This window comes from Oreochromis aureus, linkage group 22 (genome assembly GCF_013358895.1).
Source record: "Oreochromis aureus strain Israel breed Guangdong linkage group 22, ZZ_aureus, whole genome shotgun sequence".
Lineage (NCBI taxonomy): Eukaryota > Metazoa > Chordata > Actinopteri > Cichliformes > Cichlidae > Oreochromis > Oreochromis aureus.
In genome coordinates, this window is record NC_052962.1 from 29,569,129 (window position 1) to 29,713,307 (window position 144,179).

Consider the following 144,179-nt stretch of genomic DNA (forward strand, 5'->3'; position numbering starts at 1 on the left):
TCCTGATTCTTGAGGTGCTTCTGCTGGTCCTTGATATGAACCTGAAGAAGCTTGGTAGTTCTTACTGGGGTCCCAGAAGTTCTTGGTAGGTAGTGGTCCTTGACCACGCAGAAGACATCTGTGGCAGCTTCAGTGGGTCATTGCTAATGTTCCAGTGATTCAAGCTGCTCTTGTATGTTGAGGGCATAATAAATGTCCAGCACCTAGACACCTCATTGGGTGTCAAGTGCATTGGCACTGTTCGACCAAATCGCACAGGTGGAGCCACTTTGATGACAGACAAAGAGCTGATGAAGAGAGAGCATGGAGCTTTTGACTACAGGTCTGCTGAAGGTGTGATTGCAGTTAAATGGTTTGACAACAAATGTGTGAACCTGCTAAGTAATGCTTCTGGGATCATGCCACTTTCAACTGTCAAACGCTGGAGCAAAGAGTCCAAGGCGAAAGTTATGATCCCATGCCCATCACTCATCCCTGCATACAATGAGCATATGGGAGGGATAGATCTCTCTGACATGCTGGTACACCTGTACAAGACCCCAGTCAAGTCTACAAGATGGTACCTGTCACTCTTTGGTTACATGCTTGATCTGTCCATTGCAAATTCCTGGCTGGTCTACAAGAGGGAATGTGGACAACTAAACCAGAAACCAATCACACTCAAAAGATTCCGCCTGGCAGTTGCGCATAGCTTGAAACAAGTCAACAAGCCAGCATCCAAAGTTGCCCGACCATCATCCAGCTCTCCACCACCACCAAAGAAACGATACACCCCAAGACCCTCACAACCACAGCCAGATGTGCGATATGACTGCTTTGGGCATTGGCCACTTCACTGTGACAAGCGAGGCCGATGCAATTACTGTCCAAAGGGCGTCTCAAGATGGAAATGCCAAAAATGCAATGTTTTCTTGTGCTTGAATGCCAGTCAGGAATGCTTTGCAGTGTACCACCAGAAGATCTAATCATCAAGGGTATTGGTGAAGTTGCATGAACGGCAAAAGAAAAGAGCCAGAACTGTTTCAGTGTGTTCTCAGATTTTTCCAGTGCAAAATGGTAATGGTATATAATATACCACCAGAATTTTCTGGAAAATAAAATAAAAATGTTAGTGCTGTTCCAACACTACAGTGAAAAGTTTATGTTAACAACAGGTCAAAGTGAATATGTATGTTTATGAATTTTCGGTAACTGCAGATCAGGTTTTTGATCAAATTTACAATATTTTGGTGTTTTATACATTTTGTGGTTTGTTATTATAACGGCCACTGTTGAAATGGAATCCAACAATGTTTGATGTTTTACTACCACAATAAAGTGGGTCAAATACAAAATTGGGTAGTTATTGTTTTGCAAAATGAGTATAACCTTTACTTTTTTCTACTAGTTATGTCTGTATAACTTTATGTAGTTGTACCATAGAGAGACATCTCAACCGTTTGGTAGAGGGTAATATTTAAAAAACTATAAGGTGTGTATGAATTTTTTTTTTTGATTGTGATCATTATTGACCTAAAGGAATAGAAAATATGGACAAATAATTTTTTCATTGTATTTTTCTTGGTGAGGCAGTCAAAGGGTTATTTCATTTGTAAAACATGTATATACACACTCACACACACACACACACACACACACACACACACACGTAGAAAAACATATTTAGTACACACATTCAGTAATGTATATACCTTTATATATGGTACATATATTTATTACTTTTTAGATTAACCATTTTTATATTTTGCTTGTTGCACGTTATTGTATTTTGCACAACTCTGTTGCTTGTGAAGCTTGCACACAAGAATTTCACTCGCATGTACTGTACCAGTGTACCTGCACATGTGATGTGACAATAAAGGTGATTTGATTTGATTTGATTTGATTTGAAACATATTTAACATATTTAAATGATGCCTTCTCTGTGCGGTTAATGAATTATGAAATAAAATATGTCATATAGGCTTTTACAGGTCAACAAGTGCAAAAAGAAATAACTTAAAAACCTCTGGAATTAAATAATGGTACAGAAATAATGCCTCATCTGCATAAGAAAAATTACCAGTACTGGGTCGGTATGAGGGCTGGACTGGGACAAAAAAATCGGCCTTTGAATGAAAACAAACGCTGTTGTGACAGTGATGTACACTGTCTTGTTGGTATATGTATGATTTCTATACATTTTACATCAGATGAAAACTTTGGTTGTAAGATTCTGGAAATTATTCATTAAAAACGAGACATTTTAAATGAGAATAAGAAAGAAAAGTATTTCTTTGAGCCCCCCTTTCCCTGTTAATGCCCTACCTGCCCCCCTGGCAAAGCTTTCCTAGACCTGCCCCTGCACAGTTACCAGCTGTCAGCTACTTAGAAAAGGATCCTGGTGTTATTTGTCTCTCAGAAACAGTTCATAACTTCCCTTCAACTCATTCACCTAAAAGGTAAACCTGTTTCTCCATCACCTGTTCATCTGTATCTGAATGAGATTTTCCAGAGTCTAAAGCCAATGAGAAGATTTTTGTTACCAGAACCTCTTGTTTCAGTACACCTGTAGTCTTGATTTTTTTTTCACATATGAGCAGGCTTTGGTAGCATGCAGGTAAAGAATATGTGCATATAACCAGAGAACAAAGTAACTTTTTTAATCCTAAAATCATTGGCTATTGCCCTGAATGCGTATTGCAACCACTTCTAAAGTTTTTATAATAAAACTGTATTTGATTTTTTAATTGAATGTAATTTGTATATATGCTAATATTAAAATTTAATAAAGTTAATGTTAAAAATAAGACGCTAGCCAGACATTCTTCTTCCACTGACGGCTGCGGGTGTGTTGCGTGAGATTCATGAATAAGAATGTTTGAGTCACTGTTTAATTATGATTTTTAACTTAGCTTACAAATAAAATAACATAATAAATAACAAATTTTTGTTCACAATTTTATAATAAACATTTTGATTGTCAATAATTTATGGTAGATCAGACACTTATTTAATTAAAGCTACATGAATAAAACTACAAACTCACAGAGATAAGTTACCACGAGAGCCGATACCAGGAGAACACAGACAACCAGCACGGCCACTCTGAGCTTTAACGCATTGTTTGATTTTGCATGTTGAGAGTGAAGAGCTTCACCTGAATTAGAGGAGACAGAAAGTGAACACACAAGTACATAAACATTTAATAAATAGTTCTAACTCGAGTGCATCTGAGGACACATGTAAAGATATGTGTTTGTCTTGTTTAAAATGAAAGAAAAAATTAAAACAGGTAAGAATCACAGCTGGATTAGACCAACGAGAAACATGACAAAGTGTATATTACATAACAATAAGGCTAAATCTTCAAATGACCTTTTTAATATATTTATATTTTAAAATTCGAAGTAAAAGGTTAAGATATTTCAATTAAAAGAGAACCGTTTAATTTCAGTACACGTTACGTTCTATGACAGCGTTGTTCACAAAAATGTATAAAAAGTTTTTCTCCTCCCTGTTGATTTACCACCACATTACTGTTCTTACCTTCTATGTATTTCTGTGGACGGCTCATCATACTGAGGCTTCAGCTGACTTCAAATTTAGTCCAACTGTGTCTTATTATTTTAATCAATTCCTTCAATATTTACTCAAAATTCTGCATCAAGATTCACCTCTGCGACCCTCACCTCAGGCTTTTCAAAGAAAAATGAAGCACAACACCTTTCACAGCTCTGTTAAAAAACAAACTTCCTGATGACTTTAAAGGATGGGGAGGAGGGTCTATCTACAGCGCAGCTCATCTATTTCAAGACAAAATCAAAGAGATACTAGAGCAGAAAAAATATTACCACCAGAGAAGCTTCTCAAACAGCAGTTAAAAAAAACCAAACCTGTTCAACACATATGTTTGAAAACTCATTTCAAACATTTGCTTAGCTACATGCATGACAAATTCTATTATTAACACATCAATAATTTCCATCTTTTATGGAAAATGTGAAATGTTTCTATAAAACAGAAAAAAGACAAAACAAAGCTGTTGGTCAGTCCTAACTAACTCTCTACAATCACTGTTTGTTCTCATCATTTTTGTTACCTGTGATCTCATCATTAATCATCATGCTAATTAATTTTATTTCAGCTGAAAATATATAAAGTGGAACAGGAGAGTAGTTACTGTATGTTTAACAATAAGAGTACATTTTATGGCTGTTTTTGAAAACATGTTTCTGTCTTGCTTAGCATTTGCTAAATATCTAATATATTCCTAACACAGTGTATCTTTGTGCAGCTACAAGAATGTCAAATGTTTTTGTCAATTACAGTTTCTCTCACTGTTTTCTCACAGCAGTGTCTCACAACGCCGAATGCGAGAAGCACAGCCACAGGAAACAAGACATTTTGTAGTGACTACACATTAAAATATCACCTATAATTGATAACAGTTGGTTCCTTCTTTTCTTCTAACTTTTTTCTTTCGTGGTTTAAGTGTTAGCATATACACTGATATGTGTCTCAACTTTTATGCACAGATATTGTTTTATTCCTGCTTTGATTTAGCACCACACTGATATATCATACCTTATATTTAGCTCTGTGGATGGTTCATCATCTTTTTGTGGTATTTACAGCTATTTCATAAAACTTCATGAAAGACAGATGAGCATTAAGACTCACTTTAAATGTTTCCCAGCTCGTCTCTTTAGGATTTTCAGAAAAACATTTGTAAATTATTTTGTTCACTGTTTTCTAGTGAAAGAATTTCCCGTTAGACTTTATAAAGTGGGGATTAGACATTATCTGCACCCTGTGCTTTAAACTTTAAAACTATGAAACTTTTTACACTAGCAGTCAAACGTTTGAACACATTTTCTCATTTAATAGTGTTTCTTTATTTTTATCATTATTTACATTGTAGATTCTCACTGAAAGCATCAAACTATGAATGAACACATGGAATTATGTAGTAAACAAAGCGCGAAGTAACTCAAAATGTTTTATATTTTAGATTCTTCAAAATAGCCACCCTTTGATTACTGCTTTGCACACTCTTGGCGGAGTCACTGGAAAACAGTCTTGAAGGAGTTCCCAGAGATGCTGAGCACCTGTTGGCCCTTTTGCCTTCACTCTGCGGTCCATCTCATCCCAAATCATCTCAATTGGGTTTAGGTCAGGTGACTGTGGAGGCCAGGCCATCTGGTCCAGTACTCCATCACCCTCCTTTTTGGTCAAATAGCCCTTACACAGCCTGGACATGTGTTTGGGGTCATTGTCCTTTTGAAAAACTAAATGATGGTCCAACTAAACGCAAACCAGGTGGGATTGCATGTTGCTGCAGGATGGTGTGGTACCCAGCGTACCCAGTGTCACCAGCAATGTACCCCCACACCATCATACCATGCATGTAAAGACCATCCGTTCATCTTTTCTGCACTGCACAAAGACTTGGCGGTGGAACCAAAGACCTCAAATTCTTACTCAGACCAAAGGACAGATTCCACTAGTCTAATGTCCATTCCTTGTGTTTCCTGACCCACACAAATCTCTTCTACTTGTTGCTTTTTCTTAGTCGTAGTTTCTTAGCAGCTGTTTGACCATAAAGGCCTGATTCACACAGTCTGCTCTAAACAGTTGATGTGGAGATGTGTCTGCTACTGGAACTCTGTGTGGCATTTATCAGGGCTCTAATCTGAGGTGCTGCTAACTTGGGATTGGTGACTCAGATGAATTTGTCCTCAGCAGCAGAGATGACTCTTGGTCTTCCTTTCCTGGGCCGGCCCTCATGTGAGATGGTTTCATTGTAGCGCTTGATGGTTTTTGTGACTGCACTTGGGGACACATTCAAAGTTTTAGAAATTTTCCGGACTAACTGACCTTCAGTTCATAAAGTAATGATGGACTGTTGTTTCTCTTTACATAGCTGATTGATTCTTGCCATAATTTAAATTCTAACAGTTGTCAAATAGGGCTGTCAGCTGTGTACCAGCCTGACTTCTGCACAACACAACTGATTGTCCCAACTCCATTAAGAAGACAAGAAATTGCACAAATGAACCCTGACAAGGCACACCTGTGAAGTGAAAACCATTTCAAGTGACTACATCATGAAGCTCACTGAGAGAAGGCCAAGGGTTTGCAGTGCTGTCAACAAAGCAAAGGGTGTCTACATTCAGGATTCTGAAATATGAACCATATTTAGAGTTCTGTAGCAAAGAGAAAAGTTGATAATTCTGTATATCTTGCTTCATATATTTGATGTCTTTAGTATGTATCTACAATATAGAAAGTAGTAAAAATAAAGGAAAAAACATTAAATGAGAAGGCGTGTCCAAACTTTTGACTGCTGGTGTAGTTTCAGTATCATCAAGGTCACTTAAGTTCTGCTGGTCCAGCAGTAGTTGGTCTGATTTAATGCAGGAATCATTTCAGATCTTGATTTGCTTAAATAACTTGCTCATCTGTGCGGTTTATCTATTTATAGGGTTTTTATTATTGTGCATTTGTGTCTTAAAAACATTTTATAGATTTATATTTTTTATCATTTTCAACATACTACAGAATTAATTTCAAGAGACTCAAAGCAGGTAAAAAAGTACCACGTTGTTTATTACAATTTCTCAAACTGCACATCTACAGCTCAGAGGAATATCCATTCATTTTCTGCAGTTGTTTTTTTCTTGTTATTTTATTACACTTTTTTAATTAAACAGTTTTTGGATCTAAGCTTGATAGTTTGAGGTGTTAGCTGTCAGGGTGAGCTGTGTGGTAAGACCCAAAACACAGGACTCAGAGACGGAATAATTAGGGCAGCTTCATTGGCTGTGGAAAAAAAAACCCAAACAAAAAAAAAAACCAACAAAAAATCAAAAAAACAAAAACCAATTTTTATTTATTTATCTTATTTATTTATTTTTAAGTGGCAGGTAATTTCAAATGGAATATTTCTATCAGCCCAACACACAAAATGTTTGTCACGCAGTGTGTTGCTAGCTAAAGGTTGAGTTGCTGTATTTCATAATGAGAAAATAAAGAGCCAACTTCACTCAGATATCAAGAAAGATAAGAAAGACAGGACAGGAGAGGAAGAAGAGAGGTCGGCTTTAAAGGTAAGGATTGCTCAGTGGGGTTTGATAAAGTCCAGATTTAAAGCTTGTGTTGAAATTAGATATTGGGTCTCTACATGTGACATTATGTTTTTTCAGATTATGAAACATGCTGCAAATCAGACTGAGGTAGACTAACTGTTATTTAAAGGTCTCATGAAAATCCTCTGCAGGTTAGTGCAGGATACACAGGTTAGTTTGCTGTACTGTGACAGATTTAAAGTAACGAACAGTGTGTTTGCTGCTTTATAAGAAAGCCCTCCGCAAAGCCAGAACATCTTACTATTCGTCACTGATTGAAGAAAATAAGAACAACCCCAGGTTTCTCTTCAGCACTGTAGCCAGGCTGACAAAAAGTCAGAGCTCTACTGAGCCAACAATCCCTTTAACGTTAACTAGTAATGACTTCATGAACTTCTTCACAAATAAAATTTTTATCATTAGAGAAAAAATTACCAATAATCATCCCACAGATGTAATATTATCTACAGCTACTTTTAGTACCATCAATGTTAAGTTAGACTCTTTTTCTCCAATTGATCTTTCTGAGTTAACTTCAATAATTAATTCCTCCAAACCATCAACGTGTCTTTTAGACCCCATTCCTACAAAACTGCTCAAAGAAGTCCTGCCATTAATTAATGCTTCAATCTTAAATATGATCAACCTATCTCTAATAATCGGCTATGTACCACAGGCCTTCAAGGTGGCTGTAGTTAAACCTTTACTTAAAAAGCCATCTCTAGACCCAGCTGTCTTAGCTAATTATAGGCCAATTTCCAACCTTCCTTTCATATCAAAAATCCTTGAAAGAGTAGTTGTCAAACAGCTAACAGACCATCTGCAGAGGAATGGCTTATTTGAAGCGTTTCAGTCAGGTTTCAGAGCTCAGCACAGCACAGAAACAGCTTTAGTGAAGGTTACAAATGATCTTCTTATGGCCTCTGACAGTGGACTCATCTCTGTGCTTGTCCTGCTAGACCTCAGTGCTGCATTCGATACTGTTGACCATAATATCCTATTAGAGCGATTAGAACATGCTGTAGGTATTAAAGGTACTGCACTGCAGTGGTTTGTATCATATCTATCTAATAGACTCCAATTTGTACATGTAAATGGAGAGTCCTCTTCAGACACTAAGGTCAATTATGGTGTTCCACAGGGTTCAGTGCTAGGACCAATTCTATTTACATTATACATGCTTCCCTTAGGCAGCATCATTAGAAGACATGGCATAAATTTTCACTGCTATGCAGATGACACGCAGCTCTATCTATCCATGAAGCCAGGTAACACACACCAATTAGTTAAACTGCAGGAATGTCTTAAAGACATAAAGACCTGGATGGCCGCTAACTTTCTGCTTCTTAATTCAGATAAAACTGAGGTTATTGTACTCGGCCCTGAAAATCTTAGAAATATGGTATCTAAGCAGATTCTTACTCTGGATGGCATTACCTTGGCCTCCAGTAACACTGTGAGGAACCTTGAGTCATTTTTGACCAGGACATGTCCTTCAACGCACATATTAAACAAATACATGTAAGACTGCTTTCTTCCATTTGCGCAACATCTCTAAAATTAGAAATATCCTGTCTCAGAGTGATGCTGAAAAACTAGTTCATGCATTTATTACTTCCAGGCTGGACTACTGTAATTCATTATTATCAGGATGTCCTAAAACTCGCTGAAAAGCCTTCAGCTAATCCAAAATGCTGCAGCAAGAGTCCTGACAGGGACTAGAAAGAGAGCATATTTCTCCTGTTTTGGCTTCCTTCATTGGCTTCCTGTTAAATCCAGAATTGAATTCAAAATCCTGCTCCTCACATACAAGGTCTTAAATAATCAGGCCCCATCTTATCTTAATGACCTTGTAGTACCATATCACCCTATTAGAGCACTTCGCTCTTGCACTGCAGGCTTACTTGTTGTTCCTAGAGTATTTAAAAATAGAATGGGAGGCAGAGCCTTCAGTTTTCAGGCCCCTCTTCTGTGGAACCAGCTTCCAGTTTGGATTCGGGAGACAGACACTATCTCTACTTTCAAGATTAGGCTTAAAACTTTCCTTTTGCTAAAGCATATAGTTAGGGCTGGACCAGGTGACCCTGAATCCTCCCTTAGTTATGCTGCAATAGACGAGGCTGCCGGGATTCCCATGATGCATTGAGTTTTCCCTTCCAGTCACCTTTCTCACTCACTATGTGCTAACAGACCTCTCTGCATCGAATCATATCTGTTATTAATCTCTGTCTCTCTTCCACAGCATGTCTTTCATCCTGTTTTCCTTCTTTCACCCCAACCAGTCGCAGCAGATGGCGCGCCCTCCCTGAGCCTGGTTCTGCCGGAGGTTTCTTCCTGTTAAAGGAGTTTTCCTTCCCACTGTCGCCAAAGTGCTTGCTCATAGGGGGTCATATGATTGTTGGGTTTTCTCTGTATTTATTATTGTGCTATCTACTGTACAATATAAAAGCGCCTTGAGGCGACTTTTTGTTGTGATTTGGCGCTATATAAATAAAATTGAATTGAATTGAATTGAAAAGTGTGTGAGTTGTACAGTGGCTATGGTTTCATTTTCAGAGTTAATCTCTACTACGATTGATTCAATTCAATTCAATTCAATTTTATTTATATAGCGCCAAATCACAACAAAAGTCGCCTCAAGGCGCTTCATAGGTACAGAGAAAAACCCAACAATCATATGACCCCCTATGAGCAAGCACTTTGGCGACAGTGGGAAGGAAAAACTCCCTTTTAACAGGAAGAAACCTCCGGCAGAGCCAGGCTCAGGGTGGGGCGGCCATCTTCTCTTACCGGTTGGGGCAAGAGAAGGAAAACAGGATAAAGACTAGGGATGGGTACCGGTATCCGGTGCCATTATGGCACCGGTTCTGACATAAACGGTAGTAACCAGACCGAAAAGCAGCGCACATTTCGGTGCTTTATTTCGGTGCTTCTTTTTTTCCTGAGATGTCATACACTTTGGATTCTAGCCAATCATTTTACCTTTGCAAGCGTAGTAGGCGGGCCCAGGTACGTAAGTTCTTTTAGAGCAAACCTACAGATTAAAAATGCCCAAGGCCAAGTGGTCAAAAGTCTGGCTGTACTTCATAGCAAAATATGCAAACTCAGCAGCCTGCAACAAGTGCTTTAAGGTGATACTGTGACACTGTGCAAAGGAGGTAACTCCTCGAATCTGATGAGACATCTAGTGACGTATAGCATTTTGTTAAAAGCCGAGAAATGCACCGTATTTGATAGCTTGCTGCTAGACCTCACACCGTGCACATCTACTGCGGGTGTGGTGCCTGTTATCGGACCCGGAGTTAGCAACATCCCCCAAGAACCCGAAGAGTAGAGTCCTGGCCCCTAGCCCTGCCAGTGTAGCAGAAATGGTGACGGATGATGATGGCAGCAGCAGCCGTTCTTCTCTGCGTGAGTAGCTTCATGTTGTTCGTGTGTAATTTACGTTGAGTAGGCTAACCACGTTATTAAATTAATGCATGTAAGGTGAACTAGCAAACACCGTCGTAGTTACATGCGGCTGTCTTCTGTTTGATGGCAGATACTCCCTTCACCCTGGCCAAAAGGCTAAAATGACCAAAGAAAAGTGGAAAACAGTTAAACATGAGGTTTTTGGACAAAGTTTGTGTTTTTCCATTGTTTAAGCACTGCTTCCAGCCAAGAGTGATACCATATATGCCCTATAGCTGCAGAAAAGGCTAACATTGTTATCTTTTTTCAAAAAAACAGCTAAACATGAGAGGTTTTTGGACAAAGTGTGTGTTCTCCATTCTTTAAGCACCGGTTCGAGCACCGTGTAAGCACCGGCACCGTTTCAAAAGTACCGGTTTGGTACTGGTATCGGATAAAACCTAAACGATACCCATCCCTAATAAAGACATGCTGTGGAAGAAAGACAGAGGTTAATAACAGATATGATTCAATGCAGAGAGGTCTATTAACACATACTGAGTGAGAAAGGTGACTGGAAAGGAAAAACTCAATGCATCATGGGAATCCCGGCAGCTCACGTCTATTGCAGCATAACTAAGGGAGGATTCAGGGTCACCTGGTCCAGCCCTAACTATATGCTTTAGCAAAAAGGAAAGTTTTAAGCCTAATCTTGAAAGTAGAGATAGTGTCTGTCTCCTGAATAAATGGTAAATGGCCTGTATTTGTATAGCGCTTTACTAGTCCCTAAGGACCCCAAAGCGCTTTACACATCCAGTCATCCACCCATTCATGCACACATTCACACACTGGTGATGGCAAGCTACATTGTAGCCACAGCCACCCTGGGGCACACTGACAGAGGCGTGGAACCAGCTTCCAAACTGGAAGCTGGTTCCACAGAAGGGGCCTGAAAACTGAAGGCTCTCCCTCCCATTCTACTTTTAAATACTCTAGGAACAGCAAGTAGGCCTGCAGTGCAAGAGCAACGTGCTCTAATAGGGTGATATGGTACTACAAGGTCATTAAGATAAGATGGGGCCTGATTATTTAAGACCTTGTATGTGAGGAGCAGGATTTTGAATTCAGTTCTGGATTTAAAAGGAAGCCAATGAAGGGAAGCCAAAACAGGAGAAATATGCTCTCTCTTTCTAGTCCCTGTCAGTACTCTTGCTGCAGCATTTTGGATTAGCTGAAGGCTTTTCAGGGAGTTTTTAGGACAGCCTGATAATAATGAATTACAGTAGTCCAGCCTGGAAGTAATAAATGCATGAACTAGTTTTTCAGCATCACTCTGAGACAGGATATTTCTAACTTTAGAGATGTTGCGCAAATGGAAGAAAGCAGTCTTACATATTTGTTTAATATGTGCGTTGAAGGACATGTCCTGGTCAAAAATGACTCCAAGGTTCCTCACAGCGTTACTGGAGGCCAAGGTAATGCCATCCAGAGTAAGAATCTGGTTAGATACCATATTTCTAAGATTTTCAGGGCCGAGTACAATAACCTCAGTTTTATCTGAATTAAGAAGCAGAAAGTTAGCGGCCATCCAGGTCTTTATGTCTTTAAGACATTCCTGCAGTTTAACTAATTGGTCTGTGTTACCTGGCTTCATGGATAGATAGAGCTGCGTGTCATCTGCGTAGCAGTGAAAATTTATGCTATGTCTTCTAATGATGCTGCCTAGGGGAAGCATGTATAAAGTAAACAGAATTGGTCCTAGCACTGAACCCTGTGGAACACCATAATTGACCTTAGTGTGTGAAGAGGACTCTCCATTTACATGTACAAATTGGAGTCTATTAGATAGATATGATACAAACCACTGCAGCGCAGTACCTGTAATACCTACAGCATGTTCTAATCGCTCTAATAGGATATTATGGTCAACAGTATCGAACGCAGCAGTGAGGTCTAGCAGGACAAGCACAGAGATGAGTCCACTGTCAGAGGCCATAAGAAGATCATTTGTAACCTTCACTAAAGCTGTTTCTGTGCTGTGATGAGCTCTGAAACCTGACTGAAACTCTTCAAATAAGCCATTCCTCTGCAGATGATCTGTTAGCTGTTTGACAACTACTCTTTCAAGGATTTTTGATATGAAAGGAAGGTTGGAGATTGGCCTATAATTAGCTAAGACTGCTGGGTCTAGAGATGGCTTTTTGGTTGGCTGAAGAGTTGTGAAGAGGTAAAATTATTAACAAGATAATCGACCTCTGTTGGAGTAGCGTTCAGATAGCTGCTCTGCTCTATGTTGGTACAGGGCACTGAAGATGATAACAGTGGGTGGATTATATTCTTAAACTTAGTTACAGCACTTTCAGAAAGACATCTACTTTGATAAAGTCTACTCCCCACCGCTGTGTAATCAATTATTGTAAATGTAAATGTTATCAGGAAATGATCAGACAGCAGAGGGTTTTCAGGAAACACTGTTAAATGTTCAGTTTCTATGCCATATGTTAAAACAAGATCTAGAGTGTGATTAAAGTGGTGGGTGGGTTCTTTTACATTTTGAGAGAAGCCAATTGAGTCTAATAACAGATTAAATGCGATGTTGAGGCTGTCATTTTTAGCATCTACATGGATGTTAAAATCACCCACAATAAGTATTTTATCTGAGCTGAGCACTAAATCAGATAAAAAGTCTGAGAAATCAGAGAGAAACTCTGTGCAAGGCCCAGGTGGACGATAGATAATAACAAGTAAGACTGGTTTCTGAGTTTTACAGCTGGGGTGGACAAGGTTAAGCATCAGGCTTTCAAATGAATTAAAAGTCTGTTTTGGTCTATCGTTAATTAATAGGCTGGTGTGAAAAATTGCTGCCACACCGCCCCCTCGGCCTGTGCTTCTAGGTTTCTGGTAGTTAGAATGACTCGGGGGTGTTGATTCATTTAAACTAACATACTCATCCTGCTGCAACCAGGTTTCTGTAAGGCAGAGTAAATCGATTTGTTGATCAATTATTAAGTCATGTACTAACAGAGACTTGGAGAGAGAGACCTAATATTTAATAATCCACATTTCACTGTTTTACTCTTTGGTTCAGATGTGGATACTGTATTGTTCTTTCTTTGTGATTTTTATGTTGAAGTTGTTTGTTTGTTGCTGGTTTTAGTTTGTTTTTGTCTGTTTGGGAGCTGACACAGTCTCTATGGAGATGGGGTTTTGGGGGGTAGCAGGAGGAGAGAAGCTGCAGAGAGGCGTGTAAGACTGCAACTTTGCTTCCTGGTCCCAACTCTGGATAGTCATATTTTGGGGGTTTAATAAATTTGTCCATATTTCTAGAAATGAGAGCTGCTCCATCCAAAGTGGGATGGATGCCGTCTCTCCTAACAAGACCAGGTTTCCTCCAGAAGGTTTGCCAATTATCTATGAAGCCCACATCGTTTCTGGGACACCACTCAGACAGCCAGCAATTTAAGGAGAACATGCGGCTAAACATGTCACTCCTGGTCTGATTGGGGAGGGGACCAGAGAAAACTACAAAGATTCAATATTGATTTTAGTGACCTCCGATTGGCGTAACCGTACCGGGTGTCATTACTGCCGACGTGAATTATGATTTTACCGAATTTACGTTTACCCTTAGCCAGCAGTTTTAAATTTCCTTCAATGTCGCCTGCTCTGGCCCCTGGAAGACAATTGACTATGGTTGCCGGTGTCTCTTCACATGTCTGAGAACAGAATCACCAATTACCAGTGTTTGACCCCTGGTGGGTGTGTCGCCGAGTGGGGAAAAACAGTTAGACACATGAACAGGTTGGTGGTGTACCTGGGGCTTCTGTTTAGGACTATGCTTCCTCCTCACCGTCACCCAGCCGCCCTCTTTCCCCAGCTGCTTGGGGTCTGCCGGGGAACAGCTAGCGGGGCCTACGCTATCTTCGGCTGCACCAGCTACAGGGGCCTGGCTAGCTACGGGTGAATGAAGGGTGCGAAGCCAAGTCTCCAATTCAGTAATCCTGGCCTCCAGAGCTGCAAATATGCTACATTTGTTACAGGTATCATTACTGCTAAAGGAGGCCACATTCATGATGTAACCTAACATGAATTTTAGCTGTTGATGCTGAGATTTATTGACTGAATTTCATCTTCCTACCAACTTTATACAGCCTAGAAAATAAGACAGCATAAACAGTGTACTGTCAGTGTAGAGAATGGAAATCAGCCAGGACAACTCATGACACATCTGGTTACAATTTGGCGAATTCTGTTGTGTACATCCACAAAGCAGCAGCTGATCACAGCCTGTACACCAAGGAAACCTACTGGAGCTCTCAATAGAAATTGTTATTTGTGATTCTTTTACCCACACCGAGCCATTACAACTAATTTTAGGGTTCCCCCACTTGCTGAGACTGTACACATTTTCCTGTTTAGAGGCAAAAACACCATCTACAATGTAGGCAATAGAAAATAAATATAGTGTTTATTTTCATTCTTTTTCTTTAGATTCAAGCTGAGTATAATTAGAATAAATGAAGGTTAGACTAAAGTTTGCATTCATATTTACTGATATTATTTTATCATTATGTTAATATAGCACAAGGTTCAGTTAGTTTGGACAAAAATAGAAACGTCCTCCAAAGAGCTAATTTTTACTTTGAGTAGATTTCAGAGCTTGTAAGTTTCCTTGAGTAAAGAAATTGAATCATTACTTCAACTTTTACTGGAGTATTTAACAGCAGTATTTGTACTTTTACTTAAGTACAGAATGTCTATACTTTTGCCAACTTTGCTTTTGTTACACAAAAACAACAGAAACTTTATTTCTGGTTGCTGTATGTAGTCTTGTAGATTGTCTTCACGTTTTGAAAGTTTTTTCATTTGTCACAGTTCAAACAGTCAGCCATAGTTCTTGTGTATAGTATTTTTAGTCTTACTGTAAACATTCCCCTCCTCCTTTAAATTATGGTAAGTCAGATAGCTGTGGAAACCATAGCTGCATTAACCAAACAGGAAACAACAACAAAGTTCACGGAAGAAACCACACGTTGAAGTGTTACACCCCCCCCGTTTGCTTGTTTGTTTCTTCTTTGTTGAACTAAATATCAAATATATCAAATACACTGATATGTTAAAGGACTGAATGTGTACTATAGTTTTGTCTTAATTTATGTGCAGATAGTATTGTTTTATCTTTGCATACCCATTTTAACCTATAAAAATCAGTTTTGTTTTTCTGATTTGTCTCTTTATCAGCACATGAAATGTTTTTACCCTCTGTGTAGCTCTGTGAACAGCTTTTCACGCCTTGGCATCAACATCCTGACCTCAGTTATTCCGGTGAACAGAAATGTGAACAGAAACAAGGGCTTTTCCGGAATGGCTTCACCTATGACACATGAAAAACATTGTGAATCTTCATGTTTTAACCCTTTAAGACCTACCATAGAACCAAATCCACCAGAGCTTACTTTATATTTTTACATGCTGTAGTGCCATTTTTGGGAGCATTTCAAGTTGCTATACATCAATACAACTGTTATAGCCCAGATTTTAATAATATGTATGCATTAAGTCCATAGTAACTACAGAAATTGAAAAAATTGCAATAAAGTACAAAAAAATTGAAAATCGTTTTTGTTTGTTTTTTTTTACATTTATTTCTACTTAGAGAAATTTAAGCGGTTCATCCCTCAAAACTTTAAATACAAAAAAGTTGCAAAAAATAGTTTCCAACCACAGGAAATTTATTTTGAGTGTCTTCATAGTTTTATTTTTCAGATACACCAATTTTTATATACTGCAGAAAAAATGAAAATAAATCATATAATGCAAATTTGCAAAGAAAACAGCATGTGCATCAAAATAAACTATTTCCAGCTGTGCAATTTGAGTTCTAAACATCCTAGAAACTATTCAGAAAAGCATAAAGTCAAACATGACTTTTAAAAACACCAGCATAGGCTTATAAGGCCTATAAGTAAAAAACATTTTCCGCGAAAATGACATCACTTCCAGTTTCGGGCAGGTAATGACGGACATGCGATAGTTCGTGCTGACGTCTATTTCAATGTAGGAAGTGCTATGAACAGCTGATCGGATCGGCAAAGCGTGTTTCTGGAATATTATGTTTTTGTTCCTGCAAGCGCTTTTTATGCAATATTTGCAAAGCAAATTGCAAATATTGCAATTTGCTTTGCAATTGCAATATTTGCAATTAGCATCTTATGCCATCAGCTTGCGACCTAGGACAAGCTGATGGCATAAGATGTAAGTACAACTCCTCCGGTTTCATATGCAAAAAAAACTTATTGCGCTAGCTTATGTGGTTCCAGTTCTATGGGGATTTTACAAAAGTTACGCAAAACGGAGCGTGCCCGCTCCGACCGACTTTAAAGGGTTAATGACAGACCATACCTCAAACGGCCCAATGAACCGAGGGGCTAGTTTCTTTGGTTCAATTCGTAGAGGTACGTACTTGTGTACGTGATTCGCAACCTGGGGCGAATCGCGGAGCTAGCGATGCAGCTCCAGGCTTGGTTGACACCGCTGCTGACAACCACACCGGTGGAACCTGGCGGTGGGGAAGCGGTGTGGAGCACCTCGGCAGCCGGAGGTGGTGGACGAGGCGCACGGGGGTCCGCGTCTGCCGGAGGAGGGGGAACAGCCGGGTGAAAGGCTGCTCCTGCTGGGAGTGGTGGAGGAGCCTCTCCAACCGGAGGAGGCGGACGAGGCGCGCAAGGGTCTACGCCGGCCAGAGGAAGAGGGGCAGCTGTGCGAAGGGCTGCTCCAGTCGGGAGCGGTGGAGGTGCCGCTCCAGCTAGTGGTGGACGAGGTGCGAGAGGGTCCGTGCCCGCTGGAGGTGGAGGAGCCACTCCAGGAGGAAATGGAGGAGTTGCACGAGGATCTGCTCCAGCTGGGAGCTGTGGAGGAGCCGCTCCAGCCGGGAGCAGTGAAGGAACCGTGTGGGAAGATGGAGGTCCCCGTGCCAGGGGAGCCTGCTCAATCTAGGTCCGAGATTGAGGCACGAGAAGCTCTGGAGCGATGGATGCCGGCCCAGCCGCCCGTGAGCAGGGGGTCATGACCGTGCCTGCAGGGTCGTGCTGGCTCACCAGGTGGCCGTGGGCGGCCTCTGGAAGGGACACGGCCCTGTTACCTAGGTTGGAAGCCGGTTGGGGGGAATAGGTTCGGCCAGATGGCTCCCTGGCCTCAATCGGGCGATGGGGGTGTGTGGTGAGGCGTGATCGGCGGTGCCGTGTGGACGTACCTGCACGGTATCCGCAATCACGTCCGCCGTGTTAAAAACACGGGGAAGCAGGGGTTGTTGGGTATTGTGGTGTGTTGCATGTGCAGCTGGCAGCTTGTGAGCTACAGTCGCGGTAAATAAAATGGCTCAAAACAACACTCTCTGGACCCGCCGTGTCTCTATCACACCACATTGGGCTTCTCCTTTTCTGAAGCCTCATGATGTGGTGGGAACTGGTGTGAAAGAGCGTCTGGCTTTGTGTTCCAAGATCGGGGTCTGTAGGTGATAGTTAAGTTGAATTTGGTGAAATAGGGCCCACCTGACTTGATGGGCATTCGGGCGCTTGGCAGCTTGTTCTTATGATCCATCCAGATGAGCATGGGGTGCTAATTTCCCTCCAACCAATGCCTCCACTCTTTTAGAGCCAACTTGACATGATCGCCCATGTCATAGTTTTGCTCTGATGAAGAGAGATGTTGAGAGATAAAAGCACATGGATGCAATTTACCTTTGGTGCATTCTGAGCGGACAGCCTCCACGCCAGAATCAGAGGTGTCCACTTCCACCACAAATGGTTTGCTGAGGTCTTGCTGGACCAGGATGGTGGAGGAGAAAAGCTGCTTGAGTTGATCAAAAGTGTGTTGCGTGGAGGGTGACCACTGCAAAACAACTTTAGGTAAGGTGAGTTGCGTTAGGGGCCCAACGACCTTGCTGAAGTCCCTAATAAACCATTTATAAAAATGGGCAAACCTGAGAAACCTTTGTAAATCTTTCCGAGTCTGGGGCTCAGGCCACTCCACCACGGCCCTAATCTTGGCCGGGTCTGCCCAGAGCTGCCCCTGCTCCACAATGAAGCCCAGGAAAGAAACTGTTTGCATGTGGAAATCACACTTCTCACCTTTGACAAATAGGCAATTTTCCAGAAAGCGCTGTAAGACGAGACGGATGTGGTTCACATGGTCGGAGTGAGTCTTGGAAAAGATGAGAATGTCATCCAGATAGACAAAAACGAAATGGTTAAAGTCCCTCAGAACATCATTCACCAGAGCTTGGAAAACAGCAGGTGCATTGGTCAAACCAAATGGCATGACAAGATACTCGAAGTGACCTAGGTGAGTGTTGAAGGCAGTCTTCCATTCCTCACCTTTTAGGATTCTGACCAAGTGGTGGAGGTCCAGTTTAGTGAAACTGGTGGGTCTAACATCCCGATGTTGTTATTGTTTAAACAGTTGTAGGGCCACGTGAAGTTAACTAAAATACTGTTCTTGTATATTTTTAATGTGTCTTATTTAATATTTATTAGGTAAATTTTCACAGCATTTGAACCTTGTGTTCAGTGGTGAGCCATCAATCTACAACTATCTGCCCTTTTCGGCAGATACTGTCAGTTCTACTCAAAGGAGTCAAAATGTTATATCTCACAGGAACATTATCTGAAGAAGATTTTTCAAATATTCTTGAACATTTGATTAAAATCCCAAAAGGTTGATTCTGTTCATCTCTATGTAGTTTTCATTGCAAGAATTTGATTAAAATGTTTTCTTGGAAAAATAAATGCCAGTGTTATGGGTATGTTTGCTAGGAGAGTGCTAGGTGACATTCAGGAAATGTTCTGTGACTGTTTGCTGAATGTTCAATCTAACCCCTACCTGCAAAAAAAAGTAGTGGCATAGCTTGTTTGTCTATTAATCTCTGTTAGTAGTACATCCATATGTGCTCCAGCCTAACACAACAAAAAGGAGGACAACACCACCTTGTGGCACTATTCTGCAACTGTAATTCACAAGGAGGCACTACGTCTTCTGTGATGTTATGTCAAAAACTGTATGTTCAACTGTTTAATACCACGTTTTAGGGCAAAATGAGATGGTGGGTCACTGTGGTGTTCAGTCTGGCCTCAGTCCAACACGAGAGAGAAGGAGAAAGCACATTTTTTTAATATTAGGGATCTCAAACTCCAGTTCTTGAGGGCTGGTGTCCTGCAACTTTTCTTTGTGTCCCTATTGACACTTCCAGCAGGACACACACCACTGGCAGACATCTGTTCAAATGGCAATAAAATCAAAGCATTATTTGCTCCTGTCACAGTACTAGGTCTGTGACCCAGTATTTGTGTTTCATTCTTTGTGATTATATTATTTGATGATTGTTGATTCATGGTTTAGGTTCTCTTGTTTTCTGTGTGTTATATTCTTGGTACCTTGGATTTAGGTTTCTGTTACTTTGCCTTCCCCGTGTCCCATGTCTGGTTACTCTTGTCTCCATGTTCCTTCTGCCTCCCCAGTCACTCGTGTCTTTTGTCACTCCTGTCACTGTGCCACTGTGTTCTCTTTGTTCAGTGTCAAGTCTGCGTCTCTGTCTTATACTTCCTGTTTTACTTTGATGGTCCCTTGTCTCATGTCAGTGTTGCTAGTTTTGCTTCCCCTTGGTGTTGTCATGTTTGATTACTCCCAGCTGTCCTCTCCTCCTGTGTCTCCCTTGTTATCCCTCAGTGTATTTAAGCCCTGTGTTTTCCTTGCTCTTTGTCGTGTTGTACCCTCATTTTGCTGTGTGTTTTTCCTCCGTGTTTCTTAGTTTCTGGTTCTTGAGTCCAGTTTTGTTCCTAGTTTCATGTTCAGATTTTGGTTTGTTTTTGTGAAGTGTATTTTATAAAAGGTTTGTTCAGCATTAAAGCTGCTGTTTTTAGTTTTCATTCTGTGTCTGTGACTCCTGCAATTGGGTCCTCTCCTGCCTGCCACACAGCACACCATGACAGCTCCAGTCTTTATTTTTGTGAAATATTTGGACTGAACCCTTCAGACCACTCTCTTTTTTTGTCCCTTCAGTCTATTACAGTTTGTAAAGCTTTTTAAAAAACAGACTATTTTTCAGTATTTTTAATCATCTTATTGTAATCAGTAAATCAAAGCCCCTTTTTAAATATTTATTGTTGTAACAGACCTGGAGCTTTGAGCATTTCTCTCAGTGGCCTGTTGTTGACAGCAATGTGCTGTCCAACGTGTACCAAACTATCATAGTTTTGTTTAAATCAGGTGATTGTAGAGACCATGTGATGAGTTTTATGTTTCAGCTCTTCATCACTAGGTTTCTTTTGTTGCTTGTTGATAGCTACCAAAATGATCTGGTTGAGGTGCAACTTGCTAAGGAACATTTTACCGAATATTAGTGGAGGTGTGTGTGTATATTTGAGTCTGAATCCATACTTTGATGTAGATTAGAGAAAATCCAACCAGTTCTTCATTTTAAAGTCATTAAAGATGGATGCTGTACAATCGTTCCATGTTGGAAAAAGAATAGTTTGAAGAAATAATTAAAAGCCCCCAAATTAACACGATATTCATGCCAGTGATGAGTGTATGTAAACTTGACCACAAATTCTAAAAAGAAGTCTTGGCATGGTGAGCTGTTGTCTATCTTCAGTCTTTTCAAAAATAAATAATTGTGAGAACTTCATGTTTCAAAGTTTCGGAAAAATGCTGAAGGACGAATAGGAGATTTTTTTTTTTCTGCTGCATGCTTTAACATTTGTTTTATTGTAACTGGATTCACATAAAAGTACTTATTCTGAGAAACATTGAAGTCTCTTTATGTAGTTTAATTTAACTTTCTTACAGGCAAAATTTTCAGATTTTTCAGATATTGATCTGCCTCATCAGTGTTTGCCTCATCAGTGTTTGTTTTGACTCCAGGCTCATTTGTCTTTAGATGTAGTACTTTTCTTTAATATAGATACACAAAACATATTTGGTTTCAAAAGACTGTGCAGCAGACAGTTCAATAACACATTATCCAGCAAATTATTTCTGTAAAAAACAATTTCCCTGGTCGCATTACACTTTTAGCACATAATACATGAATAAGAAAATAAAGCACAAAATAATCATTCACATTTATTTCTTTATAAACAGTGTCTATAATTTTTTTTCTTTAAACATTTCTGAATGCAAGCTTTAAATGTTTGCAGCATTAGCTTTGGAAAAATTGTCTCAATGTGTCCTTTACTTCCACTGTCCTTTTTTTTTTATGCTGAACTGAATTTTAGACACACACAGCCACAGCTGCTTTCTCACAAATACTTCTAAAAGTTCTTTTGCAGGAATTATCAAACCAAAGCATTATCTCCCAGTGCCCCATCATCGCACAGTCCTCTCCATCAGGATCTTCCACGGGATAACTATTTGGCTCGCCATCGAACCAAAATGTCAAGCTATGGGATGAAGAACAGAAAGGGCATTAACTGTAAAAGTTAAAGTTGAACTTTGATTTTGAAAATGGACAAAGTCAGAATTTGTTCAATTTTTTTTTTGCCACGACTGCATGTCATAAAATCTGTTTCCTTTTTTCCACGGTTTGTGTTTTGTCCTGGTCCTGTTGTTTCTTCTCTCTCGTTGCTTTCTGCTTACGTCCTCACTGTCACTGAGTCCCATTAATAGATGATTGCCTGATTGTTCTTAGTGTGTTTTGATGCATGTCTGCATATATATATATGTGTGTGTGTGTGTGTGTGTGTGTGTACTGAATCAAACCTTTCATTCAGTGGTGATCCGTCCACCCACAGCCATCTGCCCTCTTCTGCTGAGTCTGTCAGTCCGATCCAGAATTTTTCAGTTTTTGTCTGCAAGAATCTCTAAACAGGAACATTTGATCAAATTATTTTGTGAAACTTTCTGTTCTGGGATGATGAAACAAGAGGGTGAGAACATGAACCTGCAGCAGTGTTTTATACCTGCTCCTCACTGCTGTCTATCTTAACCAGGTCTCCTCCTTTAGTCCTACATTCAGTTCTGCTCTCATTCCAGGAGGAGGAATTGGTGGAGAAGTAATAGCACTTTCCTCCATGTTGCTCCCAGCCATCTTCACATTTATAACATGGATCATCTTTGAAGAGATTACATCAAACACTTCATTCAGGTGGAAGAAATCACTGTTCACGACTGACCTGCAGTTACAATCTAACGTACTGTTTGTGTCAGTCCATCAATGTTTCTTTAATCAGAGGACAAAAAATATACCAAAGAAAAAATAGAAAACTTACTCATAGTTATATCAGGAAGTTGTGGGGTTGTAGTCGGTATCGTGCTGTGTGATTGTTTTACTGTTATAGAGAAGAGATGAAGTTTTTAAAAAAATATTTGCAAAATTTTCAGCAGGATCATCTATTTTTGATTTGGCAGCAGCAGGATGCTCCTTTGATCCTGTTTCCTTAATCAGAGGATAAAAAACACGTCAAAGACAAAATATAAAACTTACTCATGTTTATTTCAGGAGGTTGTGGGCTTGTAGTTTGTATTGGGCTGCACGTTTGTGTTACTGTTATGAAAAAAAAGGAATAAAAAATATGATTTTCATAGATTTTTCAGGCAGGAGGATGGTCCTTGTGTCATGCAGCTGTATATTTGTTTATGCAATTGTTTTCTGCAGATACAAATGTGTTTAAATTCATAACGTACTAATTTTTACTTCAGGCTCCGGGCATGAGGGCTGCACTGTACTACATGGTTTGATTTCAGGAGGTCTCTCTAAAAAACAAAAAACAAATTAAAAAACAGGCTTAAAAACAATTGATAGGTTTATAGCTTAACCCTATTTGCTGGAACGTTGAAGGCAATGTAATTACACAGCAAGCAAGACACGAGTAGTCAACATCCTTTATGTTTCTCGTGCACGGGAGAGAACTGGACAGGTGCCTTTCCTTCGCTTGACCCCAGTTGCTCTCGTCCACTCCCCCGTAACACTGCTCTTTTATTGTGGTTACATGAATATGCATAGGTTCATTAACATATGACATCTTATATAGGTATACATGTGAACAAAGAATTGTGTGTGTGTGTGTGTGTGTGTGTGTGTGTGTGTGTGTGTGTGTGTGTGTGTGTGTGTGTGTGTGTGTGTATCTGTGTGTGGGGGTCAAACTGTGACCCCAGGAAGACTCCCCAGAGCCGTCCATCTAAACAAAAGGCACTTAGCCTAAAACAGTTTATCCTACCATAAAACAATAAGACAAGGTACGACCTCTCGAATGCTCCTAAAATGTGGGTGTGAAAGTCAGAGAGCTCTGGAATGCACACAAAGCTTGCAGACTATTAAGGATCAAACCTCTACCAATCTACACCTAATTATAAAACTCTAAGAATATAGAAGTAGATATTTCTAAGCATAAATGGCAATAAACAATACAAATCTAACATTTCCCCCCTTTTGGCAATTATGCTAGAAAAGTCCCCAGTTATGATCACCTCATGCCTGACAGTGTCAATGCAACCATTTTTATACTCAGCATATGTAAACGTATACAGTCTGACAAATGTATTAGCAGTTATCCAATTTCTCATTGATCTCATTCAATGGTAAACTGCATCCTACAAGTGAACAAATGAATTGTTAAAGGTCAAAAGAGAAATTAACATTTTCAAAAACACTCCAGCTTGGTGGTGCTCCTCCACAAGACATGTAAATCACACGTCTCTCTGCAGAGTGGTTTAAGTTCTGCAGGGCGTCATAAATGTGTCTTCCAGTTGTTTCCATCACTGTCCATAGGATCAGAGTCCAAATGTATGTAGAATAGACATTCAAACATACCAGTTGAGTTTGTTGTTTGTCAACATCTTGAAAGCTGCAGACCTCTTCAGCACTCTAGTTTTATGGCCTCTACCAACCCCCATCACCTCACTTCAGGCCTCCGTCCCGTGGGGGATACATATCCTCCATTGTCCATCCTCTGCAGGAAAACCCTCTGTGGAACGGGTGCTGGATCCAGTTATCTTACTGCTGTTATGATCACAGCAGTCTTCAGTGTGCCATCGTATGCACAGTATAGTGACACAGCATTAGGTGACGGTCATAGGAAACTGCTGTCATCACCACCATAGCTTCTGGCTCCTGTGCTTTTCACAGAATCATGATGCCATTCTTGAACTCCCCCCGCTCTGTCGGTGGAGCTTGGCACGCTCCCCTCATCCTTCAGGTGCCCATCTGTCGTCCACAATCTCCTCTGTTGGCCTCTGGAAATCCCCCTTGGCACAGCTTTCATTCCAACGCAGCTTCGTGGTCCTTGCTGTGGCTGTGGAATCTGATCTCCCAATGGGCCCCAAACAGCTCGACCTTTGACCTCAACCACTGCCTGGACTGTCCGCTATGCCTGGAATGGGTTGCTTCTCACTGGGCCTCTGAAGATTTCTCAGGAGATTCCTTTCAGCAATACTCTGACTGCTGCACCTGTATTTCCTTGCTAGGAGGAAAAAACTTCTATCTGGAAAGCATGTAAACCATCATCAAACCACATTCTTTAGTTCAGTGAGCTTCACTTATAGGCCATCAAAGCCTCATCTGAACATGGATGCACCACTTGCATAGGTTTAATACCCGTAAATGAACTGTTAATCACACAAAAATCATAAAAAACATAGTTTAGAAAACATAGAAAACATAGTTTTATGTAATTCATGTAATTCTGGACCCCTCCTCTTGACGCATGGACACTCCCATGAGTCAACTCATCAAACCTAGATTCCTGTCTGAAAGAAAAAGGTTAGCTAGATCATGTCCCAGGCAACATCATGGCATCTCCTCTGGAGCAGCGCCGTAACCCTGCAATAAAAGATGTTAGTGTGTTTTGCATAATAAGTTTGCTTCACATCTGGCTCTGCCTGGAGCCATCATACACACCATCATGGCCTGGAAAACAAGATCTGGAAGTGAAATCAAACTTCACACTTAGAAACAATTGTATCATAAGAGTAATAAAGCATTCAGCATCAGCAGGACAAGTATCATGTGCAGGTTTTCTCAAATCAGTAAACTACAATTATTGGCATAATTTGCCTCAGACATGGATCATCCCATGTACTCAGTTAACATTAATGTAATCGGTGACTTCCCTTAAGCAAAGTCACTCCACTTAACTATCACTAGGAGCTCAGTAGTGGCCAGCTAATGAGCCCCATATTAAACTATTCCACAAACACTACATCTCTTATTTGCTTTCTCATGTTACTTGTCCGTCTCTGCTGAATCCTCTACATGCACTCTTAGGAAAACAAACATTAGCAACACACATGGACAATCCTGAAGGTCAGGCACAAATTGACAGTGAGGGGTCTGACAAATGCTTTTGCCATGATGTAATCTGTAATTTCCACAAAGCATGCTGATCAGTGTGATTTTCAATGATTGAACTGTAGTAGAGACGAGCAAACATATTGGTACATCTGAGAAGAGAGAACTTTTGTTATGAAAATGATTTTAATCTTTTACACATGATTGCATTTGAGCTTATTAAAGAGCTGTGGCTCCTGGTCAAGTGAAGGTCAGAAACTCTTGGCAGGCGTTAAGGATCAGCCAATACACGGTGAGGAGGACAGGAGCTCTGAAAGGAATGGCAACACACCTGCTTACATGACATACGCCTGGATTACTTATATTCTCTAGAGTTAAGATTTAAGTTTTTATCATTTATACCTTATATCTGTTGAGTAAGTTTTAAGTTTCAGTTCAGTTTGAGTAAGTTTCCTTCATGGTTCGAGTGTGACATTTAGCCTAGAAATCACACAGAGTTCAGCTGTGTATGTGCACAGGCCTTATGTCTGGCTAAGACGAGCAGTGTGAGGCAAAGGTGCAAACGGGTCATGACACATACATAGCCTACACAGCAGGCGCCCACACACACACACACACACACACACACACACACACCATAACAGATCTATTTTGGTAGGGCAGAAGTGGAGATGTATTTTTGCTGCAAATGCAGAATTGTGCCAAGTACTTAGAGGAAGTGCAACTGATGTCGAGACAAGAGGCGTAATGTTCTTTAAACCATGTTAAAGTTCACGGAACATTTTGTGGTTTAAGTGACGTAAGCTGTACCTTGTCTATTTTTGCAAAAGAGGGGGGCTTTGTTATTGTACCCATATAAAACCTTTGTTTAATCATCGTGAGTTCAGTTCGAATGCTGACTTTGCCCAGCTTCGGACTCCACGCGTGTAATCAATAAATCTTTGCTTTGACCACATCTTCCGGACCAGAGTTGTTATTTGCTTGTGAGCCCTCCGTACTCCTTTTCTCCAACTTTTGAACCTTAACATTTGGGGGCTCGTTCCGGTGGTTGGACAGAGGAGAAAGCCAGGGAGGCGCTGGACAGGGTCCGAGGTGGTCAGGCGGACAGACGGAAATCAGTGGTGGAAGTGAGGGGACATTCGCCGGCGAATTAAAAAAGGTAAGACACTACCTGTTGAAGTGAATTTCCAAAAAGTGTCAGATTGAACACGACAAAATTAGAAAGTCTACTCACTGAAAGTTACTGATGAATGTCTGTTTTGATTTGATTTTGATTGTAATCTCATGAGCATATCGGTTGAAATAAGGATAATGAAATTAATAAAGTGTAGTACTGAGAGAATTTTAGTGTGGTAGGGAATTTGATTATTGTGTGGGGTGAAGCCCCGTTGGTCATTTGATCTACGTGTGATGGTCAGTTCGTGGGTTCAAGTCCCTTATGTCCACAACGGGAGATCTGCCTCAATCTTAATCCTGCTCTGGATGTAGATTGTTGTTTTAAATTATTATAAATTTTTCTAGAACGACAGCGGCGTCTGTTAAGAAGCGCATTTTCTCCTTGGTAACGCTTGCGCTAAGGCAGGACGCTGACCTTAGACCTACTAGGACAGTAGGGATAGTACCGTCGACAGCGGGGGAGAGGTTGGGAAACTCCGAAATTGCTGGGGGTTCAAGTCCCCTATTCTTGCGCTTATTTGGCTACCTGTAAATTAAGTTAGGACTAGATATTTGGACAGGCCAGTTCGAGTCTGGTCTGCTGGATTGGTCGTAAAAAACCTGAGGTTTACCCGTTCGAGTCGGTTATGGTAAATTTTCGAAATTGGTAGGAGCTAAGAGGCCTAAAAAAAAAAAAAAAAAAAAAAAAAAAAAAAAAAAAAAAAATCTGTGCAGTTGTAAAAATAAAGACGTCTCTGTAAGATAATAATATAATGGTAAGAAATCCTCGGCTGAAGGGAGTCTCTGTATCAGCCTGCTGACTTCTATTTTTAGATGGTGTGTGTTTATGTAAATGAGGAGCAGTGACGCTCATAGTGACTATCGCTTTCGGTTTCGAGTGGAGTGAATGTGTAACTATTGTTTGAAAAATTTCGCTAAGATGTCTGTAACGAAGAGGTTGGTTTTGTATATTACGAGAGGATAAATAGAGTTGAATTAATTGTGGTGAATGTGTGATCAGTGACCGAGCTTAAGGGTCACCGTTTAAGTGTGTGAGTGCGTGATGAGTTTGACTGAGGGAGAGAATGCTCCAGCTCTGTGAGTTATTTTCAGATAACCTGTGTCTATGTAAATGAAACGGCTGCTAACGTGAGTGCACGAAGGAGTTTGAACAGTTGTTTAATAAAGAACGTGGCTGCGAAATCCCTAGAGTTTTGGGAAGTTTATAGAAAGTGTTAGGTATTGCTGAATGCGTGTATTTAAAATGCTGGTTTTGTTTATTACCATTTTGTGAGTAAAGTCTTAATTTTTGACATGAGTGTATGACTGTTTTGCTGAGTTTTGAGATAGAATATGAACTGTGATTTGATTTTTCTTAAGATAAAAAGGATGTTTGTTTCTGGATCTTGTCAGATTGAATATTCACGTACGGGGAGTGTTATTCATATGAGATGCATTTGTTGGGCTGAAACACCGGAGAACCATTATGGTTTTACCGTGTCCGCAGATATAGGGAGGTCAGAATTAGAGTTATTTAGCTTTCTGTTTCGTAGTTTCCTGATATTCCGGTGCTTGGAAAAATACATTGAGACACACGAAAGAGACCCAGGTGAAGCTGCCACTGCGTTTTTATCGTTCTGCCAACATGCCTTTAGTCCCTTTGACATAGAGTACCACTGGACCGGGTAACGGATGGTGAAAGTACGAACATATGCAAATGAGTTGGCCGCTGTGAAACGCACAAGGATCTCTGTTTTGGTTTAAAGTGTTTTTGAGGTCATAAGCATGATTTATACATATTGTTAACTGACTGTAAATATTACGTTGCTTTGTTTGTATGGGGATATACATGGGGCTTTGTTTTATTGCTGCAAGGATGTTATTGATGAGCTGGGTTTGGAATATTGTTCTTGTGATGCAAAGCTGGATGTTTTGAAGTTAAAGCTGTTTTAATTTAGGCAACACATAACGGGTGATATTGACGTTTGAGTTTTTTGTGTTTTTACCTGAGGCTTAAATAAACAAATAAGTACCTTTGAGAAACCCGGTCAAATTTTACTGTGCATAATAACACATGGTACATTTAAGTATAACTCACTGCGGCCTATGCTGTAGAGATGGGACTGATTATAAAAAAAAAAAAAAAAAAAATTGATGACCTTTTGAGATTAAATTGTGAAGATAAGATAAAGTACACAAAGCTTAATCGGATGATTTGAGTTTGTTAAGCACATGGCCATATAATAATGTTGGGCTGTAGCATGCTGACATATCAGTAGAGAATTGTTAAAGACGAATGAGCTGTCTTGACCCAGAGAAAATGGAGTGGTCGTCCTGTTAGGATTGAATGATACTCCGGCTCGGTGGTCAAGTTCAGACATAAGCCTTAAGCAATCATGAGCCACTAATAAGCGTGACAGATTAATAGATATAAAATTACAGGATTGAGGTTAAAAAAAAAAAAAAAAAAAAAAAAAAAAAAAAAAAAATCACAGTGAAATGAGCACGCAATAAAGTGGACTTATTAGCAGTAGAAGAGTTATACAATAGAGGGAGTTGGTGTTAATTTACCAGTAAAAGCAAAACAAAAAAAATAACATAAAATAAAAACGGGTTGGTTGGTTGAAATAATAAGGTTTAAAAGTGAAGAGTGTTAATCTGGATTTGAGGTTTATATAGGGAACAATCAGCTGGAAAATAACCGAAATGCTGTTGAGGCGTTCTGTAAAGTGGATATTTCACTCGTGGAAGGGTGTTTGAAATTAACTGTGTTTGCCATGGAGAAAGCGGAGAATGCCCGTATGAAGTGTCCATATCCGCAACAGTTGAGTTAGATGATTTGGATGAGTATGTAAATAAATGTTTGCTATTGTTTATGGGATTAATGGAATTGGCGGACAATGAAAATAACCGGGGTGGGTGCCATCTAACGCAGGGCGGAGTTTCTTGTCTCGCTGGTGGAAGCGGCAGAGATGGGTGCCGAGTTTGACATGCTTGGATGAGGGCGTGTAAAGGTGGAACCCGGGTCAGAACAGATGAAGTGTGTTGTGATGAACGGGTGGTCAAGTCACGGATGGCTTATGATAAGTTGGGTTAAACTCTGTGTGTCACCAAGCAGGAGAAGACGAGGAAGCGGCTGTCAGAGTGGCGAGACGGGTTGTGGAAACCGAAAGTGAAGTACAACAGAGTAACTGAGGAGGCGGAGCTAGAAAGCGTCATAGGAGGAGGTGAGTGAGTGTGTGGCAGAATGGGTGACAGGGCGACCTCTGGTGAAATAAAAGGGTATAAGCCCTTGAAGGCTCAGCTTGAACAGCTGAAGAAAGCTGTTCGACTGGCTAATGCTGGAACATTAAAAGCGGCTGAAAAAGAATGTCAGGTTATGGAGCTTGAGGTAAGTAAGCTCATCACATCTCAACAAAAGAAATTGAGTGATGAAATAGCTCTGAGCTTGGTGTTTCAAGCTGAAGGAAAAGATGTGAAGAACAACTGAAGCAACTGGAAGAGGAGTCTGTGGGTCACTCAGTGAATAGAAAGACCAAGGCAGAAATGAAGGACCTCAGAGAAGTGCATGACAAGTGCTCTAAGTGGTTGTTTTTGTGGAATGCCATAAAATCTTGGATGAAGGAGGATGACACGGTCAGAGCAGGGGATATGGTGAGTATAATGGCTTCAGTAAAACAACTAAAAGAGGAAAATAAGAAGTTGGAGGAGCAAATGAGGAACTTGACCACAAAAACAGAGGAACCTGATAGACCCTCAACACCCAAAATATACCCATGGGCTAATTTAATGCCAAGTGCCCCACCCCCACCCTATGTCATGCCGGTGATGACTTTGGATGGAGGACAGGTGCGTGGGCCTAAAGGACAAATAGGAACAGTCCTGGGAGGAGTGGTGAATGTTGAATACACTGGTGGACACATAAGGAGACAAGAGGAAGAAGTAAGAGCAGGGGGCGTCAGCCCTTTAGTGAAGGTGGGAGACTGGAGGCCTCAGCTGCAGATGAAGGCCCAACCTCGCCACCAAGGGGAATTAGGAGTGATATGCTGACGCCGTCCGAGGAACACCTGTTGGATCAGCTAAGACAGGACAGACAGGAGGAGGGATGCACACCCGAGAGGAGGCGGCCCACGATGGAGCTGGGAGCCCGGCCCAAGCACAAGGGATCGCCAGGTCCGCAGAGGGAAGGACAGGCCCAGATGAGGAGATCGGGTGGAGCAAAAAATGCCTGACCGGGAACGCTGGGAAGGAGAAGTGCATGGTCCTATGTATGAGGAGCCGGAGGCATTGGTGAAGGTGTTCAAAGCATTGGAACTGGCGAAGAGGAAAATGCTTAAGGACTGGTCAAAGGATAAAATAGAGGATGGGGTCTCCTGGAGTGATGAAGAGGAGGATGGCGATGAAGAGGAAGCAGCTGAAGAGGGAGAAGTTGAGTCAGACCCAGGTCCAAGCATAAGGCTGAGAAACCGCGAAGTAAAAAAGGATGAAGGCGGAAAACAGAAGCAGGTCACTGCAGGTCGGAGAAGATCAATGTTTGGGCCATCAAAGGGAAAGACACAGGTGAAGAAAAATAGAAGAGTAATTTTTGATAGGGGAGTACAGGAGGGACAACTGAATATGCCTCTGATGTCTGGTTCATGTGGTGAACCAGTGTATAGAGCATATAAAATCAGAGATTTGGAAGCATTGGTTAAACAACTTCCGCCCATTACAGAAGGAGGGGCTAGTTGGCTGAGGAAACTGACCACACTGACCGAAGCAGAGGAGCTTGCTCTCGGTGATTTTCGCGGGGTCGCTGGACGCTGCCTCCTGGGGGGAGGATTAGCTGATGTAGAGGGGCTAGCTGGCACCACTACGTATGCTAATGACCTCCCTCTTGCTGAGGTCCAAAGTGCCCTGTTTGATGCTGTTCGTGAAAAGTATCCAACACGCAACACCGGCACGATTCCTAAGATAATTTGGGACCCTAAAGACACACCAGGGGAGTTCTTAGCTAAAGCTAAGGAGCAGTGGTTGATGGAGACAGGCATTCATCCAGGTAAGGAGGGCGAAAGTCGGGCGTGGTTCCGTTCCGCCGTTCTGGCAGGACTGCCAAAACAGGTCACAGCAGACTTAGAGAAGAATCCAGACTTTGCAGTAGCAGACTCTGTGCAGTGGGAGAGGCATGTGGCGCATCGCCTCCAGCAGGAACAGGATTCGGTGAATAAACAAAAGAAAGAGCTCGAGGAAGCACAGGCTCAACTTATCAGGTTACAGTTGGGGGAAGCCCGCGACAAAATTGACAGTAAGAAAAAGGAAATGAAAGAACAAAGCAAAAATCATGGTGGCAAGGCCCAGGGCTGATCCGGTGCCTGACTGGCGGTTGGATCCGAATCTCTATCCTGATGACCGCTGGCCCGCCAATGCACCAGGGCAACGTAGACCCGCTGGGAATTGGGGGACCGGTGGTTCGCAAAGGGGGCGTGGTGGATCCGGCAGGGGCGGACTAAGAGCTCGGCCTCTGGGGTCTCCAGCTGACAATGATGGTTGGAGTGGCTGTTTCTTCTGTGGAGCGGAGGGACACTGGGCTCGAGAATGCCCTGTGAGGCCCCGTAACTGTCCACGGCGGGGCTATCAACCCCAGGCACGCGGAAACATCAGAGGAGGAGCTGCGTACAGGGGGGCGCACCAGGCTCCGAATCCCAGTGCAGCGCCTGTCGCCCAGTATCCAGTCGCTGACTGGGGCTGGGACGGGGAGCAATACTGACGCCGCCCGGAGGGACCGAACAGTGTGGGTGCGGCAGAACCCATGCTGTCGATGACCGTGGAAGGTACAGAACTACCCTTCCTGGTGGACACTGGAGCAACTTATTCCACATTGAGAGACACACCTGACTGTGCAACGCTTTCAAATAGCACAGTCAGTGTTGTGGGTTTCTCCGGGATTCGATGACTCTGCCACTGACTGATCCAGCTTTGACGCAGCTGGGAAAACAGACTTTGAAACACCGATATGTGGTGTCACCACAGGTGCCTGTAAATCTCATGGGCAGGGATCTGCTTGTGAAACTGGGAGCAACTATTATGTGTTCGGCAGACGGCCTGACGGTCTCTCTGCCAGGAGGAAAAGAATTCCCGTGCCTGGGATCGCCTTCAAAGACTCAATATCTGGTCAGAGACCCAGAGCAGGCCACAGCAGAAATATACTGGGGACGACTGGTGGAGGAAGGCATTCTGAGAATATACCAGGAATGGAGACCCTGGATAATGAGCTTGGCCGTCTACTCTGAGCCTAGAGATCCTTACCACGTCACCCTTTTTTATGATAAGGAAGAAGACGACACCTATAGGGAACAATTTGAGAGTGATCTAGAGGGAGAAACTTGGAATGTAAAAACACACAATATTTACATTGGACCAGAAGGTGTCGCCGCGGCTGTCAAATTAACGGATGAACAATTGCCCTGGTACAATGTGGGAGAGGATTCAGCCCCTCACATTACTTTGGCAGTTCATGTTGGTCATGAGGCACGAGAACTAGGGCCAATGGTCAAGCGGGCGCTGGACAACTCTTGGTGGCAAGGTACGCAAATTCCAAATGTTTGGTATGCTCCTGAATGTAAAATCTATCGTATAGTTTGTTGGTCTAACGATGCTGTGATTTTAGAACACAAAGAAATTTCCAGAACACATGGCAGAGAGAAAACAGATCATCCAGACGCGGTGGCTGAACTCCCCAAACTGCCTGACACATTGTGGTCCAGAGGGCCAACTGATGTGGGTTTAGCTTCCTGTTCACCTGTTCTTTTCGAGCTGAAGTCGGATGCACCCATCAATAAACCACAGTACAGGCACAAACCAGAGGCTGACGCAGGTATTGCAGAAACCATTGAAGGGCTGTTGCAGGTAGGGGTGTTAGAACCATCACACTCATACTGGAATACGCCTATTTTACCAGTTGAAAAACAGGGCACGGGGAAATACAGAATGGCACATGATTTGAGAGCTATTAATGCCATACTACGCACTGAAACTGTTCCTGTGCCTAACCCATACACAGCTCTCACTGCAATTACATGGGACCAGAAATGGTTCACTTGTATTGATTTGGCTAATGCCTTCTTTTGTCTTCCACTGCACGAGTCACTCAGAGACATTTTTTCATTTACATACAGAGGCAGACAGTTCAGATATACACTGCAGATTGCACTGTCCCCGGGCATTTTCAATCAGGTGCTGAAAGAAGCCCTGTCACCATGTCAATTGCCTGAGGGCTGCACATTAATCCAGTATGTTGATGACCTCCTAATTGCAGCTCCTTCCGTGGCGGCGTGTACGGCAGCCTCGCTCGCAGTGTTGAATCGACTGGCAGAATGCGGCTTCAAGGTCAGTAAAGAAAAGCTGCAGCTGGTCCGACCGGAGGTAACTTTTCTGGGCCGGGTGATTGCACACAAATCTGTGGGGTTAATGAGCACACACAGAGACCAAATTCTCACACATCCCAAACCACGAACGGTGAAAGAATTGCTTTCTTTTCTAGGGTTGACAGGTTACAGCAGACAGTTCATTCCAAACCACGCAGGTAAAACCGCCTTTAAGGGACCTGATTAAGAAAGTCGGGCTTTCGAAACCTGAGGGCTGAGTTGTCTTGGACACCGCCACAGAGTCCGCGTTCATTTCATTGAAGCAGGATTTGTCGAGGGCCACTGATTTGGCCACGCCAAATTACGATGAACCATTCTATTTGGATGTTTCTGAAACAAATGACATTGTAAATGGTGTATTGTTTCAGAAAAAAGGGGAGTAGAGATGTGCTCATGTATGTTAGCATAAAACTGGGCCCAATAGAAGCAAGACATCCAACATGCACACGACACGCAGCAGGGGTCGTAAAAATCATCCAGAAAACAGCACACATAGTAAGGGAACATCCACTGAAAGTGCTCACCACACACAGTGTAGTGGCTTATGTGAACTCACAGGCGTTCACAATGACCCCACTGAAACAACAGAGGTTGAGCAAAGTTTTAGATGCACCTAACCTGACATTCACACATGAAGGCATTAATATGGCAGATTTAATGGGGTCAGGGGAACCACATGATTGCGTGAAGAAAGCCCAGGTTGAAGAGAAAGTGAGAAAGGATCTAAAAGCGGAACCCATAGCAGGAGCAGAGGAGTGGTTCACAGATGGATGCTGCCACAGAGATGAAGAAGGACTTAAAGCAGGGTATGCTGTAGTTCGCAGAGTAGGACAGGAGTATCAGGTAATAGAGGCAGGAAGGATTGAGGGACAGCAGTCAGCCCAGAGAGCTGAAGTGATAGCCCTGATCCGAGCGCTGCGTGTTGGCCAAGAACCTGAAAGTGAACATTTACACTGACTCAGCATATGCGTTTGGAGCCGCACAGGTGGAGCTGGCTCAGTGGAAGAGAGCTGGATACAGAACTGCAACCAACGCACCGATTTGCCACAAGAAGGAAATGGAGGAACTGGAGAAAGCCCTAGAGGATCCAGATGAGGTGAGTATTGTAAAATGCAAAGGACACTCACAGGGAGACAATCCGGTGGCAAGAGGAAACCGGACAGCGGATGAAGCTGCAAAAAGGCCGCGAGGCTACAAAGGACAGAGACAAATGGTGCAGGTAACGGCAGAAGAAGAGGGGAGCACCAACACCTTGGAGGAGGTCAGACAGGCTCAGAAGGAAGCATCCCCAGAGGAAAGGGGGTGTGGCAGGCTAGAGGAGCCTGGCAGGAGGAAGGCCTGTGGAGGAGCCGGACGGACGTCCAGTTTTGACGACTAAAATGGCAAAGCAGAAGGTAAGTGAAGCTCATGGACTGGGCCACGTGGGTATAAAACAGATGGAGAAAAACTTGTGTCGATGGTGGCACCGGAATTAAGGAACATGGTACAGGAGAAGGCCAGAACATGTCTAATCTGTGGAGCACACAATCCCAAACCAGCAGTGAAACCAGAGCCGGGTAAGTTTTTGATCCCTGAGAGACCAGGAGAGGAGATTGTTATTGATTTCACTGACATGATTGAGACAGGCCCCGGTGGTGTGAGGTATTTGTTGGTGTGTGTTGATGCCTTGACCGGCTGGCCCGAGGCTTGGCCAACCCGGAAGGAAGACGCAAAGAGTGTAATAAAGTGTTTGATTAACCATTACATTCCGCGACACGGGTTTCCCGAAGGATTAGATCAGATAATGGCACACACTTTAAAAACCAGGATCTGCAAGAAGTAGAGAGAATGTTGGGAGTGCAGCATAAATTTGGGACAGTGTATCATCCCCAGTCTCAGGGAAAAGTAGAAAGAATGAATCTGAACTTAAAAAATAAGATGGCTAAAATATGCGCACAAACAGGGTTAAGTTGGGTAGCTGCACTCCCCATTGCTTTGATGACCATACGATGTTCTGTGAATCAGTCAACAGGCTTTACCCCGTACGAGCTGCTGACCGGGAGACAGTTTCCAGCCCCTTGGACAGTGGTCTCGGTGAGCAGCCCCAGAAAAGGAACAGGTCTCATGCTGAATATTTTAACGAGTTGAAAGCCCTTGTGTCCAGTTTCACAAAACAGGTGACGTGTGAGAACCCCAGAGAGAAAGGAGAGGTCCCTGACGCCAAGGCGGTGTGGCTAAAGGTCATCAAATGCAAGTGGAAGGAACCCAGGTGGACAGGTCCATACGAGGTGACAGGGCGGACGGCTACAGCGGTCCAGCTGAAAGGGAAAGGCGACACCTGGTTCCATTGGACGCAGTGTGCGGCAGCAGACGAGAGCCTAGTGGACGAGGACCCGCGCCACCGGACACGGGAGCAACAAATCTAAGAGGCAAAATAAATCCTCTCCCCGTGCAACGGGCCGATCGGTAGTCTACCCGAAAGGTCAAGCAAGAAGAACCGCAGAGGAGGAGGTCGCCGCGCCTGCAGAAAGGAGCAACCACAAACTGAGTGGCCGGAGAAGGGTAGCTGAAAAAGAGAAAAAGCAAGCAGCAAAGAGAGTCAGAAAAATCACGCTTTGTATTCTTTTATTTTTAATCATTAAATATACGCTGAAAAATGCCACGCCGTGAATTAGACCCTCATGAAGAGAGGGCACAAATTAAAATATTACTTGTTATTGTGAGTTTGATGTCTGTGATGATATTAATTATGGCCGTATGTTTGCTCGTTTATACTTTGCAGAAAAACCCAAGCGAACTGTCCGGAGGCCAGCCCACTCCAGCACCACAGGAGGGATCGTTCACCGAAACGGGGCCAAGGGTGAGAACAAAGCGTGAAATCTCGGGTATAAAGGATGGGTGTCTCAGCAGATATAAGGGGCTAGAGTTGGACTACGTTAAAGGGTCCACAAGTGCGTATATGTTTGACTTATGTGAAGTGATAGATTGCGAAGGGGTAAATAGCAGCTGGAGGGGATATGATGTGTGGATTTGTAGTCACCCTGCCATATGCACACGGGGAGGGAGCCCTCACTCCAGTCGGGGAGGTCACGCTGTCCTGGGGTCTTATACTGCAGGGCAGTGGTGTATTCCTGGTTGGGGAAATGTGGTAGGATGGACCGGAGTGGGGTGGCAGCCGCAAGTGCCTGAAGGGTTAAAAGGGATAGCAATACAGAGGGATTTTTCCACTTCTCAGAACCCCATTACTCTTTCCCTGGGTCCTTGGAATGCTCTCCCTAGGTCAGAAAGTCCGGGAGGTGTGTTTTACCTGGTAATCGGGATAGATATGGTGGGAACAGATCCGACAGGGGTAATTAGGATAAATCTTGTCAACCCAAAACCCAAGCCAGTAGGAAACGAGTCGTCCACCGCAGCACCAGAGGAACGGGAACCAAAAGCCAGGCGAGTCCTCACGGTAGATTATACGAGGTTAAAACCAAAGGATTTGATAGAACGCGCCACCGGGTTCAGTGACAGTAACCTGTGGCTGGACTGGATGGCATTAAATGCCGAGGAACAGCAAGTGTTAAATTGTGTGGCTTGTGCATCAGCTAGACCACGTTTGTTCACAGAACCAGCACCACTACATCCAGAGGATCAGTGGGGCTATGACTGTATGCTGCAACTGACCAGAGGGGTGGTGAGCACTGGAAACTGCACGGCGTTGTCCAGTTTATTTCCCCAACCGATAAACATACTGGCGGGACCATTTATGCCGAAAAAGATAATTATACGTGTTTTAAGTTCTCCACAGATCACGTGAAATATGAGGTGGGAGAAATTGACCCAAGTTGGTGTTCGGTTACCAAAACGGGGAGAACCACAAACAATGTAAGTCATGCAAACACTTTGATTGGGACCTGGGCTAGAAGTGGGCTTTATTATTATTGCGGACATAAAACTCTTTTGGCTCGTGTTCCTCTGGGAAGCGTGGGGACGTGCGCAATGGTGAGGCTAGGTGCGCCACTTATGTTAATAGGAAACCGGGTGAAGGCATTCCCAAAGCACGACACACGCACACTGACAGCTAGGCGCAAGAGACACGTTCTGGGAAAAAGAGGGGCTGAGGGAACACATGCTTATGATCCTAGGATGGACTCGCCGACCTGGATAGACTCAATAGGAGTGCCCAGGGGAGTTCCAAATGAGTATAAGCTTGCAGATCAAATAGCTGCCGGGTTTGAAAATATTCCAATAATCGCTGCTCTCTTTCCTGTGACCCCTAACAAGAATGTGGATAGAATTAATTATGTTCACTATAATCTGCTGAGACTCTCTAACCTTACTCGAGATGGGATGGAAGGGCTAGTGGAGCAAGTGGGTCCGACCTCGTTGATGGGGGTGCAGAATAGAATGGCTTTAGACATGCTGTTAGCAGAACGAGGCGGTGTATGTGCGATGTTCGGTGATCAATGCTGTACTTTTATTCCTAATAACACGGCTCCAGACGGGTCAGTCACTCGAGCACTAGAGGGGTTGAAAACGCTCTCTAAGACCATGCACGAATATTCGGGAATTGAGAATCCGCTGGAGGGCTGGATGACCTCGGTCTTCGGACAGTGGAAAGGGTTTGTACTTCCCATTATGCTTTCATTAGCTGTGATGGTGGGTATTTTGGTGACCTGTGGCTGTTGTCTCATTCCTTGTGCCCGAGCTCTGTTAGAAAAGGTGATCACGAAGGCAGTGGATCCAGGAGCAGAAGCCCACATACCCATGATGCCTTTGAGGGACATGGGACGAGCAGTGTGAGGCAAAGGTGCAAACGGGGTCATGACACATACATAGCCTACACAGCAGGCGCCCACACATACACACACTCACACACACACATACACACCATAACAGATCTATTTTGGTAGGGCAGAAGTGGAGATGTATTTTTTGCTGCAAATGCAGAATTGTGCCGAAGTACTTAGAGGAAGTGCAACTGATGTCGAGACAAGAGACGTAATGTTCTTTAAACCATGTTAAAGTTCACGGAACATTTTGTGGTTTAAGTGACGTAAGCTGTACCTTGTCTATTTTTGCAAAAGAGGGGGGCTTTGTTATTGTACCCATATAAAACCTTTGTTTAATCATCGTGAGTTCAGTTCGAATGCTGACTTTGCCCAGCTTCGGACTCCACGCGTGTAATCAATAAATCTTTGCTTTGACCACATCTTCCGGACCAGAGTTGTTATTTGCTTGTGAGCCCTCCGTACTCCTTTTCTCCAACTTTTGAACCTTAACAACAGGTTCCAGAGGTGCTGTAAAAAGACCATAAAGTTAGCCATCCATAGCTGTGGAAAGAAGTGACACTAGTTTCAACACAGGGAATGTTTCACATGTTATTCACATCGTCAAAGTAACCTTTAACATTTTCCCAACAACACAGTGTAACAGCATCACCAACTCATAACCTGTAAACACAGTTTTCTTCATACATAAACCCAGAAATCCTGTAGCAGAAAACATCAACCAGCTATCTTGGTATAAATCACATGATCAAATCACATGAAGAACTGTAATGCTGTAGAAATGTTAGCGCTGCGCAGGTGTATACACACTTTCTCACAGTTACCTCTGTGAGCAACACAAGGTAGTGAATAACACCCCTGGTAGATGCACAGCCACAGAAAGTGGCATTTAAAAGGTTAAATCGGTACAGCCAAAGCTCACGCAACCTAAGATGTTGCTGTCATCTTTCTGCTCCTGTAAAAAAAACCACACATAGATTCATCTGCACCTTTGTCAGGTGGGGGTTAACTTCACACAGTGATGTCAGTCAGTCTGTCAGCTTCTGTCCGCTTTTACCAGTCAGTCAGTGTTTTTTCCTTTTTTTTCTCTTCCACTCATTCATGCATTCATTCATTCTTTCTTTGCTGACAGTGGAACCTATCGTCGCCTCTAGCATCCACTCACAGCAAAATGACGTCATTTCAAAAAGAAAAGAATTTAGACTGGATTTTCTCGTTGAATCCTTTTGGACAGGAACTTATTTTCTAATTGTCCCAGATAAGTGACTTTCTCCTGGGCCCATTTTAATGTGGAGAAACTCACTTGCAACAATTTTCTTGACATGTTGTATAGCGCTTCCGTTCTAATCGTGCAGATCTGCTCAAACAGAGATTATCAAACAAAACTCTCAGTGCACTGTGAAAGTATCAAAATAAAAAGGCCTCGTTCAGTCATGACACACGCTCCTCATCTCAGGAGGGTAAATCATACCATTAGCATGATTTATCATACCATCATACTAATTGTCAGGCTCAACTTCACAACAAAAGAAAAATCATCAGCTAGATTAATTCAAAACCAACCCAACCATTAGCCGCATAACACACAACATAAGCCTCATGTCTCATTAGCTATGAATTTTAATCCCCAGGACTGTACTTTTTACTCATTTAGGCCACAAATTTTATTTAGTTTTCCTTTTTCCCCGTCATCATAAAACATGTGACATGTTGTCATACATTTCACAAAAGACGTTTGTTCTTATATATTCAGAGTTGTGTATCTGGGTGCAGAATTCACTCACACATCACAACAGGAAACTCAGTGTTTTAGAGTCTACTTTCTAACAAACTCCAACACATCCCATTCACTTGTGCTAGAATTCAGTCACCTTTCATTAATCTAAGAACCATCAACTAATTTGCATATCAGCTATTAACCCACTAAGTTGACAGGACATCAGAAATGCGTGTTCAAAATATTATCACAAAAATAGAATTTCCTCATACAGTAAATTACTTGTGCTGCATCAATCAGGCATAAAGCATCTCCCAATTTACTATATTAACAACTAAATTTATTGTCTGATCACTGGTTGTTCAAACCAGAATTTTTTTCCCACAAAAATTAAACTGTTGTCCTGCAACATAGTTAGTTAATTGTCAGCATTGGATAAATTCAGCATTTGATAACAAGCGTCTGTTAAATTTACACTATTTTAACACTGATGAGAGATAACAAGCTGATTTTCATTGCATGTGTGTTTGTGTTATTAGGCAGGTTTAATCGATGTCTGTGGAGCTGCATCTCCAGCAGGGCATGTTCTTAAGGCTGCCTTTCCTACACACTTCTCTGCTATTAATTGATCATCATTTTTTTTCTAACTAATGTGCTATGAGTCCACTGGTCTTTGCATCACTTCTCATCACACTAAGTGACTTGGATAAGATGATAAACAGACTCACATGCTTAAGATGCTGCCTAATCTTCATGAGCTCTCTTTTGTTTGTGTTAGTAGGGTTAATGCATGTTCTGCTTGTGTGTGTGATTTTGTATATGTTTCTTTTTGCAGTGTTTCAGACTCTTTCACAATTTTCCAACTTAAGCAGTCAGTTTTCTTTTCCCCAGGTTTGCTAACCCAAATTTTGATTTCCCACATTAAACAACAGCATTCCTCTGTGTTCTCACCTGCTCTCACTCTGTTGTCCTCTCCCACTTCAACAGTCCAACAGCCGGCAGTTCTTCTTCAGCTTTGTCCTGTGTTCCACTGTCTCTTCTTGCCATTTTACTCCGAAAGTGGCAAATGTCAACCTCCAACAGTCTCCTCAGTTCTCCTCAAAAGTCCTTTTCACAAGCACAGTGACTTTGCAGCTTGTTGGAAACACAGTGTCATTCATCCAATCAGTCAGGATGATGGTTTGCTCTTCTTCTCCACTGCTGTTTGTCCACACTGCTGCTGCTTGCTGGGTTTCTTTGCTCAGGACTTTGCTGTTGTCTCTTTATCTGCCATGTTATTGCTCTTTGGAACTGCATTCCTTGTCTTCAGGGAGGAGTGAGAGCTCGCTTGTGAGGATGGACACATGGTGCTGTAAATAAATTAGCCAGAAATAGGCCTGAATGTTTCCAATAGTGTTAAACTAGAACTTTCTTCCGACTGCTGCATGTGGAAAATCGATCCAGGTCTGCTTTTCATCTGAAAGTGACAAAACCAAGACATTTTCATTATTATTATCACTGCTTAACCAACACACAGAACTCTCTGTTTTTTGAACTCTCCTTTCTTAAAAGCAGAAAATGAGATTGTAGTTGTTCTTGGCTAATAGACACAAAACCTTTTTCCTATTATTTTCCATCTACAATGTAGATTTTGTCTCTGTTTTACTCTTTTTTTCTTTACACTAGCTGGTGACCTGCAGAATCACCGCTCTCACAATTTGTGACAATTACGTTTACACAGCGCGCACACACACACTGCGACGTCAGGCACATTCACACTCACTTTTTTCATCTGCATAAATAAATCATATGGCTGATGATATGTGCCATGGTGATCCATAAGTATGATCACAAGTTTATTTAATTATTTTTCAACCCAACAAAGCAAATAAACAAAAACATGATGCTGATGCTATGAACACTCTACACACATGAGTCAAGATCCAGGAAAACTGCTGCGCATCTGAAAGAAGAAGCTGAACTCACTGATACGCTACATACTCGAGTTATCATAGTTCTGTTTCTCTCTCTTTGATGAGTTCTCAGCCAGCTCCTGATCTGATAATGTGTAGCTTGCTCATCAGCTCAGAAGAGACAGCAACACAACCTCACACAGTGGTTGCGTGCTTTGCCCACAGTGGCAAAGACTTACATTTTCATATTCAATTCAGCTTCTCCATCATGTAGTTTTCAGCTGCTTCATACAGGGTTCAACATATTAGTTGTTTTCACAGGCGTGCTCTATATCTCAACAATGGCTCATAATAAGACGACAGTCTTTCAAACAGGTCAAGTGCCTCTCTGCACGTCATTAGTTTAAATATTTGCCTATTTTACTTCATCTCATATGTCATTGTACAGAATTTGAGCAACCCTAAGCTTAGTGCAGATTACTTTACTCCGCACTCACTCACACAAACACACTCAAACACAACAACAACAAATATCCTCGCTCACAAACAACAAAAATTAGGCCTATTTTCACAACGCAGTCTCACATAGTGGCTGCGCGCTTTGCCGCACTCAGTGGCAAAGACTTACATAACAGTGATCACGCGCTTTAACGCACACAGTGATGAAGACTTTCAACTCAGTCTCACATAGTGAATGCGTGCTTCACCGCACACAGTGGCAAAGACTTTCAACGCAACCTCACATAGTGAATGCGTGCTTTGACGCACACAGTGGCAAAGACTTGAAACTTACTCGGTGTTGCGTAGCGTGTAATATCAGCCTTGGATCCCGCCAATCGTCATTCATCGAAGAGAGAAAACAGACAGCTAATCTACCGGCCTGATGACAAATTCTCACGTTTCGCTGACGTCAGGGTTCTCTCCTCGGTGAATGCCGACTCCAGGGATCCGGCGTCGAAGGACCAATTAATGATAGGTTTATAGCTTAACCCTATTTGCTGGAACGTTGAAGGCAATGTAATTCCACAGCAAGCAAGACACGAGTAGGCAACATTCTTTATGTTTCTCGTGCACGGGAGAGAACTGGACAGGCGCCGTTCCTTCGCTTGACCCCAGTTGCTCTCGTCCACTCCCCCGTAACACTGCTCTTTTATTGTGGTTACATGAATATGCATAGGTTCATTAACATATGACATCTTATATAGGTATACATGTGAACAAAGAATACCTTGTGTGTGTGTGTGTGTGTGTGTGTGTGTGTGTGTGTGTGTGTGTGTGTGTGTATCTGTGTGTGGGGGTCAAACTGTGACCCCAGGAAGACTCCCCAGAGCCGTCCATCTAAACAAAAGGCACTTAGCCTAAAACAGTTTATCCTACCATAAAACAATAAGACAAGTTACGACCTCTCGAATGCTCCTAAAATGTGGGTGTGAAAGTCAGAGAGCTCTGGAATGCACACAAAGCTTGCAGACTATTAAGGATCAAACCTCTACCAATCTACACCTAATTATAAAACTCTAAGAATATAGAAGTAGATATTTCTAAGCATAAATGACAATCACAATACAAATCTAACAACAATAATTATTCATCAGGATCAGTTATGAGAATGAAGATAACTTAAATATTAAAATGTTGGGAAAAAATGCTAAGCAACATTTAATAATATAAAGAATAATGTGTGTTATGTGATTAAATTCCAGAGGTCACAAACAAAAGTTTAGTACAAAATTACAGTGTAGTCTCATGTTCTTACCTGTGACATGAGCTTTTACAGTTTCCTGCTTCATCTCAAGGTTTCTGAGCATGTCCCTGGTTTTCAAAAGCTCCAACACTTATTAAAACAATAAAAATAAGAAAAGACAAAAATCAATCTGTAATATTTTTGGTTTCACTTTATCTCTTTATCTACATTTGATTTTGCAGATTCCATAGCCAATGAGACGGTTGTTGTTACCAGAACCTCTTATTTCAGTTCACCTGTAGTGCTGATTCATTCACATTTGAGCAGGCTTTGGTAGCATGCAGGTAAAGAATATGTGCATATAACCAGAGAGCAAAGAAACTTTTTTAATCTTAAAATCATTGGCTACTTAAATATTTAATTTTTAATTGAATATAATTTTTTATATACATGCTGGCCTTAACATTTAATAAAGTTAATGTGTTAAAAATAAGGAGCTAGCCAGGCATTCTTCTTTCATCGACGGCTACGGGTGTGTTGCCTAAGATTCATGAGGAAGAATGTCTGAGTCACAGTTTAATTATCATTTTTAACTTAGTGTACAAATAAAAATAATAACATATTAATTATGACAAAACTCATGTGCTAAAAAGCAGCATAGTTCCCCCACAGAGTAAAACACATTCATAAGTGGTTGTGTTATCCATCCAATTTATGATTTAGGTCACAACTCAAAAGTTTTTCCTTCACAATTTTATAGTAAACATTCTGATTGTTAATAAATTTATGGTAAATCAGACACTTATTTAATTAAAGCTACATGATTAAAATTACAAACTCACAGAGATAAGTTACCACAAGAGCCGATACCAGGAGAACACAGACAACCAGCACGGCCACTCTGAGCTTTAACGCATTGTTTGATTTTGCGTGTTAAGAGTGAAGAGCTTCACCTGATTCAGAGGAGACAGAAAGTGAACACACAAGTACATAAACACTTAAATAAATAGTTCTAACTCTAGTGCATCTGAGGACAGATGCAAAGATATTACACTGCTTAATGTCATTTCAGTGTTTGTCTAGTACAAAAGTTTAAAATAGGTGAGAACCACAGCTGGATTAGACCAATGGGAAACATGAAACACTGCATATTACAGAACAACATGGTTGCCTTTCTTATTTTTTTCTTCATAAATGAGGTTTTTCATATTTTCGTATGATAAAACCCAGAAAACAGGCTTAAGATATTTTACCCAAAAGAATATTGTTTAATTTCAGAACACGTTACGTCCTATGAAAACAGCATTGTTCACAAAAAGTGTGTATTTTCTCCTGCCTGTTGATTTACCACCACATTAATGTTCTTACCTTCTATATATTTCTGTGGACGGCTCATCATGCTGAGGCTTCAAGCTCCTGACTTCAGAGTTAGTTCAACTGTGTCTGAATTACAATAAAAAAAAACAAAAAACTAATTATTTTAATCAATTCCTTCAATATTTACTGAAAATTTAGCATCAAGATTCACCTCTGCGACCCTCACCTCAGGCTTTTCAAAGAGAAGTGAAGCACAACACCTTTCACAGCTCTTTGTTAAAAAACAAACTTCCTGATGACTTTAAAGGATGGGGAGGAGGGTCTATCTACAGCGCAGCTCATCTATTTCAAGACAAATTCAAATAGATACTAGAGCAGAACAAATTATTTCGGCAATGAAGCTTTTCAAACATCAGTTAAAAAACCTGCTCAATCCTAAGGAGCTGTATGAAAACTCGTTTCAGTTTGTTAAGCTACAAGTATGACAAATATTATTATTAAAACATCAATATTTGTGTTTATTTACCTTAAACACAACAATAAAATATAATAAAGTGGAACAGAAGACCAGTTACTGTGTATTTAACAATAAGAATAAATGTTATGTTAGGAACTTTTATGCCATTATTAAGATTTCTCTCACTGCACTTTATCTACACTCCACATTTCAATAACAATTTCATTTGTCTTTCATTTAAAATTATAAAACTAATTATTTTCAGTATCATCATGGTCAGCTAAGCTCTGGTGGTCCATTTTAGTTAATATGATTTAAAACAACAAAATATGATTTAGTAATAATGGCACTTTCCTCTAAGTTTTCTTCCCAACTTTCTTTAAAAAAGTAATAAATGTTTTGGAGGGAAAAAAACGGAATAAGAAAAGCTGGGTAATAATGGTTGTGTGCCATCATATTAAATTGCACTGATGGTCCAAGTTTAATCCAGTTTTATAGTATAGTATAGGAGTATCCCATTCTTCTGTGATATTGCAGTTTTACACCAAACTTCAAGGTTTGTGACTTTTTCTGTGGTATTTTTGAGCTCAAACAACTGTTTAAGAAATTTAATGCAAATCTATAGCATTTTAGATTCACTAAACTTTATAAAAAAAATACATCAGATTAAAAATTAGCAATTCAACCTAATTCTTTAGTACTTTTCTAGCATCTGTTTTAATTCTGCTTTTACAACTCACTAGCATAGGCACAAAACATTTTGTGAATTAAATTTTTACAAAGCATTTTAGTAACATGTATTCAACAAACAAAAGTGTTGTATTAAGAAAATCCCTTCTTCAACTCTCTGGAGTATCATTTAAATTTACAATAATGGATTACACAGAGGTGGGAAAACATTTAAACATTACAGTAGATGCGTTTCTGAAAGTCCTGCAAATAAGTTTAAGGTTATATATATCCTCCATGGGAGGACTTCTTCAGTGCCATGTTGCTACACAGAACAGAGCAGCTACCTGAAGTCTGCTCCTACAGATTTGATTAGCTTGTTAATAGTGTTACATCCTCACTATGCACATCTTTGGATACTGTGGCTCCTCTGAAAATGAGAGCCTGAAAACCAGAAATACTTGACTTCCTGATATAACTCTCAAACATGCAACTTAAAGCAGATAACTTGTAAACTAGGGAGGAAATGGCATCTCACTAATGTAAAAGATCTTCATTTAGCCTGGAAATTTTGTTTGCTGCCCTATTAAAAACCACAGCACTGTAGTCAGACTGACAAAGAGTCAGAGCTTTGTTTTGCCAAGCATTCTTTTAACCTTCAATAGTAATGACTTCATAAATTTCTTCATAAATAAAAATAAAAATTTCATTACAGCCATCAACAACCATCTCACAGACGTATCATTATATACAACTACTTTAGACTCCTTCTCTCTGATTGATCTTTCTGAGTTAATTTCAGTAATCCCTTTCTCCAAACTATCAATGTGTCTTTTAGATCCCATTCCTACAAGACTGCTCAAAAATGTACTTCCATTAATTAAAGCTTCAAACAGAGATATGATCTATCTATCTCTGTTAATGACCTATGTACCACAGTTGCAGTAATTAAACCTTTCATTTAAAAGCAGTTACTAAACCCAGCTATCTTAGCTAATTATAGACCAAGCCCCACCCTTCCTTTTATTTCAAAAGTTCTTGAAAGTATTTGTAAAAAAAAGCTAACTGATCTTCTACAGAAGAATGCTTTGTTTGAAGAGACCATAGTGCAGTGTTTGAGATGATAATATTTTATTACAGCGATTAGAAAATGCCATAGGTACTAACGTTACTGCGCTGCAGTAGTTTCAGTCAAATCTATCTAATATCCTCTAAGTTAGTCATGTACATGGGAAGTCTTCTTTACACACAAAGGTTAATAATGGAGTTCCACAGGGTTCTGTGCTACGACCAATTCTGTTTACATTATACTTGCTTCCCTCAGGCAGTATCATTCAAATGCATAGCATACATTTTTATTGCTATGCAGATAATTCCCAACTTTATCTCTCCATGAAGTCAGATAACACACACCAATTTTTTAAACTGCAGGAATGTCTTAACAACATAGAGGCCTAGATGATTTCTAATTTCCTGCTTCTAAGTTCATATAAAAATGAGGTTAATTTGGAATGTATTACCTTGGCCTCCAGTAACACTGTGAAGACTCCTTCAATGTGCATGTTAAACAAATATTTAGGATTGCTTTCTGGCACTTGCACAATATTTTATTTTACATTTGTAGCATCCTGTCTCAGAGTGACACTGAAAAACTACTTCATGCATTTATTACTCATAAGATTGGCTATTGTAACTCAGTATTATCAGGCTGTCCTAAAACCTCCCTGAAAAGCCTTCAGTTGATCCAAAATGCTGCAGCAAGAATACAGGCAAGGGCTAGAAATAGAGAGCATATTTCTCCCATACTGGCTTCTCTTCATTGGCTCCCCGTTAAATCCAGAATCAAATTTAAAGATTTTCTCCTAACATACAATGTCTCCAATGGTCAGGCCACTCCTATTTTTTTTTTTTTTAAAAAAAGTACATTGTACCATACCAACCCAATAGAAAACTTCACTCTCAAACTGCCGTCTTACTTGTGGTTCCTAGGGTTTTTAAAAGTAGAATGGAAGGCAGATCCCTCAGCATTCAAGCCTCTTATATGTAGAACCAGCTCCCGGTTTGGGAGACAGACGCCCTCTCAGGGGTTAGGCTTAGACAGGTTAGGCTTAAATCTTTTCTTTTTGATAAAGCTTGCAGATAAGGCTGGATCAGGTGACCTTGAACCCTCCCATAGTTATGCTGCTATAACCCTAGACTGCTGGGGGCTTTCAATGATTCACAGTGTTTCTTTTTCACTCACCTCTTTTCAGTCTTTGTTTATACACCACTCTGCACTAAATTATTAGTTATTATTAATTCATGGCCCTCTTCCACAGTGTGTCGTTGTATTATTGTAGGCTCCTTACCCTATTATATAAAGTTCCTTCAGGTATATAAATAAACAATTAATAAATAAGATTTATAACATATTATAAACATAAAAAAATACAAATGAATTGACTTGAATAGAACAATAGGGCAATATCATAACTACTGATAAACAAAGAACCCTAGAAGCAGGGGCTTGACATTGGTTGCCATGCCGATTCATGTGGCCTGTGTCTTAGATCTTTTTAAAAAACTTTATCTTAATTTAGATTCTGGATGCATTGGTCTTGTAGGTTATCTTCACTTTTGGAGCTGAAGATTTTTTTTTGTCACAGCTGAATTAAAACACATTGAAGTCATTTTTTCTTCTTCAATTGATCATAAATTAGATAGCTGTGAGCTGCATTAACCAAACAGGAAGCATGGCACAATGCGTATCAGACAACATGGTTGATTGTGGTAACCTCACAGTTATCACATCATCTAAGGGTAAGCCCCTCCTTTTCTTGTTTGTTTCTTCTTTATGGGTTTAATGTTACCAAATACACTGTTATAGTAAAACTATAAATGTGGTCTCAAGTTTTGTTTTAATTTATGTGCCGAAAACATTCCTACATACATTTTTAATCTCCAAAAAGCAGTTTTCACCAGACTGGAGGTTGAGGTGACCACTCAGATCTGACTGAAGCAGATATTAAGAATATTGTGTCGGTCCCGCTTTTGCTACCAAAACAACTGTGACACATCAAGGCATGAACTCCACTAATAACCTGAAGGTGTGCTGTGGTATCTGTCACCAAGATGTTAGCAACAGCTTGTAAATTGGGAGGAAGAGCCTCCATGAATTGGAATTAATGGTCCAGCACATTCCACAAATGCTCGATTGGATTGAGATTTGGAGAATTTGGAGGGCAAGTCCACCTCAAACCCATTTTTGTGCTTTTAAAACCATTGCTGAACTATTTTTGCTTTGTATCAGGGAGCATTATCCTGTGGAAAGAAGTCACAGCCATCAGGGAATACAGCTTTCATTAAAGGGTGTACATGATCTGCAGCAGTGCTTTGGTAGGTTGTTTGTGTCACAGTAACATCCACATGGATGGCGGGAGCCACGGTGTCCCAGTAGAACATTGCCCAAAGCATCATGGTGCCTCTGCTGGCTTGCATTCTCCCCATTGTGAATCCTGGTGTCAGGTGTTCCCCTAGGTAAGAGATGCACATGGACCTGGTCATCCACTTGATGTTTCCCAGTGCTCTGTGGTCCAGTTTTGATGCTCACTGTCATGGTCCAGGTGAGTGGCTGTGTTTTTCCACAGAGCATGTTTCAAGCTCTCTTTGTGATTTACCCTGCTAACCTTGTTTTCTTCTGCCACCGTTCCTGGACTCACTTTGACTTAAGCTTGAAGCTTAAGCTTCTCTCTTGGATTCAGGATACCTTACCCCCATCTTGGATATCACTCTGTGCCCTCCTCCCACCTCACACCATCAGGAACCTCCAAATCTCCAGTTAGCCATTCCACACCGTTCAGCTCACTCTGGATTCACGTCAACCATCCCTCATCGCTTACTGCATCCACCTGCAAGTAAGAAAAGTTATACAATATACTCACCATCTACAGAGCTCCTCTCCACTACCTCCCTAACTCAGATGCCCTCTCTCCTCAATGTGACGTCTTAACTGCCACGTTCCAGTCTGCATCTCTGGGCCAATTCCCCCCCTTAATCCACATCCACCAAGCCACGTTAACTAGGCCTCACCAGGTCAAGTTCTGTGTTTTGTTGCCTTTGTCCTTATCACACTTTGAAGTTTTAAGTTTCACAAGTAAAAACTGTAAAATGTTCCACTGTCTCTGCTCTGGGTTCCTGCACTTGAGTCCAGTTTTTGTACCGATCTCTCGGTTCTGTGAAACACAGAAGTTAACAGAACTCACTTATGTGACAAACCACCAACACGTCCCTGACATCTCTCTCCCCCTCTTTTGCAGTGACTTTGAGCACCACCCGAACCACAACCTGCACCCCAGATTCCCCTTTAGCTCCCGGTTCATGTCCACCACTCCTAGAGTCTGATATCTACCATAGCTCACAGCTCATGTTTGGTATTCCAAGCATTAAATCATTGTATGTAAATAAAGCATTGTTGTCATATTTAAATCAGTGCCTCCGACTGTATCTGCATTTGGGTTCACTCTCTCGGCCTGGCCACCCCGCTGTACCATTCACATGCCCATTGGTGGCGCTTTAAGCAGTGGATAGTGATTAACACGGGTACCCTGACTGGTCTGCAGCTATGCAGACCCATATACAAGAAACCTTGTTATCAGAACCAGCATGCACTTTTTGGCAGCTTGTTTATTGGATCATCCACATGGGCCAGCTTTCCCTCCCCATGTACATTGGTGAACCCATTGGTGAACATTGGCTACCCATGACACAGTTCCTGGTTCACCTTGGACCACTTATTATAACTAATAACTACTACAGACTGGGAACACCCCTCAAGAGGTGGAGATGGTCTGACCCAGTTGTCTAGCCAAAACTTAGACCTTGTCAAACTTACTCAAATGCTTATGGTTGCCTATTTGTCTTGCTTCCTGCTTCTGTTGTTCAATTTCTGTCTAATATATCCCACCCTGGGTGCTCCAGGCAGGAGGTGATTTTCCCAATCATGAGGATGATGCTATAGGCCATGGCACTCCTTAGGAATGAGAGAAAGATTAGGTAAGCAACATTCAGCAGATTTAGAGACTGAGTTGGCAGGGAAGATTGTAAACAGTTTGACAGGCAAAACAAACTTGTACTTTTAGTTCTTTCTTCCGACCAGCTTATATGTGGGTTGTCTTTCTAGCCAGGTATATGCTAAGATGAGTGGTTGATGGTTTGGTGGAGAGTCACAGTTGCTGATCCAGCTTTGCACTACACCAGAGTCAACAAGGAGCTCTTTTTGAAGGAGATAGTTTTAGGCAACAATAAGCAGGGCCTGACACTAATTGACATTATTAGTTATATTTGTCTTGTAGGCTGTCTTAACCGTTTGAGTTAAAGTTTTGCATTTGTCACAGTTGTGAGCCATACCTTTGGGTACACAATAATTTTACAGCCTTACTGTAAACATTCTCCTCCTCCTTTAATTTATGGTAAATTAGATAGCTGTGGGAACCGTAGCTACATCAACCAAACAGGAAATGGAACACACTGTGTATCAGACAACAACATGGTTGGTTGAAGAAACCACACGTTAAATGATCGCATAGTCTAAGAGTTAACGCCTCCTTTTCTTGTTTGTTTCTTCTTTGTTGTACTAAATATTACCAAATACACTAAAAGGTTAAAAGATTCAATATGGTCTAAGTTTTGTTTTAACTTGGCTGCAGATAATATTGTTTCTGCAAAAACTTTTGTTATTCAGATTTGACAGCATCTCCCTTTTTTCACCACACAAATGTTTGTAATGTCTGTGTAGCTCTGTGAAACGCTCATCATGCAGAGGCTTCAACATCCTGACCTCAGTTAGTCCCGCTGTTGCTGTATCACAAAAACACTTTCTTCAAAGATTATTTATTATTTATTAACATCTAATGCTTTGACAATCAGCAGAAATATCTATCTATCTATCTATCTATCTATCTATCTATCTATCTATCTATCTATCTATCTATCTATCTATCTATCTATTCACAAAAAAATCATCTGTCAGTCCATATGTTTTTGTAATTATCACAGGATATAAACATTTTAAGTGAAGCTGGAACTAAGAACTAAAGTCTGAAAATACTAAAGAAACACTTGAATATAAATTGAACTAATAGGTTCACTCTCTGTTCAAATAAAGAATAAAGAAAATATATGTATACAGTCTTTCAGTAAGATGAATTCAGAACTTGGAAATGTGATGCACAAAACAGAATAAACAAGTGTGAATAATAATAATTGTTGTGTGTCACCAGGTTCAATTACACCGATGGTCCAAGTTTAATCCAATTGTGCAACATAAGAGTTTCCCAGTCTTACTGGTGAGAATGCTATTTACAATTTTGCACCTCACTTCAATCTTTTTATCTGTTTCTGTGATTTTCATAAGCTCAACCATGTGAAATTGAAATCCAGACAAATTAGTAACTTTTAGTAACTGTTTATAAATTTGGAGTTTACCCAGGGACAATTTTTTGTACTTTTTAGTTTCTATTTTCATTCTGCCTGTAGTGCTAATTTTATTCACCAATAACATTTGCGCAGGTTGTGTTTGCATTCAGGAAAATGTTACAAAGTATAATATTTGAAAAAACGGCATCTTAAAACCAGCCGCTATGCTCTGACATTTTGTGAATTCAGTCAGTTTTGATTGAATTCACTATATCCAACAAACAATTTGCTTTATAAAAAAAAAAGTAAATAATTTTACCTTCAACATTTTCAGACATGTGTACCATCAACTCCAGTAAATTAAAAGTATAAAACTATAATAATAACAACAGGGCAAACCTTTAATTATAAATTAGGTCTTAACTAATGACACTAAGAACACAACAAGGAGGGGCTTGGCAAATATTGCCATGTAAACTCAGATAATAGTAGATATATATTTTTATCTTAATTTAGATGATGGATACATCTGTCTTGTAGCTTGTTTTTTTTTTTTTGTCTCTTTGGAATTAAGGTTGTGCCAACTGAATTAAAACAATGAAGTCATAAGCTGGCCATGATGTTTGTGCACACAGTATTTCACAACTTACCTGTAAACATTCACTTCCTCTTATTTATGGTAAATCAGATAGCTGTGACAAACACAGCTGCATGAGCCAAACAGGAAACAGAGCAGACTGTGTACCAGACAACAACATGGGTGACTGAGGAAACCACAAGTTAAATTATCACATAATCTAAGAATTAGCCCCTCCTTTCCTTGTTTGTTTTTTCTTTGCTGTACTAAATGTTCAGATACACTGAATGCGATCTCAAGTTTTGCTTTAATTTGTGTGCAGATAATATTTTATCGCTGCATACCAGCAAAAAGCAATACCCTGCAGCATTGTCCAGATTAGTGGTTGTTTGATGATCAGTCCATTTTGACTAAAGTGCCGTCTTCTTCAGCTGTCAGTTGATTTTTCACCATATGAATTTTATTACCTCCTGTGTAGCTCATCTTGGATGGCTCATCATGCCAGGCTTTGACATCCTGATATCAGAACTGGACAAAAACCTTTATTCTGTAGAATTCATGTTTTACTCAAGCTTTGACAAACCATAGAAAAAAAATCACTTTGTATTATTGCAGATAATTCTTTTGGTAGACAGATGAGCCTTAAGACTGACTTTAAATATATGTTAGTTTTAATATAAGGTTCTTTATGTAAAATAGCTTCTGTTAAATGTTAAACATGAAGATTTGACTTGAACAACACTTTTAGTTTCCTTTCATTTGAAACTATGAAACTATAACTATAAGATCATCAAGGTCACTGAAGATATGCTGGTCGACTTTTAGTCCAGAGCCAAATTTGGAAAAATCAACTTTGTGCACCTCTCTGTTCCATTTCTGTGTTTTTTGTCATTTTGAAATGTTAAGTGAACACTTGCTCCTTAAAACACATATTTTATAGATGTATTTTCCATGGATTGTGCAGTAGGAAAAAAAGTGTAAGATTCAAGATCCTTTATTTGTCACATGCATAGTTATAAAAGTACAACATGCAGTGAAATGTGTCCAATAATAGGCCGCGGGTCGGACTCGAACCAGCAGCTCTCAGCTATGTGCCATACGATTGCATGCTTCTCCATCTGAGCTAAACTTACACTCAGTTTGAGAAATAAACAGCTTCTCAAACTATATAATGAAATATTTGAACTGCCATCTGTGGTAGAATCAAATATAAATAGTAGACAGCAGAAATAAAGCAATAAGAAGAGACACACACATTAGAGAATGAGTTGCAAAGGGCTCATGAGTAAAGACTTGGTCTGAATATAGTCCGTGTGTGAGTGGTCTGGGTTATGAGGGTCACAGACTTGCTCCTGTAACCCTTATCTCATCCTTTACTCAAACCATGGCTCAGATTAATGAGGGTGGTGGGCAGGGTGGTGTATGGGAAAATAGTGTTTATTGACAGTCTGAACGGCACAGGGAAAGAAGCTGTTTGTGAGTCTGGAGGTGTAGGACCTGATTGAGCTGAGGCACTGACCACAGGGCAGCGGGTCAAACAGGTGGTGGGCAGATTGCAAGGAGTCACCTGTGATGGCTCTGGTTTTCCTGTGACAGAAGGATCTGGTGATGGCGGTGCTAATTACCCTCAGCGCAGCCTTCCTGTTCTCAGTAGTGGCCCCTGAGTACCAAACACCCAGGGAGTAGGAGAGCATGCGCTCCACTGAGGAGCAGTTGAAGGCCAGCACCTTCTGGTCCAGGTTATTCTTCCTCAGGACATGGAGGAATCCAGCCGCTGCTGAGCCTTCTTTAAGCAACTGGCTATATGGCCTATAACAAGAGGTGAAACTGCTGAATTTTGAATGGAAATTTTCAAATAAACCATTGATCTACAGTTGATCAGTTACCTGTTTTTACGTTTTTACAACTTCTCTATCCACCCATCCGCCTGTTCGTCATGTGTGCGTCCGTCTCTGCGTCCATAGGTCCGCCCACCCGCTTGCCTGCTTATTTGAGGCCAGGTCGTGGGGGCAGCAACCAATGCAGAGAAACCCACATCTCCCTCTCCACAGCCACCACTTCCAGGTTATCCAGGGGAACACAGAAGCTTTCTCAGGCTAGCTGACAGATATAATCTCCCCAGTGTGTCCTGGGTCTAACCACTGGCCTCCTCCAGGTAGGACATGCCCAGAATACCTCACCCAAGGGGTGTCCTGATCAGATGCCTGAAACACCTCAATTGTCTCCTTTTAACGAGAAGGAGTAGCGGCTCTACTCTGAGCCCGTCTCAAATGGCTGATCTCCTCACCCTGTCTGTGAGGAAGAGGCCAGCCACCCTTCAGAGAAAGCTGATTTCTGCTGCTTATATCCACAATCTCATTCTTTCAGTCACTATCCAGAACTCGTGACTGTAGGTCAGCAGTGTCAGTGTCAGCATCACAGCAGCTGTGACCACTCCCACTCCAAACTTCCCTCACTTGTGAACAAGATCCCAAGAAACTCCTCCACTTGGGGCAGCAACTTCTTCCTGACCCTGCTCCACCCTTTTTCAGCTGAGGGCCATGCCTTCAGACCTGCATGACCAGACAACCCAGAATCCTGGAGCCCCCTCGACAGGATACCCTGAGGGATGTGGTTCAATGCCTTGTTCAAGTCCACAAACTGTATTTTGTGGACTTGAACAGGGCATTGAACCCTGTTTGGCAAACTCCCACACACTCTCACCCATGCTCGTCCAGAGTTTGCGACCTGGAAGAAAACCCCATTGTTCCTCTTAGATCTGAGGTTCAACTAATGAACAAACTCTTTCCAGTACCTGTGAGTAGACATCCTCGGGAGGCTCAGGAGTGTGATCCCTATAGATGGAGCACACCCCTTTCCTAAAGATGGGAACTAATACCCCAATTTGCCAGTCCAGTGGCACCACCCCAGATCTTTATGCGATATTGCAGAAGCATGTCAACCAAGACTGCTCTACAACATCTAGATCACAGGTGTCAAACTCCAGGCCTCGAGGGCCGGTGTCCTGCAGATTTTAGATGTGTCCTTGATCCAACACAGCTGATTTAAATGGCTAAATTAGCTCCTCAACATCTGTTGAAGTTCTCCAGAGGCCTGGTAATGAACTAATCATTTGATTCAGGTGTGTTCACCGAGATTGAGATCTAAAACCTGCAGGATACCGGCCCTCGAGACCTGGAGTTTGACACCCCTGCTGTAGCTCATCCCCTCCATGGGGCCTGCCACAAAGGAGTTGTTTAACTTCTTCAGTAACCTTGCCCCTAGTGATGGGCGAGTTGTCCCCCTCTTCCCCAGACTCTGCTTCCTCTAGCAAAGGCATGCCATTGGGATTAAGGAAGTCCACAAAGTATTCCTTCCACCTCCAGATTATGTCTTCAATAGAAGTCAAAACTTCCCCACCTGCAGTACACACCGTGTGAGTAGAGCACTACTTTCCCCTCCTGAGTTGATTGAGTAATAATGAAGTCTGTTTATGTAGTTTAAGTTTCTTACAGGCAAAAGTTTCAGATGTCGACATGCAGCACATAATATATTATATTTATTCACATTATTATTATTATTATTTTATTATACACAATACAGAATTTTTTTTTTCATTGAGCATTTCTGAAAGGCAGCTTTAAATGTTTGTGGTATTAGCTTTACATACTCTACTCAAGTTGTTTACAGTTTTTTCTGAATGCTTAAACCCTAACTGTGATTCTTATAGCACAATTTCTAAAACTATTAATACTTATAGCAAAACCACTCACTGAGTTTGCAAAACTAAAAGCACAAACACTGCTTTGCACTCAGTTTGCCATTTTGTAACACACACCTTGCAAAACTGTAGCTACAATCCACTGCACAGCACTCTTTTTGCAGAGCTGTAAACACTTCTCACTGCTTTACACTCAATTTCCAAATGATCAACACACTCCTAGCAAAACTATACACATTTATTGCTATTATTTACAGTATTTTGCCAACTGTCTGGCACACTGTCACAGGTGAAAACTGTGTTAGATAATTAGTTCACTTTGCAATCAGCCTAAGCACTATAAATAACCTACAGGTATGCTGTCCGTGTGGAGTACAATGGAGGGAGCAGGAAGAGTGAGAAGAGTGAGAATTAGAGGAGGCTGAGGAAGAGGACGTGGAGGTGAAGAAGTAGGATGAAGAGGACGACAAGGACAAGGAGGTGAAGTTAGAGGAAGAGGACAAGGAGGAGCAAGAGGAGGATGAGGAGGGAGAAGAGGAAGGGTAAGAAGAGTAAGAAATAGAATTTCTGATGACATCAGAGCTACAATAGTGGACCATGTAATCAACCATGGAATGACCCTGAGGGAAGCTGGCCAACGGGTTCAGCCTAACTCGAGCCGCTACACTGTAGCAAGCATCATAAGGACATTGCTATACGATATAATTGCTAGAAGACCAGATGCTGGGGGCAGAGGAAGAATGTTCACTGCAGACCAAGAAACCCATATAGTCAAAACGGTGATTGCAAATAATTCCTTAAGGCTATGCGAAATTCAGCAGCGCATAATTGAGGATGACACCACCTTCCAAAACATACAAAATGTGAACATTTCTGTATTTGGTCGTGTACTTGCCCGCAACAGAATCCGAATGAAACAAATCTACAGAGTTCCTTTTGAAAGAAACAGTGAACGTGTAAAACAGCTGTGATATGACTATGTGCAGGTAAGCTATAGTATCATTGGTACTGAATCTGGAAGTGCATACTGTAGTGCTGTGCATGTGCCTGCTGTGCTGAATTTGTTTTGCCTTGTCTAGAGAGTGATGGAGCTAGAGGCAGATGGGTCATGAGCAGTTTTTTGTGGATGAGGCTGGTTTTCACCTCACTAAGACAAGGAGACGTGGCAGGAACATTATTGGACACCGTGCCATAATCAATGTCCCAGGACAACGTGGTGGTAACATAACTATGTGTGCAGCTATAAGTCAAAATGGTGTTGTTCACCATCATGCAACCATAGGCCCATACAACACTGCACACATTATTGCATTCCTGGACACCTTGCATGACATGCTCACTGTTCAGAGGCCAGAGCAGACCCGATATGTCATCATATGGGACAATGTTAGTTTCCATAGGGCTGCTTTGGTCCGCAACTGGTTTACAGACCACCCATCCTTCATGGCACTCAACCTCCCTCCATACTCTCCATTCTTAAATCCCATCGAGGAGTTCTTCTCTGCCTGGCGCTGGAAAGTGTACGACCGTCATCCTCATCAACAGGTAGCCCTTTTACAGGCAATGGAGGAGGCATGTGGAGATATTGACCAGGCATCATGTCAGGCCTGGATACGGCATTCAAGGAGATATTTTCCCCGGTGCCTTGGACTGGAGGACATTGCATGTGATGTAGACGAAATTTTGTGGCCGGACCCAGAAAGACGACATGATGTAGGCTGATTGTCTTTTTGTTTTTCCTTTTTTTTGTGAAATTCCTATTTTGTGTTCTGACTTTGTCTTGGTTTTGATGAGTGTGAATAAACACCAATACTTGAAGTTTGGATCCTTGTATGTTTACATGACACTATGACAAAAGTGTGACCTCAAATTGACATCTGTACACAGAGAAAGCAAAAGTCAGATGTGTTTTGTATTCATACCATCAGTGTGCAGTTGGTGCATTGTGTGCTTAGTAGATGATTGCTTGTGTGTACTGTTTGATACGAAAACACCATTTTTACAAAGGTGTGAAGAGTTAATCTAGCTGTGTTCGCTTTTGCAAGAGAACTACAATGTTTTGAGAATTGGGTGACAGGTTTTCTTATTTGTGTGTAGAGTTTTGCAAAAATAGCCAATAGTTACAAAAAATGTGCTTAAGCAATCAGAAAAAACTGTAATACAGTAAGTTTGATAATACAGACCCCCCCCCCCAAACAACCACAAAAACACATTTTCAACACTTGTTTAGGTACAAATATGAAAAAATTTCGTTATCTATGATCCTACTATTATTTTTTTTTTTTTTTGTAGTTATTTTTAGTTTCTATGCCTGATGTTACATTAGTGTATTATGTATGTATGGGGTTCCGGGTTGCTGCTCGTGCAGTCGACCGGCCAGTCAGCTGAGCAGTTTTGCATCCTTTTTCTAACTTTAATGCTCTTTTCATTGTTGTATTTCGCCGTCTAATCGGTATATTTGTATTCTTTTCTTTTTCCTCATTTTTGTGATTTTTGGACTTGTTTTCGACACTCGACATGACCCCAAGGCTCACCTACACCAGGGACTCCCTCATCCACCTGCAGCCGCAGCTGCAGCCCTGCCTCCAGCTTTTCCGCTCCGCTTCCACGGACTACTTTCCCGAGGAAATACTCCGTGGACACGGAAATCGAAAAACTCACAATAACAAGGTAACCAGGAAGGGATTAAAGAAGAGTGGGGTGAGAGCCAGACTAAAGAGGGAAACACACAAACAACGACCGCTCCCATCCATTATCCTTGCTAATGTGCGGTCTCTCTGCTCCAAGCTGGACGAGCTGCAAGCCTGCGTCAACCACCTGCATGAGTACAGAACTGCCTCCGTTCTGGCATTCACGGAATCATGGTTAAACAACAGCGACGACAGCACGCTGCACATTGATGGCTTTTCACCACCTCTTCGTCTGGACAGAGACCGCGAACGCACCGGGAAGCAACATGGCGGCGGCGTAAGTCTGTATGTAAACAACAGCTGGTGCACTACAGTCACTGTGAGGGAGAAGCTGTGCACTACAGACATCGAGCTTCTGGCTGTTTCCCTGCGCCCCTACTACCTCCCCAGAGAATTCCCACAGCTTTCATCATCTTGGTTTACATCCACCCCAGAGCTGATGCAGCTAAAGCCACAGAGTACATCACCAACACTCTGTACAAACTGGAACAATTATCACCGGACTCTCCCAAGTTCATCCTGGGTGATTTCAACCACTGTTCCCCTGACAAGTCGCTTAAAGGATACCAACAGTATGTTTCATGCAGCACACGTCAGGGGATGGCTCTGTACCAGATGCATTTAAAGCCCTCCCCCTCCCCCCTCTCGGCTCAGCAGACCACCACACCATCCTGCTGGCCCCTGCTTACACCCCAGTCAAGAGGATTAGAAAGGTCTCCAAAAACATCAAGCAGTGGACAGAGGAAAGTATCCTCACCCTACAAGGATGTTTCGAAGCCACTGACTGGGACAGCCTTCTTTCTCCCTCTGATGACATTGACAAACAAGTCAACACGGTGACATCATACATCTCCTTCTGTGTTGACAAGATTATCCCCTCAAAAACAGTCTAACAGTCTCCATCTACCTCAACAACAAACCTTGGATCACCAAGGAACTCAAGGAAATCCTTAATAAAAAAAAGAGGATTTTCTTCACCGGCTCTGCACTGGACAAAAAGGAGGTCAACAGGGAGGTGAAGAGGGCCATAAAAACTGCTAAACTGGAGTATAAAAACACAGCTGAAAAAAATTCACCAAAGGAGACCTCCACTCAGCCTGGCAGGGCCTCAAAACCATGGCCTCTGTGAATACTGCAGTCACCACCCCCAGAACCATCCAGGTGGAGGGCAGCAACCCCTCCTTCCTCCCTGACGACCTCAACGCTTTCTACACCAGGTTTAGGACGGACAACATGGCCCAGCTTGAGGAGTCCAGATCCTCACTCAAACCTGGCAGCTCTGCACTCACCTTCAGGTCTGAGGATGTGGTGAGAGCCCTCAGGAGGACCAGGGAGAGGAGCTCACCCGGCCCTGACAACATCAGCAGTCGAGTTCTGAGGCACAGTGCAGGGCAACTAGGAAGTGTGTTCCGGACCCTGTTTCAACACTCAATTGACAGTCACACCGTCGCCCAGCTGTGGAAGCACTCCACAGTCATCCCCATCCCCAAAAGAAACAACCCAAAGTCTCTGAATGATCTCCGTCCTGTTGCCCTCACCTCCCTGGTGATGAAGGCCATAGAGAAGATCATAAAACAGCACCTTGTAAGAGCAACTGACCCCCTGATGGACCCACTCCAGTTTGCTTACCATGCACGCAGAGGTGTTGATGATGCCAAAATCTTCATCTTGGACTCCATCCACAAACATCTGGAGCTCCCTGACTCCTCCGCCAGACTTCTGTTTGCTGATTTCTCATCAGCATTCAACACTCTGCAGCCTCATATCCTGGCCACTAAACTTTCCACCCGATTTCACCTGGATGATCAGCTAATCCTGTGGATATTGGACTTTTTGACCAACAGGACTCAGAAAGTTTGGGTCAACAAGTCTCTTTCCGGTCTCCGTTCCACCTCCACTGGCTCCCCCCAGGGCTGTGTGCTCTCCCCCCTGCTCTTCATCCTCTACACCGATGACTGCAGATCCACACAGCCCAACTCTCACCTGGTTAAATATGCTGACGACGCAGTTCTCCTGTCACTGCTGTCAGGCCCCTCACAACACCACGGGCCCACTCTTCAGGAGTTTGTAGAGTGGTGTGACAGCTCCAAACTTGAATTGAATGTGAGCAAAACCAAAGAGATGATGGTGACCTTCAGTCACCACCACCATCCACGGGAAGCCAGTGGAGGTAGTTGAGGAGTACAAATACCTGGCAACCATCTTCGACAACCTCCTGAAATTCTCTGCCAACACAGAGGAGATTCTCAGGAGGTGCCACCAACGGCTATACCTCCTTAGGAAACTCAACTCCTTTGGAGTCAGCACACCCATCATGATGACTTTCTACTCTGCCTTCCTGGAAAACATCATGACCTTCTCCATCACCTGCTGGTTCCACTCCCTCAGCCTTCAGAACAGGAACAGACTGCAGCACACTGCATCAGTGTGCTCTAAAAATCATTGGACTGCCTGTCAGAACTCTGGCACAGGTTTTCAGCCAACAGGCCCTTAGGCAGCCGAAATCATCAGTGACTCCTCTCACATTCTTCACCCCCTCTGGGCGAAGCCTCTGCTGCATTTCCTGCAGGACTGAGAGGAGTAGAGCCACCTTTGTCCCCAAAGCCACTCTGCTTTTTAACTCCAGCCGATAAGAACATTTCCCACACCCATAAACATAAACTACACTCTTCCTACACTACTGACACTTTATTCACTTTTAGTCACTTGCAGTTATTTATTCACCTTCAGTCACTTTAATTTTAAAACTGTGTAATTTTAAAACTATATATACTGTATATTCTGTGTATTTATTATTTCACTCCTATTGCCTGTTCTTATTGTCCTTATCTTCAACGTATGCTGCTCGGTTGTTTGTTAATTGCCCCTTGGGGATAAATAAAGTCTTCTGATTCTGATTCTGATTCTGATTATAACATGCTAAAGATTTTCTCTTGCATGAGTCAAGTTTTATTTTGCTGCACAGATTTGTAATTTTAGTTTTTTAGAATAAACTGCCAAATATTTTTTAAAACATGTTTCACTCTTGCTTGTTTAACACTATACAAACATTTCAGTAAGGAAAGATCATTCAAAAGAATAAACATGATTTATTGATGAACAAAATATAGATAAATGTTTGGCGGTTTGCCCGTCTCAGCAGAACGGAACCCCAGCTGTGAAAGGGATTAGAGCAGGACCCCCCCCCCCGGAGCCTAGACGCTGATGGTGATGATGAAGGTAGCTTGAGAGATGAGAGGTGGAGATGGGAAGGAGGTGGGTCGCACAAAAGCATCTGCAAAGGAGAAAGACAGATGCGCAGTGAGATATAAAGTACGTGGCATGAATGCTGATTGGCCTGGAAAAGGCCGGGAGAAGGTGATTGGACTAGACCAGTGATGACACAAACAGCTTGACAGTGTGGGAAAGTGGAAGTGATAAAGCTTATATTTAGCTGGCATAATCGAACTAAAATTTATTTTATTGCATTTGTGTTGACTTGGTAAAGTAAAACTGTGAATATGTTTGCTTTAAAGGCCAGTTTACAAGCTGCGGAATAAATTTTTGTATCTTTTCACATTGGAGTCACATTGGATTTTGATTTCTTTAACTGATTTGATTTTGATTCAGTTTTGAATCAGACAGTCAGAAATATTATAATTTTGATCATTTATCAGTACATATCCATATTTTTATATAAAAACAAAGCTGACACTTGTGAGACTTCATCAGAGGTGTGAGCATCACAGCAGATGCCTTTGTGTCAAAGTAACTGAGGAGAAAACAGAAAAACATGAAGGAGATTTTCCTGGCCTGGCTTTTTATAGCAGATAAAATATTACTCAAAAATATTCTGCAGTTGTTAAAAAATGGAAGAAAATCATGAAACAACATATGAACATTACCTGATGCTGCTGAGAGCAAATTTACAGAGGTTTTATTGGAGACCCAGCTAAGTGTTTTGCAATTTGGCATAGTTTGTAAAAGTTTTCTTCATACTGAACAGCAGAAATTAGGCTTTCTTGTCAGAGGTCACTTTTGGAAAAAAAAACCCCAAAACAGCAGCCTACAGCGCTGTAAACAAAGACTGGTGTGCAATAAGCAAGCGAATAATTCAGAAAACAGAGATTTGAGATGGGAAACTGTTCTTGAAGTACACTGAGAGAGAGAGAGAGAGAGAGGGCTGTACAGGAAGTGTCATTTTATTGTGGTGAAAACAATAAAATCACAAAACAGCCAAAGTAAGAAGCGTAGTTTTCATCCTCTTTTGCTGCTGGTTCAGTGAATTCTGGTTGGAGAGTGACGAAACCTGCAGCTTCAGAATCTGTGAGATGTCGGTTTCCAACACCCAACAGCATGTATATGTACGCGTCGTCGGGTGAACGGAGGGATGTGTTTGTGTCTGTGTTCACATCTTTGTGGAGAATCTGTTTACTTGCTCTCATTTGCTGTTTTAGCTGTTTGGTGGTTGTTGAAATGGTTTTGTGAACTTTAACCTGAGATTCTAGGGTTTCTGGCAAAATACATTTATATTTAAAAATCAATTTGGGATTTAATGAATCAATATCACGTTATTTAAGCTAAAATTGATTTTAATCAGAAAATTGATTTTTTAAACCCACCCTTAGGCACACCCCCTAGGGTTGATGAGAATGACTTCCAGACAGATGGACAAACCGATGGTGACTAACCAACCGGACAAAGAACACGACCACAGTGATAGATGTAGCTATACCAAGTGATAGCAACATCAGGTAAAAGGAGCACAAGAGATCAAGAAGTACCAAGGGCTGAGAGAAGAGCTTGAACTGTGTTTCTCTGTCCAGAAGAGCACAGTCCTAGGAGTCTCTCCCAGGTCTCTGGTAGAGGACCTGAGCTTGAATGATAAAAGACCGCCTGCAGGGTGAGAGGGGATTTTAAAAAAAGAGTAAAATAAAACAAATTAAAGCTGTAAACAGCGATGAGAGGGCCCCTGCACTACCAGACGCGCTTAGGTCGTTCTGTGCTGTGGTCCACTTGACTTGCAGCTTGGGTGTGCTGTGGGTCAGCAGAGTGAACACCTCTTATGCCCACTAGGTGGTGATGGAGAACACCCACTAACTGTGTACCCTGATGTATATCATGCCTCAAACCACCAACTGAGCCGATTTTACACAGGTATCTGTACTGCTACTTAAGTAAAGAATGCCTGGTCTTTTGCCACCTCTGCATCTGCCAATGTTATGGGAATGTTCCCGACTAGCGGAGAGTGCAAAGGAACATTAGCAACATAGCTTGCTAACCTATTAATCTCTTTTAGTAGTACAACCTTATGCTCCAGCTTAACACAACAAAAAGGAAGGGGGCACCATCTTGTGGCAGTATTATGCAATTGTGCTTTAATTCACAAAGAGGCAGACAATTTCTTCGTCTATGGCATTATGTCAAAAACAGCACGTTAAACAGTTTAATACCACTTCTTAGGGGAGAAAGTAATAGTGGGTCAATGTAGTGTCCAGTCTGGCCTCAGTCTAACATAAAAAGAAGAAGAGAGCAAACTTTTCTTTTCTACAGACTGTGATCATGACCTCTTGTCAATTATATTGAAAGAGTTGAAGCCAGTGAAATAATAAACACAACTATGTTGCTAAACTAATGTATTTTAATAAAGATGTCATTTAATGTCCCCTCTCTGAACAGCAGCGTATACACCCACAGTAAATGAACAATGATGAACCTGATTCCCTGAATGTGTATTTGATTTTGTTAGATGTTATGAGAATGTTTTTCTGACTCATGCAAGTAATTCTGTCATCATCCACTTTATTTATCTTCTGTGGGCTTTCAGGTCCTTTGGCGTTGCTGAACTGCCAAGTTCATTCAACTTATCAGGCATGCTTTAGCTGCTCTTTGTTTACCTTGCTTCCCCGAGTACTAATATCATCTCTCCTTGTTTTCCCAGTGTGGATCCCTCCTTTGGCCACAAGAAGTGGATCCCTGTTCATCATTACCTCACCTGCTGCTGCAAGAGCTAGTTGCTTTTCTTGGGGTGGCTGTGGCTCAGGAGGTAGAGCAGCTCACCTACTATTTGGAAGGCTGGTGAGAACCAGTGGTGATTTTCAGGTCTAGGGGAGGCACAGGGTTTTTTCATACTGTTTCTATGTAAGTGCTTTCTAACACTCACACTCTGATGGATGCACTGGAATTAGTATCTTGCCCAAATATATTTGGCTTGTAGACAGGGATCAGCTCACCAACCTTCCCAGTAGTAGGTGGCTGTGGCTCAGGAGGTAGAGCAGCTCACCTACTAAAACTGTTCACTATCTATGGAGCATGACTTAGCTTTTTCTTAACTTTTCAAACTGTATCAGTGTTTTTGAACAATGACCTGTATCTACCTTTCAGCATTGTTGGTGGCTTTCCAGATGTACACACGCAGTCAAGACAAGCTGGATGGTCGCTGTAGGAGCCGTATGAGTTGTTACTTTTTTGTCTAAGTGGGTTGGTTTAACCCTCTACTGCATGACTTTTTAATTTTGGGGGAAAAAAATATTTCTCCCTATTTTGGGGGAGCTTTAGGGTCACTAATAATATATCAATCATAAAATTTGACACCCTGCCCCCCCCAGAAAAGATATTGGTTTGTTGCCTCAAGGCAACACTGTGCAACAAGGGTAGTAAAATGCCAAGTTATTCTATAATAAGTTGTATTAGTACAACAAGGATGAACAAATACCGTATTTTCACGACCATAAGACGCACTGTACTAAAAGGCGCAGTCTCAGTTATGTGTGTCATTACTGTATTTATCACACACATAAGGCGCACTGGATTATAGGGCGCATACAAGTACCGTATGCGTATTTAAAAATAAAGCGGGAGCAAAACTGAGTTTGGTACTCACATTTTTATTACCAGTAATCGTCATCATCAACAACACACAAGCATACAAGTGTGCGTATTTAAAAATAAAGCAGGAGCAAAACAAAGTTTGGTACTCACATTTTTATCATCAAACAAACCCATCGAAGTCCTCATCCTCTGTGTCTGAATTGAACAGCTGCGCTAAATCTCCATCAAACATGCCAGGTTCACTTTCTTCACTGTCAGAGTCACTTTCCGTGCCGTGCGGCTCCTCGGAAATGATGCCGGCTTTTGCGAAAGCTCGAACAACAGTCCCAGCAGACATGTTAGCCCAAGCATCTACAATCCATTGGCAAATTGTGGCGTAACTCGCCCAGCGCTGCCTTCCACTCTTGGTGAAACTGTGGTCTCCATCGGTCATCCATCGCTCCCAGGCCGCTCGCAGCCTTACTTTGAACGGGCGGTTCACACCGATGTCCAGCGGTTGGAGTTCCTTTGTCAGGCCTCCCGGAATGACAGCAAGCTCAGAGTTCATTTGCTTCACTTGTTTTTTCACATCGGCTGTGAGATGGGCACGCATAGAGTCACAGATCAAGAGCGATGGTGATGCGTGGAAAAAACCACCTGGTCTCCTTACATACACCTCCCTCAGCCACTCTTTCATCATTTCCTCATCCATCCAGCCCTTTTCATTTGCCTTAATGATGATTCCTGCTGGAAACTTCTCTTTAGGCAAAGTCTTTCGCTTAAAAATCACCATAGGCGGCAGTTTCTGTCCATTAGCATGGCAGCCAAGTACAACAGTAAAGAAGACTTTTCATACCCGTTGTGCGTATCGCTACCGTGCTGGTCCCCTTCTTCTCCACAGTGTGACTCACCGGGATGTCAAAAGTGAGCGGGACCTCGTCCATGTTTGTGATGTGGCTGGGCTGGATGTTTTTGTCGCCGATGTGTTTGCTGCAGTAGGAGCGGAAGATGGCCAGCTTTTCCTTATACCGGTAATCCGCTGGAAGTTGCTGCGCTACCGTAGTCCTGGTCTGGATGGAAAAATGGCACCGTTTCATAAAACGAAAGCACCAAGACGGGCCTCCTTGGAAATGTTCAATGTTCATCTCTTCAGCTAGTGAAACTGCTTTTAGCCGAATGGTGACCGTCGAAACGCTTCTCCCGCTCGTTCTTTGCTCGATGATCCACCGCTCGAGTCTTTCCTCCAACTCGGGCCACCTCGCCTTATGTCCGCAGAAACTCAGCTGCGTTTTCTTGACCTGCCGGAGCTTGTTTTCTAGCTTCCTCCATTTGCGAACCATCGATTCGTTAATCTTAAATTCTCTCGCCGCTGCTCGATTTCCATGTTCCTCCGCGTAGCTGATGGCCTTCAGTTTAAACTGTGCTTCGTAAGCGTGTCTCTTTGCCATTTTCAGGGTTGTTAAAACAACGATGTCCTGTATAACGCACATACCTGTTCTTTTATACAGGTATGTGCGATAAAGTCAACGCCCACACTTCACCCTTTAGCGTTCTCATGGTGTTCTCTACTACGTCCTCATTACAACACACAGGGCGCACTGCACTATAGGGCGCGCCGTACTTTTTGAAGAAAATCTAAGACTTTTAAGTGCGCCTTATGGTCGTGAAAATACGGTAAATAAACAACAAATAAACAATGTAAACATTTCACAGAACAATAAAACACCAAAATACATCAACATTTGACCCTAACCCCATGTACGCGCGCAGACACCCACACACACCCACACTTTTGGGGACATTACATTAACTTACACTAATTTCCTGGAGACTTATCCTGACTCTACCCATCACAAGTCCCTGCCTGAACCTTACCCTAACCCTGACTCAAGCCTTCACCCTAAAATTAATGATTTACCTTGCAATTTGTCCCCATAAAGTAGGCGAGACCTCACAATGTGCGTGTGTAAAGAAATTTGTGTCCCCACAACAATAAGTAATACACGACCACACACACACACACACACACACACACACAGCAAAATTGGTATGGCCCAGATCAGGCCCACACAATGTGCTTACACATGGCCCACATGCCGCAAAGAATGACGGCCCTTTGGTGGCCCAGACCTGGTTTGCCAGAGGTGGCCCACACATGGGCCAGCACAAGGCCAGTTTCAGACACACTGGTGGTCCTGTGCTGGCCCATGTGTGGATTACCTCTGGCAAACCTGATCTGGGCCACCAAAGGGCCGTCATTCATTGCGGTATGTGGGCCATCTGTAGGTGGTGTGCAGCCACGGGCCAGTTGTAGACACACTGCTGGCCCTGTGCTGGCCCAGAACGGTTTCAGCTCTGGCCCCAAATGTCAGCCTAATGTGTACCTTAATCAAGCCATGCAATAACAACATGTGCCAGAACATGCAAAACAGTGCAAAAGTAACATGCCGAAACTCTGTTCAGACAGTGAATGGACTGATAGCGCTTTTCTACTCTCCCAGATTACTCAAAGTGCTCTATACAACATGCTACATTCACCCACTTTTGCTTAACTGAGTGCTTCCTAACTACATTCATACACATTCACACTCTTGACATGCAGACTGGAGGAGCCAGGGATCGAATCACTAACCTTCCGATCAGTTTGTAACCTGCTCTACAACCTGAGATATGGCATGCCATCGCATAAACAGTGGCGTCATTGCCAGACCTGGCACACATCTGGTTGACATACACTCTGCCAAAACACCAGTCAGTCAGAAGTGCCAGCTTGATGCCAGATCTGGGCCAGACCTGTTTTCTGTAGGCCTGGGCCACATAACTCAAGCCACAATCAAGCCAGATATGGCATGCCATCACATAGACAGTGCCATCTATGCCAGGCCTGGCCCACATCTGGATGACATATGTCTTATCATGCCAGAAGTCAGCCAGCAGTGCCGACTTGATACCAGATCCTGGCCAGACCTGCTTGCTATGTGGGCACTAACACACACACAGGCACAGTTACTTTACCAACTGACCCCTGACCCCTGAGCTCCTGAGTGTTCCTCAAACCTCATTTAGGGATCCACTCCTCTACTTCACTGTCACTCCCTGAAAGCTCACTGTCCTCACTTTCTGAGGACAGAAAGTGCACATTCCCTTGGTTTCCTTCCATAAAAGGTATTTACATCCATGTCCTGTAATTATGAGTAGATTGTAAAGGAAAAAACATATACTATGATCATATAAAGGCACACAAACACATCTGTACACACATATGCAAATGCATTATATTACCTGAAAAAAATTGGGCTAACTGCGCAGTGTTGCCTTGAGGCAACGAATGAAAATTAACAGTTTTACTGTATAAATAAATTTTAAAAAGTAGAACAAACAATCAAATATGCTTCTTAACATATTCATGCACATACAAGTATTTTTTATTATACATTTATTTTACTATAAACATGTAAAATAGTGATCTTTTTCTTGCCTCCTAATGGAGATGTCTCTCATGTAGTGCAGCTTGCAGAAAGGGGTCCTCCCCCCCAAATGAAAGTCACATCACCTTCAACTCGTGATATTATTGGAAAGAGATGTGCCTGGTAGCATTATTTGAAAAAAAAAAAGTGTTTTTTTTTTTTTGAAGGGCCAGCGTAAGGCATGAAAATGTGGTTTGTTGCCTCAGGGCAACGCTATGCTGTAGAGGGATATTATTAAATGGACTCACTGTATTGGTGCACGGGTGTGGGACGTGTCTCATGGGTGTGTTAGATGATAAATGTGGTTGCACTCACCTGTTCACCGCATCTGATGTTGATGATCAGAAAGGTAGGGTGAGCATGAGGCAAAACTTTCTGTTGACCGCAGCTTGAGCGCAGCTTGAATGGTTTGGAAGTAGTGATGGGTAGATGAGGCCTCGTGAAGCGTTTCAGCACATTCCCCAAACTGTAGCGATACTGTGTCGACACAGTGTTGCTGTTTTGCTCCATACTGACACCTGCTGGACCTTAAATATCATTGCAGGTAACTTACTTGAGACTCACAACAGACACTGATTCAATGACATAGTCATACGTGTATACACTGTAAGGTATTGTACTTTCCATGGAATCATTTTATATGTTTTACATTGCAAATATTGTAGACATCTTTAAAATGTATTGTGAATGACATAAAGTAAAAATTAAAATGAAAGTATTGTGAATATAATATTACACATTTAAATGTAATTGATTCAGAGTTTTTTATAAATTTCTATTCAGAAAAATAAGTTTATCCAATGTTTTTGCATTCAGTCTATTGCAGGGTTTTTTTCACACCATTTCCCCAGCTTTGGAAAACTCACAGGCACAGATGAAGCTGGGGTACACAAAAACTGTAAAGTCAGGTGGAAAAGATTCTGATAAGATGTCTTCCTCATCCCCCAGTACCTTAAAGGATCCTCTAATCTTGGAATGTTTCTCTCCGACACTCTCCACAATACTAAGGGGTTGGCAGTCCTTTATAATAAACTTCAGGACTGCCTGGTCCAGAACAGTCTTCCTAGATGCTTGATTTCAAAATAATAAAACACATATTAATAAAAAAAAAAGTGTTGATAAAGCTGTTCAGTGTCAATATAGGCCTACCTGTGTTCATTCTCAGTGTGTCTCCTCATTTTCATGTTTGGCTCTGTAATGCCTCTGTAACACTGAGGAGGTGCTTTTGTTTGTAAGAAAGCTCCGCAGAACAGATGCGACATTTATCCTGCATAAAATGAAATAAATAATTTACACTGCAAGTCACATTGCTGTTTTTCCTATTCTGATAGATTACACTGAAACAAAGACAGACAAACTATTTGCAGTTAAAAGATCAAAATGATCCCACACAGCAGAAACATTTCCATTTTGTTATGGAAAGATGTGTATTTTTATTTATCTTTGCGAGAGTCAATTTGTGGGGGGTTTTTGGTGGCGACTCGTTCCGTTGACAGATGAGGATGCGGTACCTTTTAAACACAGCTTGGCGCGTTGGCAATGAGCGATACAGCAGCTGTATCGCTCACGTGACTTTTTCTTAAAGCGACGCACGCACCGATACAGGCATCGCTAGGTGAGCTTGATACATGCGCCGGTGCGTCAGTGTTGCTGGACCCATCACTATTTGGAAGTATTTTGACTGTAACTTGATGGTTTTTGTATATTTATCCACTAATTGACGCCATAGGCCAAGTTGTTATTTGGCATACTAATTGGTGCCAATTGGTAATTGGTGGTGAGTTGCTTTGTTTGTTCAGTCTGTGCATTTGTGTAATTGTTAATCCCGTGTGCTGATTTGTATAGAGGACAGTTGCATGTGGAATAAAAGGAGCAAATGTTACAGAAGTGTATTTTATGCGTTTATTGTTGCGCGTCAATTGCGTCCTCATGTTTAGCCTGCCGCGGCCTTTGGTTGGAGGAGCCGCAACAGTCGCTCTCCTCTTTAGTCCAAAGGATGTGGGGTTCATGTTTTCCAAAAATAACTTTAGATTTCAATTTGTCTGATTATAGAACAGTTTTCCACTTTGCCACTTTTGCACAGAGCTTTGACCTGCATTTGTGGATAGCACAGGTAGCTGTTTTTGCATACAGTGATTTCTGGAAGGGTTCCTGAGTCCATGCATGGATTTTCAGGTTTGCCACTTGTGGACAGAGTTTGCTCAAGATTGTCTGAATCTTTTGATTTATGTACTGTAGATAAGATATTGAAAATCTTCCCAATTTTGCATTGAGGAACTCTGAAATTGTTCAATTTGTAGACGGGTCATTGATGTGACATGGCGATTTCACTGTCCTACCAGATAAAATGAAGCTTATACGTAAGTTCAGTAAGGAAGATCTGTAGTCACATCGATCTGCTTCCTGGATGCTTTGGATGCTTTGCATCACTTTCCCATGCGGTTAAGCTCACATCACAGGTCTAGTCCAATCATCTTTCTGCCTGCCTTCTTCAGGCCAATCAGTCTCCACTTGGCATTCTTTAAATCTCACTGCTCATCTGTCACTCTCCCTTGCAGACGCCTCCCTGCAACCCACCTCCTCCTCTCCCATGTTACTCAGGCTCCATCCAAACCTCCATCTTCATCTCCATCACTAGCGTCTAGACTGTGGGAAGTACTTCCCTAATTCTTATCACCACTGGGATTCGATTTTGCTGTCATGGGCCATCTGAATCTAATCACCAAATAGCTTAATTAATTTCTGTATATCAATAAATCACGCTCAGTTACTTCTAATGATCTCTGCTTATTGAAATGTTAGTTAATATTGTCCTAATTTAAAATGCTGCAAATGGTTCAAAATTTGTTTTACTTGGACATGTTAAAAAAAGACTTTTATTTTTTTAAAACTTTGTGCCAGATACTTGGCCCTGTGTGAAAAATTCGGCCTTTGTCTCGTCAGTTCATTTTGTCCAGTCTTTTATTGTCGACTTGTGAACTCTGACTTTAACTGAGACCAGACAGGCCGCGATTTCTTTAGATCTTGTTCTGGCTTCTTTTGTGAGCTCCTGCATGAGTCGTTGATGTCTTCTTGGAGTAATTTTGGTAAGTTGGCCCCTAATTGAAAGATTCCCCACTGTTTTCTTCATTTGTGTATAATGACTCTCACTGTGGTCACTGGAGTCCCAAAGCCTAAGAAATGGCTTTGTAACCCTTTCCAGACTGAGAGATGTCAATGACTTTAAGTGATTTCTTGATTCAACAGGTCAGACAGCAATCAGTAACCACATTATTTTCAAATATTGAAAACACAATGACAAGAAGTCAACAGACTGGAGGTCTTTATTTCCATCAAGCACAATTGTTTTTTTCTGGATCAGTGGCATTCAAACTTTTCCAGGAAATTGTTTTTGCAAAAGCTTAAAAAAATAGAAAAAACCAAAATAAATGGTTGGAAACTGTTTCAGAGAAAGCACGAGAACAGCGGCTCATAATAATAATGTAAATGAAGACAAAAGATATAAGACACAAAATATTATTCAAGTATATATCTGGCATGTAACTGGTGACCTGTTGAGGGCGTACTCCTCCGCTCACCTTCTGACACTTGGGACTACACCCCTCCCCCTCATTCTCCCCCCACCAATATTTAATTGATTAAGCAGGTAAAGCAATTAGAAGGATAGGTTTTTCATGTTTTATTATTCAACTCTTCTCTTTAAGTTTTTCCTTGAAGTTTCTTTTAAGTGTTTGTAACATCAGAGTTGGAAAGTATCATTTCACTATCTCTACCCTGTACTTAGATTGTTTTGTACGCTGAACTTGATGTAAACCAAATACAAACTGTCCAGTTAAGTTATTTCTTTGAGGTATAGTGCACCATTTATCAAACCAACACTTCAGGCCAGGAGCGCCACCTTTTACCTCCGTCCTGTCACAGACTTCTCCATCAGGATTTTCCTCATACCAGTTGCTGGTATGAGGAACCAGTTGTCTGGTTCTTTGTTGTTCCAGTAAATCACCCTAAGAGATAAAAACAAACAAACAATAATTGCTTCAGTAAAAACTGGTATTTTTAATTGTGGGAATAAAAAACTATTTTAACAACAGTGAAACTTATTTATCAGTGATGAGCTGTTCACCCACAACCATGCAGCCTCTTTTGTAGTTAAGTGTTCTTTTCTAAACACTAATATAGACTTAAGTGTCACCTCAGCTGGTACAATCCAACTTTTATTATGCACAAGTAATGGTTAGCATTACTGCCTCACAGCAAGAAGGCCCCAAGTTCAATTCCACCATTAGTACTTTACAGTACTAATGTACAGTACTTTACAATTTCACAGATAGTGTCAGAAGTTCATGTTGCAGATAGAGACCATTGTGCATTAATGCATTCATCCGAACAAATGAAAAACCCATAGTGGTAGAATATCACTTTTATCCAGATCAGTAGATGTTTAAAGTGTGGAGACTGATTAATGCTGTTTGTATAATATACTGCAGGGGTGCAGGGAAAGGTAGGACTGACTCCCCAGGAGGGGCAATTGCAAGCCTTGAATGAAAAGGTGTTTTTGTTTTTTAGTTTTTTTGCATTTTTAAAACTTTCTTGTAATACGTGTCATAATTGAGACAAATGATGCAAAATGGTTATATCCACCCTGCACTTGGACTCACAGTCACCTACACAGAAAAACTGCATTAGCAACGTTCTGTCAAAAGAAATGTGCGCAGACACAATGAACAGGTTAAGAATGATTTAGCTATAAGCAGAGTCAGTGTTAGATATAACACAATCAAAATAACTCAGCACAGCTTAACAATTCAATTCAATTCAATTTTATTTATATAGCGCCAAATCACAACAAAAGTCGCCTCAAGGCGCTTTATATTGTACAGTAGATAGCACAATAATAAATACAGAGAAAAACCCAACAATCATATGACCCCTATGAGCAAGCACTTTGGCGACAGTGGGAAGGAAAAACTCCCTTTAACAGGAAGAAACCTCCGGCAGAACCAGGCTCAGGGAGGCGGCCATCTGCTGCGACCGGTTGGGGTGAAAGAAGGAAAACAGGATGAAAGACATGCTGTGGAAGAGAGACAGAGATTAATAACAGATATGATTCGATGCAGAGAGGTCTATTAGCACATAGTGAGTGAGAAAGGTGACTGGAAGGGAAAAACTCAATGCATCATGGGAATCCCCGGCAGCCTACGTCTATTGCAGCATAACTAAGGGAGGATTCAGGGTCACCTGGTCCAGCCCTAACTATATGCTTTAGCAAAAAGGAAAGTTTTAAGCCTAATCTTGAAAGTAGAGATAGTGTCTGTCTCCCGAATCCAAACTGGAAGTTGGTTCCACAGAAGAGGGCCTGAAAACTGAAGGCTCTGCCTCCCATTCTACTTTTAAATACTCTAGGAACAACAAGTAGGCCTGCAGTGCAAGAGCGAAGTGCTCTAATAGGGTGATATGGTACTACAAGGTCATTAAGATAAGATGGGGCCTGATTATTTAAGACCTTGTATGTGAGGAGCAGGATTTTGAATTCAATTCTGGATTTAACAGGAAGCCAATGAAGGAAGCCAAAACAGGAGAAATATGCTCTCTTTCTAGTCCCTGTCAGTACCCTTGCTGCAGCATTTTGGATTAGCTGAAGGCTTTTCAGCGAGTTTTAGGACATCCTGATAATAAAGAATTACAGTAGTCCAGCCTGGAAGTAATAAATGCATGAACTAGTTTTTCAGCATCACTCTGAGACAGGATATTTCTAATTTTAGAGATGTTGCGCAAATGGAAGAAAGCAGTCTTACATATTTGTTTAATATGTGCGTTGAAGGACATGTCCTGGTCAAAAATGACTCCAAGGTTCCTCACAGCATTACTGGAGGCCAAGGTAATGCCATCCAGAGTAAGAATCTGGTTAGATACCATATTTCTAAGATTTTCAGGGCCGAGTACAATAACCTCAGTTTTATCTGAATTAAGAAGCAGAAAGTTAGCGGCCATCCAGGTCTTTATGTCTTTAAGACATTCCTGCAGTTTAACTAATTGGTCTGTGATACCTGGCTTCATGGATAGATAGAGCTGCGTGTCATCTGCATAGCAGTGAAAATTTATGCTATGTCTTCTAATGATGCTGCCTAAGGGAAGCATGTATAATGTAAATAGAATTGGTCCTAGCACTGAACCCTGTGGAACTCCATAATTGACCTTAGTGTGTGAAGAGGACTCTCCATTTACATGTACAAATTGGAGTCTATTAGATAGATATGATACAAACCACTGCAGTGCAGTACCTGTAATACCTACAGCATGTTCTAATCGCTCTAATAGGATATTATGGTCAACAGTATCAAACGCAGCACTGAGGTCTAGCAGGACAAGCACAGAGATGAGTCCACTGTCAGAGGCCATAAGAAGATCATTTGTAACCTTCACTAAAGCTGTTTCTGTGCTGTGCTGAGCTCTGAAACCTGACTGAAACTCTTCAAATAAGCCATTCCTCTGCAGATGATCAGTTAGCTGTTTGACAACTACTCTTTCAAGGATTTTTGATATGAAAGGAAGGTTGGAGATTGGCCTATAATTAGCTAAGACAGCTGGGTCTAGAGATGGCTTTTTAAGTAAAGGTTTAACTACAGCCAGCTTGAAGGCCTGTGGTACATAGCCGATTATTAGAGATAGGTTGATCATATTTAAGATTGAAGCATTAATTAATGGCAGGACTTCTTTGAGCAGTTTTGTAGGAATGGGGTCTAAAAGACACGTTGATGGTTTGGAGGAATTAATTATTGAAGTTAACTCAGAAAGATCAATTGGAGAAAAAGAGTCTAACTTAACATTGATGGTACTAAAAGTAGCTGTAGATAATGTTACATCTGTGGGATGATTATTGGTATTTTTTCTCTAATGATAAAAATTTTATTTGTGAAGAAGTTCATGAAGTCATTACTAGTTAACGTTAAAGGGATTGTTGGCTCAGTAGAGCTCTGACTTTTTGTCAGCCTGGCTACAGTGCTGAAGAGAAACCTGGGGTTGTTCTTATTTTCTTCAATCAGTGACGAATAGTAAGATGTTCTGGCTTTTATGGAGGGCTTTCTTATAAAGCAGCAAACTATTTCTCCAGGCTAAATGATGATCCTCTAAATTTGTGACACGCCATTTCCTCTCCAGCTTACGAGTTATCTGCTTTAGGCTACGTGTTTGAGAATTATACCACGGAGTCAGGGACTTTGGATTTGAGGCCTTAGTTTTCACAGGAGCTACAGTATCCAGAGTCGCACGTAGTGAGGAGGTAAAATTATTAACAAGATAATCGACCTCTGTTGGAGTAGCGTTCAGATAGCTGCTCTGCTCTATGTTGGTACAGGGCATTGAAGATGATAACAGTGGGTGGATTATATTCTTAAACTTAGTTACAGCACTTTCGGAAAGACATCTACTTTGATAAAGTCTACTCTCCACTGCTGTGTAATCAATTATTGTAAATGTAAATGTTATCAGGAAATGATCAGACAGCAGAGGGTTTTCAGGAAACACTGTTACATGTTCAGTTTCTATGCCATATGTTAAAACAAGATCTAGAGTGTGATTAAAGTGGTGGGTGGGTTCTTTTACATTTTGAGAGAAGCCAATTGAGTCTAATAACAGATTAAATGCGATGTTGAGGCTGTCATTTTTAGCATCTACATGGATGTTAAAATCACCCACAATAATTATTTTATCTGAGCTGAGCACTAAATCAGATAAAAAGTCTGAGAAATCAGAGAGAAACTCTGTGTAAGGCCCAGGTGGACGATAGATGATAACAAGTAAGACTGGTTTCTGAGTTTTACAGCCGGGGTGGACGAGGCTAAGCATCAGGCTTTCAAATGAATTAAAAGTCTGTCTTGGTCTTTCGTTCTTTCGTTACACCATCAAATCCTTTAATTTCAAAAAGAGCCAGAGAGAGTGAAGCAGCAGCATCAGCAGGTCTGCCTCCAAATGATGTGACTCAAACTGAGATCATGTAGCAGCAACCAAAAGTTATTCCAAGCGATCACTCATTCACCTGTAAGCTTATCAACACTAACACCAAATGACATTAAGCTTTATTGTATGTTGGCCCAGTGGTTCTTAACGGGTGTGCCATGAGACGAGACGTGCAAGACGTTTTGAGGAAGTAGGTGTTCTTCAGGGAGATGAAACAGCATTTTAAAATACCACAATGACAGTGGGAGTTAAATAAAAAAAGAAAAATGTAGGGAGTCACATATATTGTGAATAACAATTTTTGTTGCTAGTTTTAATTAAACATGAGCTGCAAACCAACACTCTTGCCAATGTTTTCATGTCTTATGTGTGTGTGAATTGTCTTGACTTTCATGTATCTTTCATGTCAGATGTGATTTTGTATTTTATGAGTGTGAAATCGTCTCTTCACAGACTTCCTGTGGATGCAATAAAGTGCTGAAGTCAGAAGATGGCCAGTGCATTTGTGAGCTAACAGCACATATAAATTCTGTTTCTTTGGTAATTTAAAGCAGATCAGAAATTTTATTGCTTTTAAATAAAGTTTATGAATAAAAGTGTTTAAACTCACAGAAGTAGAACGTCAAAAAGACAGCAGTTGCCAGGAGAACACAGACAACCACCACTGCCCCTATTTTTGTGGTGACCATTGACCCTCTGTTTACTTGTTCATGTTGAGGTTCAAAAACTTCATCTGTTGAATATTTAGAGGAGACAGAGGGTGGATTAATTAAATAACACAAAATGTGTAGCTGTGTACAGGTAAAAGGACACTGAAATATTCATTAGTAATGATCCAGTATTTATGAGTTATAGCAGTTACAGGTTGGAGGACCACAGCTGCAAAGAAACACTGACATGCTAAATAAGGGATAACCACATGTCGAATACATCACAAGCCCCAATCGTTGCTCTTTTTATCATTTTCTAAGTCACTTTAAACTTACAATTAAATGTCTGTCTTGGCATTTTCTCCTATCAATAAAACTTAACAAAGTCTGAATGCTTATATTTTGCAAATGTGCAGAGTAAATATCATCATCTATAGACTTGCAGCATGATGATAGATTTTAAGATATGCGCAGATGATCCTGTATTTATTCCAGAATAAACATATTATGTTCAAATAGCTTTTATACAGAACAAAAGAAAAGTCGTCTTTACCTTCCCCCACATTGCCACTGTCTGAATGGCTCATCGTTTCAGACTTAAAGATCCTGAGTTCAGAGTTAGTCCAGCTGTCTCTGAATAATAGAAGTATTTTAATAAAGATTTATGTTTTACTGAAGCTTTTGACAATAGAAGAAAAACACAAGTATTTGGCGATATTTCTCCTGAAGCTATGTTTGCTCTTCTCTTTAGGCTGTTCAAAAGAAACACTGTACCTCATTTTCATGTTTCACAACTTTCTCACGAATCATGATAACGGGGAGGAGACTTCATCCACAGTCTACTTCCTCATATTTGAATAACACTTTTTCACAAAATCCATTTTTATACATTTCATGGAAACTACTGTTCTTTTGTAAATGAATAAAAATACCACAAGGACCACAGCCCTGCAGGCGCTGCAATCTTCTCCAGAGTTTGATTGCAGGACTCACAACCTTCATCTCTCTTCCCCTTCCTAACACAAAAAACTGACATCATCAGGAATTAGGCATCGAGAGCCGCTAAATTCAAAATATGACCTCACAGTGGATAAGGAACAAAAAGGAAAAGAAGAAAGACGAAAACCATGTAATCATTTTCCAGAGAGGATTCTCTTTTAACTTGTGGATTTTACATTTTAATCAACTATACATGCATGCATGGTTGATAACCCACTATCTTCTTCAGGTCATCTTCTTCCTTTACTGGTCTTGTGGTCTCAGCGAAAGCTCAAGAGAGACAGAGTATTCTGAAGTCTTGTCTCTCCTCTTTCACTACCAGCTGTCAATCTCACTCACACTGCATCCTGTAGTCATGTAGTCACAACTGCTCTCCAAAGTTTTCTTTTTACCATTACATTGTTGTCTGCTGATGACAACAATGAACTTGAGTGACATCCCATTTTCATCCGAAAGGTGTTTTATTGAGTTCAGGTCAAGACTCTGTGCAGACAGTCAAGTTCTTCCACACCAAACTCACTTATAAATGTCTATATGGACCTTGCTTTGTGCACTGGTGCGCAGTCATGTTGGAACAGGAAGGGGCCAGCCACAAACTCTTCCCACAAAGAGCTGAAGCGTTGAGAGTTCCTTTCACTAGAACTAAGGGCCCGGGCCCAGCTCCTGAAAAACAACCCCATTAATGTAGAAACTGTAGCTGCTGCCTCTGTCCTCTAGATGGAGCTTTAATAACTGAATCAAGACCATCTGCTGGATTAAAATAGGAGGCTCGAGGCGGAGATGAGGTGCAGACCAAACAGGCCTTTATTCACCAACATTAACAGAAAGCAAAATACAAGAAAAAATAAAACAATACAGCACAGTGATGTAGCAGGACAGTTATCCAAAGCGTAAGTCAACATCTGAATGTCTCAAAAATAAACATGTAAACATGTAAGTTGCTTTGGCACTTTGCTAATGTGGCTGAATTAAAAGAACTCTGCAGAGAAGAATAGATCAAAGTTCCTCCAGTGATGATAAAATATAATTTGAGAACACCATAAGGGGTAATCTGATTACTTGTGTAATCTGATTTCACCTTTAAAAGTAATCTGATTACTTAAACGTCGAGGAGATTCATGCCAACACACGTTTCCCACATTAACCTGCTCTGCGGTTTATCCTCTGTGCTGGACAGGCTGGTTATTCTACAACAGGTTGTTGCAGATGTGCATTGCTGCCATCTACTCTTCATTTTTACTTAGCTCAGTTTGCATTAGTAATGATGCTTACACATACATTCAGTAAGGAAGCTCTGTATTCACTCATCTGCCTGCCTTCCTGGGTGCTTTTGTGCTGTTGGTCTATTCTTTACATCACTTCCACTTTCCCATGTTGTAACTTAATTCTGTCATCTTCACTCTGATCCACTCATTTTATTACCCACCGTAAGCCCGCCTTCATCTCATCTCCAAGTTATCCTGGCCAAAATGAGTTCCTCATCCAAGTATTAACCTGCTTCATCTCTGCCACCACCAGCATCTAGACTCCAAAGGGTCCTTGCCTACTTCCTGCCACTGTTAGGCTCTACTCTGCTATGCAGCTCCATCTGAATAGTTTATTGCTCAAACTCAGTACTTCAATAAATCATGTTCAATTCCTTAAAATGGTCTTTATTGAAATGTCTGCTGTTCTCATTTTGTCAGTTTTTAGTGTTATTATAAATGTGGATTGGTAACGGTAACTGTGTAGGAAACTGCACTGTTGCATGATGCATGCATCCAAAATAAAGTCGTTTGTAAAGATGAGCCCGGAGTGTGCAATGGCAAGTTTGGTGTGAAATGGTCAGGTCCATCTATAAGGGCAAGGAGTGTTTCATGTATGTAAATAAGCCATCTCCTTTATTTCATTACAGTGTTCAGATTGTTAAAATATTATTTTCTTTAATTGTCACAAAATAATGTGTGCCCCAGTCTCCAGTGAAATGTAGTACTGGAAGAATGGTTATTCCTCCGTTCTACCACAAGAGGGAGTATGCCCTGAAATGAGCAGTCTACAAGGGCTAAACACAGTGGGCCACTCATTGTAATGTAGTGGGCCTAGCAAGAGTTAAGAGACTGGTTACAAAACGTGTAATACAGTATTATGTATGGTAATCCTCATTATGTTTGTAATCATCTTTTAATCTTGATTTCATTTATTCTACTGTAAGATGTATTTGTTGAGTTTGAAATATTTCAGTCCACTGTGACGATGGACTGTGTCTGTATATTTGCAGATTGTACACCAAAGGCTGACACATTAAGCCACAAAGGTTTTATTTAAGTGTGCAACACTTCTCCTCCCCTTGTATGGTTGACAGCTGTGTGGTGCAGCCTTATAAGTGGCTGTCAGTGGTGGAGAACTCATGCATTTCTCTGGATTAGGCAGATATTTGACCATAATACACAGTGCCCAGCTTTGTGAAAAACCAACACAGCATATCAGCACAAAGACCTCATACCAGCTGTCATTCCAGTAGTGGATGGTTAGTGATTTGAAGTTGTTTTCCAGCCATAAGACCTGGGCACCTTAAACCATGAACTTCTCTGTATACTAAAGTATTCAAGAGTCAAATGTAACGCAGAGAGAACAATGATCCCAGGCACAGCAGCAAATCTGCAAAACAAGGAAAAGGAAAATAATCAACATGTTGCAATGGCCCAGTCAAACTCCACACTTCAGCTTGTGGTACTGTGGTGAGAGATTAGTGAGCAGAGTGAGATTGATCGTCATACTGCTGCTTCTACTACTGCTAATATACTAATACGACTAATAATAATGAGAAGTTATTGCTTCTAAAGGTGATAATCTTTGCTGCTAATCTGTTAATCTGGAACAGTATAGTTTGACATATTCAAGTCATCAGCACTTTTTTACTTCCAGATGTTTGTTTTTTTGTTATTTTCTGAATGAGTGTGAATTAGGGTGACCATATTTTGATTTCCAAAAAAGAGGACACTTAGCTCAGTCATGAAGAACTTGCTTAAAGAAACAAATTTAACATATTTAAATGATGCCTTCTCTGTGCGGTTAATGAATTATGAAATAAAATATGTCATATAGGCTTTTACAAGTCAACAAGTGCAAAAAAAAAATAACTTAAAAACCTCTGGAATTAAATAATGGTACAGAAATAATGCCTCATCTGCATAAGAAAAATTACCAGTACTGGGTCGGCATGAGGGCTGGACTGGGACAAAAAATCGGCCTTTGAATGAAAACAAACGCTGTTGTGACAGTGATGTACACTGTCTTGTTGGTATATGTATGATTTCTATACATTTTACATCAGATGAAAACTTTGGTTGTAAGATTCAGGAAATTATTTATTAAAAACGAGACATTTTAAATGAGAATAAGAAAGAAAAGTATTTCTTTGAGCCCCCCTTTCCCTGTTAATGCCCTACCTGCCCCCCTGGCAAAGCTTTCCTAGATCCGCCCCTGCACAGTTACCAGCTGTCAGCCACTTAGAAAAGGATCCTGGTGTTATTTGTCTCTCAGAAACAGTTCATAACTTCCCTTCAACTCATTCACCTAAAAGGTAAACCTGTTTCTCCATCACCTGTTCATCTGTATCTGAATATGATTTTCCAGAGTCTAAAGCCAATGAGAAGATTTTTGTTACCAGAACCTCTTGTTTCAGTACACCTGTAGTCTTGATTTTTTTCACATATGAGCAGGCTTTGGTAGCATGCAGGTAAAGAATATGTGCATATAACCAGAGAACAAAGTAACTTTATTAATCCTAAAATCATTGGCTATTGACCTGAATGCGTAGTGCAACCACTTCTAAAGTTTTTATAATAAGACTGTATAGGTAAATGAAGCTTTTAAATATTTGATTGTTTAATTGAATATAATTTGTATATATGCTAATATTAAAATTTAATAAAGTTAATGTTAAAAATAAGACGCTAGCCAGGCATTCTTCTTCCACTGACGGCATGGTGTGTATGTGAGATTCATGAATAAGAATGTTTGAGTCACTGTTTAATTATGATTTTAACTTAGCTTACAAATAAAATAACATAATAAATGACAATAAAATAATATTAATTACGGCAAAAATCATGTGCTAAAAACACATTCATGAGTGGTTGTGCTATCCATCCAGTTAATGAATTTGGTCACAGCTTTTATTAACCTTAATAAATCAAATTTTGACTTAGAGCAACAGTAGAGTGCTAGAACCAAGGATTTGATGCTGATTGTCATAGCAAAGCAGGTGATAGTGTAGCTCACTGGCCTTTGTTAACAGCTGATATTCTGTTACTAATTATTTCTCTTTTAATTAAAATGCTGGACAAATTTGTCCTGAAGCCTAAATTTTAAAATGAAAGGATTTCATATGATGCAGATGAATTAAAAAGTCATAAGTCAAAAGTTTTTCTTCACAATTTTATAATAAACATTTTGATTGCTAATTAATTTACGGTAGATCAGACACTTATTTAATTAAAGCTACATGAATAAAATTACAAACTCACAGATATATATATGCTAGCCTTAACATTTGATAAAGTTAATGTGTTAAAAAATAAGAAGCTAGCCAGGCATTCTTCTTTCATCGACGGCTACGGGTGTGTTGCCCAAGATTCATGAAGAAGAATGTCTGAGTCACAGTTTGATTATGATTTTTTAATTTGGCGTACAAATAAAAATAATAACATATTAATTATGGCAAAAATCATGAGCTAAAAAGCAGCATAGTTCCCCCACAGAGTAAAACACATTCATAAGTGGTTGTGCTATCCATCCAATTTATGATTTAGGTCACAACTCAAAAGTTTTTCCTTCACAATTTTACAGTAAATATTCTGATATTTAATAAATTTATGGTAAATCAGACACTTATTTAAGTAAAGCTACATGAATAAAATTACAAACTCACAGAGATAAGTTACCACGAGAGCCGATACCAGGAGAACACAGACAACCAGCACGGCCACTCTGAGCTTTAACGCATTGTTTGATTTTGCATGTTGAGCATCAAGAGCTTGACCTGATTTAGAGGAGACAGAAAGTGAACAAACAAGTACATAAACATTTAATAAATAGTTCTAACTCGAGTGCATCTGAGGACAGATGTAAAGATATGTGTTTGTCTTGTTTAAAATGAAAGAAAAAATTAAAACAGGTAAGAATCACAGCTGGATTAGACCAACGAGAAACATGACAAAGTGCATATTACATAACAATAAGGCTGACTTCTTCAAATGACCTTTTTAATATATTTATATTTTAAAATTCTAAGTAAAAGGTTAAGATAATTCAATTAAAAGAGTACTGTTTCATTTCAGTACACGTTACGTTCTATGACAGCGTTGTTCCCAAAAATGTATAAAAAGTTTTTCTCCTCCCTGTTGATTTACCACCACATTACTGTTCTTACCTTCTATGTATTTCTGTGGACGGCTCATCATGCTGAGGCTTCAGCTGACTTCAAATTTAGTCCAACTGTGTCTTTTTATTTTAATCAATTCCTTCAATATTTACTGAAAATTCTGCATCAAGATTCACCTCTGCGACCCTCACCTCAGGCTTTTCAAAGAAAAATGAAGCACAACACCTTTCACAGCTCTGTTAAAAAAAACTTCCTGATGACTTTAAAGGATGGGGAGGAGGGTCTATCTACAGCGCAGCTCATCTATTTCAAGACAAAATCAAAGAGATACTAGAGCAGAAAAAATATTACCGCCAGAGAAGCTTCTCAAACAGCAGTTAAAAAAAACAAACCTGTTCAACACAAATGTTTGAAAACTCATTTCAAACATTTGCTTAGCTACATGCATGACAAATTCTATTATTAACACATCAATAATTTCCATCTTTTATGGAAAATGTGAAATGTTTCTATAAAAACAGAAAAAAAGACAAAACAAAGCTGTTGGTCAGTCCTAACTAACTCTCTACAATCACTGTTTGTTCTCATCATTTTTGTTACCTGTGATCTCATCATTAATCATCATGCTAATTAATTTCATTTCAGCTGAAAATATATAAAGTAGAACAGGAGAGTAGTTACTGTATGTTTAACAATAAGAGTACATTTTATGGCTGTTTTTGAAAACATGTTTCTGTCTTGCTTAGCATTTGCTAAATATCTAATATATTCCTAACACAGTGCAGCTTTGTGCAGCTACAAGCATGTCAAATGTTTTTGTCAATTACAGTTTCTCTCACTGTTTTCTCACAGCAGTGTCTCACAACGCCGAATGCGAGAAGCACAGCCACAGGAAACAAGACATTTTGTAGTGAGTGACCACACATTAAAATATCACCTATAATTGATAACAGTTGGTTCCTTCTTTCCTTCTAACTTTTTTCTTTCTTGGTTTAAGTGTTATCATACATACTGATGTGTCAAGTTTTATGCACAGATGTTGTTTTATTCCTGCTTTGATTTAGCACCACACTGATATATCATACCTTATATGTAGGTCTGTGGATGGTTCATCATCTTTTTGTGGTATTTACAGCTATTTCATAAAACTTCATGAAAGACAGATGAGCATTAAGACTCACTTTAAATGTTTCCCAGCTCGTCTCTTTAGGAGTTTCAGAAAAACATTTGTAAATTATTTTGTTCACTGTTTTCTAGTGAAAGAATTTCCCGTTAGACTTTATAAAGTGGAGATTAGACATTATCTGCACCCTGTGCTTTAAACTTTAAAACTATGAAACTTTTTACACTAGCAGTCAAACGTTTGAACACAGTTTCTCATTTAATGGTGTTTCTTTATTTGTATGATTATTTACATTGTAGATTCTCACTGAAAGCATCAAAACTATGAATGAACACATGGAATTATGTAGTAAACAAAGTGCAAAGTAACTCAAAATGTTTTATATTTAGATTCTTCAATATAGCCACCCTTTGATTACTGCTTTGCACACTCTTGGTGGAGTCACTGGAAAACAGTCTTGAAGGAGTTCCCAGAGATGCTGAGCACCTGTTGGCCCTTTTGCCTTCACTCTGCGGTCCATCTCATCCCAAATCATCTCAATTGGGTTTAGGTCAGGTGACTGTGGAGGCCAGGCCATCGGGTGCAGTACTCCATCACCCTCCTTTTTGGTCAAATAGCCCTTACACAGCCTGGACGTGTGTTTGGGGTCGTTGTCCTGTTGAAAAACTAAATGATGGTCCAACTAAACGCAAACCAGGTAGGATTGCATGTTGCTGCAGGATGGTGTGGTACCCAGCGTACCCAGTGTCACCAGCAATGTACCCCCACACCATCACACCATGCATGTAAAGACCATCCGTTCATCTTTTCTGCGCTGCACAAAGACTCGGCGGGTGGAACCAAAGATCTCAAATTCTTACTCAGACAAAGGACAGATTCCACTGGTCTAATGTCCATTCTTTGTGTTTCTTGACCCACACAAATCTCTTCTATTTGTTGCTTTTTCTTAGTCGTAGTTTCTTAGCAGCTGTTTGACCATAAAGGCCTGATTCACACAGTCTGCTCTAAACAGTTGATGTGGAGATGTGTCTGCTACTGGAACTCTGTGTCGCATTTATCTGGGCTCTAATCTGAGGTGTTGTTAACTTGGGATTGGTGACTCAGATGAATTTGTCCTCAGCAGCAGAGATGACTCTTGGTCTTCCTTTCCTGGGCCGGCCCTCATGTGAGATGGTTTCATTGTAGCTCTTGATGGTTCTTGTGACTGCACTTGGGGACACATTCAAAGTTTTATCAATTTTCCGGACTAACTGACCTTCAGTTCATAAAGTAATGATGGACTGTTGTTTCTCTTTACATAGCTGATTGATTCTTGCCATAATTTAAATTCTAACAGTTGTCAAATAGGGCTGTCAGCTGTGTACCAACCTGACTTCTGCACAACACAACTGATGGTCCCGACTCCATTAAGACATTACACAAATGAACCCTGACAAGGCACACCTGTGAAGTGAAAACCATTTCAAGTGACTACATCATGAGGCTCACTGAGAGAAGGCCAAGGGTTTGCAGCGCTGTCAACAAAGCAAAGGGTGGCTACATTCAGGATTCTGAAATATGAACCATATTTAGAGTTCTGTAGCAAAGAGAAAAGTTGATAATTCTGTATATCTTGCTTCATATATTTGATGTCTTTCTATATTGTAGATACATACTAAAGTAGTAAAAATAAAGGAAAAAATATTAAATGAGAAGGCCTGTCCAAACTTTTGACTGCTGGTGTAGTTTCAGTATCATCAAGGTCACTTAAGTTTTGGTGGTCCAGCAGTAGTTGGTCTGATTTAATGCAGGAATCATTTCAGATCTTGATTTGCTTAAATAACTTGCTCATCTGTGCGGTTTATCTATTTATAGGGTTGTTATTATTGTGCATTTGTGTCTTAAAAACATTTTATAGATTTATATTTTTTATCATTTTCAACATACTACACAATTAATTTCAAGAGACTCAAAGCAGGTAAAAAAGTATCATGTTGTTTATTATAATTTCTCAAACTGCACATCTACAGCTCAAAGCAATATCCATTCATTTTCTGCTGTTGTTTTTTTTCTTGTTATTTTATTACACTTTTTTAATTAAACAGTTTTTGGATGTAAGCTTGATAGTTTGAGGTGTTAGCTGTCAGGGTGAGCTGTGTGGTAAGACCCAAAACACAGGACTCAGAGACAGAATAATTAGGGCAGCTTCATTGGCTGTGAAAAAAAAACCCAAACAAAGAAATAACAACAAAAAAAACAAAAAACAATTTTTATTTATTTATCTTATTTATTTTTTTAAGTGGCAGGTAATTTCAAATGGAATATTTCTATCAGCCCAACACACAAAATGTTTGTCACGCAGTGTGTTGCTAACTAAAGGTCGAGTTGCTGTATTTCACAATGAGAAAAAAAAGAGCCAACTTCACTCAGATATCAAGAAAGATAAGAAAGACAGGACAGGAGAAGAAGAAGAGAGGTTTGATTTAAAGGTAAGGATTGCTCAGCGGGGTTTGATAAAGTCCAGATTTAAAGCTTGTAAGTCCTCATGTGTTGAAATTAGATATTGGGTCTCTACATGTGACATTATGTTTTTTCAGATTATGAAACATGCTGCAAATCAGACTGAGGTAGACTAACTGTTATTTGAAGGTCTCATGAAAATCCTCTGCCGGTTAGTGCAGGATACACAGGTTAGTTTGCTGTACTATGACGGATTTAAAGTAACAAACAGTGTGCGAGTTGTACAGTGGCTATGGTTTCATTTTCAGAGTTAATCTCTACTATGCTTGATGTAACCTAACATGAATTTTAGCTGTCGATGCTGAGATTTATTGACTGAATTTCATCTTCCTACCAACTTTATACAGCCTAGAAAATAAGACAGCATAAACAGTGTAGTGTCAGTATAGAGGATGGAAATCAGCCAGGACAACTCATGACACATCTGCTTACAATTTGGCGAATTCTGTTGTGTACATCCACAAAGCAGCAGCTGATCACAGCCTGTACACCAAGGAAACCTACTGGAGCTCTCAATAGAAATTGTTATTTGTGATTCTTTTACCCACTCCGAGCCATTACAACTAATTTTAGGGTTCCCCCACTTGCTGAGACTGTACACATTTTCCTGTTTAGAGGCAAAAACACCATCTACAATGTAGGCAATAGAAAATAAATATAGTCTTTATTTTTCTTCTTTTTCTTTAGATTCAAGCTGAGTATAATTAGAATAAATGAAGGTTAGACTAAAGTTTGCATTCCTATCTACTGATATTATGTTTTTATTTAGAAACGTCCTCCAAAGAGCTAATTTTTAGTAGTCTTGTAGATTGTCTTCACATTTTGAAAGTTTTTTCATTTGTCACAGTTCATTTTAAATCAGGTTGCTCCTTTCAAAAGCAGTTATTGCTCTCTTAATTCCCGCACACCGTGGTTAAATAATCAGACTCGTGGTCTTCGACGCTCCTATCGAAAAGCAGAGCGTCTGTGGAAGTCCACTGGTCTGACTGTCCATCGTGAGCACTTTAAAGAACTACTTTACCTATATAATGAGTCAGTCAAAGAGGCCAGATCCTCTTATTTCAATAATCTTATAAATCGTCATAAAAATAATTCAAGAATTCTATTTGATACCATCAACAGTATTGTTTCTCCTCTAACCCAGCATGCTCTGCTGCTTTCTGATGAAGATTGTAATACTTTTCTTAATTACTTTGTAAATAAGGTGATGGACTTGAAATCCAAAATTTCCTCAAGTGCCTCCCCTTATGAAGACACCCCTTGCTGTCTTGGATCATTTACCTCCTTTTCTCCAATCACACTAAATGACTTAATTATAGTTTTAGGTAAAATGAAATCCTCTTCATGCTCTGTGGATATATTACCTCACTCTGTCCTGTCTGGGTCTATCACCAGCATTGGTCCCACTTTACTATCCATCATCAACAGTTCACTGAGGCAAGGCTGTGTTCCATCTTATTTTAAAGTTTTAGGTCCATTACTATTTTCTTTTTATATGCTTCCTTTAGCTGGTATCATTCAATCTTTTAGCGACCTGTCTTATCATTTTTATGCTGATGACATTCAGCTCCATATGTCCTTTAAGCCTCATCAGCTGGATAGGCTGTCCACCCTAGTCCAGTGCTTAACCCAGGTTTCTGATTGGCTTTCAAGCAACTACCTTGTTCTAAATACTAACAAAACCGAGACCATGATCATAGCTCCTCCTGAGCTACATTCTAAAATCAGTCAGGTTCTTGCCTCCTTCTGTCCATCTGTCAAGTCAAATATTCGAAATCTTGGAGTAATATTTGACTCTTCTCTGGGCCTCGACTCTCATGTAAAATCTTTGTCTCGTTCCTGTTTCTATCATTTAAGAAACATATCTAAACTGCGACATATGGTTTCCTCAGCTGAACTGCAAAAACTAATTCATGCATTTGTGTCATCACGCCTAGATTATTGTAATTCCCTGTTTACTAGCTTGGATAAATCATCTCTCTCTCGCCTTCAGGCAATACAAAACGCAGCAGCCAGACTATTAACTCGTTCTACCAAACGTGTTCACATCACTCCCATCTTATATTCTTTACATTGGCTCCCAATAGAGTTTAGAATTTGCTTTAAAATTCTTGTTTTAACATATAGAGCACTAAATGGCCAGGCCCCAGACTATTTATCCAAGCTTCTTATAAAATACACTGCTGCTCGTCATCTCCGCTCACAGACTCAAAGTCTCTTAGTTGTTCCCCGTACACGACTGAAGACAAAAGGGGACAGAGCCTTTCAGTCTGTTGCACCAAGGCTGTGGAACAGTCTACCACTACAGTTACGTTTGCTTGACTCTGTGGATTGTTTTAAAAAACAGTTAAAAACTTTTCTGTTTAAACAAGCCTTTTGTTGATCTTTTCATATTTTATATTTTTTACATTATTTACATTTGATCTTTTATATTGTGTACATTGTCTATCGATTTTATTGTTTATTTTAATATTTATGTACAGCGCTTTGTGATTGTCTATCTGCGAAAAGCGCTTAATAAATAAAGTTTACTTACTTACTTACTTCAAACAGTCAGCCATAGTTCTTGTGTATAGTATTTTTAGTCTTACTGTAAACATTCCCCTCCTCCTTTAAATTATGGTAAGTCAGATAGCTGTGGAAACCATAGCTGCATTAACCAAACAGGAAACAACAACAAAGTTCACGGAAGAAACCACACGTTGAAGTGTTACACCCCCGTTTGCTTGTTTGTTTCTTCTTTGTTGAACTAAATATCAAATATATCAAATACACTGATATGTTAAAGGACTGAATGTGTACTATAGTTTTGTGTTAATTTATGTGCAGATAGTATTGTTTTATCTTTGCATACTTCTTTTAACCTATAAAAATCAGTTTTGTTTTTCTGATTTGACTCTTTATCAGCACATGAAATGTTTTTACCCTCTGTGTAGCTCTGTGAACAGCTTTTCACGTCTTGGCATCAACATCCTGACCTCAGTTATTCCGGTGAACAGAAATGTGAACAGAAACAAGGGGCTTGTCCGGAATGGCTTCACCTATGACACATGAAAAACATTGTGAATCTTCATGTTTTAACCCTTTAAGACCTACCATAGAACCAAATCCACCAGAGCTTACTTTATATTTTTACATGCTGTAGTGCCATTTTTGGGAGCATTTCAAGTTGCTATACATCAATACAACTGTTATAGCCCAAATTTTAATAATATGTATGCATTAAGTCCATAGTAACTACATAAATTGAAAAAATTGCAATAAACTACAAAAAAATTGAAAATCGTTTTTGGTTCTTTTACATATATTTCTACTTAGAGAAATTAAGCGGTTTATCCCTCAAAACTTTAAATAGTTTAAAAATTAGTAAAAAAAATAGTTTACAACAACAGGAAATTTATTTTGAGTGTCTTCATAGTTTTATTTTTCAGATACACCAATTTTTATATACTGCAGAAAAAATGAAAAATAAATCCTATAATGCAAATTTGCAAAGAAAACAGCATGTGCATCAAAATAAACTATTTCCAGCTGTGCAATTTGAGTTCTAAACATCCTAGAAACTATTCAGAAAAGCATAAAGTCAAACAAGACTTTTAAAAACACCAGCATAGGCTTATAAGGCCTATACGTAAAAAACTACATTTTCCGCGAAAATTACGTCACTTCCGGTTTCGGACAGGTAATGGCAGACATGCGATAGTTCGTGCTGACGTCTATTTCAATGTAGGAAGTGCTATGAACAGCTGATCGGATTGGCAAAGCGTGTTTCTGGAATATTATGTTTTTGTTCCTGCAAGCGCTTTTTATGCAATATTTGCAAAGCTATATGTGGAAAGAAACCGTGACCTAGGACAAGCTGATGGCATAAGATGTAAGTACAACTCCTCCGGTTTCATATGCAAAAAAAATTATTGCGCTAGCTTATGTGGTTCCGGTTCTATGGGGATTTAAAAATAGTTACGCAAAACGGATGGCTCCCTGGCCTCAGTCGGGGGATGGGGGTGTGTGGTGAGGCATGATCGGCGGTGCCGTGCGGACATACCTGCACGGTATCCGCAATCACGTCCGCCGTGTTAAAAGCACGGGGAAGCAGGGGTTGTTGGGTATTGTGGTGTGTTGCATGTGCGGCTGGCAGCTTGTGAGCTACAGTCACAGTAAATAAGATGGCTTAAAACAACACTCGCTGGACCCGCCGTGTCTCTATCACACCACATTGGGCTTCTCCTTTTCTGAAGCCTCATGATGTGGGTGGAACTGGTGTGAAAGAGCGTCTGGCTTTGTGTTCCAAGATCCGGGTCTGTAGGTGATAGTTAAGTTGAATTTGGTGAAATAGGGCCCACCTCACTTGATGGGCATTTGGGCGCTTGGCAGCTTGTGGGCAAGTCAGGTTCTTATGATCCATCCAGATGAGCATGGGGTGCTAATTTTCCTCCAACCAATGCCTCCACTCTTCTAGAGCCAACTTGACATGATCGCCCACGTCATAGTTTTGCTCTGACCAAGAGAGATGTTGAGAGATAAAAGCACATGGATGCAATTTACCTTTGGTGCATTCTGAGAGGACAGCTTCCACGCCAGAATCAGAGGTGTCCACTTTCACCACAAACGGTTTGCTGAGGTCTTGCTGGACCAGGATGGTGGAGGAGAAAAGCTGCTTGAGTTGATCAAAAGTGTGTTGCGTGAAGGGGTGACCACTGAAAAACAACTTTAGGTAAGGTGAGTTGAGTTAGGGGCCCAACGACCTTGCTGAAGTCCCTAATAAACCCAAGAAACCTTTGTAAATCTTTCTGAGTCTGGGGCTCAGGCTACTCCACCATGGCCCTAATCTTGGCTGGGACTGCCCGGAGCTGCCCCTGCTCCACAATGAAGCCCAGGAAAGAAACTGTTTGCATGTGGAAATCACACTTCTCACCTTTGACAAATAGGCAATTTTCCAGAAGGCGCTGTAAGACGAGACGGATGTGGTTCACATGGTCGGAGTGAGTTTTGGAAAAGATGAGAATGTCATCAGATCGACAAAAACGAAATGGTTAAAGTCCCTCAGAACATCATTCACCAGAGCTTTGAAAACATCAGGTGCATTGGTCAAACCAAATGGCATGACAAGATACTCGAAGTGACCTAGGTGAGTGTTGAAGGCAGTCTTCCATTCCTCACCTTTTAGGATTCTGACCAAGTGGTGGAGGTCCAGTTTAGTGAAACTGGTGGGTCTAACATCCCGATGTTGTTATTGTTTAGACCAGGGGTTGGCAACCCTCGGCACGCGTGCCACAGCTGGCACGCAAAGGGTTAACTGGTGGCACGACCAATGCTGGACTGGCCATCAGGCATTTGCTTGGTGGCCCGGTGACTTTTTTTCCCCTTTGTAACGATATAAACAATGAAAGGTGGTGGTTTGTCCAGATGCTGGTCGGTGTGTAAAAATTACTCAGTTGTGTGGTGGTGGCTATGGCAGCACTTCCTCAGATTCAGTAAAATTAGCAAGTGGTGGAGGCCAGCAGGTGGATGAGAGAAAAGGGAGGCAGGAGGAGGAGAGACCCGAGGCGGCCGAGTGTCAGGTGAACTGAACTTCAGGTAAGAAGTTATGACCTGCAGTCTATCTGGGTCAGATATAAACCAAGTTTAGGTGGAGTTTATTTTCGTTGTGCTGACTTTTTATAGTCAGTTACAATAACTCGTACTGCGTACTAGCTAGCATGACGGAGTTTCTATACAGCTGGGTGGGTGCTGTGATGTTAGTGATACCATAGTGAACTGTATTTTATTCATGAGGTTAGTTAGTAGAGTTGCCTGTAAAAAGACGGAATCGTCCCTCATTCAGAGAAAATGTTACGCGTTTCGTATTAAGCTGAAAAGGAACACAGTTTGTCCCGGACTTTAGCTAAAATGAAAAAAAAGACAGCTGGATTTATTCTGCCCTTACGCTGCACAGCTGCCTCTTCTTCTCTCATTCTCTCCCCCCTCCCTCTCCTGTTGCTACTTCAATCATGAAACGATCAATGATCAGCTGATCGGCTTTTCTCTCGTGTTTGTTTATTTGCGCCAGAAAGAGGAAACCAGCGGATGTCGCGCTAAACAACAGCAGCACGTTTAAGCTTGATCAGCTGTTGTTAGAATTTATTTAATATTACTTTCTAGTATCAGCTGATGTTTGCTGGAGCCACAGCTGTAAAGCTGCTGGTCATGATGGTTTGTATATCTGGTGAGAGGGAAACATGCAGATGAAACCAGGAGATGTCCTTACTGAATCATCAGAGCTGAACAGGTGATGGAGAAACAGGTTTACCTTTTAGGTGACATGGATGAGTTGAAGGGAAGTTATGAACTGTTTCTGAGAGACAAATAACACCAGGATCCTTTTCTAAGTAGCTGACAGCTGGTAACTGTGCAGGGGCGGGTCTAGGAAAGTTTTGCCAGGGGGCCAGGTAGGGCATTAACAGGGAAAGGGGGGCACAAAGAAATACTTTATTATTCTCATTTAAATGTCTGGCTGTTATTAAATAATTATCTGAAGCTTACAACTAAGGTTTTTATCTGACATAAAATGTATAGAAATCATACATATAACATTGAAGTAGCTGGAATCCACAGCTGTGCGTGTTCATGGAGCTTGCATTTTCACCTGCTGGACATCACTACCTGACAAGTTTAACTGTCTTCAGAACATTGCAGAGGCCTTATTGACAGTATTTGGCTCTACATATCTGTGTGAGCAGATTTTCTGTCACATGAGAGTCCTCAGGTAGCCGTCTGAATGCTGGACACTCTGAGACCTGTGTCTCTGAGTGGGAGACCAGAGATCATGTGTATCTCTGTATTAACAAACATGCCATATTGGCCCAGTTTATTTTTCTTATCATTGTTGTGAGGAGACCGTAAATAGCATTTGTGTTTTCTGTATTTGCTGTAATGGAGTTCTTGTTATGGAACTTTTTTTTGTTTTTGTTTCAAAATAGCTGATAACTATTCGCTGATAGCTGCCAACATCTGCGAACAAATATACTTCTATAAAGTTGTTCTATATAATGTGTAACTGTTCATATAGAGCGTTATTAAATTTATTGCTAATGCAATCATATGGCACACTGACTTCTGAGGAAATTTTAAATGGCACTCGCCATCAGAAAGGTTGCCTACCCCTGGTTTAGACAGTTGTAGGGCCATGGGAAGTTAACAAAAATACTGTTCTTGTATATTTTTAATGTGTCTTATTTAATATTTATTAGGTAAATTTTCACAGTATTTGAACCTTGTGTTCAGTGGTGAGCCATCAATCTACAACTATCTGCCCTTTTCGGCAGATACTGTCAGTTCTACTCAAATGTCACAAAGGAGTCAAAATGTTATATCTCACAGGAACATTATCTGAAAAAGATTTTTAAAACATTCTTGAACATTTGATTAAAATCCCAAAAAGGTTGATTCTGTTCATCTCGATGTAGTTTTCATTGCAAGAATTTGATAAAAATGTTTTCTTGGGGAAAAAAAATGCCAGTGTTATGGGTATGTTTGCTAGGAGAGTGCTAGGTGACATTCAGGGAATGTTCTGTGACTGTTTGCTGAATGTTCAATCCAACCCCTACCTGCAAAAAAAGAGTAGTGGCATAGTTTGTTTGTCTATTAATCTCTGTTAGTAGTACACCCATATGTGCTCCAGCCTAACACAACAAAAAGGAGGACAGCACCACCTTGCGGCACTATTCTGCAACTTTAATTCACAAGGAGGCACTACGTCTTCTGTGATGTTATGTCAAAAACTGTATGTTCAACTGTTTAATACCATTTTTTAGGGCAAAATGAGATGGTGGGTCACTGTGGTGTTCAGTCTGGCCTCAGTCCAACACGAGAGAGAGGAGAAAGCACATTTTTTTAATATCACGGATCTCAAACTCCATTTCTTGAGGGCTGGTGTCCTGCAACTTTTCCTTGTGTCCCTGTTGACACTCCCAGCAGGACACGCACCACTGGCAGACATCTGTTCAAATGCCCGGGCAATAAAATCAAAGCATTATTTGCTCCTGTCTCAGTACTAGGTCTGTGACCCAGTATTTGTGTTTCATTCTTTGTGATTATATTATTTTGTTATTGTTGATTCATGGTTTTGGTTCTCTTGTTTTCTGTGTGTGTTATATTCTTGGTTCCTTGGATTTAGGTTTCTGTTACTTTGCCTTCCCCATGTCCCATGTCTAGTCACTCTTGTCTCCATGTTCCTTCTGCCTCCCCAGTCACTCCTGTCTTTTGTCACTCCTGTCACTGTGCCACTGTGTTCTCTTTGTTCGGTGTCAAGTCTGTGTCTCTGTGTTATACTTCCTGTTTTACTTTGATGGTCCCTTGTCTCATGTCAGTGTTGCTAGTTTTGCTTCCCCTTGGTGTTGTCATGTTTGATTACTCCCAGCTGTCCTCTCCTCATGTGTCTCATTCCCTTGTTATCCCTCAGTGTATTTAAGCCCTGTGTTTTCCTTGCTCTTTGTCGTGTTGTACCCTCATTGTGCTGTGTGTTTTTCCTCCGTGTTTCTTAGTTTCTGGTTCTTGAGTCCAGTTTTGTTCCTAGTTTCATTTTCAGATTTGGTTTGTTTTTGTGAAGTGTATTTTGTAAAAGGTTTGTTCAGCATTAAAGCTGCTGTTTTTAGTTTTCATTCTGTGTCTGTGACTCCTGCAATTGGGTCCTATCCTGCCTGCCACACAGCACACCATGACAGCTCCAGTCTTTATTTTTGTGAAATATTTGGACTGAACCCTCCAGACCACTCTCTTTTTTTGTCCCTTCAGTCTATTACAGTTTGTAAAGCCTTTTAAAAAACAGACTATTTTTCAATATTTTTAATCATCTTATTGTAATCAGTAAATCAAAGCCCCTTTTTAAATATTTATTGTTGTAACAGACCTGGAGCTTTGAGCATTTCTCTCAGTGGCCTGTTATTGACAGCAATGTGCTGTCCAACTTGTACCAAACTATCATAGTTTTGTTTAAATCAGGTGATTGTAGAGACCATGTGATGAGTTTTATGTTTCAGCTCTTCATCACTAGGTTTCTTTTGTTGCTTGTTGATGGCTACCAAAATTATCTGGTTGAGGTGCAACTTGCTAAGGAACATTTAACCGAATATTAGTGGAGGCGTGTGTGTATATTTGAGTCTGAATGCATACTTTGATGTAGATTAGAGAAAATCCACCCAGTTCTTTGTTTTAAAGTCATTAAAGATGGATGCTGTACAATCGTTCCATGTTGGGAAAAGAACAGTTTGAAGAAATAATTAAAAGCCCCCAAATCAACATGATATTCATGCCAGTGATGAGTGTATGTAAACTTGACCACAAATTCTAAAAAGAAGTCTTGGCATGGTGAGCTGTTGTCTATCTTCAGTCTTTTCAAAAATAAATAATTGTGAGAACTTCATGTTTCAAAGTTTTGGGAAAATGCTGAAGGACGAATAGGAGATTTTTTTTCTGCTGCATGCTTTAACATTTGTTTTATTGTAACTGGATTCACATAAAACTTATTCTGAGTAACATTAAAGTCTCTTTATGTAGTTTAATTTAATTTTCTTACAGGCAAAATTTTCAGATATCGACCTGCAGCACCCATCTGCCTCATCAGTGTTTGTTTTGACTCCAGGCTCATTTGTCTTTAGATGTAGTACTTTTCTTTAATATAGATAGATACACAAAACATATTTAGCTTTAAAATACTGTGCAGCAGACAGTTCAATAACACATTATCCAGGAAATTATTTCTGTAAAAAACAATTTCACTGGTCGCATTACACTTTTAGCACATAATACATGAATAAGAAAATCAAGCACAAAATAATCATTCACATTTATTTCATTATAAACATTTCTGAATGGAAGCTTTAAATGTTTGCAGCATTAGCTTTAGAAAAATTGTCTCAATGTGTCCTTTACTTCCACTGTTTGTTTGTTTTTTTTTATGCTGAACTGAATTTTAGACACACACAGCCACAGCTGTTTTCTCACAAATACTTCTAAAAGTTCCTTTGCAGGACTGATCAAACCAGAACATTTTCCCCATCGTCACGCAGTCCTCTCCATCAGGATCTTTGTTGGACAAATCATTTGGCTCGGTAAAGGACCAAAATGTCAACCTATGGGATGAAGAACAGAAAGGGCATTAACTGTAAAAGTTAAAGTTGAACTTTGATTTTGAAAATGGACAAAGTCAGAATTTGTTCAATTTTTTTTTTTTGCCACGACTGCATGTCATAAAATCTGTTTCCTTTTTTCCACGGTTTGTGTTTTGTCCTGGTCCTGTTGTTTCTTCTCTCTCTTCGCTTTCTGCTTACGTCCTCACTGTCACTGAGTCCCGTTAATAGATGATTGCCTGATTGTTCTTAGTGTGTTTTGATGCATGTCTGCATATATATATATATATATGTATGTATGTATGTATGTATGTATATATATGTATATATATATATGTATGTATGTATGTATGTATTTATATATATATATGTATATATATGTACTGAATCAAACCTTTCATTCAGTGGTGAGCCGTCCACCCACAGCCATCTGCCCTCTTCTGCTGAGTCTGTCAGTCCGATCCAGAAATAGCTCCCATATTCAATTTTTGTCTGGAAGAATCTCTAAACAGGAACATTTGATCAAATTTTTTTGTGAAACTTTCAGTCCTGGAATGATGAAACATGAGGGTGAGAACATGAACCTCCAGCAGTGTTTCATACCTGCTCGTCACTGCTGTCTATCTTAACCAGGTCTCCTCCTTTAGTCCTACATTCAGTTCTGCTCACATCCCAGGATGATTGGCTGATGGAGAAGTAATAGCACTTTCCTCCATGTTGCTCCCAGCCATCTTCACATTTATAACATGAATCATCTTTGAAGAGATTACATCAAACACTTCAGTCAGGTGGAAGAAATCACTGTTCATAAATGACCTGCAGTTACAATCTAACGTACTGTTTGTGTTAGTCCATCAATGTTTCTTTAATCAGAGGATAAAAAAATATATCAAAGAAAAAATAGTTATATCAGGAAGTTGTGGGGTTGTAGTCGGTATCGTGCTGTGTGATTGTTTTACTGTTATAGAGAAGGGATTAAGTTTTTTTAAATGTTTGCAAAATTTTCAGCAGGATCATCTATTTTTGATTTGACAGCAGCAGGATGCTCCTTTGATCCTGTTTCCTTAATCAGAGGATAAAAAACACGTCAAAGACAAAATATAAAACTTACTCATGTTTATTTCAGGAGGTTGTGGGCTTGTAGTTTGTATTGGGCTGCACGGTTGTGTTACTGTTATAAAAAAGAGATAAAAAATATGATTTTCATAGATTTTTCAGGCAGGAGGATGGTCCTTGTGTCATGCAGCTGTATATTTGTTTATGCAGTTGTTTTCTGCAGATACAAATGTGTTCAAAATTCATAACGTACTAATTTTTACTTCAGGCTCCGGGCATGTGGGCTGCACTGTACTACATGGTTTGATTTCAGGAGGTCTCTCTAAAAAAACAAAAAACAAATTAAAAAACAGGCTTAAAAAGAATAATTATTCATCAGGATCAGTTATGAGAATGAACATAAATTAAATATTAAAATGTTGGAAAAAAAATGCTAAGCAACATTTAATAATATAAAGAATAATGTGTGTTATGTGATTAAATTCCAGAGGTCACAAACAAAAGTTTAGTACAAAATTACAATGTAGTCTCATGTTCTTACCTGTGACATCAGCTTTTACAGTTTCCTGCTTCATCTCAAGGTTTCTGAGCATGTCCCTGGTTTTCAAAAGCTCCAACACTTATTAAAACAATAAAAATAAGAAAAGACAAAAATCAATCAGTAATATTTTCGGTTTCACTTTATCTCTTTATCTACATTTGATTTTGCAGATTCCACAGCCAATGAGACGGTTGTTGTTACCAGAACCTCTTATTTCAGTTCACCTGTAGTGCTGATTTATTCACATTTGAGCAGACTTTGGTAGCATGCAGGTAACGAATATGTGCATATAACCAGAGAGCAAAGTAACTTTTTTAATCTTAAAATCTTAAATATTTAATTTTTAATTGAATATAATTTTTTATATACATGCTGGCCTTAACATTTAATAAAGTTAATGTGTTAAAAATAAGAAGCTAGCCAGACATTCTTCTTTCATCGACGGCTACGGGTGTGTTGCCTAAGATTCATGAAGAAGAATGTCTGAGTCACAGTTTAATTATGATTTTTAACTTAGCGTACGAATAAAAATAATAACATATTAATTATGGCAAAAATCATGAGCTAAAAAGCAGCATAGTTCCCCCACAGAGTAAAACACATTCATAAGTGGTTGTGTTATCCATCCAATTTATGATTTAGGTCACAACTCAAAAGTTTTTCCTTCACAATTTTATAGTAAACATTCTGATTGTTAATAAATTTATGGTAAATCAGACACTTATTTAATTAAAGCTACATGAATAAAATTACAAACTCACAGAGATAAGTTACCACGAGAGCCGATACCAGGAGAACACAGACAACCAGCACGGCCACTCTGAACTTTAACGCATTCTTTGATTTTGCATGTTGAGAGTGAAGAGCTTCACCTGATTTAGAGGAGACAGAAAGTGGACACACAAGTACATAAACATTTAATAAATAGTTCTAACTCTAGTGCATCTGAGGACAGATGCAAAGATATTACACTGCTTAATATAATTTCACTGTTTGTCTAGTATATAAGTTTAAAACAGGTGAGAACCACAGCTGGATTAGACCAATGGGAAACATGACACACTGTATATTAGACAGCAAAACGGTTGACAAATTTGTTTCTTCATAAATTTCTTCATAAGGTTTTTCATATTTTCATGTGACAAAGCCCTGCTTGAGATATTTTAACTATAAAAGTATTGTTTAATTTAAGTAGATGTTACGTCCTTTGAAAACAGCATTGTTCATAAAAAGTGTAGCTTTTTCTCCTCCCTGTTGATTTACCACCACATTAATGTTCTTACCTTCTATGTATTTCTGTGGACGGCTCATCATGCTGAAGCTTCAAGCTCCTGACTTCAGAGTTTGTCCAACTGTGTCTGAATCACAGTAAAAAACAAAAAGAAACTGGTGCTAATTATTTAATCAATTCCTTCAATATTTACTGAAAATTTAGCATCAAGATTCACCTCTGCGACCCTCACCTCAGGCTTTTCAAAAAGAAGTGAAGCACAACACTTTTCACAGCTCTCTGTTAAAGAAACCCCAACTTCCTGATGACTTTAAAGGATGGGGAGGAGGGTCGCAGCTCATCTATTTCAAGACAAATTCAAACAGATAATTGACCAGAAAAAAATATTACCGCCAATGACGCTTCTCAAACAACAGTTAAAAAACCTGCTTAACAGTAATGAGCTGTACGAAAACTGATTTCAAACATTTGTTTAGCTACAAGTATGAGAAATATTATCATTAACACATCAATAGTTGTGTTTATTTACCTTAAATAAAAATTTAAAATAAAAAGAACAAAGTGGAACAGAAGACCAGTTACTGTATATTTAACAATAAGAACAAATGTTATGTTAGGAACTTTTATGCCTTTCATGTAGAATGGCTTAGATTGTTGGATATTAGTGTAATATAAGATGCTAAACATTTTCTTGTGCATTGGATTATTGGCAGAAATTTTGAATTTTAGTTTTTCAAAATAAACTTTCAAATGTTTTGAAAATATATTTTTGTCGTGCTTGTTTACTATTTTTTCCTATTTATCCCTAACACAGTGTAGCTTTGTGCAGCTACAAGGACATTACATATGTTTGTCAATTATAACGATTTCTCTCGCTGCACTTTATCCGCACTCCATGTTTCAAAAACAATTTAATTTGTCTTTCATTTAAAATTACAAAGCTAATTATTTTCAGTATCATCGAGGTCAGCTAAGCTCTGCTGGTCCATTTTTAGTTAATATGATTTAATGAAGGCAAAATCTCAAATGTTAATTTTCTTAATAACTTGCTCATCTGTGCCATCTGTTTAACTATTTTTAGGAGCTTTGAATGTTTTATTAATGTGCATTTGTATCTTAATTTTTCTTCTTTTTTTAATAGATAATAGTTTTAGACACACCACATCTTTAATTTCAATAGACTAGGATCTGAAAGAAATCACAGTGTTCACTGTAACATCTCAATCATCTACGGCTCACAATAATAGCCATGACTTTTCTGGCAGTTGTTTGCATATAAAATTCACAACATATTGTTTCCATTTATTTTAGGATATTTTATTTTTTTTATTAAACATTTTTGGAAGGAAGCTTGACATGTTTTTGGTGTTAGCTTAATAAAAGTAGCCTCACTGCATCCTCTGTTCAACCTATTTTATAGTTTGAACTGACTTTTAGACACATACAGATTTATGTCCAATCACTGCTGGTTTCCCACAAATACTTTTAGGAGGTGTTTTGCAGGATCTATCACCATTATGTCTGGAGCATAAACTGATGTTTGTTTAGACTCCTTCTCTCTGATTGATCTTTCTTAGTTAATTTCAGTAATCCCTTCCTCCAAACCATCAGTCCGTCTTTTAGATCCCATTCCTACAAGACTGCTCAAAAATGCCCTATCATTAATTAAAACTTCAATCTGAAATATGATTTACTTTAAAAGCAATGACTTAAACCAGCTATCTGGTTTAAGTTAATTATAGACCAAGCCCCACCTTTCCTTTTATTTCAAAGAGTATTTGTAAAAAAGCTAACTGATCTTCTACAGAAAAATGCTTTGTTTGAAAAGACCTCTGTGCAGTGTTTGAGACTATATAGACACACACCAATTACTTAAACTGCAGTAAAGTCTTAACAATACACTGTAAAATGTAATATTGTGTTTAATTAAAAATATTAAATAGGCTGAACTCAATTATTATCAATTTGTTATTAGAACTCAATTTAAATAAGTTACCAGTACTTTTTATGCAAAAACGCTGATAAACTCCATTTATTTAAGTTGTCTTAAGTTAGAAAAACTAAGTAAGCTGGAAGTTTTGCTTCTCAGTGCGGAAGGATGAAAGATGTGTTTTGAAAATGCCACGTGACTACCGTCCTCCTCCCTCTCGGATCAGTCCGCATGTTCACGGTGCATTTTTTATGGAATATGTTGAGCAAACCTGGAGAAGCGTCAGCTCAAGATATTATTGTTGTCATTGCTGTGGATCTTTACCTGATACACTGACTTGGTGAGTAAATGTTTACTCTTATTCAAACTGATTTTGTGGCTTCTCTTAGTTTAGCACCAGGTTTAAAATCTTGCTAGCTAGTTAGTGTTAGCCTAGCGTTGCTGCTGCGCTGGGCTCATGTTACTTAAAAATTAACACCACAGCCTTAAAAACCTTACATAAAACTATGTGGTGAAATTTTCTGTTGATTGTTTGAAATAAATAAGTGAGATAAGAGCCCAGACAAAATTCTTCGGGAGGTGCAGCCGTTAGGGGTGGGGTAGGTGTGGGATGTGGGGTGGATAACAGAGCTCTCCGAACGTGGAAGCACTTTTGCAAATATGTGATATTTTGATAAATTAAGTAGATATTTGAGCATTACACAGCTACATTGTCGCCTGAAAATATCTTAAAAGGTTATTTTGTGACCCAGAAAGGGTAATCCGGGGAAAAGGAGGATCGCATTTGTCGGCCACGGTTGTCGGAGCCTGTGCGTACTTGTAAGCGCGGCAATGGCGGAGGAGCGCCGCTGAAAAACTTATTACTTTTTCTGGGTCACAAAATAAACTTTTAAGATATTTTCAGGCGAGAATGTAGCTGTGTAAATTTCAAATATCTGTTCGATTTATCAAGACATCACATATTTGCAAAAATGCTCCGACGTTTTTGGAGATGTCTATTTTTTTTTTTCATGCTTTGTGGCAGCTTTAGAACATCTGTGGCATCTATTAATGTCAAATCTAGCCTTTATTTAACAACATAAGCAAACTCTATGTTACAATGATTGCACAGCCATTAAGGATCAAATCAGTTTCTGAAAAATGTTCTGTTTTTTCTCCCTCTGCTTGCTTCTTACTGTCTTTGAGGCTCGGGACCAGCACTCCTGCTGTTGGACAGAAAGACATCAGTAAGTATTTTGGTTTTCCAATATATTAGCAACTGTCAGTGACATTTATATTAATCAGGCTGAACTATAATCATACTTTAGATCAGCCTGTTTTACTTATTGTTTTGTTTGTGCTTTGGTTTGGGGAAGTTGTTTCTTTACTGATCTTTTCCTGTCTTCTGTTATTAGACTTGAGATATGACTGCACTGTGCTGTTGCTGGTGACCACAGTTAATTCTACAAGACATGCTGTGTAAGTAAACAAACAACAACAGTTTGGTCTGCATTTCTTGAAAGATCACATCCCCCAAACTTAGTTTAGAGGGTCTACACTGTATATAGTGAAGTCTGCAAGTTTTCTAACAGCAAAATCTGTTTTGTGCCCAAAATCATTTTGCACATCATTAGAATGAAAGTTATTGACCATGTTTGCATAGCCTTTTTAAAATGATGCTTTCATGACATTATTGTGTGTTGGGTGGTGGTCAGGGCTATGCAGACTGACAATTTGGGACATTGAATGTCACCTCTCCGGTGGGGAGGGGCCTGAGATCGTCTAAATTGGAGTCTGTTCTATACCGAATGCAGAAAAAATGTTTTAAGAAAGCAATTAAGTTCATGTTCCAAAAATATGATTGTTTGCTTGCAGGACAACAGGAGAGATGAGTCCTCCGTCACAGATGGTGTGGTCAGTGAAGATGGTCGCCTGCAGGTTCAAGCTCATTGCATCTTCAACCCACATCCACTGCCACTGTACTTAAGGGAAGTTAAAGACTTTCTTCTGCACCTACATTTGGATCACCTCGATCCATGACACTCATTCAGGCAGTAATGCCTGGACTGGAAACAAGCCATCCTTAAAATAATACAACATTCCAGCTCATGTGTTGGAATGGAAAACAAATGTGTTGTTTAAATCAGAGACTACACTTGTGACAGAACAATAAATATTTTATTTTGATTATATAAGTAAGTACAAAACAAACTGTGGTAGACCTAAACTTATTTTCAGAATAATTACATCTGAGACTTTGTTTCATTGTAAGATTAAAACAGTGATGGCAATATAATTGTTTGTTGTTCAGCAGAACAGTGTCCAGTATGTTGGCTGTTGTACTTTGTTGTGTTTGAAAATAAAAGTTGGGCTGATTTTTAACATCATTACAAAAGTGTTGTTAATTATTTTAATCACATTCAGGTTACACAAATTGTTTTTTCATTTAGTTAAACTTGAAATGTTTGTCAGTAGGTAAACAAATAGTATTGTACAGTCAGAAATATCAAGTTATTCTTAATACTGCATACTTGCAATGTATAAGTTGTCCTAACAGTAAGCTTTACTTAGTTTTTTTTTGAGGCAACGAGTTTCCATAATTTTTTGAGTTCTGGGAACTAACAAGGCTGTACAGTGTACTCAAAATGAGTAAGTTGCCCTAACTTGGTCATCTTACGTAAACTTGATCCAATTTTTTTGAGTTCTGGGAACAAATGAGCTTGTACAGAGTACTCAAAGTAAATAAGTTGTCCTAACTTAGTCATTTTTAGCTAAGCTTTACTCAATTTTTTTGAGGCAACGAGTTTCCATACACTGTAAAATGTTATATTGTGTTTAATTAAAAATATTAAATAGGCTGAACTTAATTTTTATCAATTTGTTATTAGAACTCAATTTAAATAAGCTACCAGTACTTTTTATGCGAAAACGCTGATAAACTCGATTAATTTGAGTTGTCCTAACTTAGAAAAACTAAGTAAGCTGGAAGTTTTGCTTCTCTGTGCGGAAGGATGAAAGATGTGTTTTGAAAATGCCACGTGACTACCGTCCTCCTCCCTCTCGGATCAGTCCGCATGTTCACGGTGCATTCTTTATGGAATATGTTGAGCAAACCTGGAGAAGCGTCAGCTCAAGATATTATTGTTGTCATTGCTGTGGATCTTTACCTGATACACTGACTTGGTGAGTAAATGTTTACTCTTATTCAGACTGATTTGTGGCTTCTCTTAGTTTAGCACCAGGTTTATAATCTTGCTAGCTAGTTAGTGTTAGCCTAAGCGTTGCTGCTGCCGCTGGGCTCATGTTACTTAAAATTAACACCACAGCCTTAAAAACCTTACATAAAACTATGTCGGTGAAATTTTCTGTTGATCGTTTGAAATAAATAAGTGAGATAAGAGCCCAGACAAAATTCTTCGGGAGGTGCAGCCGTTAGGGGTAGGGTAGGTGTGGGGGTGGATAACAGAGCTCTCCAAAACGTGGAAGCACTTTTGCAAATATGTGATATTTTGATAAATTAAGTAGATATTTGAGCATTACATAGCTACATTCTCGCCTGAAAATATCTTAAAAGGTTATTTTGTGACCCAGAAAGGGTAGTCTGCGGAAAAGGAGGATCGCATTTGTCGGCCGCAGTTGTCGGAGCCTGTGCGTACTTGTAAGCGCGGCAATGGCGGAGGAGCGCGGCTAAAAAACTTATTACTTTTTCTGGGTCACAAAATAAACTTTTAAGATATTTTCAGGCGAGAATGTAGCTGTGTAAAGTTCAAGTATCTGCTCAATTTATCAAGACATCACATATTTGCAAAAATGCTCCGACGTTTTCGGAGACGTCTATTTTTTCATGCTTTGTGGCAGCTTTTGAACATCTGTGGCATCTACTAATGTCAAATCTAGCCTTTATTTAACAACACAAGCAAACTCTGTTACAATGATTGCACAGCCATTAAAGATCAAATCAGTTTCTGAAAAATGTTCTGTTTTTTCTCCCTCTGCTTGCTTCTTACTGTCTTTGAGGCCCATCGGGACCAGCACTCCTGCTGTTGGACAGAAAGACATCAGTAAGTATTTTGGTTTTCCAATATATTAGCAACTGTCAGTGACATTTATATTAATCAGGCTGAACTTTAATCATACTTTAGATCAGCCTGTTTTACTTATTGTTTTGTTTGTGCTTTGGTTTGGGGAAGTTGTTTCTTTACTGATCTTTTCCTGTCTTCTGTTATTAGACTTGAGATATGACTGCACTATGCTGTTGCTGTGACTCCAGTTAATTCTACAAGACATGCTGTGTAAGTAAACAAACAACAACAGTTTGGTCTGCATTTCTTGAAAGATCACATCACTTAGTTTAGACGGTCTACACTGTATATAGTGAAGTCTGCAAGTTTTCTAACAGCAAAATTTGTTTTGTGCCCAAATCATTTTGCACATCATTAGAATGAAAGTTATTGGCCATGTTTGCATAGCCCTTTTAAAATAATGCTTTCATGACATTATTGTGTGTCGGTGGTGGTCACGGCTATCCAGACTGACAATTTGGGACATTGAATGTCACCTCTCCGGTGGGAGGGAGCCTGAGATTGTCTAAATTGGAGTCTGTTCTATACCAAATGCAGAAAAAAATGTTTTAAGAAAGCAATTAAGTTCATGTTCCAAAAATATGATTGTTTGCTTGCAGGACACCAGGAGAGATGAGTCCTCCATCACAGATGGTGTGGTCAGTGAAGATGGTCGCCTGCAGGTTCAAGCTCATTGCATCTCCAACCCACATCCACTGCCACTGTACTGAAGGGAAGTTAAAGACTTTCTTCTGCACCTCACATTTGGATCACCTCGATCCATGACAGTCATTCAGGCAGTAATGCCTGGACTGGAAACAAGCCGTCCTTAAAATATTACAACATTCCAGCTCATGTGTTGGAATGAAAACAAATGTGTTGTTTAAATTAGAGACTGCACTTGTGACAGAACAATAAATATTTTATTTTGATTATATAAGTAATGTAAGTACAAAACAAACTTGTGGTAGGCCTAAACTTATTTTCAGAATAATTACATCTGAGACTTTGTTTCATTGTAAGATTATAACAGTGATGGCAATATAATTGTTTGTTGTTCAGCAGAACAGTGTCCAGTATGTTGGCTGTTATACTTTGTTGTGTTTGAAAATAAAAGTTGGGCTCATTTTAACATCATTACAAAAATTGTTGTTAATTATTTTTAATCATATTCAGGTTACCACAAATTGTTTTTTCATTTAGTTGAACTTGAAATGTTTGTCAGTAGGTAAACAATTAGTATTGTCAGAAAGTCAGAAATATCAAGTTATTCTTAATACTGCAGACTTGCAATGTATAAGTTGTCCTAACAGTCATCCTAAGTAAGCTTTACTTAGTTTTTTTGAGGCAACAAGTTTCCATAATTTTTTTGAGTTCTGGGAACTAACAAGGCTGTACAGTGTACTCAAAATGAGTAAGTTGCCCTAACCTGGTCATCTTACGTAAACTTGATCCAATTTTTTTGAGTTCTGGGAACAAATGAGCTTGTACAGAGTACTCAAAATAAATAAGTTGTCCTAACTTAGTCATTTTTAGCTAAGCTTTACTCAATTTTTTTGAGGCAACGAGTTTCCATAATTTTTTTGAGTTCTGGGAACTAATTAGATTTTACAGTGTAATTTTTTTGAGTTCTGGGAACTAATTAGATTTTACAGTGTATACAGGCCTAGATAATCTCTAATCTCCTGCTTCTAAATTCATGTAAAACTGAGGTTAATCTGGGATGTATTACCTTGGCCTCCAGTAACACTGTGAAGACTCATGCGCATGTTAATCAAATATTTAGGATTGCTTTCTTGCACTTGCACAATATTTTTTAAATTAGTGGCATTATTACGACTGTTGCCGTAATTATAACATGCAAATTTGAGTGTGCAGGTGCTCCTCCATGATTGGTGCATCCAGGGCGGATGGATCACCGATTGGCTCACGACCCGGAGGCAGCGCATAAGAAGCCACTGCCAGGTACTGCCAGGTCATTCATCCTCCGCCCAACCCAGCCGGCAGACCGTTCACTGTGTCACTATGTTTGTGGAATGTAAGAGCATGTAGGGGTGGACCGCCTTTTTGTTTGATTAGTTTTCTCCTGTTTTTGCTAGTCAGGGAGGAAAGTACTTGTCATTTGGTTTGGTTCTTTTGACTAGGTAAGTTGTACTTATTCCTGAGTTAGGCTACCTTTTGTTTGTTGTTTTGGCCTTGGGTTCACCCTGAAGTTATAATTTGCTCCCTTCCTTTGTTTAAATGCACTTATTGTAAATAAATCACTGTCACAAAGTATTAAGTGTGTGACGTGCTGCTTGGGGTTGGACGGGGATGGATCACCCTTTGTGTTGTGGTCTGGCCGCGCCTAGACGGGCCATAACAGGCATCCTATCTCAGAGTGACAGCGAAAAACTAGTTGCATTGCATTTATTACTCATAAGATTGGCTATTGTAATTCAGCATTATCAGTCTGTCCTAAAACCTCCCTGAAAAGCCTTCAGTTGATCCAAAATGCTGCAGCAAGAATAAAGACAAGGGCTAGAAATAGAGAGCATATTTCTCCTTTACTGGATTCTCTTCATTGGCTCCCTGTTAAATCCAAATTTAAAGATTAAAATTAAAATTAAAGGTCTCGGTGGTCAGGTCACGTCTTTTTATTAATTGTTTTTTTACAATACATTGTACCATATCACCCCAATAGAACAGTTCACTCTCAGACTGCTGGTTTACTTGTGGTTCCTAGGGTTCTGAAAAGTAGAATGGAAGGCAGTCTCTTATATGTAGAACCAGCTCCCAGTTTGGGAGGCAGACACCCTCTCAGGGGTTAGGCTTAGACAGATTAGACTAAAATCTTTTCTTTTGATAAAGCTTGCAGATAAGGCTGGATTAGGTGAGCTTGAACCCTCCCACAGTTATGCTGCTATAGCCCTAGGCTGCTGCGGGCTTTCAATGATTCAGTGTTTCTTCTTCACTGTTATGTTTCTTCGCTCAAAAATCTGTCAAAAAATGTTTTAGTATGACTTTGATAAGCTACGAAGCCGCACTGCTTGATGGTTTGTCAGAGCTACCGTTGTCAGGAGCCTCGCAGAGCAATCTGGGTCCAAAACTCCATCTGCTTCAGGTCCCAAAGTCAAACGAACACTGAGAGGTAAAAACTGTCTGAATTCTTTCATCTATGATAAAATGATCAGAATTGCTGCTTTACGAGGTGTAACAATTAAGTTTAACATCCAGGCATCAATGAAAATAGAATTTATTAAATTTAACAGAGTTAGATGTTAGCAGGAAGTTAGCTTGAATTTCGCAATCATAAGGATGATGCTATAGGCCACGGCACTCCTTAGGAATGAGAGAAAGATTAGGTGAGCAACACTCAGCAGATTTAGAGACTGAGTTGGCAGGGAAGATTGTAAACAGTTTGACTTATACTTTTAGTTTTTTCTTCTGACCAGCTTATATGTGGGTTGTCTTTCTAGTAAAGTAAGTGTTTAATGGTTTGGTGGAGAGTCACAGTTGCTGATCCAGCTTTGTACTACACCAGAGTCAACAAGGAGCTCTTTTTAAAGGAGATAGTTTTAGGCAACGATAAGCAGGGCTTGACACTGATTGACATTATTAGTTATATTTGTCTTGTAGGCTGTCTTAAACTTTTGAGTTAAAGTTTTGCATTTGTCACAGTTGTGAGCCATACCGTTGGGTACACAATAATCTTACAGCCTTACTGTAAACATTCTCCTCCTCCTTTAATTTATGGTAAATTAGATAGCTGTGGGAACTGTAGCTACATCAACCAAACAGGAAATGCAGCACGCTGTGTATCAGACAACAACATGGTTGGGTAAAGAAACCACACGTTAAATTATCACATAGTCTAAGAGTTAACGCCTCCTTTTTCTTGTTTGTTTCTTCTTTGTTGTACTAAATATTACCAAATACACTAAGAGGTTAAAAGATTCAATGTGGTCTAAGTTTTGTTTTAACTTGGCTGCAGATAATATTGTTTCTGCAAAAACTTTTGTTATTCAGATTTGACAGCATCTCCCTTTTTTCACCACACAAATGTTTGTAATGTCTGTGTAGCTCTGTGAACCGCTCATCATGCAGAGGCTTCAACATCCTGACCTCAGTTAGTCCCGCTGTTGCTGCATCACAAAAACACTTCCTTCAAAAATTCTTTATTATTTATTAACATCTAATGCTTTGACAGCAGAAAAACATCTCTTCTTACTGTGTATATATGTGTGTGTGTGTATATATATATATATATATATATATATATGAGAGATAGAGAGAGATATATATAGAGAGAGAGATATAGAGAGATATATCTTCATCTTCACAAAAAAATCATCTGTCAGTCCACATGTTTTTGTAATTATCACAGGATATAAACATTTTAACTGGAAGCTGGAACTAAGAACTAAAGTCTGAAAATACTAAAGAAAGACTTGAATATAAATTGAACTAATAGGTTCACTCTCTGTTCAAATAAAGGATAAACAAAATATATGTATACAGTCTTTCAGTAAGATGAATTCAGAACTTGGAAATGTGACGCACAAAACAGAATAAACAAGTGCGAATAATAATAATTGTTGTGTGTCACCAGGTTCAATTACACCGATGGTCCAAGTTTAATCCAACTGTGCAACATAAGAGTTTCCCAGTCTTACTGGTGAGAATGCTATTTACAATTTTTCACCTCACTTCAATCTTTTTATCTGTTTCTGTGATTTTCATAAGCTCAACCATGTGAAATTGAAATCCAGACAAATTAGTAACTTTTAGTAACTGTTTATAAATTTGGAGTTTACCCAGGGACAATTTTTTTTTGTACTTTTTTAGTTTCTATTTTCATTCTGCCTGTAGTGCTAATTTTATTCACCAATAACATTTGCACAGGTTGTGTTTGCATTCAGGAAAATGTTACAAAGTATAATATTTGAAAAAACGGCATCTTAAAACCAGCCGCTATCCTCTGACATTTTGTGAATTCAGTCAGTTTAGATTGAATTCACTATATCCAACAAACAATTTGCTTTATAAAAAAAAAAGTAAATAATTTTACCATCAACATTTTCAGACATGTGTACCATCAACTCCAGTAAATTGAAAGTATAAAACTATAATAATAACAACAGGGCAAACCTTTAATTATAAATTAGGTCTTAACTAATGAGACTAACAACACTACAAGGAGGGGCTTGGCAAATATTGCCATGTAAACTCAGATAATAATAGATATATATTTTTATCTTAATTTAGATGCTGGATACATCTGTCTTGTAGCTTGTTTTTTTGTCTCTTTGGAATTAAAGTTGTGCCAACTGAATTAAAACAACAAAGTCATAAGCTGGCCATGATGTTTGTGCACACAGTATTTCACAACTTTACCGTAAATATTCACTTCCTCTTATTTATGGTAAATCAGATAGCTGTGACAAACACAGCTGCATGAGCCAAACAGGAAACAGAGCAGACTGTGTACCAGACAACAACATGGGTGGCTGAGGAAACCACAAGTTAAATTATCACATAATCTAAGAATTAGCCCCTCCTTTCCTTGTTTGTTTTTTCTTTGCTGTACTAAATGTTCAGATACACTGAACGCGATCTCAAGTTTTGTTTTAATTTGTGTGCGGATAATATTTTATCCCTGCATACCAGCAAAAAGCAATACCCTGCAGCATTGTCCAGATTAGTGGTTGTTTGATGATCAGTCCATTTTGACTAAAGTGCCGTCTTCTTCAGCTGTCGGCTGATTTTTTACCACATGAATTTTATTACCTCCTGTGTAGCTCATCTTAGATGGCTCATCATGCCAGGCTTTGACATCCTGATATCAGAACTGGACAAAAACCTTTATTCTGTAGAATTCATGTTTTACTCAAGCTTTGACAAACCATAGAAAAAAAATCACTTTGTATTATTGCAGATAATTCTTTTGGTAGACAGATGAGCCTTAAGACTGACTTTAAATATATGTTAGTTATAATATAAGGTTCTTTATGTAAAATGGCTTCTGTTAAATGTTAAACATGAAGATTTGACTTGAACAACACTTTTAGTTTCCTTTCATTTGAAACTATGAAACTATAACTATAAGATCATCAAGGTCACTGAAGATATGCTGGTCGACTTTTAGTCCAGAGCCAAATTTGGAAAAATCAACTTTCTGCACCTCTCTGTTCCATTTCTGTGTTTTTTGTCATTTTGAAATGTTAAGTGAACACTTGCTCCTTAAAACACATATTTTATAGATGTATTTTCCATGGATTGTGCAGTAGGAAAAAAAGTATAAGATTCAAGATCCTTTATTTGTCACATGCATAGTTATACAAGTACAACATGCAGTGAAATGTGTCCAATAATAGGCCGCGGGTCGGACTCGAACCAGCCGCTCTCAGCTATGTGCCATATGATTGCATGCTCGTCCATCTGAGCTAAACTTGCACTGAGTTTGAGAAATAAACAATTTATCAAACTATATAATGAAATATTTGAACTGCCAACTGTGGTAGAATCAAATATAAATAGTAGACAGCAGAAATAAAGCAATAAGAAGAGACACACACATTAGAGAATGAGTTGCAAAGGGCTCATGAGTAAAGACTTGGTCTGAATAGAGTCCGTGTGTGAGTGGTCTGGGTTATGAGGGTCACAGACTTGCTCCTGTAACCCTTATCTCATCCTTTACTCAAACCATGGCTCAGATTAATGAGGGTGGTGGGCAGGGTGGTGTATGGGAAAATAGTGTTTGTTGACAGTCTGAATGGCACAGGGAAAGAAGCTGTTTGTGAGTCTGGAGGTGTAGGACCTGATTGAGCTGAGGCACCGACCACAGGGCAGCGGGTCAAACAGGTGGTGGGCAGATTGCAAGGAGTCACCTGTGATGGCTCTGGTTTTCCTGTGACAGAAGGATCTGGTGATGGCGGTGCTAATTACCCTCAGCGCAGCCTTCCTGTTCTCAGTAGTGGCCCCTGAGTACCAAACACCCAGGCAGTAGGAGAGCATGTGCTCCACTGAGGAGCAGTTGAAGGCCAGCACCTTCTGGTCAAGGTTATTCTTCCTCAGGACATGGAGGAATCCAGCCGCTGCTGAACCTTCTTTAAGCAACTGGCTATATGGCCTATAACAAGAGGTGAAATTGCTGAATTTTGAATGGAATTTTTCAAATAAACCATTGATCTACAGTTGATCAGTTACACGTTTTTACGTTTTTACAACTTCTCTATCCACCCATCCGCCTGTTCGTCATCTGTCCGTCCGTCTGTGCGTCCGTAGGTCCGCCCACCCGCTTGCCTGCTTATTTGAGGCCAGGTCGCGGGGGCAGCAACCAATGGAGAGAAACCCACATCTCCCTCTCCACAGCCACCACTTCCAGGTTATCCAGGGGAACACAGAAGCTTTCTCAGGCTAGCTGACAGATATAATCTCCCCAGTGTGTCCTGGGTCTAACCACTGGCCTCCTCCAGGTAGGACATGCCCAGAATACCTCACCCAAGGGGTGTCCTGATCAGATGCCTGAAACACCTCAACTGTCTCCTTTTAACGAGAAGGAGTAGCGGCTCTACTCTGAGGCTGTCTCAAATGGCTGATCTCCTCACCCTGTCTGTGAGGGAGAGGCCAGCCACCCTTCAGAGAAAGCTGATTTCTGCTGCTTATATCCACAATCTCATTCTTTCAGTCACTATCCAGAACTCGTGACTGTAGGTCAGCAGTGTCAGTGTCAGCATCACAGCAGCTGTGACCACTCCCACTCCAAACTTCCCTCACTTGTGAACAAGATCCCAAGAAACTCCTCCACTTGGGGCAGCAACTTCTTTCTGACCCAGAGTGGATGCTCCACCCTTTTTCAGCTGAGGGCCATGCCTTCAGACCTGCATGGCCAGACAACCCAGAATCCTGGAGCACCCTCAACAGGATACCCCGAGGTATGCGGTTGAATGTCTTCTTCAAGTCCACAAACTGTATTTTGTGGACTTAAACAGGGCATTGAACCCTGTTCGGCAAACTCCCACACACTCTCACCCATGCTCGTCCAGAGTTTGCAACCTGGAAGAAAACCCCATTGTTCCTCTTAGATCTGAGGTTCAACTAATGAAGAAACTCTTTCCAGTACCTGTGAGTAGACATCCTCGGGAGGCTCAGGAGTGTGATCCCTATAGACGGAGCACACCCCTTCCTAAAGATGGGAACTAATACCCCAATTTGCCAGTCCAGTGGTTCCACCTGAGATCTTTATGCGATATTGCAGAAGCATGTCAACCAAGACTGCTCTACAACATCTAGATTGCAGGTGTCGAACTCCAGGCCTCGAGGGCCGGTGTCCTGCAGATTTTAGATGTTTCCTTAATCCAGTGCAGCTGATTTAAATGGCTAAATTACCTCCTCATCATGTCTTAAAGTTCTCCAGAATCCTGGCAATGAACTAATCATTTGATTCAGGTGTGTTGAAACAGGGTGATATCTAAAACCTGCAGGACACCAGACCTCAAGGCCTGGAGTTTGACACCCCTGCTGTAGTTCATCCCCTCCATGTGGCCTGCCACAAAGGAGTTGTTTAACTTCTTCAGTAACCTTGCCCCTAGTGATGGGCGAGTTGTCCCCCTCTTCCCCAGACTCTGCTCCCTCTAGCAAAGGCATGTCATTGGGATTAAGGAAGTCCACAAAGTATTCCTTCCACCTCCAGATTATGTCTTCAATAGAAGTCAAAACTTCCCCACCTGCAGTACACACCGTGTGAGTAGAGCACTACTTTCCCCTCCTGAGTTGATCGAGTAATATTGAAGTCTGTTTATGTAGTTTAAGTTTCTTACAGGCAAAAATTTCAGATCTCGACATGCGGCATACTTCTGATCCTCATTTGTCTTTAGGTGCATAACACCAGTTCAGTCGCATCAAGGGATAATAGATGAATAAGAAAACATTGCACACATAATATTTATTCACATTTATTTTATTATACACGATACAGAATTTTTTTTTCATTGAGCATTTTTGAAAGGCAGCTTTAAATGTTTCTGGTATTAGCTTAACATACTCTACTCAAGTTGTTTAAAAAAAAAAATAGATGCTGACCTGAATTTTAGACACACACAGCCACTGCTGATTTCTCACAGATACTTCTACTTCTTTTGCAGGAATTATCATACCAATACACTGACCCCATCCTGCCACAGTCCTCTCCATCAGGATCTTTCCCTTTCCAATCATCGGGCTCAAAAAACTTCCAAAATGTCAAACTAAAGGATGAAAAACAGAAAGAATCTTAAGAGTCAAGTTAAGTAAGTAAAAGCTGAACTTTGATTCTGGAAATGAACAAAAGTGTTTTTATAATGTGTTTAGTCTTTTTATATGACACTATTGGATGTCATAAAATTTGTCTTCTCTTTCCCTGTGTTTGTGTTGTGTCCTGGTCTCTGTGTGTGCTTCTTCTCTTTCTTCACTTTTCACTTCCCTGCTCACCCACTTTAATAAAATACTACTAGGATTGTCTGATTTTTGCGGTTCCTTTTTTCCTCACAGTATAATGCACCTTACGGTGACTATTGTTGTGAATAGATCCATCCATCCATTCGCTTCCACTTATCCTTTTCAGAGTCGCGGGGGGCGCTGGAGCCTATCCCAGCTGTCATAGGGCGAGGGCGGGGTACATCCTGGACAGGTTGCCAGTCTGTCGCAGGGCCAACACACAGGGACAGACAACCATTTGCACTCACATTCACACCTATGGGCAATTTGGATTAACCAATGAACCTATCCCCACAAGCTGCATGTCTTTGGACGGTGGGAGGAAGCCGGAGTACCCGGAGAGAACCCACGCAAACACGGGGAGAACATGCAAACTCCACACAGTAAGACCCCCGCCTGATGGTGGAATTAAACTCAGGACCTTCTTGCTGTGCAGCAACAGTGCTAACCACCGTGCTGCCATAAATATATATGTTCATTCAGTTTTACTCTTTTCCAGTGATGTCATTATGTTCACACCTCCTGTGTGTGTGTGTGTGTGTGTGTGTGTGTGTGTGTGTATAATGTAGTATAATCTAATTGGATTGAATCAAACCTTTCATTTAGTGGGGAGCCATCCACCCACAACCATCTTCCCTCTTCTGCTAAGTCTGTCAGTCCGATCCAGAAAGGGATGTCATGTCTCTCCATTTTTTGTTGTCAAACAGGAACATTTGATTAAATTATTTTTGTGAATCTTTCAGTCGTGTGATGATGAAACATCAGGGTGAGACATGAACCTGCAGAAATGTTTTATACCTGCTCTTCTTCACTGTCTATCTTAACCAGGTCTCCTCCTTTACTTTTACATACAGTTCTGCTCTCATTCCAGGAGGATGAATTGGTGGAGAAGTAATAGCAATTTCCTCCATGTTCCTTCCAGTCATCCTCACATTTACAACATGGTTCATCTTTGAAGAGATTACAGGAAGATATTTCTTCAGGTGGAACAAATCATGTTTATGTTTGTGTGATTTGGAGGCAGAAGGAGGTGCCTCTGTCCAGCAGTTACAGTTTATCTTATCATTTCTGTCAGTCCATCAACTTTATTTCAATCACAGGATAAAAAACATGTCAAAGACAAAATCTAAAACTTACTCATGTTTACTTCAGGAGGTTGTGAGGTTGTTGTTGTAGGCTTTATTGTGCTGGAAGGTTGTGTTACTGTTATGAAAAAGAAATTTTAAAAAGTTTACTCAATACATTTTTCAGCATAATCATCTCTTTTTTTTATTCTGGGGTAGCAGGATGCTCTTTTGATCCTGTATATGTTTTTATTCCATCTCTTTCTGCAGATACAAGTCGTGGCGACAAGTTAAAAACTTACTTATTTTAATTTCAGGCTGCAATGGACATGTGGGCGTCACTGTATTGCATGGTTTGATTTCAGGCAATCTCTCTGAAAAACATGAATTTGACACGAATTGACATGAATTTTAAAAGTTTCCCGCTCCAATTCAATTTTTCTGAGCATTTCCTTGGTGTTCAAAAGCTCAAACACTTAAATAAGAAAAAAAATGCAACTCAGTCACTACTGTTTTTGGCTTCACTTAATCTCTGTAAAGAATATTTGCCTTTAATTTTCCAGAGTCAATAGCCAAGGAGGTCTTGTTAGTAGAACTGCTATTATTTCAGCAAACTTGTAGTCACGATTTTGTTTACATTTGAGCAGGCTTTGGTAGCATGTAAACAATATATCCATATAAACAGAGAGTAGAGTAAGTTGGCTGATTTTAGTTCATCTTAAAACCTTCTTTATTCATTGATGTGTTTATTTTTGTCTTGGACATCACTGATATGTGACAAAGAAATAGTGAATTCCTTCAGATTTGGTGTGAGTGTGATAAAGAATATTTAACAAAAAATCCTGTCAAAATTACATTCATCCGGTACTAAAACCGGTAATAAATTTCTGACATATTTTGATTATGTCATAACCTATTATAGATATGTTATAACACAATTTTCATATTTTTTAGTTATGAATAAATTTTTCATTAACTGAATGCAGTATGAATGAATAAAGTATTTTATTATATAACTGTATGGTAAAATTACGTGTTTTAATTTTAAATTTTATTTAATTTGTATGTTTATGCTAATATTAAAAATTAATATAATTAATATGTTAAAAATAAATGGCAAGTCAGACATTTAGTCAGACATCTTTCACCGACAGCTACCAGTGTGTTGCATGAGAACCACGAAGAAGAATGTCTGAGTTGAAGTTAGATTATTTTTAACATATAAATTACAAATACAAATAAGTTAAATATATGAACATAAATTACTATAAAAATAATTTAATGTAAAGTAAAATGTTATGAATTTCTGACAGGTTTTATTCACTTTAATAAATACAAATTTGACTGTATATGTTGCTTAAGACAGAGACCTAGAAGTAAGGACTTGATACTTATTGTCACAGGAAATTAGTTGATAGTATAGCTCACTGGACATTATTAACGGCTAAATTACTGTTAAAAATGTTTTTATTTTAATTAAAATACAGGACAAATTTGTCCTGAAGCCTTTTAGAATTTTAAAATAAAAGTATGATGTAGATTAATTCAAAAGTCATAAATCACAATTTTATTGTAAAGATTCTGATTCTCATTTAAATTTATGATAAACCAGACACATGAAAAGCTACATAATGCTACATGAATAGAACTTCAAACTCACAGAGATAAGTTACCACAAGAGCCGATACCAGGAGAACAAAGACAACCAGCACGGCCACTCTGAGCTTTAACGCATTGTTTGATTTTGCATGTTGAGAGTGAAGAGCTTTACCTGATTTAGAGGAGACAGAAAGTGAACACACAAGTACATAAACGTTTAATAAATAGTTCTAACTCAACGCAACGGAAATCTTGACACACTGTATATTAGACATCAACACAGTTGACTTTCTTATTTTTTTCATAAATTGATAAAATCCTGAATACAGGCTTAAGATATTTTAGCTACATAGGGATCATTTTCCACTACATATCACGTTGTATGAAAACAGCATTGTTCATAAAAAGTGTCGATTTTTCTCCTCCCTGTTGATTTACCACCACATCAATGTTCTTACCTTCTATGTATTTCTGTGGACGGCTCATCATGCTGAGGCTTCAAGCTCCTGACTTCAGAGCTAGTCCAACTGTGTCTGAATCACAAAAACAAAATAGCAAACTGGTGCTAATATGGAATCAGTTCCTTCTATATTTAAAAGAAAGATTAGTATCAAGATTCATCTCTGCGACCCTCACTTCAGTTTTTTCACGTGAACCACAACACCTTTCACAGCTCTCTGTAAAAAAAGCAACTTCCTGTTGACTTTAAAGGTCAGGGAGGAGGGTCTATGTACTGATTAGTTCAACTAATTCAGTTCATTCAGTTAAAATCCTTCACTTCTCAGCCTTCTCCTCTATCTACTGGGGTGCCCCAGGGATCTGTCCTCGGGCCCCTCCTTTTCATCATTTACCTTCAGTTCCACTGCTATGCCGATGACACCTAGCTTTACCTCTCTACCAAACCCAATTCTACTCTTCCTCCACCCTCCCTCACCCTCTGCTTAGCTGAACTCAATTCCTGGTTCTCCTCCAACTTCCTTAAACTCAACAGCAATAAATCAGAACTTCTCCTGGTCGGCACTAAACGAAATCCAGAATTAACGATTTCTCTCTCACTATCAATAACTCGTTGGTCCCTATCTCTCCCTCTGTGAAAAGCTTGGGTGTCATTCTCGATAGCACACTATCCTTTAATTCACATATCAATAATGTCACACGTGCAGCATATTTTCAACTCCGTAACATTAATTGCATCCGCCCTTTCCTCACTCCTCATGCCACTGCCATTCTCGTCCATAATCTTGTCATCTCTCGGATTGATTACTGTAATTCATTATTATTTGGTCTCACACAAAAATCCATTAACAAGCTCCAACGTGTCCAGAACTCTGCTGCCCGTATTATTACTAGGACTTCTTCTACCCACCACATCTCCCCAATCCTGAAGCAGCTTCACTGGCTCCCGGTTAAATTTCGCATCCATTTTAAAATAATCCTTTATACATTTAAGGCTATTCATTCTCTCTCTCCACCATACCTCTCTGATTTAGTACAGATGAACCTCCCATCCCCGGTGCCTCAGATCTTCATCTTCTCTTTCTCTCTCTGTTCCTTCCGCTCGTTTGATTACAATGGGGGGCAGGGCTTTTAGTTGCTCTGCCCCTCGGCTTTGGAATTCCTTACCCCCTGACCTCAGAAATATTAGTTCATTCCCTCTTTTTAAGTCCACCCTCAAAACTCATCTGTTTAAAATTGCTTATGTCTAAACCTCTGTAACTTTTATCTGTTATTCTTATTTCTGTGTATATTTCCAGTTTTTGTGTTTTTATTCATTGTACAGTGTCCTTGGGTGCTTTGAAAGGCGCTATTTTTAAATAAAATGTATTATTATTATTATTATTATTATTAACTATTTTGAAAAAAATAAATAATACGTTTTTGGACATTTATTAATACAGCAAGTTTGATAATACAGCCGCCAAACAAACACAAAAACACATTTAAAACACTTTTTTAGGTACAAATATGAGAAAATTTCGTTATCTATGATCCTATTATTATTTATTCTTTTTGTGGTTATTTTTAGTTTCTATGCCTGACGTTACATTAGTTTATTATAACATGATGAAGACTCAAGTTTTATTTTGCTGTTTGTCATGGATTTTTGAGGTTTTTCTTTTTTTACAATAAACCACCAAATAATTTTTAAAACATGTTTCACTCTTTCTTGTTTAACATTATACAAATATTTCAGTAAGGACAGATCATTCGAAAGAATAAACATGATTTGTTGATGAACAAAATATAGATAAATGTTTGGGGATTTGCCCATCTCAGCCGAATGGAACCCCAGCTGTGAAAGGGATTAGAGGAGAAGGACTGCTCTCCCTTCCCTACAGGACATTTACGTCAGGAGATGCTGGACTAGAGCAACTCAGATTTTGAAGGACCCGTCCCATCCCAGCAACGAACTGTTCCAGCTTCTGATATCAGGCAGAAGGTTCTGCACCATCCAAACAAGAACAGAGAGGCTCAAGAGGAGTTTTTATCTCCTCTCGGACATGTACGCTGATGGTGATGATGAAGGTGGCTTGAGAGATGAGAGGTGGAGATTGGGAGGAGGTGGGTCACACAAAGGCGTCTGCGAGGAGAAAGTCAGATGCGCAGTGAGATTTAAAGTATGTGGCATGAATGATGATTAGCCTGGAAAAGGCTGGGAGAAGGTGATTGGACTAGAGCAGTGATGACACAAACAGCTTGACAGTGTGGGAAAGTGGAAGTGATTTAGGCATAATCGAACTAAAATTTATTTTATTGCATTCGTGTTGACTTGGTAAAGTAAACCTGTGAATACGTTTGCTTTAAAGGCTAGTTTACAAGCAGCGGAATAAATTTTTGTTTGTATCTTTTCACATTGGATTTTGATTTCTTTAACTGATTTGAATTTGATTCAGTTTTGACTCAGACAGTCAGAAATATTACAATTCTGATCATTTATCAGTACATATCCATATTTTTTATAGCAGACACCTTTGTGTCAAAGTAACTGAGGAGACAGAAACAGAAAACCATGAAGGAGATTTTCCTGGCCTGGCTTTTTATAGCAGATAACCACTTTAAAAATATTCTGCAGTTAAAAAAACGGAAGAAAACCACGAACGCAAAGTTACAGAGGTTTTATTGGAGACCCAGGTAAGTGTTTTACAATTTGGCATAGTTTGTAAAAGTTTGAATTTCTTTATACTGAACAGCAGAAATGAGGCTTTCTTGTCAGAGGTCATTTTTGGAAAAAAGAAAGAAAACAGCGGCCGACAGCGCTGTAAACAACGGTAGACTGGTGTGCAATAAGCAGTGTTGGGTAAGTTACTTTAAATTAGTAACTTAGTTACATTACTAGTTACTTCTATCAAAAGTATCTCAGTTACTTCAAGTTACTCGTTACTTTCAAAGTAACTAGTTACTAGGGAAAGTAACTTTGGTTTTACTCAGAATTCTCTTGTTAATGTGTTGCTTCCGTAACTGGATACCCAGCAAGATTGCCAGTCTTCTAGCTTGCTTACTTGCCACAAGTGCACTGTGCCACCTACCAATAGAAAGGAAAAAATAATGTGCACATTCCCTCAAGAGAAATCCCACGCCTGGACCGTCGTTGACCGCTGCCATGATTCTAGCCTACGTCACAGCTTCATGTGCGCTTTTTACATCAAACACAAAAACTGCAGTCGTGGTGCTTTCGATTGTACTCAGAACTCGGAAATTTTGCCTTCCGAATAGGAAGATGTAACACCAGACTGCAGATGAGCTGCATCCAGGGCTGGACTGGGACAAAAAATCGGCCCGGGCATTTTGACTAGAGACCGGCCCACCATTATAGGAAAAATCATAAAGCCTTTGAATGAAAACAAACGCTGTTGTGACAGTGATGTACACTGTTTTCATGGTATATATGTCACACAGTGGAAAATTGTGTTTTTATATTTTGTTTTGGATTAGACTGTGTTGGTACATAGTGTCGATTTTATTTGCATGATTTTATTGTAATATTGCTATTGCATGTTTGTTTATTGATATTCCTATTGCATGATTTTATCCCCATATTTATAGTGTGTGTTTGGTGTTGTTGTACAGTATTCTTTTTATTCCACTGTGGATTAAGTGGACAATTGTAGGCACCTGTGAGGTGGGGGCGTTCCCCGAGGTGGCCTATTAGCCGCCAAACTGACTTAAGGGAGATAGTGAGCGCAAAGACGGGAGGAGACGCACACGAAAAGCGAGGAGCAGGAAACAAAACGTGTGCAGGCCAGCACATGCAAAGAAGGACCGGCCTGCCTGTGGGGCGCCACGAGACATCCGGCGATCGGCCAGCATAACCCAGCGATCCAGTCTCGACGGACAGAATAGCAACAGTGGGAGGCGACGCGTGAAATCCACAGCAGGGCAGGGGGACGCCTCTGCCTGCATCCTTGAGTATCGCTTTCCCACTGTTGGACGCTAGGCGTAGCTTTGCCGGGGGAGGGTAACAGTGGCTGCGCCGACAATGTTGCTGGCCCGTGTCTGTTGTTTCAGGGCGGGGCTACGAGGGAGGCCGTGTGCGTGTGCGGAGAGTGGCTGGACTGCACGGTCGCGCGCCGTCAGGCGGAGATAGGAGCCTCCTCCCTGGTCTTCTGCTGGCGAGATTCCCCATCCCGGAAGAGGAGTTCCTCTCCTGTCTCTTTCAGCTAAGGAACATTTGCCCGCGTGTGTGTGGCTGGACGGTGGGAATATAGGACTCTGGGGGGAAGTTTTTATCATACGAAAAAACATTCATTTAGTTTTGGTTCTTTTAGTGTATAGTCATTCCTGCCGGCAGGGCTTTTAGCGGGTTGTGAACATTATTTTTATTGTATAGCGGGGATTTTAGCTTGTATTTGTGATTCTGGCTGTGTTTTCTCCTGAAAATAAATGGTGTGTTTAAAGCCGACTTAGCTTCTGTGCTCCGAGCGCTGACCCACTCACTCCCCTTCCGCTTGTATGTATTCAGACGTGGTGGTGAAGATTTAGGTCCACCAGTTTAGCGGCTACATATATGTATTAGTGGTGCAAGCGATCACGGTTGATCCGTAATCCGAACCGATCCCACTCCACGGTTCGGGACGCACGTGATCTGAAGATTTGAAAAAGAAGGAAAAAAAGTATGTGTATGGTGCGCGTGGTCAGTCTGTCAAGCGATAGTTATGGCCAGCGCTAGCGGTCCAAGGGGAGGAGCAGAGGAGTTTGCGGCATTTAAGCAGCCCTTTGCTCCCCAATCCGATCGGGCTAAAGCTATTACAAAAGCTAGTGGGGTGTTTAGCTGCAGACGGGAGGCCGTATTCCCTTGTGCAAAACAAGGGGTTTAAACTATGATGAACATGCTTGAGCCACGCTATGATATCCCATTGCGCGTCCACTTCAGTGACAAGATCGTACCCAGGCATGTATGAGCAGGAAAAGTTTAAAGTTATGGCTGAACTGTCCCAGGCATCTTCTGTTGCCCAACTACAAATGGGTGGACCTCCAGGTCAACGGAAAGCTACGTGACCGTGACCGCTCATTATATCACAGCCGAGTGGTAGATACAAAGCCCTGTACTGCCCTATACTGCAGCTTAATTTGTTTTTATATAATAATAATAATAATATATATGTATATATCATAATGAGTCTTGTGTTGAATGTTTTTAATAGGCAAAAAATACTTAAATAAGTTAATAAGTAAATGTTAAAATTGTCTTTTTTTCTTTTTTTGCTGATCCGAAAACTGATCAGATCTGTGACTTAAAACCGTGATCCGATCCGAACCGTGAGATTTTTGATCCGTTGCACCACTAATATGTATCAATCTATCAATCGTTTGTTGTAAGATTCAGATAATTATTTTTTAAAAGCTAGATATTTTAAATGAGAATAAGAAAGAAAAGTATTTCTTTGTGCCCCCCTCTTCCCTGTAAATGCCCTACCTGGCCCCCTGGCAAAACTTTGCTAGACCCGCCCCTGTATAGTTACCAGCTGTCAGCGTAAAAAAGGATCCTGGTGTTATTTGTTTCTCATAAACAGTTCATAACTTCCCTTCAACTCATTCATGTCACCCAAAAGGTAAACCTGTTTCTCCATCACCTGTTCAGCTCTGATGATTCAGTAAGGACATCTCCTGGTTTCATCTTCATGTTTCCCTCTCACCAGATTTCCAAACCGATATCATGACCAGCAGCTTTTACAGCTGTGGCTCCAGCAAACATCAGCGGATACTAGAAGGTAATATTAAATAAATTCTAACTGCAGCTGATCAAGCTTAAACGTGCTGCTGTTGTTTAGCGCGACATCCGCTGGTTTCTTCTTTCTGGCGCAAAGTGGGCGATAAACAAACAAGAGAGACAGGACTTGACCTGATTTAGAGGAGACAGGAAGTGAACACACAACTACATAAACATTTTTTTTTTCATATATTTTTATGAAATTTTCTATTGTACAATACAAACAAATTTTGAACACCCTCACATTCACACACCCATCCATATATCAAACCTGCCTACATCATATTCAAATGTAGAAATGAGCATAGTTCAAACAGTAATACAAAAATACAAGGAATTGGGATAGACAAGATTTTCCCCTCCTTCCCTTCTTCTTTTCCTTCTTTTTCATAAATGTCCTTCACCTCCACTCCCTAAAATATCCATATATGGCTTCCACATATTCACAAAGTCCCATTATTTGCCCTTGGCAATATATGTTAGTCTTTCCAGGCCTAGAGAGACTGCAATTTCCTTCTTCCAGAGTCCCATGGAGGGAGCATCATACTCTTCCAACATAGTGCAATAGCTCTTCTGGCTTGAAGTAGTCCATAGTCCAGTAATTTAGTTTTTTTCCCCCCGATTGTTTAAATTCCCTTGGGTATATTCCAAGTACACAGAGTTTACCTTTTAAAGGGATTTTTACCTTAAACACTTCAGACAGACATTTAATAACATCTTTCCAAAATTCCTGGATTTTAGGACATTCCCATAGACAATGAAGAAGAGTTCCTTTTTCAACTAAACATTTAGTACAGATGTCTGGAATATCATTGGACATATGATGAAGCTTGACAGGTGTTAAATAGGTTCTCATGAGCCATTTATATTGCAGTAGTTTAAAGCGTGTGTTTGTTTTTGTGCTTTTAAGCAAGCCTGGTTCCAGTGATTTTCATCTTTTTCTATCTTTTGCAGTTTTGATGACAAATAGTTTTTCAATTGTAAATATTTTAAAAAGTGCTTTGGGGGTATTAAATATTTTTTACATAACTGATCAAATGTGAGGAGCATGCAGTCTGCATATAGGTCTTTAACTTTTTGAATGCCTTTATTTTTCCATATTTTAAATCCTCCATTTTTACCAGGCGTGAACGTTTCATTTCCCCAAATAGGGGTAAATTGCGAAAGCGATGGAGGATCGCCCACATATTTATGAGCTGCATGCCAAATTATAATTGTGTCTTTCAAGAAAGGGTTCCTTGTATTTTTTCTAATGTCTTAGTGTCTGAAGAATATAGAAAAGTGTGTAAAGGAAGCTCTGGAACAGATTTTTGCTCAATGTCAACCCAGGCTGGAGGTGTTGTTGGGCACAAATAATGGGTGGCTGATGTTAGTTGGGCAGCCATATAATACCATCTGAGGTTGGGGACTTGGAGACCTCCTCTTTCATAGGGCAAGTAAAGTAGTTGTAAGCGGAGCCTTACCTTCTTATTATTCCAAATAAATTGGTTAAATAGTTTGTTTAAACTGTCGAAAAATGAAGTTGGTAGAGGCAACAGAAGTGTTTGGAAGTAATATAAAAATTTGGGTAAAATTGTCATTTTTAGGATATTTATCCGGCCTATCATAGATACAGGCAGGTTTGTCCAACGGTTTAGCATTTCCGTGACCTCTTCTACAAGGGGATCATAATTTATTGAGGTTATGTCCTTGAGGCTTGGGGTGATCCTAATACCTAAATATTTGAAGCCTGTTGTAGTTGTTTTAAATGGGGTGGCCACCACAGGGCTTCTTCTTTCTTCTTCATTAAGAAACATTAATTCTGATTTAGAATTGTTAATTTTGTATCCTGAAAATTCTCCAAATGTTTTTATTAATGTTACTAAATTAGGGATACTATCTTTCAGATTAGTCAAAAAAATATAATATCATCTGCAAATAAAGAAATTAGATTGTCTCTTCTTCCAATTCTGATACCTGATATTCCTGCATTTGCTCTCACAGCTATGGCCAGAGGTTCTATTGCTAACACAAAGAGAATTGGTAACAGAGGGCAGCCCTGCCTGGTTGATCGCTGTAAATTAAAGGGTTTTGATATGGTATTATTAGTTAAAACTTATGCTGTTGGATTTGTATACAATAATCGGATCCATTTCAGGAATGTTTCACCTAGTCCATATTTGGGGAGCACTTATAAGAGATAATTCCATTCTGTTCTATCGAAGGCTTTGCACGCATCTAGTGATAGCAGCGCAGTGTCCTCACTATCGTTTTTCTCATAAAGTACATTGAGGACACGTCTTATATTATGATAGCCTTGTCTCGTTTTAACAAAACTTTGTTGATCGTCTATTATCAAATTAGGCACATATTTATCTAGTCTCCTAGAGAGTGCTTTACACAAAATCTTTGTAGCACATCCCATAAGACTAATTCCCCTATAAGAGGAACATTCAGTTGGAGGCTTATTTGGCTTCAATAAAAGGGTTATTGTAACTAATCTCAGTGAATCTGGGAGTATTCCGGACTAGGGATGGGTACCGGATGGCACCGGTTCTGACATAAACGGTAGTAACCAGACCGAAAAGCAGCGCACATTTCGGTGCTTTATTTCGGTGCTTTTTTCTTCCTGAGCCAATTCTAGCCAATCATTTTATGTTTACGAGGATAGTAGGCGGGGCCAGGTACGTACGTTCTTTTAGAGCAGAGCTACAGATTAAAAATGCCCAAGGTGCCTGTTATCGGACCCAGAGTTAGCAACATCCCCCAAAAACCCGAAGAGTAGAGTCCTGGCCCCTAGTCCTGTCAGCTTAGCAGAAATGATGGCGGATGATGATGGCAGCAGCAGCCGTTCTCCTTTGCGTGAGTAGCTTCATGTTGTTAGTGTGTAATTCACGTTGAGTACGCTAACCACATTATTAAATTAATGCATGTAAGGTGAACTAGCAAACACCGTCGTAGTTACATGCGGCTGTCTTCTTGTTTGATGGCAGATACTCCCTTCACCCTGGCCAAAAAGGCTAAAATGACCAAAGAAAAAGTGGAAAACAGTTAAACATGAGAGGTTTTTGGACAAAGTTTGTGTTTTTTCCATTGTTTAAGCACTGCTTCCAGCCAAGAGTGATACCATATATGCCCTATAGCTGCAGAAAAGGCTAACGGTGTGTTCACACCGAACGCGATAGGCGCGAGCGAAAACGCCCCAAACGCCCCTAATTTGACGCGTGCACATTCGCACCTCGACGCGTGTCCAACAGAAATCCATCGCGCATCAAAATTGCATATTTTTGACGCGTGAACGGGAAAATGGGCGGGATGTGGGAGGAAGTTGTGCCAGACGGTATCTTTGCAAGATGGCAGCTGTTACTATACGTGTCCCTGAGGCTCTTCCACTTTTTCCTGCAGATGTCCTCTGAATAAACACATTATCTTGTTAGCGGAAAGGTATTTGTACATCAGTGGGGAAAATAGCGGGACAGTAGGCATGCTTGCCAGCTTTTGCGCGGACTCATCGGGTCAGTCTGAAAATTAAAAAGAAAGAAAAAAGAACAAATGAACTTACCAGGTTGCCCGATCTCCTCACTTATGTGCCTCCAAGCTAGGTCCTTTTTATTCCTGTCCCGGTAGAAGTAGCAGCTAGCATCGTATAATTCTGGATGATTAGCCACTGCGCTGATGAGTTTTTCCTCCATACTGAATGAAGAATGAAGGGCTTTGGTTTGATCTGCCCCTTTGACCTGGTTACAGCCACGTCACCAGGCTCCTGATTGGTTGACGCAGCGCGACTTGACGCTGGAGTTCAAATTTTTCCAACTCGAGCGGTGAACGCGAAACGGGCGTATGCACAAAATGCAACACAAAAACTGACGCGCGTGGTTTTTTTCGCGAGTCAAACGCGCCAGACGCGGCACACTGACGCCGCGTTTCACGCTGCGTTTGGCGTTTCGCGACGCAAATCTGCTTCCGAATTTTCGCCGGACACGCAATCGCGTGTCATCGCGCTTTTCCATTGACTTTACATGTAAACCTGACGCTCTGGCCGCCTCTATCGCGTTCGGTGTGAACACACCATAACATTGTTATCTTTTTACAAAAAAAACAGCTGAACATGAGAGGTTTTTGGACCAATTTTGTGTTCTCCATTCTTTAAGCACCGGTTTGAGCACCGTTTAAGCACCGGCACCGTTTCAAAAGTACCGGTTTGGCACCGGTATCGGATAAAACCTAAACGATACCCATCCCTATTCCAGACTTATATGACTCCTCATACATGTTAGGAAGTGGCTGTATTAATTTATTTTTAAATGTTTTATAGAATTCCATTGGAAGTCCATCAGGACCAGGCGTTTTACCGCTATTCAGGTCGTCTATGGCTTCTGACAGGTCTTTAATTGTTAAAGGACTATCAAGGGCTGTTTTATCCCCTTCTGAGAGGGTTTGAAATTTTAACTGATCAAGAAATGCATCTTGTTTCTCTGTTTCCTGTATATTCAGATTTGTATAAAGATTGATGTCTGTGAAGGTTCTCAGTCATCCAGGTCATCATAGTCAAAGGAGTTTGCAAAGAAAAGCGTCTGGACTTCTTTGAGTTGCTAGAAGACGTTTCACCTCTCATCCGAGAAGCTTCTTCAGTTCTAAGGTCAAATGGCCGAGAGTCCCAGATTTAAACCCAGTGGGAGTATCCCCCCAAAGAGGGACAAAGGACCCCCTGATGATCCTCTAATCACATGAGCCAAGGTGTGAAAGTGGGTGTGGGACCTAATCAGCCAGGGTTTCGGGTGAGCTCATTGTGAAGATTGTAAAGATTGATAAAACTCTCTGAAATTTTTGTTTATTTCTAAAGGGCCTGTTGTTATAATACCCGATTTGGACTTTATGTGGGTGATGGCTTTTTCTGCTTGCATCTTTTTTATCCTCCAGGCCAATAATTTTCCTGCCTTCTCTCCTTGGTCATAAAATAATTGTTTGGTCCACATTAAACTTTTTGCCACTTTCTCTGCTGTTAATTTATCATACCTGGCTCTTAGAATAGTCAGATTGTTTAATTTAGTAGGATCATTTCTCTGGTAAAATTCTGTTTCATTAGATTTAATTTGCCTTTCTAACGATTTTAAGTTTTTAAAATTCATAAACATTTAATAAATAGTTCTAACTCTAGTGCAGTTGAGGAAAGATATAAAGATATGTCTGTGTTTGTCTTGTTTAAAATGATTTTTTCTTTTTTTTAAACAGGTGAGTACCAGAGCTGGATTAGACCAATGAGAAACATGACAAACTGTATATTACATAACAATATGGTTGACCTTTTAATTCTTTTTCTTCATAAATGAGGTTTTTATATTTTTCTATGATAAAACCCAGAATACAGACTTAAGATATTTCACCTAAAAGAGTATTGTTTAATTTCAGAACATGTTGTTCTATGAAAACAGCATTGTTCATAAAAAGTGTAGATTTTCTCCTCCCTGTTGATTTACCACCACATTAATTCTCTTACCTTCTGTGTATTTCTGTGGACGGCTCGTTATGCTGAAGCTTTAGCTGACTTCAGAGTTAGTCCAACTTTGTCTGAATCACAATAACAAAACAGCAAACTGGTGCTAATTATTTAATCAATTCCTTAAATATCTATAGAAAATTTAGCATCAAGATTCACCTCTGCGACCCTCACCTCAGGCTTTTCAAAAAGAAGTGAAGCACAACACCTTTCACAGCTCTCTGTTTAAAAAAAAAAAAAAAAAAAACTTCCTGGTGACTTTAAAGGATGAGGAGGAGGGTCTATCTACAGCGCAGCTCATCTATTTCAAGACAAATTCAAATAGATACTAGAGCAGAAAATAATATTAGTGCCAATGAAGCTTCTCAAACAACAGTTAGAAAACCTGCTCAACACTAATGAGCTGTACGAAAACTCATTTCAAGCATGACAAATATGATCATTAACACATCAATCATTATGTTTTATGTTAATTATGTTTATTTACCTTAAACATTGAAATGTTTCATTTGATAAATCTGGTTAAATTGTATCAGTGGTATTCACCCATCTTTTATTTTTATATAAAGAAAGAAAAAAAAAACAGAAAGACAAAACAAAGCTGTTGGTCAGTCCTGACCAAGGATGTAGATTTGGTTTTGGCATTGGTGGGGACGGATGATTCAACCAATGGTTCTTTTAAACCATTTAAAATTACAATTCATAGTTTTATATGTGAATTATATAATGTTAAATTACTATTAAACAAATGATTAAGTAAGTATTTTATACTTTAGTTTACTTCAGCCATATTCCATATAAATCAGGTATCATACAAAAATAAAAAAAGCTTCAAATACAGTCACTATAAAAGAATATGACTTTAAGAACTTAACAACATTATACATTATCTTATACATTAGCACCATGGGAACACTGAATGACCTGGTGGTTTTTGTCCATAAAACTACTCATCTAACATTACCACAAAGTAAAAGATCTCTCAGCAAAATATTCCAACATTTTAGGCACTATTGCCCCGATCAAATCAGTGAGCTGGGATTTCTTTTATTCTAAACATGGACTACTGTTACAGCAACAGACATGGACTACTGGTGCCCCACACAACAACTCAATGTCCACTATGTGAAGGAGCCAAACACATGCCTTCTCCTCTCGTTAACTGAGATAAACAGCTGGCACATTTGTTTTACATCTATACTGTCCAGTCTCTCCTGGTGGACATGGCAACACGTTATTCATGGTTACATACGATTTTAGACTGATGTGGGACAAAGCCTAGCTCATACTTGGCAACCTTGAGATCTCAGAATTAGGGAGACATTCAAAAGGGCTGTTGGGTGTGTGTGTGTGTGTGTGTGTGTGTGTGTGTGTGTGTGTGTGTGTGTGTGTGTGTGTGTGTGTGTGTGTGTGTGTGTGTGTATATATATATATATATATATATATATGTGTATATATGTGTGTATATGTATATATGTGTGTATATATATATATATGTATATATGTATATATATGTGTATATGTGTGTATATGTATATATGTGTATATGTATATATGTGTGTATATGTATGTATATGTATGTATATGTATGTATATGTATATGTATATATGTGTATATATATGTATATGTGTATGTGTATGTATATGTATATGTATATGTATATATGTGTATATATATGTATATGTGTGTGTGTGTGTGTGTGTGTGTGTGTGTGTGTGTGTGTGTGTGTGTGTGTGTGTGTGTGTGTGTGTGTGTGTGTGTGTACACACATACACAAATAACTTGAATCTTAGTGTTTATTTATCGGATAAAATAAGTTAAATGTCACCATTATTATTGTCCGGCCCGAAACAGGCCAGGGGTGTCCAAATTCAGAGGCTGCGTCCACCTGAGGACCAGGTGTTGTGCCAAAAAGTGATTGTCTGCCAAAAACTGATTTCCGGTATTTGCCAAAAACTGATTGCTTGTATTTAAACTGCTATAAATAACTTGTTGGTCTAGAATATGTGAAACATATGTCAAATACATCCCTCATGAATTATATCAAGTCATCTTGGGCAACAAACAACATTCCGGTAACAAGGTAGAAGCCGCAATCAGTTTTTGGCAGTGACTTTTATGTATCCTTTATTTATGCAGTTATAAAAATTCTTGTTTACTTTAAAAATGTCTCTCTTAAGAGTAGTCTGGCCAAGAGGACAGCTGAAATTGCAACCAATGCAAAAATAGTTCTGTAAACATATTTTAAGTGGACAAAAGGAACCTGATTGATTATAACGCAAGTACAATAACACCGATATTTGAAGTTTACACAGCTACATTCTCGCCTGAAAATATGTTAAAAGTTTATTTTGCGACCCAGAAAGAGTAATAAGAGTAATATTAATACTAAGTAGCTGCAGTAGTAGTAGCCATTGTTGGAAACTGGAATTGGCTGGGCCAATCTGGGATATGGTTTTTCAATTTTGTTGTCCAGGTGGAAAATCTGGAGAAATTCGGGAGAATGGTGGCTCCGGGAGATTTTCGGGAGGGGCACTGAAATTCGGGATTCTCCCGGAAAAATCGGGAGGGTTGGCATGTATGGCCTAGCATAGCATAGCCTGTAACGTTATTATGACGGACACATTTTATGAGTGAACTTGACTTTAAGTGACTTACAGGTTTCTTTGAAAAATACTTTCTTATATCCAGGTTCTTCCTTTTTTGCTGCCATCCTCCTCTCCTCCTTGCAGGTCCTCGCAGCGCAGGTTTGCCGCTGTTAAAACTAAACAGAGCTCCCTGAGAGGCACAGCTAATCACATTTGCCATATTTGTCACATGAGGTAGGACTCCAGTAGAGAACGTAATTTAACTCTGCGCTGCTAGGCGAATGAGACGTTGACAGATCTTTCTATCAGTTTTGTTTTATCTTTACTCGAAGAGATTAAATTATTGGTGGGGACAATTCAATAATCGTTGGATATTGGTGGGGACATGTCCCTTCCGTCCATGCCAAATCTACGCCCTTGGTCCTGACTAACTCTAATCACTGTTTGTTCTCATCAACTTTGTTACCTGTGATCTCATCATTAACCCCTGATGGTTTCATTTAATTTAATTTGAAAATATATAAAATGGAACAGGAGAGTAGTTACTGTATGTTTAACAATAAGAGTACATTTTATGGCTGTTTTTGAAAACATGTTTCTGTCTTGCTTGTTTAGCACTATACAAGTATTTAATATATTCCTAACACACTGTAGCGTTGTGCAGCTGCAAGGACATTAAATGTGTTTTTCAAATATTACAATTTTTCTCACATTATCGCATAGCAGTTTCTCACTACGCCAAACGTGAGAACCACAGCCACAGGAAACAAGACCTTTTATAGATAAAGACCAGGTGTGAAAATATCACCTAAACAGGTGGTTCCTCCTTTTTTTTTTTTTTCTTTCTTCTTTTTTGGGTTAAATGTTATCACATTCACTGCTATGTCGAAAAATTGAATGTGGCTTTAAGTTTTAGGTTCAGGTATTGTTTTATTCCTGCATTAATTTAACACCACACTGATATTCATACCTTATGTGTAGCTCTGTGGACGGCTCATCATGCAGATGTGATATCATGAAAATATTTATTCTGCAAATATTCATGTTTTGAGCTTTAGAAAGAACATTTTTTGGGGGGGTATTTTTAGATATTTAATGTCTAGTAGATGGTCTCTTTAAAAAAAACATTTAGTAAATAATTTAATAAAATGTTTTTACTGTTTTCTAATAAATTAACTTCCTGTTAAATTTAATAGGATGATGATGATGTTTCAATAACAGTTTTTTCCTTTCATTTAAAACGATGAAACTAATTATTTTCAGTATCATTGAGGTCACCTAAGCTATGCTAGTCCCATATTTAGTTAGTCTGATTTCATACAGATGAGATCTCAAATGCTGATTTACTTAAATAACTTGCTCATCTGTGCTATCTGTGTATCTTTTGGGGGGGAGTTTTGAATGTTTTATTAATATGTATTTGTCCCTTATTTTTTTAAATAGATGTATGTTTTTCATTATTATTATTATTTTAGACACGCCACATCTTTAATTTCAATAGACTCAGGGCAGGAAAAAATTATCACAGTGTTCACCATAATTTCTCAAACTGCACATCTACAGCTCACAGTTGTATCCATGACTTTTCTGGCAGTTTGCATACACAATTTACAAATATTGTTCACAATTGTTTTATGATATTTTATTTTTTATTAAACAGTTTTGGAAGGAAGGTTTAAATGCACTACTCAGCTTATTTTACAGTTTCAACTGACTTTTAGACACATACAGATTTTATGATGTCCAATCACTGCTGGTTTACCACAAATACTTCCTTTTTGAGACTTTATAATTTTGCAAAAAGCATTTTTTCCAGACTGAGGGTTGAAGTGACTACTCAAATCTGAATGAAGCTCTCCCTTTTTCAGGTTCCTGTTGATTTATCACCACATTAATGTTCGTACCTTGTATGAAGCTCTGTGGATGGCTCATATTGCAGAAGCTTCAATATCCTGACTTCGAAGGTAGTCCAGACGTTTCTGCACCACAAAACATTTATTCTGTAAACATTCATGTTTAAATTACACTTTGACAAACAGCAGAAAAAAATGTCTTTGCATTATTTAAAATAGATTCTTCAAAAGTCTTCATCATCACTTCATTTTAAATAGTAGTCTTATTTTTTATTTTATTTAACATTTGCTGCCAAACTGCTGTGACAGCTCAAGGCATGAGCTCCACTAGACCCCTGAAAATTTGCTGTGGTCCCTGTCACCAAGATGGTAACAACAGCTAAATTGGGAGGCGGAGCCTCCATGAATTGGACTTAATGGTCCAGCACATCCCACAAATGCTTGATTAAAGTGAGCTCTTGGGAATGTGTAGGCCATGTCCACCTCAAATTCATTTTTGTGCTTTTAAAACCATTGCTGAACTATTTTGGCTTTATATCAGGGCACATTATCCTGTAGAAAGAAGTCACAGAAGTTTCATTAAAGGGTGTACATGGTCTGCAGCAGTGCTTAGGTAGGTGGTATGTGTCACAGTAACACCCACATGGATGGCGGGAGCCACGGTGTCCCAGTAGAACATCCCATATGGAAAAGAAATAGTAAAAACTTATAAAAGACTTGCATAAGATGTGGCCTACTTCATATAGTGAATCATATAAGGCTTATATGATTTACTCATGAAAGTGGCCACTTTCTCATTACTTTCATATATTGTTTTAGGAAGTATCCAAAACATACAAATTTAATTTATATAATTTTTCAAGGGATCTTATATCTGTTTTCACTCTTGTATGCTTTTCATACAAGTTTCACACAAGACAGATACAAACTTTATGAGATTTATATATGTCTTTTCCATATGGGATTGCCCAAAGCATCACACTGCCTCTGCTGGTTTGCATTCTTCCCATAGTGAATCCTGGTGCCACATGTTCCCCAGGTAAGCGATACACTTGATGTAAAATAAAATGTGATTCATCAGTCACCTTTTTCCAGTGCTCTGTGGTCCAGTCTTGAAGCTCACATACCCACTGTTGGTGCTTTAAGTGGATAGCGATCAGCATGGTACCCTGACCGGTCTGTGACTATCCAGACCCACACACAACACACTGCAATGCACTCAGTATTCTGACACCTTACTATCAGAACCAGCATGCATCCTACAAGAGCTGCAGTTTGGGGATATCAGCTCGTCTCACAGCTGCTAATAGGGCAAAAGCCCTAGGCTAATCGTTGTGTCACTTCCGGTATTTCAGACAATCCCTTTCCGTCAATGATTTTTAATTTGTTGCAGTTTTTTAATTTCTTGCGCTTTGCACTTCCCAGCCACCGTACTAAAGCGAGTGAGAGTTAAAGAATTTGAAGAAAGCTATATGGAGCATGCACAAACTGATATTAATCTTTAATAGGGCTTTTAAAATTGAGAGCAAACAAAACAACCGCTGTATAATGCCCTCTGCTATCTTAGTTTAATTAGTCACAAAACTGTGTTTTCAAATGTATCTGCTTTGGAGAGCGTTTTCAAAAAGCTCAGTTTTCCTTGACTGAAAACGCCATCTCAGTGTGGACGGAAGGCCAAAACGGAGAGAAAAAGATGCGTTTTCAAACGAAAATGTATTAGTGTGGACATGGCCTTATCCTTCTCCTTTTGGTGCCTATGTCCAAACGTACTCCACTCCCTCTGCTCGTTTCCACAACACTCTGGAAACCACAACAGGCTGTTGTTAGAACATGTCACTGATCTGAAACCAAGACACTGTCACACACAAGCTGGGAACTGAGTTTCTCACTGAAGCTTAGCTCATCACTTAAGTAGCTCTTCTGATCAGCTAATCAGCAACAGGTGAGTGTGGTTATCCCTGAGGTCTGGCTAGCTCAACGGTGGGAAACTTTCTCAGCCTGACGTCTCTGACACTGCCAAAAGCACACGCGCACACACACACACACACACACACACACACACACACACACGCTGGGTATTCATATCTTGTGGGGACATCTAATTGACATAATGCTTTCCCTCCAATGTGAGCTGTAGCCTGTCAAATGCTGAAGCCAACAGGGCTATCGCTAAATTCTGAGATTCTGAGGTCACCAGGGAGGAAGCCTTCTGCATTTTGGCTATTCCTAGAAATTCGGTCCATAAAATGTATGAACTGAATCTGTAATGAAGGGCACCACTGGTGGACTTGGCGAAGCAGCCACTAGAAATGAGTCCAAGTTATTGCTGACAATGTGGACCAAGATTTCACTGCAGTTGTAAAGGGACTGAATGAAAAGACACCAATATTCCCCATAGTCTCAGAGACTAACCAAGCCTGAGAGGACTCCTTCAGCTTCATGATTCCTATCACCTCTGGTGTTTCTCATCTGGTTCAGAGGTTATCACCACAGCAGGCATCAATCCCTTGCAGCTACAGCTTTGTGAGGCAGCCTAAACAGTGGAGGAGTGGAACATGGCTCAAATTCTTAGAATTCTTCGACTTCACCTCAAATCACCAGCTAGACGGTTGAAACTTGGATGCAGTTGTGTGTTCTGTGATTCTTAGGGGAGGTGTTTTTTAAACTCATGAAAGATGCATTCTGTGCAATCATTCCATCTTAGAAAAAATAACAGCTCAAACAAATTAAAAGTCCCCAAATTACCGCGACATTCATGCCCCTGATGAGTGTATGCAAACTTGACCATAACTATGTCTACAAATTCTGAAAAGAAGTCTTGGCATGATGAGCTGTTGTCTATGTTTATGATTTCAGTAATAAATAGTTACAAGAACTTCCTTAACTTCAAAGTTTTCTGTTAAATTTTAAAGGATAAATAGAAGACTTTGTCTTCAATATAAACTGCATGCTTTAAAATGAGTTGTATTGTAATTGGATTCACCTAAAACTACTTATTTTGAATAATATTGAAATCTCACTATGAAGTTTAATTTTTTGACAGGCAAAATTTTTGATGTCGACATGCAGCACCCTTTGGTCCATTTGTGTTTCTTTTTTACTCAATTTTTTCATCTGTCTTTAGGTGTAGTACTTTTCTTTATTATTTATAAACAAAACATCTACAGTTTCAAAAGATCATGCAGCAGGTAAAGGTATAATAACACCCCTGTAACTTTTAAGCGGCACAGAAAAACAGACTGAGGTCTTTTTTTTCCTTCACACATTTTCCAGGAAATTGTTTTTGTAAATTCTTAAAAATTATGAATAAAGAGAAAAAAATAAGGAATTCACAGTTAACATTGGTGTTTTAACCCATAATACATGAATAAATGAATAAGAAGACCGGGCACAAAACGGTTATTGACATTTATTTAATTGTAAACATATGTAAACAAACGTGTGTGTGTGTGTATATATATATATATATATATATATATATATATATATATATATATATATATATATATATATTCATACATACATACATACATACATACATATGAATACATCACGAAGATGGCCCCAACTGACAGCGTGCTCAGTGAATACCTCAGGCAGCAGAAACCCAAGAAAGAGGAGGAAGGCGAGGAACCATCATGGAAGGACAGGCCCCTGCACGGTATGTACCACCGGCAGATAGAGGAGGTGGCTGATATCCAGAAATCCTACCAGTGGCTGGACAAAGCTGGACTGAAAGACAGCACAGAGGCACTAATCATGGCAGCACAAGAACAAGCTCTGAGCACAAGATCCATAGAGGCTGGGGTCTATCACACCGGGCAAGACCCCAGGTGCAGGCTGTGTAAAGATGCCCCAGAGACAATCCAGCACATAACAGCAGGGTGCAAGATGCTAGCAGGCAAGGCATACATGGAACGCCATAACCAAGTGGCCGGCATAGTGTACAGGAACATCTGTGCCGAGTATAACCTGGAAGTCCCGAGGTCAAAATGGGAGACGCCCCCAAGGGTGATGGAGAATGACCGAGCTAAGATCCTGTGGGACTTCCAGATGCAGACGGACAAAATGGTGGTGGGTAACCAACCGGACATAGTGGTGGTAGACAAACAGAAGAAGACGGCTGTAGTGATCAATGTAGCGGTTCGAATGACAGCAATATCAGGAAGAAGGAACACGAGAAGCTGGAGAAATACCAAGGGCTCAGAGAAGAGCTCGAGAGGATGTGGAGGGTGAAGGTAACGGTGGTCCCCGTGGTAATCGGAGCACTAGGTGCGGTGACTCCCAAGCTAGGCGAGTGGCTCCAGCAGATCCCGGGAACAACATCGGACATCTCTGTCCAGAAGAGCGCAGTCCTGGGAACAGCTAAGATACTGCGCAGGACCCTCAAGCTCCCAGGCCTCTGGTAGAGGACCCGAGCTTGAAGGATAAACCGCCCGCAGGGGTGTGCTGGGTGTTTTATATATATATATATATATATATGTATATATACATATATATATATTCATTAAACATTTCTGAAGGGAAACTTTAAATGTTTGCAGCATTAGCTTTAGAAAAATAGGTCATTGTGTCCTCTACTCTCACTGTTGTTCCAGAACTGAAGTGAAGTCACACACAGCCTCAGCTGGTTTCTCACAAATACTTCTTTCATATGCTTTGCATGATTTATCAAACCAAGTTGATAAATAATGCAAATCATACACTGCTCTCATCCTCACACAGTCCTCTCCATCAGAATCTTCTTCAGTCCAATCATCTGGCTCCTGAAAGTACCAGAATGCCAACCTAATGGATTAAGAACAGAAAGAACAGCAACAGTGAAAGCTGGTAACTTTGATTGTGAAAATGACTAAAAATATTTTCCGATTTTGTTCAGTTTTTTTTATATGCCACTACTGCATGTCATGAAATGTGTCTCTTCTTTCCCACTGTTTGTTTCTTTTTTCCGATATCTCTGCCCTTCTTTTCTCTCCTCTCTTTTCTCCTACCTCCTCACCAGAGATGGGCAGTAACGCGTTACTTGTAACTAATCATAGCAGCACAGGAACAAGCTCTGAGCACAAGATCCATAGAGGCTGCGGTCTCCCACACCAGGGCCTGAAAGTCCCGAGGTCAAAATGGGAGACGCCCCCTAGGGTGGTCAAGAATGGATCCTGTGGGACTTCCAGATACAGACGGACAAAATGGTGGTGGCTAACCAACCGGACATAGTGGTGGTAAACAAACAGCAGAAGATGGCCGTAGTGATCGATGTAGCAGTTCTGATTTACAGAAACATCAGTAAGAAGGAACACGAGAAGCTTAAGAAGTACCAAGGGCTCAGAGAAGAGGTGGAGAAGGTTCAGTGACGCCCAAAGCAGGCGAGTGGCTCAAGCAGATCCCAGGAACAACATCGGAGATCTCAGAAGAGCCCTGGGAACAGCTAAGATACTGCGGAGGACCCTCAAGCTCCCAGGCCTCTGGTAGAGGACCCGAGCTTGAAGGATAGACAGCTCGCAGAGAATTTAAAAAAAATAAAATAAAAAAATACATATAATATAATATATAATACGTTTTTTTGAGTAATTTCACACTTTTTTGTTTACTACATAATATCATATGTGTTCATTCATAGTTTTGATGCCTTCAGTGAGAATCTACAATGTAAATAGTCATGAAAATAAAGAAAACCCATTAAAAGAGAAGGTGTCTCCAAACTTTTGACCGTTTGTGTATGTAATATAATGTAATTGGATTTAATTACCTTTCATTCAGTATGGAGCCGTCCACCCACAACCATTTGCCCTCTTCTGCTGAGTCTGTCAGTCCGATCCAGAAATAAATCTCATATCTCCCTGTTATTTGTTGAATGGTTGTCGTCAAGAAACTCTAAACAGGAAAATTTGATTAAATTACTTTGTGAAACTTCCCATCTTTGGATGAAACATGAGTTTGAGATCATGAACCTGCAGAAATGTTTTATACCTGCTCCTCACTGCTATCTATCTTAACCAGGTCTCCTCCTTGAGTTCTGCATACAGTTCTGCTTGCATTCCAGGATGATTTTCTTGTGGAGAAATAATAGCAATTTTCTCCATGTTGGTTCCAGCCATCTTCACATTTATAACATGGATCATCTTTGAGGGGAATACATTAAAGACTTCAGTCAGGTGGAAGAAAACATGTTTATGTTTGTGTATTAGAAGACTGGCCTGCAGTTGAAATCTAACATACTGATTCTGTCAGTCATCATTGTTTCTTTAATTGGAGGATTAAAAAAAACATTCCAATGGCAAAATATAAAACTTACTCGTAGTTATTTCAGTAGGTTGTGGGGTTGTAGGCTGTATTATGTTGCACGGTTGTGTTACTGTTTTGAAAAAGAAATTAAAACATAATTGATTTTCATTAAGTTTTCAGTATGCTGCTCCTTGGGTCCTGTAGCTATATATTTTTATTTATTATATATAATTTCATATTTTTATTTATTTGCTGAATAAATCTCTTTTGGCAGTTCAGAATGTGTTCAAAATTCATAACTTACTAATTTTTACTTCAGGCTCTGGACATGTGGGCTGCACTGTACTACATGGTTTGATTTCAGGCAGTCTCTCTAAAAAAAACAATAGAAAGAGAAAGATTAGGATTAAAAAAAAGAATAGCAATTATTCATCAGGACCAATAACAAGTATGAAAATGTTTCCTGCTTAAAATCTTAGGAAAAAACAATAAGCAAAATGTAATAATATTATATGTGTTACGTGATCAAATGAAGGAGTTTAGTATAAAATTATCGTACAGGAGTCTCATATTCTTACCTGTGACATCGCCTTTTACGTTTTTCTGCTTCAGTTCAAGATTTCTGAGCATTTCCCTGGTTTTCAAAAACTCAAACACTTATTAAAAAAATAAAATAAGAAAAAATTAAAATCAGTCAGTACTATTTTTGGTTTCACTTAATCTCTATGAAGTGTATTTGCATTTGTATCTGTAGAGTCTATAAACAATGAGAAGATCTTCGTTACCAGAACCTTTCTAATGTCATTGTGAAATGAATGCATAGCGCGACCACTTATAAAGTGTTTTATGATTTAACTGAAAAGTTAAAAAATGCTTTTAAATGCTTTATTTTTAATTGAATATAATTTCATTAAAAAATCATAATAAAATCATAAAATCATAATTAATCTGCAAGTAATAAACTAATACATAGATAATATATATATATATATAATAAAGCATTAAAAAGCATAGTTCCACCTCAGAGTAAAACACATTGGTGAATGACTTTGCCATTCATCCAATTATTTATTATGTCATTACTCAAAATTATGACATGTTATGCATTTATTTCAGGTTTTCTTAACCCTAATAAATCAATAATTGACTGCTATAAACTGACTGCATGTGTTGCATAAGACACGATGCTAGAAGCAAGGACTTGACACTGAGTGTTATAGGAAAGCAGGTGATAATATAGCTCACTGACCTTTGTTAAGAGCTAAAATACTTTCAAGATTATTTTTCTATTTAATTAAAATACTGGACTGGACTGAAGCCTGTTAGAACTTTAAAATATAAGTATTTCATATGATGCAGATGAATTAAAAGGTCATAAGTTGAGTTTCTTTTAAAAAATTTTAATATAAACATTCTGATTCTCATTTAATTTATGACAAATCAGACGCTTATTTAAGTAAAGACACACATATAAAACTACAAACTCACAGAGATAAGTTACCACGAGAGCCGATACCAGGAGAACACAGACAACCAGCACGGCCACTCTGAGCTTTAACGCATTGTTTGATTTTTCACGTTGAGAGTGAAGAGCTTCACCTGATTTAGAGGAGACAGAAAGTGAACATACAAGTACATAAACGTTTAATAAATAGTTCTAACTCTACTGCAGTTGAGGACAGAGGTAAAGATATTTCACCGCTTAATATAATTTCACTGTTTGTCTAGTATATAAGTTTAAAACAGGTGAGAACCACAGCTGGATTAGAC

General features: G+C 39.9%; 2 protein-coding genes and 2 long non-coding RNA genes across 4 annotated transcripts; all 4 read right to left on the reverse strand.

Annotated features, from left to right (window-relative positions):
• Positions 1-21,681: 21,681 nt before the first annotated feature.
• LOC120435695 (C-type lectin domain family 4 member E-like) lies at positions 21,682-85,946 on the reverse strand. Its single transcript, XM_039605589.1, has 9 exons — positions 85,465-85,946; positions 84,964-85,074; positions 44,460-44,537; positions 23,181-23,249; positions 22,981-23,040; positions 22,766-22,825; positions 22,457-22,608; positions 22,257-22,357; positions 21,682-21,937 (listed from the first exon to the last, which is right to left on the reverse strand). The coding sequence occupies exons 1-9, from the start codon at positions 85,493-85,495 to the stop codon at positions 21,769-21,771; spliced, it is 831 nt and encodes a 276-aa protein (XP_039461523.1). The 5' UTR covers positions 85,496-85,946; the 3' UTR covers positions 21,682-21,768.
• On the reverse strand, positions 73,958-79,840 carry LOC120435696. Its single transcript, XR_005609845.1, has 3 exons — positions 79,606-79,840; positions 79,013-79,135; positions 73,958-74,450 (listed from the first exon to the last, which is right to left on the reverse strand). It is a non-coding gene; the product is annotated as an uncharacterized LOC120435696 (long non-coding RNA).
• A 12,349-nt stretch (positions 85,947-98,295) lies between the features above and the next one.
• On the reverse strand, positions 98,296-99,953 carry LOC120435538 (CD209 antigen-like protein A). The gene is made up of 4 exons (XM_039605319.1): positions 99,947-99,953; positions 99,748-99,899; positions 99,539-99,648; positions 98,296-99,147 (listed from the first exon to the last, which is right to left on the reverse strand). The coding sequence occupies exons 1-4, from the start codon at positions 99,951-99,953 to the stop codon at positions 98,988-98,990; spliced, it is 429 nt and encodes a 142-aa protein (XP_039461253.1). The 3' UTR covers positions 98,296-98,987.
• Positions 99,954-142,484: 42,531 nt separating this feature from the next.
• LOC120435945 lies at positions 142,485-144,010 on the reverse strand. The gene is made up of 4 exons (XR_005610033.1): positions 143,898-144,010; positions 142,988-143,065; positions 142,714-142,782; positions 142,485-142,539 (listed from the first exon to the last, which is right to left on the reverse strand). It is a non-coding gene; the product is annotated as an uncharacterized LOC120435945 (long non-coding RNA).
• Between the last annotated feature and the right edge of the window lie 169 nt (positions 144,011-144,179).

Excerpts from the sequence above, each read along its gene's own strand:
- LOC120435695 (XM_039605589.1), bottom strand. The coding sequence starts at position 85,495 with ATGATGAGCCGTCCACAGAAATACATAGAAG. Across the intron at positions 23,250-44,459 it reads TGTAAAAGCTCATGTCACAG|AGAGACCTCCTGAAATCAAA; the intron begins GTAAGAACATGA and ends TTTGTTTTTTAG. Across the intron at positions 21,938-22,256 it reads GGATCACCACTGAATGAAAG|CTTGACATTTTGGTTCGATG; the intron begins GTTTGATTCAGT and ends TTCATCCCATAG.
- LOC120435538 (XM_039605319.1), bottom strand. Across the intron at positions 99,649-99,747 it reads TAGACAGCAGTGACGAGCAG|AGATTCTTCCAGACAAAAAT; the intron begins GTATGAAACACT and ends GTTCCTGTTTAG. Across the intron at positions 99,148-99,538 it reads GGCTCACCACTGAATGAAAG|GTTGACATTTTGGTCCTTTA; the intron begins GTTTGATTCAGT and ends TTCATCCCATAG.